At 33.6% G+C, this 144179-nt stretch overlaps 1 protein-coding gene and 1 pseudogene across 2 annotated transcripts; one reads left to right on the forward strand and one right to left on the reverse strand.

Moving 5' to 3' along the window:
• Positions 1–2578: 2578 nt before the first annotated feature.
• On the forward strand, positions 2579–4328 carry LOC139892035 (prohibitin-3, mitochondrial-like). Of its 2 annotated transcripts, none has more exons than XM_071875068.1 (2): positions 2579–3424; positions 4007–4328. In XM_071875068.1, exon 1 carries the CDS (start codon positions 2579–2581, stop codon positions 3419–3421), a length of 843 nt encoding a protein of 280 aa, XP_071731169.1. In that variant the 3' UTR covers positions 3422–3424; positions 4007–4328. The 2 variants fall into 2 exon arrangements, with proteins under 2 accessions (XP_071731169.1, XP_071731168.1); XM_071875067.1 differs by having other exon boundaries at positions 4000–4327.
• Positions 4329–6868: 2540 nt separating this feature from the next.
• Positions 6869–91437, reverse strand: LOC139888976 (trihelix transcription factor GT-1-like; annotated as a pseudogene).
• Between the last annotated feature and the right edge of the window lie 52742 nt (positions 91438–144179).

Here is a 144179-nt window from a genome sequence, read left to right on the forward strand (position 1 = left end):
GACGGATAGAGAGATTGCTTCCGAGTGGACCTCCGGCCAATAAGTAGGAAAAAGTTTTTTAAAAAATAAAATAAAATTGAGACGCCATGAAAATGGTAAAATCAAATTTTTATGGGTTTTAAATCCTGCCTGAAATTTAATTTAGGCTCTAAGAGTCAGTCAAGTCGCCAATAAATCGACGTTTGCTGTATCTTTCTTGTTTAAACAAAATAAACATGGCTTTGTAATGCTATTTGTAGCCATCGTAGCAAGTCTAAGGTGTTGTTTGTTTTCTCTATTGAAGACTTTATTTTAGCTTATGTCTGCGGACGGGCAGACATTTTAATTTCAGATAGTTTGTTTTTTCGAAGACAAAAGACATTTTAAGACCTTTTTATGTCTTTCAAATAGAAGCTTTAAACCACTTCTTCCAGCCACCTCTACCCTACCCTTTCACATCTTCCAGCCACCACCAACAGCAACTCCATCACCACCAACTGAACTAACACTTCTGATGGGACTTCAACCTCCGGCCTTTCTACAACCTCCGACTGCACTACCCGTAAGGCATATTGCTTTCGCTTGTAAGACAAAAAAATTCTTCAACCTTCGTTAAATGCCATTTAACAAAGCATGGATTTTAGTTAGATAAACGATGATGTACCTTTAATTTTGATAAATGCTTTTTGAAGTTTTAAGTTATCAATAATAACAGAGCATGGATATGGATGTAAATTTAGGGAGATTTCAGTTTTAATTAGAAACAAGCGTGGATGTAAATTTAGGGAGATTTAAGTTTCAATTTTGATTTTAATTAGATTAGATAAATATTAGATATATATTTAGATATATACCGTAAATAAAATTACGCTTGTTATATATATTCAAAACCAACTCTGTTGTGATATTTTGTGAATTTATTAATTTTATGAATGAATAAATTAATTATACTAATACTAATACTAATGTTTCGATACAACTTTTCTTACTGTTTCTTACTGTTTTTTAATTCAACAAATTGTATTTTTTATATAAAAAGTGAAAATTACAATAATTTAGTATTGTAATCATATTTAGCAGACATAAAAACAAACAGTCATCAATGTTTAGTTTACAGACCTTCAGACCACATCTTCTCTACAGACGTGGTTCGCAGATCTTCAGACAAAAACATCTTAAAAAATAAACAGCATCTAAAAATCCATTGCAAATTTTCAGGTACAATTGACCACTCAGGTTGTAAGTATTGAACCGATGAGTGCATTTGTAAAGGCCCATGGATCACAAGCTTGTTGTTCGCAGACAATGTAGGCCTCTTATTTATTGAATCTAAAATAGACCACCAAGTGACCAAGATATATACTGTTTGTTTTTTATTTGTCCTATTTGAAGAAGGGTCATGTTCAATGGCACGGGATGCATAACCCATTAACCTCTTCATATGTCGTACTCCTAGAGTCCTAGACGGCTCTCTACGGTCAATGAACGGGACAACGCAAATCAAAGATCATCGCGTTCGTCTTGGATGTCGACCCTATATGGCTTCTTCTTCTTCTCCTCCTCCTCCTCCTCCTCCTCCTCCTCCTCCTCCTCCTCTTACTAGATTTCGAGTTCCCTTGAAAAACAGACCGTGTAATTAGTCAGTAGTGCTTTATTAATGGATTCACTTTCTTTCAAAAAGTATCCGTTGTGTCGGCGTAAACTGGGTCGTTATGGTTCTAAGTTTGCTGATACTATTCATCATTGTAAACTCGGCGGGTATATAACGTGTATCCTGAAAACAAACAATGACAAGCATCAAATAAATAGGAAAAAAAAAAATCAGAGCACCACACACCACGCACAATGAGTGTTTCCTGTTGTGTAGTGCGTGCGTGATGCTTGTTTCCGAGTGACGTGTTAACGACCTAAAAACGAGTTTCTCGATTTTTTTCACTAAGTCTAAACATCATCAACAAAATTTAAACAACCACAATTAATATATAGTACATATACGCATGCAAGCGATTCAAAAATCAAAATAACTCAAACACACATCAAATGTTCAATGAAATGTATCCAAGAATTAATGAATTAAACGAACGGAATCTTGATTTTACCTGATTGTTTGACATTGTGGAAGATGTGACAATGTCAGTTTCTTGATCAACAACTCTATAAAGGTCGGACTGACGGATTCTTTCACAAAAGGACAAACCGAGGGTTTTTGGAGCGTTCGTGCGTAGTATAATATGTAAACGAGCTTCTAGATCAAAGTTATTACGAATCGAGTAAGGAACGAGCATAAAAAATGAAGAATCACTCGAAATTTTGCAAATCGCACGTTTGGTGCGTGTCTGCGTATTTTTGTTGCGTTGTTCGTTCAAAAAGAGACTTGACCCTCATTTAATTAGATCAACACGCATCGTGCATAGTACTTTAATTTTGGTGTATCAACACACACCCCACAAAACGACCAACACGTATCATACCGTGTGTATTAATTACGAAAATTCTGAAGCAGGGTTTTACCACTTACTTGGACAACAAACCAAAAATCATCCCTATTTCTAAAACCCTCGTCTTCCCCAATTTTCATTCATTCTCACAATTACAAAAAATGGGCAGCAATCAAGCAGCAGTTTCCTTCTTAACTAATATCGCACGCGCTGCCATAGGTCTCGGCGCGTCTGCCACCATTCTCAACTCCTCTCTCTACACCGTCGACGGCGGTCAACGCGCCGTCTTATTTGACCGTTTTCGCGGTATAATTGACGATACAATCGCTGAAGGTACTCATTTCTTAATCCCATGGCTTCAAAAACCCTTCATATTTGATATCCGTACACGGCCCCACACATTTAGCTCAATTTCTGGTACTAAAGATTTACAAATGGTTAACCTAACCCTACGTGTGCTATCCCGCCCTGAGGTCACCAAATTGCCCTCAATTTTCAAAACCCTAGGTCTTGAATACGACGATAAGGTCCTTCCGTCTATTGGAAACGAAGTATTGAAAGCTGTTGTTGCTCAATTTAACGCTGATCAGCTTTTAACTGAGCGTCCACGTGTTTCGGCTTTGGTTCGCGATAGTTTGATTCGTAGGGCTAAGGATTTCAACATTGTGTTAGATGATGTTGCAATTACGCATTTGTCGTATGGTGCTGAGTTTTCGAAGGCGGTTGAACAGAAGCAGGTGGCTCAACAGGAGGCTGAGAGGTCTAAGTTTGTAGTTGCGAAAGCGGAGCAGGAACGTAGGGCGGCGATTATTAGGGCTGAAGGAGAGAGTGAGTCTGCTAAGTTGATTTCTGATGCGACTCAAGCAGCTGGTAATGGGTTGATTGAGCTTAGGAGGATTGAAGCTTCGAGGGAGATTTCGTCTACTTTGGCTAGAAGTGGGAATGTTATGTATCTACCGAACAGCGGTAGTCAGATGCTCCTAGGGATTAATCCGTCTCGCTAAATGGTAATGTTTACTTTTGTGCAAGTGTGTTGGGAATCAATGCATTTAAGATAAGATGTTAATGTTAGCAAATAAATTCTTGTGTTTTGGTACTGCATGTTTCTTACAACTGTTGTGGGATCATCTATTTGGTACAATATAAGGCTTTTGATTGAGAATTGGTACCATTAGGATAACCCGAATACGTGACTTTAGACTAGTTATATGCAAGATATAGTACATCATTATACTTGATTTTTCACCTACTTCAACGGACCCTTAAATAGTACTCCGTAGTTTAGTTACTTGCGTAGCTAAGCAACAAAGCAATGCATAACACTGTAAGATAAGGTTAGCTTTGCTGATGCACCCACACTATTATGTGGGAAATGACATTATTTTTCTCGCATACTAATAATATATTTAAATTGGGAAGCTTATTTGCATTTTTAGTTTTCTTTATGTATTCATTTGACATTTACATCTTGCAATTAGAATTGTTTTGACCCTGGTGGTTAACGTATTAAAATGCTTAAACAAAACCTGTACTCATTTATAATGGTGTAGAAAGCTACTTATCCCCTGCACTTGTGTTCTAGTGTGCAGGACTTGGTGTTTTACAAGCCTGTGTGGATGGCTGCAATTCCTTCTTCATTTTTTCGTTGGCAAATTTTATACCTGTTTTTATAATGATTTAGAAGTTGGGACAAAAAATATATCCCTTTTGTATGATTTTGAGAATGGAAATTGGGGTGTTGTTGGTGATGGACAATTGATGCAATATGCTGATTTTGCTTTCACATATTTATTTAAGAATATGGAATCGGTGGTGTTTGCTGGTGAATGGCATTGATAACTGAACATCACAAGTTAATTCGTGTGTTTCTTTGAATTTATAGTTTTATCCGATGTACGAAAATCTAGCAAGACCGTCACTCCGAGCAGATTGCATTTAAGTCTTTGTGTATCAAGCATTATTTCATTGCTCATGAGTCCATGTCGACGTACTTTCCTTCCAGTTACTGATATTCAGATATGTCGCGCACATCTGAGTAAAGTACTCCCTTTATTATTAGGTAGCTTGAACATGAAAATTTTTATCCACTTACGTATAACTTCATTTTCTTAATAAATGAAAGTATTCCTAAAAGAAAAAACCCTGATGAGAATCCCATTGTCGAACAGGAGAAAATAAACGAGCCAATTATATTAGTAACTGGTTTATAAATAAGAACATTATTGATGAATCCTTTTTGCAAAGAGAAGGATGTCTAATACTTAAGCTACCGTTGATTAATTTTGCTTGTCACTTGATTTCAACTAGCAAATAGTTGATTATTTGAGTGCTCTGGTAAAACTAAAAAAGTGGATTAGATCTTGATTTTTCTGATGTTTGTAAGGTTATTTTCTGTTAGTGGTTTAAATAGGGTAAATGTAGAAAACGAAATAATTGGTTTACTCAATGGGTTAGGAAAAATCAGTCTCTCTCGTCAAACGTCACATCATTCCTAATGGATCCCGACCTATATGAAGTAGGCAAAACTGTGTTCTGGACACTATGACCCGTGTGCAGTAACAACTTAACACTATGCCATGTGACAAATCAAGTCAATCAGAGGGTTACTGTAACCCCATTCAGGTGTGTATTCCTTTTCATTGACACCCATCACAAACATGGGGGCATTTACACTTGGAGCAGAGATAACAACCTTCTTTGGACCTCCCTTTTATAATAAAAAACAACCGGCAAAAACAGATGACATTTTACAAACGATTTCCCTTAATGAGAACACTTGCAAGAAAATTGATCACTTCAAAATAGCACAATAAAAATGTAGACCTTCAAGTGGGCAGCAGGTTTGTCCTTATCAGTAAAAACAACAGTGAATTCGACAACTTATTCAGCTCCAGCTTCACCCCATGGGATCTCTTCTGGATTTCTGTACGGCGTACAATTCTTTTTTTCTTTTAAAGATTAACGGAATGCTTATAAAAGTTTCACTTTTAATCATATTATATTAGGTGATTTACAAGGTTGGGGAACCATACTTCATGCCAAACACTATAACCGGCTTATCGCCAAAAAGAAGAGTTTTGTCATCCTTAACTTTGATGTCATGCTCTTTCATTGGCCATGAACGCTATCATACTTAAACATGTAAGTCTGAACAAAGAAAAAGATAATTTATGATTGGTCGGAGTAATGAGATGTTGCCTCTTAAAAACAACCTTGAAGGTTGTTATCGAAAGTGTTTCATTTTTTTGTTAGGCAATCAATAAGCTGTGAGTTCATGTGTGAAATTGGGGTGTGAGTTTGCGTTTCAAAAAATAATTAACTTATTATTCCACACTAAAATTCTTTTCTCGTGATAACTTTAATGCAATGATAACTATATGCTTGATATAAACATATAGATATAACTGATTAATTTATTACGTAGCATATTGATGTACATATATTTGATGGATTCACCAAATACTCCGTAAATGGCAAATTTATCACCACCAGTTATCCAAATGAATAACTTTTTCACTTCAAGGACTATTAAGTGTACAAAATAAATGGTGGTTTTGTTGCAAGTTTGGTTTTATTTAGGATACAAGCTTTGCAAGTTTGGTTTTATTTAGGTAGCGTATTAATTTTTATTTTATTTTATTATAGGTTAAATCAGTATCATAATACATATCATTGAACAACTATACTATAGGATTTTAAATCGCTTTATATCTAAGACCACTTTTAACCCGTGGAGGCAAATGATGTATTTTCTTTGGCAAAAAGTAAGTTTTGACTATGACGTGTCAATGTCATAAATTGAATGTAAATAATGTTGAGTGTTAAATTTGTATTAAAAAGGTTTTTGATGATGTGATAAGATATGATAGAAAGTTGGGTGGAGAAAATAAATTAATAATAAAGATATTAGTGTCAGATTTTGATTGCTTGAAATAAAATTTTACGCCTCAAATTTTTTCGTCCCTATGGTAACTGACTCCTAATTATCGTTAACGTCTCGTCAATGGCATTAGGGACGTGCCATTTCATTTCCAGGTAAGATTTTGGGCGTTACTTGTTGGGGTCTCACGGACCATTAACAGAGGTGTAAGAGGTAAGAGGTCTAAAAACAAACACTGAAATGCAGACTACGTATGTTAAGCGGTCACCCTGTTTCCTAAAACAAACACCGAAATGCACACCCAGTACTCTCCCGGTAACAAAACAACAATTCAACGACTTCAAAATTGCACATTAAGTATGCTAAAAGAGCTTCCTGACTTTGTACAAAACAACACTAACATTCATATCATAAAGGTTACAATAAAAATGGAACCCAATAATATTGCCTAATGCAAATACATATTAAGGACAAGTCGAAGGAGATGAGAGACAAAGCCATCTTTGATCATTATAGACTATAGAGCTTTTGTGCCCAATATCATCCTTTGATGCAGTGCATCAAACACATTTTAGTCTCTCAAAAGTCTCACCCCATGATAAACTTCACCAAGATGTAAATCATCCACGTTGTTAAAACTTCTATACCTGTTTATTTCTCTTAATACTGACAACTCACGCTTAATGAACCCATAAGGCATGTTTCTATCTAGTGCCCGGATGAAGCCATCTTCATCTTCCAACCAAAATGCACGATTAGATCTTATGCCAAAAGAAGATTTTGTTCCCTCTTTAATTGCTTTTGTGGATCCATCTACACCAATCCTTCTAGTATATTCTCCCCACTTCACAGTTATAACCCTTTCATAAGAAGATTGACCTTCAGCAGCTGCAGTACCATAAGAGACGCTGCAAAAACGTAAACAAGCAAAACTATTTAGCATTCCAAGAAAACCCAACCCTAGTTTCTACTAAATAGTATAGGTGGTGAAATGGGATATTCATTTATGCATTAGGTCTCTGGTTCAAATCTACGTTTGCTCAACAGATAATTAGATACAACTTTCTAGTAAGAAACAAACGGGTTTGCCGGTTTGGTATGGGTAGAAAAGTGTCGAGATAAAACAAGCAACCTCAAGGATAAAAACGGGTTACGTTGACGAAGTCAAACTCTTTTGACCTCACTTTTTTTAGTTTTCAGAAAATTTATAAATTTAACGTGATCACACAAACAGTTAATATATACTAATCCATATTTGAATGAAGAAACTTAGGTGGTAATAAACACTATCCACTTGATTCTGCTTTGGGCAAGTTTGCATTGTTCAACCTTTTTGACGCATTTCATTTTACCTATTATTTGTAGTATTATAACCTGCATTGACCCATTTACACATATATAAGTCAGAGACACCCCTTATGGTGCATAACATATAGCATAAATTTAACAAACTATATATGCAAAAATCAAAATAGAGCCTGGTACCATTTCCTGTGGTTTCTCTCTAGTTCCATGGAGGGACTCCATTTGCAGTAACGACTTTAGCTGTAGTGATGTGTTATGTATAATCTGGGTTCAATTAACCGAAATTACACTAAGAAAGTTCAACCTGGTAGCTTGAGATCAAGAACAGCAACGAAGTTGACTTTTATTGACTTTTCACAATTAAGATATTTTTACAAGGAATGAGAGAGAATTGATTTACAATTGTAAACGGAAAACTGAATCAAACAAGAGTACAATACGTATTTAAGCTAACGACGAGACATTGTAACTAATTCTGTTATAACCGCCACTAGCTCGAGGTAGAAGATGACATGTGCCATACACGTGCTCTGTGTCACTTATTTTATCCAACCAGCTCACGTGCCTCACACACTGGGAATTAACAGCCACTAACGGTCATTTGCCTGTAGGGTTGCAATTTAACATAGACCCAATTGCTAACTGCAAATTCTTTATCTGTTCGACCTTGATCTGCATAATACTTCATACGTGTTTGAGCTCTATTGAAATGATACTTAAGTATTGCCAAAGCTTCCATTCTGGCAACTAAAGATCTATCCACAGATTCAACTGAACTTTGACCTTTTGTATATACCACAGTATCTATTGGCATCTGACCATAAACCACTTCACAGGGAGTAGTATTAATAGCAGTATGGTGATTGGTATTGTACCAATATTCAGCTAAAGCCAACCAATTTAACCATTCTTTAGGCTTCTCCCCTATCATACAACGCAAATAACACTCCACACACTTGTTGACTATCTCTGTTTGACCATCAGATTGTGGGTGGTAAGCAGAAGATAAGTTCAACTTAACCTTCAAACGTTTGAAAAGTTCCTGCCAAAAAGTGCTCACAAATACTTTGTCTCTATCACTGACAATTGACTTTGGAAGTCCATGCAGCTTGTACACATTGTTTAGAAACACTTGTGCCACCTTGATAACTGTAAAAGGGTGAGTTAAAGCACAGAAATGAGACTATTTGCTTAGCCTATTTACAACCACCAAAATTACATTCTTTCCTCCTGACATGGGCAGCCCTTCAACAAAATCCATAGAGATTTCCTCCCAAATTCTTTAAGGCATAGGCAATGGTTGTAGTAACCCTGGATACTTAGTCAAATCAGCTTTGTTCTTCATGTAAATAATGCATTCCCTTAAAAATGTCTTCACATGATTCCTTATTTATTTTCCAATAAAAAGCTGCAGTTAGTCTTTTCATAGTGGCATGCATACCAGAATGTCCACCAATGGGATCACAATGAAAGTGTTGAATCAACTTTTGCCTTAATTCATAATCTGCCCCAACCACCAATTTACCCTTCCTTAATAGTTGACCTGAGTTGACTGAGTAATGCTTGGACTTGAGTTCTTTAGCAGCCAACTTGGATATGAATTGATGCAGGTCCACATCTTTGTCCACACTCTTTTGCACCTCTTCTTAAATTGTGTCACTTATGGTAGTCACATGAACTTGAAATAATTGACCACTACCCTGCACCCTAGATAATGCATCTGCAACTACATTCTCACTCCCCTTCTTGTAAACAATTTCATAATCATATCCCATTAACTTTGGTAAATATTTCATTTGGGTAGGGGTAGAGATTCTTTGATCCAGCAGGTACTTCAGACTGATGTGATCTGTTTTGATCTTGAAATGGCGATCTAGGAGATATCCCCTCCACTTTTCCAATGCCACCAACACTGCTAAAAACTCCTTTTCATATGTTGAAAGTGCTTGATGTCTTTTGGATAGGGTTTTGCTAAGATAAGCCAATGGATGCCCATCTTGAATCAATACTGTTCCTATTCCCATCCTAGATGCATCAGTTTCTACTACAAACTCTTTTTTGAAATCTGGTAACCCCAAGACTGGTGCCTGATGCATTGACAACTTCAATTGTTCAAAAGCTGCAGTGTCATGATCACTCCAATGAAAAGCATCCTTCTTTAGCAACTGAGTTAGAGATATGCTATAGAAGCATACCCTTTTATGAACCTTCTATAGTAGCCTGTAAGGCCCAAAAAACCCCTCAATTGTTTAAGAGTCTTTGTAATAGGCCATTATTTCATAGCTGCTATCTTAGTGGGGTCTGTTGCTACCCCTAATGCTGAGATAACATGACCCAAATACACCACTTGGTTAGTAGCAAACACACATTTGGTCTTCTTTGCAAACAATGTATTTTCTCTCATTAACTGCATCACAACTCTTAAGTGTTCCAAGTGTTCATCCATAGAAAGACTGTACACCAAACTGTCATCAAAAAAGACCAACATAAACTTCCTGAGATGAGCTTTGAACACATGATTCATCAAAGACTGGAAAGTTGAAGGTGCATTAGTGAGTCCAAAGGGCATAACAAGAAATTCATAGTGCCCTTCATGGGTTCTAAATGCAGTCTTATCAATGCCTCCTTCAAACATTCTTATTTGATGGTAACCAGATATCAGATCAAGCTTTGAGAAATATTTTGACCCATTGAGTTCATCAATTAACTCTTCTATAATGGGAATTGGAAACTTATCTTTGATGGTATTCTTATTTAGTTCCATATAGTCTACACACATACGCTAACTCCCATCCTTCTTTTTTACCATTACTATAGGAGCTGAAAATGGACTTTGAGTGTGCCTTATCACCCATGTGCTCAATGATTCCCCAACCATTTCTTCTATAGAATTTTTTTGAGTTGGAGGGTGCCTATAGGGTTTGACATTTACAGCTTGATTCTCATCTTTCAAAGGTATCCTATGGTCATGGGATCTTTTAGGAGGTAGCTGAGTAGGTGTAGCAAAAATGTCATCAAACTGGGAAAGCAACATATCAACTTTTCCTGCTGCACTAGGGTTAACACCTTCTTCAGGTATAGCAGACATCTGACACAAAGTCACAGGATACACATACAAATACATGGAGGATAATTGGACTTGGTTCTGTCCCATATTCTTTATCATCTTCTTGCCCTCTTCCCAATGAATCATAGGGCTCGTTGTTCCACTTAAATCCACCTTTCTTTGGTTATGATAAAATGTCATGGTTAATTCTTCAAATTTCCATCTTATTTCACCTAAAGTACTCAGCCATTGGATACCTAATACCATGTCACAACCCCCTAATGGTATCACCACCATAGTGCTAGTGAAGGTTTCACTATTCAATGTCCACACTACATTGCTATATTCCTTAGCAGTAATGTTATGCCCTCCTGGCACTATAACCTGCATTGGAGCAAACTCCTTCAACTGACATCCCAATTTCCTAGCCATTTCTATATCCAAAAAGTAATGAGTACTGTCAGAGTATATCAATATGTGAATTCCTTGTTTCCTAATATGCCCAGTGACCCTCATGGTTTGATAAATGTTAGTGCCAGTTAAAGCACTTAATGAAATCTGTGGTACTTCTTCCATAATGGCTTCCTGAAACTCCACACAATCATCACTTCCTGGACTAGATTCTCTTTCCACAACATGCTCACTTACATCATCACCTAAAACCTCAAGTGAATATACTTGTCCACTACACTTATGGCCTGGCATGTACTTCTGGTCACAATAAAAACACAAGCCCTTGCTTCTCTTTTCTTATAATTCTTTTTGAGTCAATCTTCTATTCATACTCTTTTAATTATTATATGGCACACTAAGTAAAGCTAACTGAGTTTGAACTTGTGGTGCAGTAATAGTCTTGGTAACAGTAGGAGTATACACATTATTTCTAGCACTGAAAGTAGTGGAATTAGTTCTTGGAGTTGATAACAATGGAGTATACCTTCTTTTGGTGGCAACCATTATATCTTCTTGTAGCTTGGCCAAACTGTAGGCATCTTCCAGAGATTTTGGTTTAAACATGCGCACTTGTAACTCTATCTCCTTTTGAAAACCAGCTAGAAACAAGCTAGAAACAGACTGATTGCCTGCTTGCTACTAATCTCCACCTTGTTAAGAAAAGTTCAAATTCATCATAATATGCTTGCACTGTACCAGTTTGCCTCAAATTCTTCAACTCTACAAGAGGATCTTCTATATTTGTGTTGAATCTTTTAAGAACAGCCTCTTCATATAGTAACCAATCCACATCTTCACCATGAATTTTCACAAAATGTTGGTGCAATTCAAAGCTTTACCATACATGTGTATAGAAGAAAGTCTGACCTTATCTTCATCTCCAATCTTGTCCATAGTGAAGAATTGTTTGTATCTATACATCCAACCAGTAACATCATCGCCATCAAACTTAGGGAATTCAATTTTTGATAACCTAGTCCATTGACTTCCTCCTTTGTTGACATTTCCTTCTCCATTCTCCAATTTCTGCATATCATTGGATAAGTATTGTTGTTGAACAACAAATCCATCAATTCTGCTATTGATATGCACGCTTAGATCAATAATAGTCTGATTCAATTCGGCGACATCATTTCTTAGCAATTCTGCAAAATTCTCTTCACCGGCACTGGAACGAGTTGCCATCACCATTTTTCATGAAATTAGCAAGTTTTTCTCGGAATCGAATCTCTGATACCAATTGTTATGTATAATTTAGGTTCAATTAACCGAAATTACACTAAGAAAGTTCAACCTGGTAGCTTGAGATCAAGAACAGCAACGAAGTTGACTTTTATTGACTTTTGACAATTGAGATATTTTTACAAGGAATGAGAGAGAATTGATTTACATTTGTAATAAGAAAACTGAATCAAACAAGAGTACAATACGTATTTAAGTTAACTACGAGACATTGTAACTAATTCTTTTATAACCGCCACTAGCTCAGGGTAGAAGATGACATGTGCCATACACATGCTCTGTGTCACTTGTTTTATCCAACAAGCTCACATGCCTCACACACTGAGAATTAACAGCCACTAACAGCATCCATTTGATATTAACGGTGTTACAGAATTCATAACATGATGACTAGAGGATCATCATTATCATTCAAAGGCCTTTCGAGATTCACTGTTGACCAGGAATTAGCTGAACACCAAATAGTATGATTTATAGAAGCCAAATCATGAGGAATAAACACGAGACAACATCAAATGTTTTAATGTACAGGAGTTTTACGTTTGAAAACATTGTATATCAGCAAAAATGATGATAACAAAACTAAATGTGAAGTTATAAGGTTCTATGACGGTGTGAAAAGTGTTAATACCATGTTTGTTACTAATCGTAAAAAATATTCAAATGATCAAAGGAGCAGATGATAATACTGGTCAATTTTAATAACCAGTTCCCCAAAGATAAAAGGTAATTGGATCCAACAAACAAAATGTCATAAACCATAATTTCAATTCCAAAATCAAATCAAACAACATGAATATACCTTCAGTCGGTCCAAACGGAATACTTGCATCCTCTAGCCCTGCAAAATAATCAACAACCAACTAAAATTTCATTCATTTACTCCAACTAGTAACAATATCTTAATATATGATAAAGTCACAATAATTGATCAACCTTTATCCGAAAACTGAAACGAATCCAGTTTAGAAGAAGTAGGAGATCCATCAGCAGACTTATAACAAGTTCCATTTTTGCTTCTATTTCTAACTAACTCTTTTAAATCCTTATAATACACAATTTTTGTATTCCACCTTTACCATTTTTTTGTTTAACTTTTTTAAATTCCTTAAGCAAATTCCTCCTTTATCAGTACACATAGTCGGTAATCTATCAAAACCTTTCTCTCCCATTTTCGACGAGATCTATTCCCATAAATGCTTATTTGATTTCGATGTATTAAAAATATAAAGCCCCGTTCATAACGATTATAAACGATTCATATTCATTGGTTTCATTGCGAGGTACTGACCTCTATATGATACGTTTTACAAACATTGCATTCGTTTTTAAAAAGACAACTTCCATTACATCAAAAATTGACAAATATGCATACCATTAATATCCAAACTATAAATGACTTCATCTGTCATTTATTTAATAATAATCTTTTTGAACTCAACGACTCGTATGCAACGTCTTTTGAAATATGCCATGAATGACTCTAAGTAAATCTTAAAATGAGAAAATGTACAGCAGAAGATTTCTTTCATACCTGAGAATAAACATGTTTAAAAGTGTCAACCAAAAGGTTGGTGAGTTCATAAGTTTATCATAAATAATAAAATTCAGTACTTTTGATAGACCACAAGATTTAAATACAGTACACCTATCTTGTGTACGAAACCATTTTTCATAAATGCTTGGAAAAGTAGGTTCGTATCCTTTTCTCCCCCGTAGCTTGCCTAGCGATTTTTAATAGCCGTATACATATCTCGTTAACAAAATAACATACACATAAACTGTGTATAAAATCATTCTCTCTCTATATATAACTTTGCTTGGTAACCGACCTTAACATATAAAGCGCATCATGAATATCCCCAAAATAAACAGAACTTTCAGTCTGTAATATACAAGTATCGTCTGTATATATATAAACCTCGAAGTACTAAAGCATCCGTAACTCGGATGGGGCTGGTCAGTACCCATAGATCTACCTTTAGAATTCGCGTCAATTAGGGGTCATTTCCCTAATTCTTAGGTTACCAAGCTATAATAATCAGGGGCGATATTCGATATAATAATCCACAGAACAACTCGTCTGTATAATAATTCATTAGAGGAATGTTTTGCTTGTGTCTATCGCGTCAAACATTTATAAAAGCATTTCATGTATTCTCAGTCCCAAAAATATATATTGTAAAAGTATTGAAAAAGGGAGCATATGAAACTCACGATACGATATTTTGTAGTAAAAATATGCATACGACAGAACTGAACAATGCAGGGTTAGCCTCGGATTCACGAACCTATATCATTTATATATATTAACACATTGTAATATTAATCAACTAAGTTTATATATATTTCATAATATATATAGATTAATAATTTGTTATGATACTTATATGATATATATATACTTTAATAAATGTTATATTAATATAAATAATGTTATATTAGTTAATATATTAAAAATCTAATATTAGTATACATATGATATAAATATATATTTTTATATAAATATTTTTTTTTGTAGAAATAATAATAATAATTATAATAATAAAATAATGATAATAATAATAATTAGATTTGAAAATAATAATATAATCATAATAACAAAATCATGTTTAATGATAATAATAATAATAATAATAATAATAATAATAATAATAATAATAATAATAATAATAATAATAATAATACTTTTAATATTAATAATAATTTTAATAAAAATGATAAGTTTAATAAAAATGATAATTTTAAAAATAATGATAATTTTAATAATAATGATAACTTTAATAAAAATGATAGTTTTTAATAAAAATGATAATTTTATTTAATCATGACTTAATTATATTTATGTTCCTCTTACTCATAAACGTACTTATAATTATACTTCTCGGTTGTAGTTACCTTAACCATATTCATGATCATAATCGTAATCATTTTTATCTTAATATATCTTAACATAAATTATATCTATTTTTATTTTTATCATAAGTATAATATTAATTAATAATAATAATAATAATAATAATAATAATAATAATAATAATAATAATAATAATAATAATAATAATAATAATAATAATAATAATAATAATAATAATAGAAATCAAATACTACCTTAAAGAGTTTTCCCAAAAAAAAAAATGCCTCAGACCGGGCTCGAACACAAGACCTCACGCTAACCCGAAACACCCCTTAACCACTGGTCTGACCATATTTATCTGAAATTTTTCCATCCATTACTTATTTAACCCATGTTTCGGTTTCTCCTTCTTCTTCAACAACACCCATTTGTAATCCACTTAATAAACGACCCAAAACAAATAGTCCAACAATCTACTCAGGCCCGATCGGTTAACTAAGCCCAATTAAGGAGTGAGTTCAATTCAGCGACCCATTAGTGAATCAAATTAGATTGGTGGTTTGGCTTTTGGTTCGAAACCTTCAGACGACAATAGAAGTGGAAGCAGGAAACGAAAAGAAAGAAAAGAAAAATTCTAAAATTTGATGGTGTGGTTGCGAATTGAAACAGTAGCAGTAGTTGCAGGTGGGTGTTTTAATGGTGGGTGTTTTGTTGGTCGAATGAAACAGAAGACATCCAAGTTTAGCTAGAGATCAATGGTGGTGATATCTGGGTGCCGACTGAAACAAACAGGTGCATAAAAAAATATAAAGGAAAGGTTTTTATATTAAGTTTTTGTGTGAGGGTTTTACAGGTGTGGTGTGTGGTTTGAGTGTGGCTACAATGGTTCACGAAAATAAAAATGGTGATGGATCTCGTGATGGTTTTGTAATGGTAAACAAAAAAACGTGAAATATCACTTGGTTTGTCTTGGGTCTGGTTCAACAGAAAATCGATACAGGAAGAAACAACCAAGAGAAATTCGATGCTTATGGAGGTTCATGAAGAAGTGAATAGAGAGAGAGAGAGGTGGTGTTTCCCACGGTTTGAAACAGAAAAAGAAAGAAAAAGGCGGCAGTGGTGGTATGGTGGTTATGGTGATCTTGGTGGCTAACATGGAGGAGAGAGTGGTGGTTCTTCCAGTGGTGGTGGCGGTGATGTTAGGAGTTGGTGGAAAGTGGTTGATGGTTGGTGATCACGGGTGGTGGTGAGTTGCAAAGGTGGAAACCGATTAGCATAAGGTGGTGGGTTGTTGTGTTCTCGATTGAAGATGGTTGTAATGGTGTATGGTTTGAAGATGGTGTAGGGTGGTGCCGGTGGTGGCTTGGTGTCGGAGGTGATAGAGGTGATCGGTTATTTGACAAACGAGAATGGGGATGTGCAGTGGTGATGAATGTATTTACAATATGTATCATCATGTACATATATAATAATCATATTATGATTAAAAACAAATACAGTAGGTTAATAATTTAATCACGGGAGAATATAAGTGTTAGTTCTGTCGACAATTTATCATGGATATAATATCGTGTCCATTGCTAAACAGTTAAAATATAAAAGTGGTCCTAAAAAAATGCCAAATTTTTTTAAATTAAGACCATTATTTTATTCTGGTCATTTACTGTTTGAAACCTGATCAAAAAGGTTCGTTAATTATTTATTTTCGGTTCCAAATAATATGTACGAAGTACTAAAATTTAAACTAAAAAGGTAAAAATATTTTTATCAAACCTAAAGTCTTCGTAATCGATTTACAGTTCAAATTTTATTTTAAATCTTCATAAACTTCTATTAGATCTATATGAACACTAACAAAATTCCAACCGAGTATTACAACCGTTGACTAATTCTACTCAAAACCATTCATTTTTAATATATTCACTTTCTATATATAAACAGTTTTAAATAGTAAGTTTAACTACTAAAATAAATATATCATATATTTTTAAACAAAAAGATTTAATATAATTTTATATATTTACAAGTAATATTTATATACATATTTTTATATATATATATATATATATATATATATCTTTATAATAATAGTTTTCATTACATCGCATATTATTTTACATATTTATTTCCAACAATTAAATCATATATTATTTCAAATAATATTTCAAATTATTATTATTATTATATATATATATATATATATATATATATATATTTATTTATTTATTTACAATTAGTTGTTCGCGAATCATCGAGAACAGTCGAAGGTCAATTGAATATATGAAACAGTTCAAAATTTTTGAGACTCAACCTAACAGACTTTGCTTATCGTGTCAAATAATTAAATCGTATCGAGAGTTTGGTTTAAAATTAGTCAAAATTTTCCGGGTCGTCACAGTACCTACCCATTAAAGAAATTCCGTCCCGAAATTTGATCGAAGTCGCCATGGCTAACACTAAAAATGTTTTAATGACGAATATGAGTTGATAAATAGATTTTTATTATTATTGATTAATATAGATAAAACGATTCGATTATGTGAAGCGTACGAGTGAAGCTGTCACAAAAGATTGAGATGGAGATTTAACTTTTGACGTAGTCACGGTGGATTTCCGGAATTCAAGTAACTTAGAGATAATCTTCAAAATCTATATAAGATTTGTTCTTCGGTGAATAAGGAAATTAGGATCCTCTTTAATTAAATGTGGTAATCTGCCTCGATTGCTATGTCTGATATTTCGCTATAAATTAACCTCTTCCGTTCCATTATTTCCACCACTCCTATACTTTCTTTTCTCAATTCATTTTTCCCAAAAGATTTTGAAAATGCTTGATCCAGTTCTAATCTTTGATATATTCTGTAACAACCCGCATTTTTCCGTTAATTTATTTTAACGCCATCTTTTTTTTAAATAATATCGTTCGTATCTAGATTCGTATCCTTCATTAGTTAACGTTCTTAATATTTTTTGTTATTGGATTATAACATCTTCCGTTTACTCTCGTGTATTTTAAAATAATTCGTTCGGTTAATTCCCGCACCCGCTTTGAAACTTGAGGGACTAAACTTGCCAAGTGGGCAAAGAATTGACTAGGTCAATTAGTTAAAGTGCTTCAACACCACTCATTCATCTCATTTCTCTCTTCTCTCTTTTTCATACTTTCATTTTTCTCTCAACTCACCAAAACATTCATTCATCATCTAATTCGGATCTAGGAAGCTCACAACAAATCCGACTACATATTCGTGATCCTCTCTTCATTCTCTTCGATTTGGTACCAATTTCACTACTTGGGGTAAAGCTTCTAAAAACTCTAGATTTCTCAAATTCATTTATTAGACTTGAAATGGTGTTAGTTAGTGTCTATGGCTCGAGTCTAGCATGAATACGTGATTTATTTGCTCGATCTTGTTGTTTTGCATAAACTAGCATGAACTTGAAATGGGTGTGCTTAATCTTTGATTTTGGTTGATTAGATGTTCTTTAAATGCTAAAGTTCATGTATTAAATGTGTTACTAGCATCATTAGCTTCAATTTGATGTGTAGGTTGACTTGGAAAACATCACTAACATGATTTTGATTTTGTGATTCTTGGTTAGGGTTTGATAGCTTTTAAAATGAACTTTTGATGCTTTGAATGCCATGAAATATTGTTAGTAAGTGTTTAGTTGTATTGTATGTTTAATTACCTTTGAAACGGCATATCGTATGTGTAAATTGGTTTCCCGAATCATCTTATGCATTTTGTGGACTTGAAACTTGGATAATGAACCTTTAATGATCAGTTGACGAGAATTCGGTTATTGTAAATGATATTTTTGTGTAATGAAAAGTGTTTAGTTGTATTCCTCATTAAATTACCTTTCCAACGATATAAGATACGTGTTTTAAATGTTTACGGTTCATTAGTTATGGTTGTTTGAAGTTGGATTCGTGCGTTAAGTATTCAAACTGCCCAGATTGCTGAACAGATACATGGAGCGGCGCTCCAATACCTTGAGCGGCGCTCCAAACCCGGCTGTCCAAAATTTCACTTTTTCGTTTAATTCTAACTATGCTACGCACCTCCGATTAACATGAAACTTGGCCAACATGCTTATATATGATAAAAAATCTCAGAAAAATAGTTCGGGACCGGACCCGAACGTGTTGACTTTTTCATTGACTTTGACTTGACCAAAGTTGACTTTTATTCAAACTTAACCAAACACTTATGCAATCGTTCTAACATGCTTTTATACTTATATCTTGCATGAAACTTGACAACATGATTCACATGTCATATATAATCGTGTCGTAATGAGCCATAGGACTAATTGAACACATTTCGCCCGACCTTGTGTCGTAACCGGTTAATTGATACAACTTACTTATTTAGGTCAAGACTAAGCAACTATCATGCACACGTTTACTTTGTGAAGTACATTTATACTCGTGCACCTGAGGTGAGATCATAGTCCCATCTTTTCAACAACTTTTATACTTTTAAATCATGGGATGAGAAACATATACAGTTTTATACTACATACTTTTTTGCTTTGAAGACAAGTACGAAACCAAACATTCCATAGCGAGTTAGAACAAAAATCCTCTATTCAATTATCATTAGTTACACTTGCGGGTGTATGCGTGAACTTATGTTGTGTGGATCCATGCGGGCTAGACGTGCCCTCATTCGGACGGTTCGCTACCGTCGGCGAATGAAATATATTTTCAATTTTAGTGTATGTTCTAACACTACGTAACAGGGTAACAAACAGTAAATTCTTGATAATTGGGTGCTCGCGAACATACTTTTGGAATGCAAACGATTCAGATAATCAACGTTATGGAAATACTAAATCTTGTGGTTCAAAATAACGTTTACAAATACACCTATGATTTCACCAACGTTTTTCGTTGACAGTTTTCTATATGTTTCTCAGGTTCATACTTGGCTACTTGATACATGCTTCCGCACACTTTGATTACTTGCTTGGAGTCAAGCATACATGCATACGCTAGCGATAGCACTTTTGGATTCAAACTTAAAGCATACATACTTATGCTATTTATAGCAACCGTGATTTTAAACTTATTATATCGCAAGTTATTTCATTTATACTTTATAACTCTTGTAAACTTAAACTTGTTGTCGAACCATTTGGTAAACTAAACTTTGTAAGTCTTGAACATTTCAAATGAATGCGACATAATTTTGGTCAAATGCGTCTCATTTAGGGGCTATGACCACGTAATGGGACCTGAGTTAAAGGCGCCGCCAATTACGATTTTGTCGGGTCGTTACAGATGGTATCAGAGCGTTGGTTGTAGGGATCTAGGATGTGCATTAGTGTGTCTGACAGAGTCGTTAGGACGCATTAGTGAATCTAGACTACAACCAGATAGTTAGCCATTGCATTCTGACATTCATTTGCTATAGATAACACTTACTTGACTACTTGTGCATTTATACTTAAATATTTCTTAGGTGACCTTCTTAATAGTACCAAATTTCCATTATACGAACTCGTACTCTGCCACTTTCTGGTAACACACGTAAATTCAAGATTCGTACGCGTAAGGATGACGATGACTTCATCCGTTACACTAGTTCGGGAACTTTTTCTCCCATGTTGTTATTCACCACCGTCCCAGCTTACTATCCACGAGTACTATAAAGTTACCACCACTAGGGCAATCACTAACCACTATCGATGTTACACCGGTAACCTTCACTATCTCCCACTTCTTGTTGCTACCATCACTACTCTAGATGAGTATCGTCACCACCGCTTATCACTACGATTGCGCACTACTCGTTATCATAATTCGTTATTACTTTCGTACCTAAAGACATTATTATTTGACTTGAACCTCATTGACGTGAACAATCATTTATACACTTCCCTCGGGAAACACTTCTTCAGAGTTGCACTAATTCTTTCTATCCAATACGAGTCACGTTTGAGACGTCGTTACACTTTGCTCATTTTAGATCTTCACGATTACACGAACTTGATGTTATGGAGTGATGTGGGGATGGAGGTATGAGTTAGCATAATATAACGACACTCGATCAACGTGGTTATATTATGGTAAGTCATACCAAAGTTCTAATGACACGTGATAGTGATTGGACTCGATCAACCTAATTACCACCATGTGCCATGTACATTGTGATGACCCGGGAATTTCTGACCAAATTTAAACTTAAATATTTATATGATTTCGACACGATAAGCAAAGTCTGTAAAATTGAGTGTCAAAAAGTTTGAACTATTTCATATATACATTTACCCTTCGACTATTCCCAACGATTCACGAACAATTGTTTGTAAATAAAAATGTATATATATATATATATATATATATATATATATATATATATATATATATATATATATATATATATATATATATATATATATATATATATATATATGTATAAATGTAGATACATGTAGTAATTTGAAATTTATAAAATATAATTTAAACATTGGAATTAGATATGTAAAATGATACAAAATAATTAAGTACAATTTAAAATGAATCTATATATAAAGACATATGAAATCTATGTATAAAAATATATATAAAATTAAATAATAAAGAATCAATAATGGTTATTATATAAAATATTATATGATATTACATAATTAATAATATATTAATAAATTGAAACATAGTTGTTATAATAAGATTATTATTACTTTCATTATTATTATTAATACTAATATTAATTTTAATAATTAACATCAGTATTAGTTAGACTATTATGGATAGTATATAGATATGAAATTTAATGCATTTAGTTTGTTACCTTTACTAATATTATTATTACTTTCTTTACTATTATTAGAATATGTATCTAATATTAATAACAGTGTTACTATTATTATATTGTATAAAATATAGACACGAAATTTGATATAATTGATTTGTTATATAACTACTAATTATTATCAGTATTATTAGTATTGTTGTTATCATTATTCATATCGTAATTAGTTGTAAGATTACAATTTTAGTTACTACAAATAATTGTGTATTATTATTATTATTATTATTATCTTTATTATTATCTATTATTATTAATATTATCAACATTATATCTTTAATAATATTGGAATTCTTATTAAAATTACTTATAGCATTATATAAACATCTAATAATTACGAAATGTAATAAAATAGATATATACATAAACAGTTATATGTACATAAATACAATTTTATAAAATACAGCTTTCTAAATAAATATAAGCAATTATATAAGAAAATCCAGTTAATTATATTTAATACAGATTATATACGCGAGATTTCTGGTTACCATATTCTATTCTATTCTTTATTTTTTTTTCTATTTTCTGTTTAACCTGTGAACCTTTGTCCGACCTTTCCCTCACCCATATCAATCAATCGACTAGTATTTTTGAGAAAAGAGATTCTTTCCATTTTCCATTATCCATATTAATTATATTCAGTTTTTCTATTATCTGTTTTGATTATTTTGTAAGTCAAGAAACTGCCCATTTTTTTTTCTGTTCGCGTCTGGTATGAACAAGGAATTGAAATCGTGCGAGTTTTCAAAATTCATTAATATGATGATGTTAGAGGTATTTCATTTAAACTCTCTGTAAAATTTCAAGGCTTAATTCCTCAAATTGATTGCTAATTTATGAGTCAAACTTATATTTCAAAAAGGTCAACAAATGTGTTCTTAGCAAAATTCGATTTTGTTTTTGAGTTTATGGAGCAATTAATGATTCCTTAAGTTCGTATACACTATTCGAAAACTAGTTCATGTAGGAACTTTTGCTTAAAACGTTACCCAATTCAAAATCAAATATTTTTTTTCTCTAATACTCGTCGGACAGCAGCATAGAGATATATATATTATATTTTTTTTTGTTAAAGTTCAATCACTTGGATGAAGCTTTTCTGGTTCGTTTACAGTCTTAAAACTAATTAGTTATTTTGTTTTGATTCAATCCCTGGTCGATCTCATTATGATGAAGAAGAAGAAGATTTAGAAACAGAAACGAGTGTTATATATAATGGATTAGGATTTAATTCAGAAAGACAGAAGATTTAGATGAAGAAGAGGGTTCGATTCTCGTTTGAGGCATTTCTTTTTAGAAAAACTTTCAAAGGGTATATACATTTAAATTATATTTCCATTATTAATGTTATCATTCTTATTATTATTAAAATTGTTATTAATATTATTGTTATTATTTGTTAATGTTATTATTACTAATTATTAATACTATTATAATTATTATTGTTATTATACATGCTAAGATTAATAATATAATTAGTATTATTATTAATATCATTATCATTCTCATTACTAAATTATCATTAAATATTATTAGTATCATCATTAATATTAGTATTAGTTTAAGTATGATTTATATAATTATTACTACTAATTTTTATCATTTCAAGTATCGTTATTAAGATTAAGATTATTTGTTATTATTGTTGATATTGTTAGTATTATATTTATTAGTAATAATATCATATTTAAATTTATAAGTATTATACATGTTACTAACATTGGTATTATTAAGATTATTATAAGTTATATCATTTAAGTATTATTATTTTTGGTATTATCTATATATATTAACATTAAGATTTGATTAAAGATAAAAGTTAAGGATATTATTAAAATTATAAATATGTATTAATCGTATAACAATTTGTAAATAAATATTCATAAATGACAAGTTAGATATTTTCAAAATAATACTAAAATAAGATAAATATAATTATATATATATATATTAAACATTTTGGATAAATACACAAACTAAATAAGTATAATATATAATTTAAGATATAATATATAATCTTGTTTGATTACGATTATATATATTAATATAATTATCTAAGCACTAATCATGTTTGTATACACAAATTAAATATACATAATATATAACATAAGTTATAATACATGAATTTGTTCAATTTCGATTATACGTTTTAATATATACACAAATGATATAGGTTCGTGAATCCGAGGCCAACCCTGCATTGTTCAATATAGTCATATGTATTTTTACTACAAAATACATTAGGTGAGTTTCATTATTCCCCTTTTAAATGCTTTTGCAATATATATTTTTGGGACTGAGAATACATGCACTTTTATAAATGATTTACAAAATAGACACAAGTACGTGAAACTACATTCTATGGTTGAATTATCGAAATCGAATATGTCCTTTTTATTAAGTCTGGTATCTAAGAATTAGGGAACAGGCACCCTAATTGACGCGAATCCTAAAGATAGATCTATCGGGCCCAACAAGCCCCATCCAAAGTACCGGATGCTTTAGTAGTTCGCAATTTATATCATGTCCGAAGGAGGATCCCGGAATGATGGGGATATTCTTATATGTATATTGTGAATGTCAGATACCAGGTGTTCAATCCATATGAATGATATTTTTATCTCTATGCATGGGACGTATGTTTATGAGAAATGGAAATATGAAATCTCGTGGTCTATTAAAATTATGAAATGATTATTTATGTAAACTAATGAACTCACCAACCTTTTGGTTGACACTTTAAAGCATGTTTATTCTCAGGTATGAAAGAAGTCTTCCGCTGTGTAATTACTCATTTTAAAGATATTACTTGGAGTCATTCATGACATATTTCAAAAGACGTTGCATTCGAGTCATCGAGATTATCAAGATTATTATTAAGTCAATTATAGTTAGATATATTATGAAATGGTAAGCATGCCGTCAACTTTCGATGTAATGAAAGATTGTCTTTCCAAAAACGAATGCAATGTTTGTAAAATGTATCATATAGAGGTCAAGTACCTCGCGATGTAATCAACTGTTGTGAATCGTTTATAATCGATATGGACTTCGTCCGGATGGATTTAGACGGGTCGCTTCAATTGGTATCAGAGCGGTGGTCTTAGTGAACCAGGTTTTGCATTAGTGAGTCTAACTGATAGTCGTTAGGACGCATTAGTGAGTCTGGACTTCGACCGTGTCTGCATGACAAAAGTTTTGTTTATCATTTTTGTCGAAAATCATCTGCTTATCATCTTTAGGAAATTACCTGCTCATTATTCTTAGTCTAGACACGTTTTAATACATTGACTGCATGAATAGTGTATAGACAAAATTCGTATCTTAGCGTATCTGTTACTGTAGACATTATCTGACACGTTTTCTTAATTTCCTCCGTAATCTATGGGATCTTCTGTACTATATTAGATATTCTATATAATTAGAATATTATCCGATATCCAAAAATCATCTCATATCAAAAATCCTTTATCTAACCGTACAAGACGGAACTCGCAACTAGTTCAAATTCCTTAGATTCCGACAGCTATTCTGATATGGATTTTGACTCAAGCTCCGAAGACAGTATAACCGGAATGGATCAACCAATTAGTCATCACCAATTCTGGATGAATTGGGGATGGGTTCGTAGCCTACTTAATCATTGGAGGCAAGAAGAAGGTGATCCTTTCCACCAACCGAATTCACTTCTGGGTGAAGAACCTGAAGCACTTACCGGTGAACCGGTCTGAAACACCATTTTCTCTCTCATTTCCCGAGTATCTCGTCACGATCATATACTATACCAAATTCTAGATCTTATTTATCCGCTCGTCCGAACCGACAGTCACCCCGGTGTAATGGAAGAAGTAGACGAGCTTCGCGCTCGGGTAGTGGCTTTAGAGAATATGGTGCGAAGGTTACAAACGCCAGCAGCAGCACCAGCAGTATAACCAATACACCATCAACAACATCAATAGTACCATCACCACCACCAACATCAACATCCGCATCCCGCACCTCAACATCAGAATCTTTACCACTAACAACAACATCATACGCATCATATATACCAATGAGTACCAACAACAATGAACGATGAAGTATTGATCCATAACTTCATTGATATTCTGCAAAGAATATGTGGTTCCTAATAGTTTTAGAGATTACTTATTCTAGCTCAAACCAAAAATTGAATGAGTTTAATATCATATTAACTCATTAAATCCATGATTACATCTGAAGAAAATGTATATGCAAGTATATTTTCATAAAGATTGTAATTAAAAATTCTTTTGTACAAACTGTTAATGGTAAAAATATTTTAACGGGTAGGTAATACCAGAGGAATATTTAGACTTCACGTTAATAAGTTACAATGTACATTCTTCGAATCTGATTCAACGGTCATTTACTATCCTATTTACATCTACAGAGATACGAATCCGTTCACCGCAGAATAACCATTTTTATTCAATTTCATATTTGGATTTTGACTTATCATAATCCAACAAGTGGCATAATGAAGAAAACATTGGACAAAATAAAAGTTGTTAGAAACAAACGAATTAACTAATAGAAATGTTGTTAAGAATTCACGCTAACTGTTCCTAGCTAACTGTTCCTAGCTAACTGATTACATTTTATTTATCGCAATTTATTTATCGCAATTTAATTATCGCAATTTAATTTATCGTCATTTAATTTCTGTTATTTATTTTACGCACTTTAAATATCGGGACACGTATACAAGGTTTTGACATATCATATCGACGCATCTATATATATTATTTGGAATCACCATAGACACTCTATATGCAGTAATGATCGAGTTCTCTATACAGGGTTGAGGTTGATTCTATAATAATATATATACTTTGAGTTGTGATCGAGTCTGAGACATGTACACGGGTCACGATACGTATTAATTAATTCGAATTATAAACTATATATGAATTATTGAGTTAGTAACTGTGGACTGCAAACTGTGGACTACCAAGATTGGACAATTAAAAATGAATTAAAATATTGACTATAACATATGAAACTAAACAATTCTTGAAGTTTTCCACTTGATTTCATCTTAAACTTCATTTGTATCTTGACGATTACAATCAGCGTTCAAACCTTTCATGATTCTTGAAAACACCTCAATCGAGAAGATGAACCAACCGCACTTCATCTATGGAAGAAGAGATTGATGCATATAGTTATGCACCTGAAAACACTCGGAACTTGAGTAAACGTCTAACACGTAGTTGTGCTAATTTCTTTAGTGTTATTATTACCCAAAATAATTTGCTAATCCCTTTCAAAGTAGCAAATTTTGTCACAGCTCCAACAAGTCAACTTCGACTTTTCATTCGAAGTAGCCTTACTATAATCCTGATATATACGATTACCCTTTCGATACCGGAAAATTCTTTCATATTCCACCATATTACCATCAGCGTTTAATCATCTAAAAACACAATTCTCTTGAAACCACCTCGGATTGATAACCGATGATTCGGATATGGCTGCATTAAATGCAGAGGAAACAGTAAAATTATAGACGGTCTAAACGGTCAAAAATTTGATGATAAAGAAGGGAGTGTTAGGAACGCTCGATAGAAAATTTGGTACTGCAAACCGGATTGAGCACACCATGAAGGAGACCAAGGATAAATACAAGGAACATACCCTATATTCAAAGAACCCAAATAATTATGGATTCGATGAAATCTTTAGAGAATATCTTGATCCGAAGTCATGTTAAAATCTTGGGGAAAATTTTTCTTCATCAACCTTCGAACTTAGAAATTCCAAAATATCATCATAAATATCTTCGATATTTCTGAGGATATTTTCATAAATATTCTTATCCGAAATTATCTACCTCTTCGTGCTTTCTGTATTCCATTATATTAGAAACTTCTGTAAAATCTAAGTATAAATTATGAATGAATTGTGGAGAAGTGTTGGGAACTGATGCATGAGTTAGTATAATATAATTACGCTTGGCCAACGTGGTTATATTACGGTAAGTCATGCTGAGTTTCTAATAAAACGTGATGATGGTTCACAGTATATCATACCTTTATCATGAATCATGTTACATAACTCTTTCATTCTACTTAACTCCTGAACATATCAAGAAAATGTATTCTTGATGGTTCTATCTTCCGTGATGTTGATAAATTTGAAAATCAAATCGTGCTATCACGTTCCTTCCTGCTTAGAACATTATAATCATTCGAAACTCCATACTTACGAATTCTGGACCCTTACCCGCTTTACTAGGAGTCGAAAGGAGAATAAAAAAAAGCAGAGAACTCCAAAATATAAAAAAAAATATAAAGCCCAATAACAACACGGAGATTACAAACCGTGGATATTAATACGGATAGCAAAATAAAGACACGGTATAATTAAGAATAGTATCACTCCAAGGTAATAGTAGAAGTAAATAGATTCTTCTGATGGAAGATTGAAAAGAAGGATGACAGAAATGATAATTAGAAAAATATCAAGGATTAGAACTGGATTAAGTATTTTCACAATCTTTTGGATGTATGAACTAAGAAAGAAAGTATAGGAATAGTGAGAATAATGGAACGGAAGAACTTAATTTATAGTGGAAATATTAGACAGAGTAATCAAGGCAGATCACCGTATTTAATTGAAGAGATCTTAATCTCCTTATTCGCCGAAGAATCAAATCTCGTAGATTTCGAAGATTTTCTTTAAATTCCTTGAACTCCGGAATTCAACCAAGACAACGTCAAAAGTTAAGACGCACCTTATTTTCTAAATTCAATCGTGACTACGTCAAAAGTTAAATCTCTATCTCAATCTTTGGTGATAGCTTCATTCGTACTCTTCGAATAATCGAATTATTTTATTTGTATTATTCAATAATGATAAAACTCTATTTATCAGCTCATATTCGTCAGGAAAATATATTTATTGTTAGCCATGACGACCTCACTCAAATTTCGGGACGAAATTTCTTTAACGGGTAGGTACTGTGATGACCCGGGAATTTCCGACCAAATTTAAACTTAAATCTTTATATGATTTCGATACGATAAGCAAAGTCTGTAAAATTGAGTGTCAAAAAGTTTGAACTATTTCATATATACATTTACCCTTCGACTATTCTCAACGATTCACGAACAATTGTTTGTAAATAAAAATGTATATATATATATATATATATATATATATATATATATATATATATATATGTATGTATGTATGTATAAATGTAGATATATGTAGTAATTTGAAATTTATAACATATAATTTAAACATTGGAATTAGATATGTAAAATGATACAAAATAATTAAGTACAATTTAAAATGAATCTATATATAAAGACATATGAAATCTATGTATAAAAATATATATAAAATTAAATAATAAAGAATCAATAAGGGTTATTATATAAAATATTATATGATATTACATAATTAATAATATATTAATAAATTAAAACATAGTTGTTATAATAAGATTATTATTACTTTCATTATTATTATTAATACTAATATTAATATTAATAATTAACATCAGTATTAGTTATACTATTATGGATAGTATATAGATATGAAATTTAATGCAATTAGTTCGTTACCTTTACTCATATTATTATTACTTTCTTTACTATTATTAGAATATGTATCTAATATTAATAACAGTGTTACTATTATTATATTGTATAAAATATAGACACGAAATTTGATATAATTGATTTGTTATATAACTACTAATTATTATCAGTATTATTAGTATTGTTGTTATCATTATTCATATCGTAATTAGTTGTAAGATTACAATTTTAGTTACTACAAATGATTGTTTATTATTATTATTATTATCTTTATTATTATCTATTATTATTAATATTATCAACATTATATCTTTAATAATATTAGAATTCTTATTAAAATTACTTATAGCATTATATAAACATCTAATAATTACAAAATGTAATAAAATAGATATATACATAAACAGTTATATATACATAAATACAATTCTATAAAATACAGCTTTCTAAATAAATATAAGCAATTATATAAGAAAATCCAGTTAATTATATTTAATACAGATTATATACGCGAGATTTCTGGTTACCATATTCTATTCTATTCTTTATTTTTTATTTTTTTCTGTTTTCTGTTTAACCTGTGAACCTTTGTCCAACCTTTCCCCCACCCATATCAATCAATCGACTAGTATTTTTGAGAAAAGAGATTCTTTCCATTTTCCATTATCCATATTAATTATATTCAATTTTTCTATTATATGTTTTGATTATTTTGTAAGTCAAGAAACTGCCCATTTTTTTTTCTGTTCGCGTCTGGTATGAACAAGGAATTGAAATCGTGCGAGTTTTCAAAATTCATTAATATGATGATGTTAGAGGTATTTCATTTAAACTCTCTGTAAAATTTCAAGGCTTAATTCCTCAAATTGATTGCTAATTTATGAGTCAAACTTATATTTCAAAAAGGTCAACAAATGTGTTCTTAGCAAAATTCGATTTTGTTTTTGAGTTTATGGAGCAATTAATGATTCCTTAAGTTCGTATACACGATTCAAAAACTAGTTCATGTAGGAACTTTTGCTTAAAACGTTACCCAATTCAAAATCAAATATTTTTTTTTTCTCTTTATACTCGTCGGACAGCAGCATAGAGATATATATATTATATATATATTTTTTTGTTAAAGTTCAATCACTTGGATGAATCTTTTCTGGTTCGTTTACAATCTTAAAACTAATTAGTTATTTTGTTTTGATTCAATCCCTGGTCGATCTCATTATGATGAAGAAGAAGAAGATTTAGAAACAGAAACGAGTGTTATATAGAATGGATTAGGATTTAATTCAGAAAGACAGAAGTACAGGAACGGTTAGAGGGTGTCACCAATTAACGGGAGGTCTTGGGTTCGATTCTCGTTTGAGGCATTTCTTTTTAGAAAAACTTTCAAAGGGTATATACATTTAAATTTTATTTCCATTATTAATGTTATCATTCTTATTATTATTAAATTTGTTATTAATATTATTGTTATTATTTGTTAATGTTATTATTACTAATTATTAATACTATTATAATTATTATTGTTATTATACATGCTAAGATTAATAATATAATTAGTATTATTATTAATATCATTATCATTCTCATTACTAAATTATCATTAAATATTATTAGTATCATCATTAATATTAGTATTAGTTTAATTATGATTTATATAATTATTACTACTAATTTTTATCATTTCAAGTATCGTTATTAAGATTAAGATTATTTGTTATTATTGTTGATATTGTTAGTATTATATTTATTAGTAATAATATCATATTTAAATTTATAAGTATTAGACATGTTACTAACATTGGTATTATTAAGATTATTATAAATTATATCATTTAAGTATTATTATTTTTGGTATTATCTATATATATTAACATTAAGATTTGATTAAAGATAAAAGTTAAGGATATTATTAAGATTATAAATATGTATTAATCGTATAACAATTTGTAAATAAATATTCATAAATGACAAGTTAGATATTTTCAAAATAATACTAAAATAAGATAAATATAATTATATATATATATATATATATATATATATATATATATATATATATATATATATATATATATATATATATATATATATATATATATATATATATAACATTTTGGATAAATACACAAACTAAATAAGTATAATATATAATTTAAGATATAATATATAATCTTGTTCGATTACGATTATATATATATTAATATAATTATCTAAGCACTAATCATGTTTGTATACACAAATTAAATATATATAATATATAACATAAGTTATAATACATGAATTTGTTCAATTTCGATTATACGTTTTAATATATACACAAATGATATAGGTTCGTGAATCCGAGGCCAACCCTGCATTGTTCAATATAGTCTTATGTATTTTTACTACAAAATACATTAGGTGAGTTTCATTATTCCCTTTTTAAATGCTTTTGCAATATATATATTTGGGACTGAGAATACATGTGCTTTTATAAATGATTTACAAAATAGACACAAGTATGTGAAACTACATTCTATGGTTGAATTATCGAAATCGAATATGCCCCTTTTTATTAAGTCTGGTAATCTAAGAATTAGGGAACAGACACCCTAATTGACGCGAATCCTAAAGATAGATCTATCGGGCCCAACAAGCCCCATCCAAAGTACCGGATGCTTTAGTACTTCGAAATTTATATCATGTCCGAAGGAGGATCCCGGAATGATGGGGATATTCTTATATGTATATTGTGAATGTCGGATACCAGGTGTTTAATCCATATGAATGATATTTTTGTCTCTATGCATGGGACGTATGTTTATGAGAAATGGAAATATGAAATCTTGTGGTCTATTAAAATTATGAAATGATTATTTATGTAAAATAATGAACTCACCAACCTTTTGGTTGACACTTTAAAGCATGTTTATTCTCAGGTATGAAAGAAGTCTTCCGCTGTGTAATTACTCATTTTAAAGATATTACTTGGAGTCATTCATGACATATTTCAAAAGACGTTGCATTCGAGTCGTCGAGATTATCAAGATTATTATTAAGTCAATTATAATTAGATATATTATGAAATGGTAAGCATGCCGTCAACTTTCGATGTAATGAAAGATTGTCTTTCCAAAAACAAATGCAATGTTTGTAAAATGTATCATATAGAGGTCAAGTACCTCACGATGTAATCAACTGTTGTGAATCATTTATAATCGATATGGACTTCGTCCGGATGGATTAGGACGGGTCGCTTCATACATGACTTCATGTTTCTTGTTGGACATCCAAAAACTCCGAGGATATTGATAACAAACATACCAAGGACACACCTTTGTTTATTGCCGAACCATATTTATGCTTCCAAATGAATGACAAATTCCTTCAACTTCAAACATATGTTACACGTGTATACTATCTTGTTTTTGCACAGTTTTATCGACGAACTACAATATGCTTGTCATGCTCACATCGAGGCAGAAACTTCTCTCGCATTACACTCGTACTTCTGTATAAGGAAATCTTTTATCTAATTTCAATGGAGAGAGAGACTCTTCACGTTATGCTAGTATTCGCCATGAGGGTGAATAGTCCTAAGGAACATTTTTCAGAACCCGATAAAAAACTTGCTCTAACAAACATTTTTGAAAACCGATAAACCTTCCGCGGCGCGAATTTCTTGAGAAAAGAAAACTTATTCAAATATATCTTAAGGAAATGTACCTCATTTCGGATCGAGATGCTCGTTTCACTTCTAAATTTTTGGGGTGCCTTACAAGAAGCATTGGGACCACGTTTAGACATGGGTACTGCGTATCACCCACAAACCGACGAACAAAGTAAATGTACGATTCAAACCTTGGAAACCATAATACGAGTTTGTATTATCAACTTCAAATTTACTTGAGAAAAGTATTTGCCTTTAACCGAATTCTCTTACCACGATAGTTATCACCCGAGTATTAACGCCACACCTTTCACTCATATAGCCACAATTGTCATTTTCTTAATCGTTGAGCCGATGTAGGTGACAAGCAAACCACCGAACCCGAACTCATTCATGAAACAACTGAGAAATTGTTCAAATTCCAAGAAGGACTCAAGACGGCCCGTAATCGCCAAAAGAGCTACGCCGATGTTAGACGTAAACTTATCGAATTCCAAGTGGGTAACCGCGTAACGTTAAAAGTCGAGCCTTGAAAAGGTGTAATCCATTTCGGGAAACGCAGAAAGCTAAATCCACGATATTTTGATCCTTTTAAAATCTTGGGGCGTTTTGGACTCGTTGCTATCCATTTAGATTTTCCGACTCATTTAAGTCTCCGTTCATACTACATTCCATGTATCAAACCTAAAGAAGCGTTTTGCCAAACAAGGACTTGTTATTCCCTTCGACGAGCTTACTATCGATTACAAACTCCACTTCGTACACTTACTCGTAGAATTGGCATCACAAGGTCTCGAGGAAGAAACAACGACTACTACTTCCAACTAAATTTCGGGACAAAATTTCTTTTAAGGTGTGGGTAATGTAACATCCCACATTTTTTCGTTAATTTATTTTAACGCCGTCTTTTTTTTTTAAATAATATCGTTCGTATCTAGATTCGTATCCTCCATTAGTTAACGTTCTTAATATTTTTCGTTATTGGATTATAACATCTTCCGTTTACTCTCGTGTATTTCAAAATAATTCGTTCGATTAATTCCCGCACCCGCTTTGAAACTTGAGGGACTAAACTTGCCAAGTGGGCAAAGAATTGACTAGGTCAACTAGTCAAAGTGCTTCACCAGTACTCATTCATCTCATTTCTCTCTTCTCTCTTTTTCATACTTTTATTTTTCTCTCAACTCACCAAATCACTCATTCATCATCTAATTCGGATCTAGGAAGTTCACAATAAATCCGACTACATATTCGTGATCCTCTCTTCATCCTCTTCGATTTGGTACCAATTTCACTACTTGGGGTAAAGCTTCTAAAAACTCTAGATTTCTAAAATTCGTTTATTAGACTTGAAATGGTGTTAGTTAGTGTCTATGGCTCGAGTCTAGCATGAATACGTGATTTATTTGCTCGATCTTGTTGTTTTGCATAAACTAGCATGAACTTAAAATGGGTGTGCTTAATCTTTGATTTTAGTTGATTAGACGTTGTTTAAATATTAAAGTTCATGTATTAAATGTGTTACTAGCATCATTAGCTTCAATTTGATGTGTAGGTTGACTTGGAAAACATCACTAACATGATTATTGATTTTGTGATTCTTGGTTAGGGTTTGATAGCTTTTAAAATGAACTTTTGATGCTTTGAATGCCATGAAACATTATTAGTAAGTGTTTAGTTGTATTGTATGTTTAATTACCTTTGAAACAGCATATCGTATGTGTAACTTGGTTTCCCGAATCATCTTATGCATTTTGTGGACTTGAAACTTGGATAACGAACCTTTATTGATCACTTAACGAGAATTCGGTTATTGTAAATGATATTTTTGTGTGATGAAAAGTGTTTAGTTGTATTCCTCGTTAAATTACCTTTCCAACGATATAAGATACGTGTTTTAAATGTTTACGGTTCATTAGTTATGGTTGTTTGAAGTTGGATTCGTGCGTTAAGTGTTCAAACTGCCCAGATTGCTGAACAGATACATGGAGCGGCGCTCCAATACCTTGAGCGGCGTCCAAACCCGACTGTCCAAAATTTCACTTTTTCGTTTAATTCTAACTATGCTACGCACCTCCGATTAACATGAAACTTGGCCAACATGCTTATATATGATTAAAAACCTGGGGACCCGACCCGAACGTGTTGACTTTGACTTGACCAAAGTTGACTTTTATTCAAACTTAATCAAACATTTATGCAATCGTTCTAACATGCTTTTATACTTATATCTTGCATGATACTTGACAACGTGATTCACATGTCATATATAATCGTATCGTAACGAGCCATAGGACTAATTGAACACATTTTGCCCGACCTTGTGTCGTAACCAGTTAATTGATACAACTTACTTGGTTAGGTCAAGACTAAGCAACTTTCATGCACACGTTTACTTTGTGAAGTACATTTATACTCGTGCACCCGAGGTGAGATCATAGTCCCATCTTTTCAACAACTTTTATACTTTTAAATCATGGGATGAGAAACATATACAGTTTTATACTACATACTTTTATGCTTTGAACACAAGTACGAAAATAAACATTCCACAGCGAGTTAGAACGAAAATCCTCAATTCAATTATCATTAGTTACACTTGCGGGCGTAAGCGTGAACTTATGTTGTGTGGATCCATACGGGCTAGACGTGCCCTCATTCGGACGGTTCGCTAACATCGGCGGATGAAATATATATTCTATTTTAGTGTATGTTCTAACACTACGTAACAGGGTACCAAACAGTAAAGTCTTGATAATTGGGTGCTCGCGAACATACTTTTGGAATGTAAACGATTTAGATAATCAACGTTATGGAAATACTAAATCTTGTGGTTCAAAACAACGTTTACAAATACACCTATGATTTCACCAACATTTTTCGTTGACAGTTTTCTATATGTTTCTCAGGTTCATACTTGGCTACTTGATACACGCACACTTTGATTACTTGCTTGGAGTCAAGCATACATGCATACGCTAGCGATAGCACTTTTGGATTCAAATTTAAAGCATACATACTTACGCTATTTATAGCAACCGTGATTTTAAACTTATTATGTCGCAAGTTATTTCATTTATACTTTATAACTCTTGTAAACTTAAACTTGTTGTCGAACCGTTTGGTAAACTAAACTTTGTAAGTCTTGAACATTTCAAATGAATGCGACATAATTTTGGTTAAACGCATCTCATTTAGGGACTATGACCACGTAACGGGACCTGAGTTAACGGCGCTGCCAATGATGATTTTGTCGGGTCGTTACATATTCCCGACTCTCGCATCTGTCATTCTTCTTTTTCAATTACCACCAGAGGAGTCTGTTTACTTCTACTTCGCTCTTGGTGTAGTGGTTTTCATAATTCTTCCTTGCATCTGTCTTTCCATAATTAGTGACATCCACGGTTAATGATCTCTTCTATTTGCTGTGATTTATACTCCTATTTCGAAGCTTTGTGCTTTTGTTTTCTCTTTCCAACTTTAAGTCAAGCGAATAATGATCCAGAATTCGTATGTATGGAGTTTTGAATGATCATAATATACTACGCAGAAAGAAATGTGATAGCACGATTTGACTTGTTAAATTACCAGAATCACGGAGGATAGAACTATCAAGAATATATTTTCTTGATATGATTAGAGGTTAAGTAGAATGAAAGAGTTATGTAACATGACACATGATGATGATAGGGTCTGTGAATCATCATGTTCCATTAGAACTTCCAGTATGACTTTCTGTAATATAATCACGTTGGCCAAGCGTCATTATATTATACTAACTCATGCTCTAATTCATAATTTATACTTAAATTTTTACAGAATATTGGAAACTAAAACAGTTTCCAATATGATGTAGTACAGATAGCACGGAGAGATATATAATTTCGAATGGGAATATTTATGAAGATATCTTCAGAAATATCGAGGATATTTATGATAATATTTTGGAATTTCTAAGTTCGAAGGTTGATGAAGAAAAATTTTCCGCAAGATTTTAACATGGATACGGAGCAAGATATTCTCTAAAGATTTCATTGAATACAGAATTATCTGGATTCTTTGAATACAGAGTTTGATCTTTGTATTTATCTGCAGTCTCCTTCGTGGTTTGCTCAATCAGTTTTTCAGTACCAAATTTTCTATCGAGCGTTCCCAACACTCCATTCTTTATCATCAACTCGTGGCCATTAAGACCATCTACAGTTTTTGCTGCTTCATCAGCATTCAATGTTACCATATCTGAATCATCTGTTATCAATCCGAGGGGTTTTTAAGAATTTCGAAGGGTTTGATAGAGATTGTAATCGTCAAGATACAAAGGATGTTTAAGATAAAATCAAGTGGCAAACTTGAAGAAATGTTTAGTTTCATATGTTATAATCAATATTTTAATACGTTTTAATTGTCCATTGTTAGTAGTCCACAGTTAGTAGTCCACAGTTAGTAGTCCACAGTTAGTAGTACGTATATAGTTCAATATATAATCTAGTTAATCAAGGTTATATTATATTTTCTCGGGATTAACCAAGACTAGTATATTATGATAGTATTTAAATGACGATAAATAAAGTGGGTAAAATAAATAACAATATTTAAATGACGATAAATAAAATTGCGAGTATTAGAATTGCGATAATTAATTGCGATAATTAAAATGGCAATAAATAAAATGAAATAAGGAAATAGTCATAACAGATATAGGAACAGTTAGCTAGGATATTGTTAACGTGGATTCTTAACAAAATTTCATATAGTTAATTAGTTTGTTTCTAATCAATTTTTATTCTGTCAATAATTACTTCATTATGCCACATGTTAAATCTTGACTTGGATTATGTTTGGTCAAAATTCGAATATTAAATTGAATTTGAATGAAAATGGTTGTTTCTAGGTGAACAGATGATGTGTAAAATCGTGTCTATAATTTATAATGGAAAATGCCGATTAAAAGATTACTACACACTAACGGGAAGTGTACCCGATCGTGTAATAGTATTAAATTGGTAATTCCGAAATCGTTCCAATGACAGTTTAAACGTGAGAATTAAGATTGTAACTAATAAAATAAACTAAGTTAATCTATGAAAATCAAAAGTACGAGATAGTTTGTTTTGTGGCTATTTAACGATTAGCCAAATCAAAGATTGATTAAAAGTAAAAGACAATATTTTTGGTATTTTTAGATTTAAGCTTTAAAGCAAATAGACAAATAAAATAAAATAGTTTAAATCAAATAGGAAAAACAAATGTTCGTCTAGACTCTTTACACCTATTCTCAGATGCATTTAGATTAAGCTCCAGTTATTTTCTAATCTATGTGAATTATCTAGTCGGTTCACTTGGAATTCCCCAGCGCAAACACTTCAATTAAAATTACACGACACGAAATTCCCCGTAGCCTAAGACCTCCTAATTGTGACCAAATATTTCAACTGAGATGAAGACTTGAATCGCAATCACACCAACTCTTGTTGTGTGTAATTCACCCCTATTTCGTCTAGTCTTTTGAATTCAATTTACTCTCGTCTCCGTGTAAGCAAACAACCAATTAAGACAAACCAATTGTAAATTTATGCATTAAATTAATGAACTCTCGTCCTATCAAACAAATACACAACCAATTGAATCGAAAAGTCTAGCTTTAATAAGAATCGTTCTTTAATCCAAACATCAAATCATCATAAATAAAATGAATAACTGTTAAGTAGCATCCAAAACATAGGTTTATAAGTCTAAACAAACATTAAAATAACTAGCCCATAACCATGGCAACAAAAGAAATCAAAGTAATAAATAATAGAGAAAACATTGTTGGATAAATAAGAATCAACCTAACACAATGAATCTTGATTATTGCTTGACTTGATCCTTGATAGCGGAATGATTGGAGCGTTAGAATAGCCTTGGAATTCTCCAAAAGTACCTAAAAATCGCCCAAAGTGCTCAGGAAATCGGCTGAAAAAAAGTTATTTCAAGATAGGGTTTTATTTCCCTATTTATAACCTGGAAAACCGACCCAGTAACGACCCGCGCCGCGGCCCTATTAGCCGCGTCGCGACTTAAAGCTAACCAGCACTCCAACTTCCATCAATATGCTCGACCTTCTGAAACAGTTATAGCCCGCGTCGCGGCCTCTCTAGCCGCGCCGCGGCTTAATACAGGCACAGATTTTTCACCGTTTTGTACCATAAAAATGCCTAAAACCCAACTGATTCATCATATTAAGGCACCGCTGATAAGATAACATGGAACATACCTCAAAATGATCAAATATACGTATAAAAGATCTTCTCGGATCTCGAATCACAATCTTCCCAAATTATCGCGAATAAAGACCAAAACCGTATCCAAATGGACTAAAAATGACGGATATTGCCATGATAAACATATGAGAAATAAGCAATATCAAGTCACCCCACACTAGAGTCTTGCTTGTCCTCAAGCAAAGTCGACTCGAAAATAATCTTCTACTAAATAATAACGTCTTCATAAGTGTAAGTAGAACCAACGAACATGAATCAAAAAGAGAAACTAGCATGGGTACGGTCTTAAGAGAACATATCAACAATGTGTCTTCCACTTGTAATCCCAAAATCTCCAACATCCCCAAATAAAGTACCGGTACAATAATAATAACTCGAACAAAGTTTACCAAATATAATCCAAATAAATGTAGAAGATCTCGAACCTGAATATGTCTTCAAATAAATATAATGTGAATACAAGTGGAAACATGAGCCGAGAAAGTGAAACCTTCGAACCTAAAGAACCGTACGGGATACCCCGTGATTGGTCAAGCCAATGCCTCCCACAGTACCTAACATCATGAAATGTTGGTAAGAAAATAATGTGCTTAGGAGGATACACATTACGTCCGGATATCATCAATAATTATGAGGTAATCATCTAATCCGTTAGGTCAATCATAACGATTGAGGTTCATCAGGCTTAAAAGCTGATATCTCACCTTTCTGGAGGTTATCCACTGGGAATCTGATCAATCACTGACATTTTGTATATCATGGTGCGCTTCCCATTTGACTAGCAAATCTCCCTCATTGAGATAAGTTTTGACTACCAGTTTCCCTGTTTGACGTTGAGGCCTGGTAGATTTCCAGTCAATTTTTGCAATGACTTTTCAAGATTTTTCGTCACCCTACAACTGGTCTGGACTACAACTTCTGAAACAAATCAGCAAGTGTGTCGTTCGGGATACTTGACTCCCTTAAGGATGGAATAGATACATCCTATGTGGTTAAATAAGGTGGTCGGATGCAACATTGTCCTTGTTAGGAGAAACAATGAGGATCGCCCTGTTTAAGTTTTCGATCTAGCGCATGGTCCGGTCTCGACCACACGCTACTATCACCGTTCATACGGTTGACACCCGCCTTGGTGCAGATGACCTACGTATGAATTTTAATGTTCATGTAGGATTTCACATTCAAAATAATGAACATGTTTTGAAAGTTCAAGACTTTCTCCTCTAACAGTACCTCACCGTGAAATGATGGGTAATGAAATGACACGCTTAAGAGGTATACGTACCAAGTGAAACGGTCAGAAGACTTTACTTCCTTAATGAGTGGATCTGAGTCACTCAGGAATGCCAATCTATTTCAATTAACACTCGGTTTAAATCCCAAAAACCTTTGGGTGCCATAGCTTTTGGCTATGGGTTGTGTTGTCTAAGCAAACACAAGCACGTAGCTATTGCTCCTAAAAAGGACAACACTGGTGAAGCTCTAGGCTCCTCTTCCCACAGTATCACACCATTAGATGATGTAATAATAAAATGATATAGTTTCAGAAGTCTGCTATACCAAGTAACCAAAAGTTTTTTTTGTTTTTTTTTTTTGTTTTTTTTTACCCTAAATTTTTCAATTTTTTTTTAACTACCAAAACCCGTGAAACGTCAAGTCCTTTAATAATATCAAAACTAATATGATGATGATTTCATTAACAACCAACCCGAGAGATTTTACATCCCCACCCCACACTTGAGATCGAGTAATGTCCCCATCACTTGAGATCAAATATAGATTAAAATCGAAAGGGTAAGAAAAATAAAAACTTATCGAGTTAACCACTGATTGTGGAATGACAGTGACAGATGGCGCTGAACTGACTGCCAGCATAAGAACATCGTCCATTCCCGATCATCACACCAATATCATCAATCATGCAGTTTTACTGAACTTAATGCCAGACTTGAAAAATCGTTTCACCAACAAACCTAACAAACATAAAAGAAACTACATAAAACGGGACAAGGTGGCACCACCCGGTACCGAAACGCCTTGTCCTCGAATAAATTCGCAGTACATAATTAAAGTAAATAATTATCTAAGTACAGAACCAAATAAAAATGTTTGCAAACAAAGTACAACATGATCATCGGGCACGCAGGCCCTCCTCACTGAAAACCATCATACGGCCAATTGCCATACGGATACTGCTGCTGAAACCTCTGATGCGCATCATCCAACCTTTCCCCCTCGCTATAAATTAGGGCCTACACTCGTGGCCGAACTGGACTACGATAATAAACGGGTGGCTGAGCAATAGTACCATAATAATGATTCGGGTTGTAGTAGTAAAGACGAGCATTGTGCCTTTGCCAATCGTTCCCATATGCCATCCATTGCTGGTCATGTAAGGACTCGGCTGACCTCTCATCGATCCGCTGCTGACTTTCCCACATACGGTCGTTATGCGACCGTTGTTCTCCCCGAAACTCATTAAATCTATCAGACACCCCGATTTGAACATTATCGACCCTCGAAACCAAATCATTCCAAACTGTCTCTGAAACCCCCCAAGGCTGACCACTACCGGAACCAACGTTCTCCTCGGACTCGGAACCAAAACACTCATGGATACGAGCCGCAACTTGTAGTGACCCGAACTTTTCCATGTTTATATATATTAATTGAGATTGATATTTACATGATTAAATGTTTCCAACATGTTAAGCAATCAAACTTGTTAAGACTTGATTAATTGAAATATGTTTCATATAGACAATTGACCACCCAAGTTGACCGGTGATTCACGAACGTTAAAACTTATAAAAACTATACGATGACATATATATGGTTATATATATAGTTAACATGTTTTTATTATAAGTATGTATCTCATTAGGTATTTTAACAATGAGTTATATACATAAAAATGAGACTATTAATTTAAGAAACTCGAAAACGATATATATAACGATTATCGTTATAACAACGTCTTACTAGGTACATATGAATCATATTAAGATATGGATACACTTGGTTAATTATGTTAAATGATAAGTAAATATATTATTAAGTGTATTAACAATGAAATACATATGTAAAAATAAGGCTACTAACTTAATGATTTCGAAACGAGACATATATGTAACGATTATCGTTGTAACGACATTTAACTGTATATACATCATACTAAGATATATTATATATCATAATATCATGATAATATAATAATTTAACATCTCATTTGTTATAATAAACGATGGGTTAACAACATTCAACAAGATCGTTAACCTAAAGGTTTCAAAACAACATTTACATGTAACGACTAACGATGACTTAACGACTCAGTTAAAATGTATATACATGTAGTGTTTTAATATGTATTCATAAACTTTTGAAAGACTTCAAGACACTTATCAAAATACTTCTACTTAACAAAAATGCTTACAATTACATCCTCGTTCAGTTTCATCAACAATTCTACTCGTATGCACCCGTATTCGTACTCGTACAATACACAGCTTTTAGATGTATGTACTATTGGTATATACACTCCAATGATCAGCTCTTAGCAGCCCATATGAGTCACCTAACACATGTGGGAACCATCATTTGGCAACTAGCATGAAATATCTCATAAAATTACAAAAATATGAGTAATCATTCATGACTTATTTACATGAAAACAAAATTACATATCCTTTATATCTAATCCATACACCAACGACCAAAAACACCTACAAAAACTTTCATTCTTCAATTTTCTTCATCTAATTGATCTCTCTCAAGTTCTATCTTCAAGTTCTAAGTGTTCTTCATAAATTCCAAAAGTTCTAGTTTCATAAAATCCAGAATACTTTCAAGTTTGCTAGCTCACTTCCAATCTTGTAAGGTGATCATCCAACCTCAAGAAATCTTTGTTTCTTACAGTAGGTTATCATTCTAATACAAGGTAATAATCATATTCAAACTTTGGTTCAATTTCTATAACTATAACAATCTTATTTCAAGTGATGATCTTACTTGAACTTGTTTTCGTGTCATGATTCTGCTTCAAGAACTTCGAGCCATCCAAGGATCCGTTGAAGCTAGATCCATTTTTCTCTTTTCCAGTAGGTTTATCCAAGGAACTTAAGGTAGTAATGATGTTCATAACATCATTCGATTCATACATATAAAGCTATCTTATTCGAAGGTTTAAACTTGTAATCACTAGAACATAGTTTAGTTAATTCTAAACTTGTTCACAAACAAAAGTTAATCCTTCTAACTTGACTTTTAAAATCAACTAAACACATGTTCTATATCTATATGATATGCTAACTTAATGATTTAAAACCTGGAAACACGAAAAACACCGTAAAACCGGATTTACGCCGTCGTAGTAACACCGCGGGCTGTTTTGGGTTAGTTAATTAAAAACTATGATAAACTTTGATTTAAAAGTTGTTATTCTGAGAAAATGATTTTTATTATGAACATGAAACTATATCCAAAAATTATGGTTAAACTCAAAGTGGAAGTATGTTTTCTAAAATGGTCATCTAGACGTCGTTCTTTCGACTGAAATGACTACCTTTACAAAAACGACTTGTAACTTATTTTCCCGACTATAAACCTATACTTTTTCTGTTTAGATTCATAAAATAGAGTTCAATATGAAACCATAGCAATTTGATTCACTCAAAACGGATTTAAAATGAAGAAGTTATGGGTAAAATAAGATTGGATAATTTTTCTCATTTTAGCTACGTGAAAATTGGTAACAAATCTATTCCAACCATAACTTAATCAACTTGTATTGTATATTATGTAATCTTGAGATACCATAGACACGTATACAATGTTTCGACCTATCATGTCGACACATCTATATATATTTCGGAACAACCATAGACACTCTATATGTGAATGTTGGAGTTAGCTATACAGGGTTGAGGTTGATTCCAAAATATATATAGTTTGAGTTGTGATCAATACTGAGATACGTATACACTGGGTCGTGGATTGATTCAAGATAATATTTATCGATTTATTTCTGTACATCTAACTGTGGACAACTAGTTGTAGGTTACTAACGAGGACAGCTGACTTAATAAACTTAAAACATCAAAATATATTAAAAGTGTTGTAAATATATTTTGAACATACTTTGATATATATGTATATATTGTTATAGGTTCGTGAATCAACCAGTGGCCAAGTCTTACTTCCCGACGAAGTAAAAATCTGTGAAAGTGAGTTATAGTCCCACTTTTAAAATCTAATATTTTTGGGATGAGAATACATGCAGGTTTTATAAATGATTTACAAAATAGACACAAGTACGTGAAACTACATTCTATGGTTGAATTATCGAAATCGAATATGCCCCTTTTTATTAAGTCTGGTAATCTAAGAATTAGGGAACAGACACCCTAATTGACGCGAATCCTAAAGATAGATCTATTGGGCCTAACAAACCCCATCCAAAGTACTGGATGCTTTAGTACTTCGAAATTTATATCATATCCGAAGGGTGTCCCGGAATGATGGGGATATTCTTATATATGCATCTTGTTAATGTCGGTTACCAGGTGTTCACCATATGAATGATTTTTATCTCTATGTATGGGATGTATATTGAAATATGAAATCTTGTGGTCTATTATTATGATTTGATATATATAGGTTAAACCTATAACTCACCAACATTTTTGTTGACGTTTTAAGCATGTTTATTCTCAGGTGATTATTAAGAGCTTCCGCTGTCGCATACTTAAATAAGGACGAGATTTGGAGTCCATGCTTGTATGATATTGTGTAAAAACTGCATTCAAGAAACTTATTTTGTTGTAACATATTTGTATTGTAAACCATTATGTAATGGTCGTGTGTAAACAGGATATTTTAGATTATCATTATTTGATAATCTACGTAAAGTTTTTTTTTTAAAACCTTTATTGATGAAATAAAGGTTATGGTTTGTTTTAAAATGAATGCAGTCTTTGAATACGTCTCATATAGAGGTCAAAACCTCGCAACGAAATCAATTAATATGGAACGTTTTTAATCAATAAGAACGGGACATTTCAGTTGGTATCAGAGCGTTGGTCTTAGAGAACCAGAAAATTTGCATTAGTGTGTCTTATCGAGTTTGTTAGGATGCATTAGTGAGTCTGGACTTCGACCGTGTTTTCTTTAAAAATGATTGCTTAACATTTTTGTTGGAAACTATATATTTTTAACATATGAATATTATGTGATATATTAATCTCTTAACGTGTTTGATATTATGTGATAGATGTCTACCTCTAGAACAGGTCCCATTGACTCACCTAATAATAATGAAGAGTCAAATGTAAATTGGAATGATTCGTGGACTGATTCACAAGTTCCCGAAGAGGAACCGGAAGAAGAGTCGGAACCGGAAGAAGAATCGGAACCGGAACCGGAAGAAGAATCGGAACTGGATGAAGAAGTAGAACCGGTGGGGGAAATAATAAAACGGTTAAGTAAAAGAAAATCCTCAACCAACCGACCAAGGTTAATTATGGTCAATGGTGTTTCCGCCAAGGAAGCAAAATATTGGGAGGATTACCAATTCTCCGATGAATCGGATTCTGACGAGAATTCCGATGATGTTATAGAAATTACCCCAACTGAATTTAAAAAGGCAAAAGAAAATAATAAGGGAAAGGGCATAAAAATAGAGAAATCTAATTCCAACCCCGATGAACTTTATATGTATCGTCAACCCCCGAAGTCCTTAAGTTGTAACAATGACCCGGGAACCTCTAAACCACCAGGTTTTTCTAAACCAATGTGGATAACGACGGCTCGTATTAGGGGAACATCATATATCCCTAGAAACTTGGCAAAACGAACCAAAACCGAAGAAGAAGAAACAAGCGAGTCGGAATAAGATAGTTGTATTCGTGTGGTGTAATATATGTAATATAGTGTGCTTATGCTTTATGATATATGTAAAAATTGCTTGTATTAATAAGTATTATTTTTTTTATGAATCTAACTCTTGTCTATTTTACAGTATAAAAACACAAAATGGATAGACAACCCAATATTTTAAGAGACCTACCCGGAGACATGATTGATGAAATCTTGTCTAAAGTCGGTCAGAATTCTTCGGCACAACTATTTAAGGCGAGATCAGTTTGTAAGACATTCGAAGAACGTTCCAAGAATGTCTTGGTTTATAAGAGACTTTCATTTGAAAGATGGGGGATATCACATTGGGAAACCCATAAGTTACGATGTGTTTACTTTGACACATATATTGCGGGGAACCCAAATGCTATTTTACGCAACGGGTTAAGAAATTATTTTGACTCAATATATCCGAATATTGGACTTCGTGATTTAGAAAAAGCGGCTAACATGCAACATAAAGAAGCATGTTATGCTTACGGATTAGTAATGTTCGCTTCTCACCAAAGTGAGAACAAGAACATCGGGCTACAACTATTAAACAAAACGTTTCCACAAGTGATGGAGTCGGTAATTGGGGTAAGAAATGAGGTTTTTAGATTGTTACGGGACTGTTGGACATTACGTAACCCTCGTCCCTTTGACGACGTTACAACACGCTGTCTTATCAACGGCCATAACGGTTATGTTCCACAAGACCAAGGATGGGAAGTAGTCCTAGTAAAACCAGAATGCATGACTTGTTTCTGGACGTATGAATTACGTGTCTTTATTGCCTTTGCTGAACGACTTGTGTACTAGCTAGAATTATCTTCACAACTATCTTGTATCAAAGTTATTGTGTGCTATATTTCATGCTTTATGTAAAATAAGCGGTATTGTAAGTTTGTAAAATATTGTATAAAAGTTTGAACGCGAAATATTATTATAATCAGTTTTCATATAGAATTGTAGTAGTTGAATTGTATATTAGCTACTAAGTATGAACTTAACGGGTAGGTACTACCCGAATTTAAACTTATAAAACGCTAATATGAAGAAAAAGCTTTTATAAATGAGTTCATATTATGCTACGAAATACTATTAACTACTCTTAATATTCTGTATGATTAACTTGTTTCATTTAACTATTTTGAAGGAAATGGCACCGACTACTCGACACACCGTGAATATGAATGAAAAGGAATTCCGTACTTTTCTAGCTTCAAACATAGCCGCAGTACAGGCTGCGCTACATACCAACAATAACCTTGGATCTAGCAGTACAGGAAATCGTGTAGGATGCACCTACAAAGAATTCACTGCCTGCAAACCTTTGGAATTTGATGGAACCGAAGGACCGATCGGATTGAAACGGTGGACCGAGAAGGTTGAATCGGTGTTTGCCATAAGTAAGTGTACTGAAGAGGACAAAGTGAAGTACGCTACGCATACCTTCACAGGTTCTGCGTTAACATGGTGGAATACCTATCTAGAGCAAGTGGGACAAGATGATGCGTACGCACTACCGTGGTCAGCATTCAAGCACTTGATGAACGAGAAGTACCGTCCCAGAACCGAGGTCAATAAGATCAAGACAGAACTTAAAGGGTTACGAACCCAAGGATTTGATATTACCACGTACGAAAGACGATTCACAGAATTGTGCCTATTGTGTCCGGGAGCATTCGAAGATGAGGAAGAGAAGATCGACGCGTTTGTGAAAGGATTATCGGAAATAATCCAAGAAGATATAAGTTCACACGAGCCCTCCTCCATACAACAGGCATGTAGAATGGCTCACAAACTAGTGAACCAGATTGAAGAAAGAATTAAAGAACAGACTGCTGAAGAGGCCAATGTGAAGCAAGTCAAAAGAAAGTGGGAGGAAAACGGTGATAAGAATCACCAATACAACAACAGCAATTACAACAATAATCGCAACAATTATCCCAACAATCGCAACATCAATCGCAACTACAACAAACGGCCCAACAACAACAACAACAACAACAACAACAACAGCAACTACAACAATCATCCCAACAACAATAATAACCGCAACAACAACAACAATCAGAAGCAGCTATGCCAAAGGTGTGAAAAGTATCACTCGGGGTTCTGCACCAAATTTTGCAACAAGTGTAAAAGAAATGGTCATAGCGCGGCGAAGTGTGAGGTCTACGGACCAGGGGTTAATAGAACGAAAGGAACAAATGGTGTCGGAACGAGTAATGGCGGAGCAAGTAGTGTCGGAGCAAGTTATGCCAATGTAGTTTGTTATAAATGTGGAAAACCGGGCCACATTATTAGAAATTGCCCGAACCAGGAGAACACGAATGGACAAGGCCGCGGAAGAGTTTTCAATATTAATGCGGCAGAGGCACAGGAAGACCCGGAGCTTGTTACGGGTACGTTTCTTATTGACAATAAACCTGCTTACGTTTTATTTGATTCGGGTGCGGATAGAAGCTATATGAGTAGAGATTTTTGTGCTAAATTAAGTTCTCCATTGACGCCTTTGGATAGTAAATTTTTACTCGAATTAGCAAATGGTAAATTAATTTCAGCAGATAATATATGTCGGAATCGAGAACTTAAACTGGTTAGCGAAACATTTAAGATTGATTTGATACCAGTAGAGTTAGGGAGTTTTGATGTAATAGTTGGCATGGACTGGCTGAAGAAGGTGAAAGCAGAGATCGTATGTTATAAAAATGTAATTCGCATTGTACGAGAAGAAGGAGAACCCTTAATGGTGTACGGAGAAAAGGGCAACACGAAGCTACATCTTATTAGTAATTTGAAGGCACAAAAACTAATAAGAAAAGGTTGCTATGCTGTTCTAGCACACGTTGAGAAAGTACAAACTGAAGAAAAGAGCATCAATGATGTTCCCATTGCAAAAGAATTTCCCGATGTATTTCCGAAAGAATTACCGGGATTACCCCCACATCGATCCGTTGAATTTCAAATAGATCTTGTACCAGGAGCTGCACCAATAGCTCGTGCTCCTTACAGACTCGCACCCAGCGAGATGAAAGAACTACAAAGCCAATTACAAGAACTTTTAGAGCGTGGTTTCATTCGACCAAGCACATCACCGTGGGGAGCTCCTGTTTTGTTTGTCAAGAAGAAAGATGGTACATTCAGGTTGTGTATCGACTACCGAGAGTTGAACAAACTTACCATCAAGAACCGCTACCCACTACCGAGAATCGATGACTTATTTGATCAACTACAAGGCTCGTCTGTTTATTCAAAGATTGACTTACGTTCCGGGTATCATCAAATGCGGGTGAAAGAAGATGATATTCCAAAGACTGCTTTCAGAACACGTTACGGTCATTACGAGTTTATGGTCATGCCGTTTGGTTTAACTAATGCACCAGCTGTGTTCATGGACCTTATGAACCGAGTGTGTGGACCATACCTTGACAAGTTTGTCATTGTTTTCATTGATGACATACTTATTTACTCAAAGAATGACCAAGAACACGGTGAACATTTGAGAAAGGTGTTAGAAGTATTGAGGAAGGAAGAATTGTACGCTAAGGTTTCAAAGTGTGCATTTTGGTTGGAAGAAGTTCAATTCCTCGGTCACATAGTGAACAAAGAAGGTATTAAGGTGGATCCGGCAAAGATAGAAACTGTTGAAAAGTGGGAAACCCCGAAAACTCCGAAACACATACGCCAGTTTTTAGGACTAGCTGGTTACTACAGAAGGTTCATCCAAGACTTTTCCAGAATAGCAAAACCCTTGACTGCATTAACGCATAAAGGGAAGAAATTTGAATGGAAGGATGAACAAGAGAAAGCGTTTCAGTTATTGAAGAAAAAGCTAACTACGGCACCTATATTGTCATTGCCTGAAGGGAATGATGATTTTGTGATTTATTGTGACGCATCAAAGCAAGGTCTCGGTTGTGTATTAATGCAACGAATGAAGGTGATTGCTTATGCATCTAGACAATTGAAGATTCACGAGCAAAATTATACGACGCATGATTTGGAATTAGGCGCGGTTGTTTTTGCATTAAAGACTTGGAGGCACTACTTATATGGGGTCAAAAGTATTATATATACTGACCACAAAAGTCTTCAACACATATTTAATCAGAAACAACTGAATATGAGGCAGCGTAGGTGGATTGAATTGTTGAATGATTACGACTTTGAGATTCGTTACCACCCGGGGAAGGCAAATGTGGTAGCCGATGCCTTGAGCAGGAAGGACAGAGAACCCATTCGAGTAAAATCTATGAATATAATGATTCATAATAACCTTACTACTCAAATAAAGGAGGCGCAACAAGGAGTTTTAAAAGAGGGAAATTTAAAGGATGAAATACCCAAAGGATCGGAGAAGCATCTTAATATTCGGGAAGACGGAACCCGGTATAGGGCTGAAAGGATTTGGGTACCAAAATTTGGAGATATGAGAGAAATGGTACTTAGAGAAGCTCATAAAACCAGATACTCAATACATCCTGGAACGGGGAAGATGTACAAGGATCTCAAGAAACATTTTTGGTGGCCGGGTATGAAAGCCGATGTTGCTAAATACGTAGGAGAATGTTTGACGTGTTCTAAGGTCAAAGCTGAGCATCAGAAACCATCAGGTCTACTTCAACAACACGAAATCCCGGAATGGAAATGGGAAAACATTACAATGGATTTCATCACTAAATTGCCAAGGACTGCAAGTGGTTTTGATACTATTTGGGTAATAGTTGATCGTCTCACCAAATCAGCACACTTCCTACCAATAAGAGAAGATGACAAGATGGAGAAGTTAGCACGACTGTATTTGAAGGAAGTCGTCTCCAGACATGGAATACCAATCTCTATTATCTCTGATAGGGATGGCAGATTTATTTCAAGATTCTGGCAGACATTACAGCAAGCATTAGGAACTCGTCTAGACATGAGTACTGCCTATCATCCACAAACTGATGGGCAGAGCGAAAGGACGATACAAACGCTGGAAGACATGCTACGAGCATGTGTTATTGATTTCGGAAACAGTTGGGATCGACATCTACCGTTAGTAGAATTTTCCTACAACAACAGCTACCATTCAAGCATTGAGATGGCGCCGTTTGAAGCACTTTATGGTAGAAAGTGCAGGTCTCCGATTTGTTGGAGTGAAGTGGAGGATAGACAGATTACGGGTCCGGAGATTATACAAGAAACTACCGAGAAGATCATCCAAATTCAACAACGGTTGAAAACCGCCCAAAGTCGACAAAAGAGCTACGCTGACATTAAAAGAAAAGATATAGAATTTGAAATTGGAGAGATGGTCATGCTTAAAGTTGCACCTTGGAAAGGCGTTGTTCGATTTGGTAAATGAGGGAAATTAAATCCAAGGTATATTGGACCATTCAAGATTATTGATCGTGTCGGACCAGTAGCTTACCGACTTGAGTTACCTCAACAACTCGCGGCTGTACATAACACTTTCCACGTCTCGAATTTGAAGAAATGTTTTGCTAAAGAAGATCTCACTATTCCGTTAGATGAAATCCAAATCAACGAAAAACTCCAATTCATCGAAGAACCCGTCGAAATAATGGATCGTGAGGTTAAAAGACTTAAGCAAAACAAGATACCAATTGTTAAGGTTCGATGGAATGCTCGTAGAGGACCCGAGTTCACCTGGGAGCGTGAAGATCAGATGAAGAAGAAATACCCGCATCTATTTCCAGAAGATTCGTCAACACCTTCAACAGCTTAAAATTTCGGGACGAAATTTATTTAACGGGTAGGTACTGTAGTGACCCGAAATTTTCCATGTTTATATATATTAATTGAGATTGATATTTACATGATTAAATGTTTCCAACATGTTAAGCAATCAAACTTGTTAAGACTTGATTAATTGAAATATGTTTCATATAGACAATTGACCACCCAAGTTGACCGGTGATTCACGAACGTTAAAACTTATAAAAACTATACGATGACATATATATGGTTATATATATAGTTAACATGTTTTTATTATAAGTATGTATCTCATTAGGTATTTTAACAATGAGTTATATACATAAAAATGAGACTATTAATTTAAGAAACTCGAAAACGATATATATAACGATTATCGTTATAACAACGTCTTACTAGGTACATATGAATCATATTAATATATTGATACACTTGGTTAATTATGTTAAATGATAAGTAAATATATTATTAAGTGTATTAACAATGAAATACATATGTAAAAATAAGGCTACTAACTTAATGATTTCGAAACGAGACATATATGTAACGATTATCGTTGTAACGACATTTAACTGTATATACATCATACTAAGATATATTATATATCATAATATCATGATAATATAATAATTTAACATCTCATTTGTTATAATAAACGATGGGTTAACAACATTCAACAAGATCGTTAACCTAAAGGTTTCAAAACAACATTTACATGTAACGACTAACGATGACTTAACGACTCAGTTAAAATGTATATACATGTAGTGTTTTAATATGTATTCATACACTTTTGAAATACTTCAAGACACTTATCAAAATACTTCTACTTAACAAAAATGCTTACAATTACATCCTCGTTCAGTTTCATCAACAATTCTACTCGTATGCACCCGTATTCGTACTCGTACAATACACAGCTTTTAGATGTATGTACTATTGGTATATACACTCCAATGATCAGCTCTTAGCAGCCCATGTGAGTCACCTAACACATGTGGGAACCATCATTTGGCAACTAGCATGAAATATCTCATAAAATTACAAAAATATGAGTAATCATTCATGACTTATTTACATGAAAACAAAATTACATATCCTTTATATCTAATCCATACACCAACGACCAAAAACACCTACAAAAACTTTCATTCTTCAATTTTCTTCATCTAATTGATCTCTCTCAAGTTCTATCTTCAAGTTCTAAGTGTTCTTCATAAATTCCAAAAGTTCTAGTTTCATAAAATCCAGAATACTTTCAAGTTTGCTAGCTCACTTCCAATCTTGTAAGGTGATCATCCAACCTCAAGAAATCTTTGTTTCTTACAGTAGGTTATCATTCTAATACAAGGTAATAATAATATTCAAACTTTGGTTCAATTTCTATAACTATAACAATCTTATTTCAAGTGATGATCTTACTTGAACTTGTTTTCGTGTCATGATTCTGCTTCAAGAACTTCGAGCCATCCAAGGATCCGTTGAAGCTAGATCCATTTTTCTCTTTTCCAGTAGGTTTATCCAAGGAACTTAAGGTAGTAATGATGTTCATAACATCATTCGATTCATACATATAAAGCTATCTTATTCGAAGGTTTAAACTTGTAATCACTAGAACATAGTTTAGTTAATTCTAAACTTGTTCGCAAACAAAAGTTAATCCTTCTAACTTGACTTTTAAAATCAACTAAACACATGTTCTATATCTATATGATATGCTAACTTAATGATTTAAAACCTGGAAACACGAAAAACACCGTAAAACCGGATTTACGCCGTCGTAGTAACACCGCGGGCTGTTTTGGGTTAGTTAATTAAAAACTATGATAAACTTTGATTTAAAAGTTGTTATTCTGAGAAAATGATTTTTATTATGAACATGAAACTATATCCAAAAATTATGGTTAAACTCAAAGTGGAAGTATGTTTTCTAAAATGGTCATCTAGACGTCGTTCTTTCGACTGAAATGACTACCTTTACAAAAACGACTTGTAACTTATTTTTCCGACTATAAACCTATACTTTTTCTGTTTAGATTCATAAAATAGAGTTCAATATGAAACCATAGCAATTTGATTCACTCAAAACGGATTTAAAATGAAGAAGTTATGGGTAAAATAAGATTGGATAATTTTTCTCATTTTAGCTACGTGAAAATTGGTAACAAATCTATTCCAACCATAACTTAATCAACTTGTATTGTATATTATGTAATCTTGAGATACCATAGACACGTATACAATGTTTCGACCTATCATGTCGACACATCTATATATATTTCGGAACAACCATAGACACTCTATATGTGAATGTTGGAGTTAGCTATACAGGGTTGAGGTTGATTCCAAAATATATATAGTTTGAGTTGTGATCAATACTGAGATACGTATACACTGGGTCGTGGAATGATTCAAGATAATATTTATCGATTTATTTCTGTACATCTAACTGTGGACAACTAGTTGTAGGTTACTAACGAGGACAGCTGACTTAATAAACTTAAAACATCAAAATATATTAAAAGTGTTGTAAATATATTTTGAACATACTTTGATATATATGTATATATTGTTATAGGTTCGTGAATCAACCAGTGGCCAAGTCTTACTTCCCGACGAAGTAAAAATCTGTGAAAGTGAGTTATAGTTCCACTTTTAAAATCTAATATTTTTGGGATGAGAATACATGCAGGTTTTATAAATGATTTACAAAATAGACACAAGTACGTGAAACTACATTCTATGGTTGAATTATCGAAATCGAATATGCCCCTTTTTATTAAGTCTGGTAATCTAAGAATTAGGGAACAGACACCCTAATTGACGCGAATCCTAAAGATAGATCTATTGGGCCTAACAAACCCCATCCAAAGTACCGGATGCTTTAGTACTTCGAAATTTATATCATATCCGAAGGGTGTCCCGGAATGATGGGGATATTCTTATATATGCATCTTGTTAATGTCGGTTACCAGGTGTTCACCATATGAATGATTTTTATCTCTATGTATGGGATGTATATTGAAATATGAAATCTTGTGGTCTATTATTATGATTTGATATATATAGGTTAAACCTATAACTCACCAACATTTTTGTTGACGTTTTAAGCATGTTTATTCTCAGGTGATTATTAAGAGCTTCCGCTGTCGCATACTTAAATAAGGACGAGATTTGGAGTCCATGCTTGTATGATATTGTGTAAAAACTGCATTCAAGAAACTTATTTTGTTGTAACATATTTGTATTGTAAACCATTATGTAATGGTCGTGTGTAAACAGGATATTTTAGATTATCATTATTTGATAATCTACGTAAAGTTTTTTTTTAAAAACCTTTATTGATGAAATAAAGGTTATGGTTTGTTTTAAAATGAATGCAGTCTTTGAAAAACGTCTCATATAGAGGTCAAAACCTCGCAACGAAATCAATTAATATGGAACGTTTTTAATCAATAAGAACGGGACATTTCACAACTTCCTCATCATCACCGTGTTGCGCACCACTACCACTCGCCCCACCTTGTTGAGACGGCTCAACATATTCGACTAACATCGACCGATTCGAGTTCCACATCAAAATTTTCGCATTAATATAAAATCGAACCCCGAATGGTTTCATTGAATCCCGAGCCGGTGTACAACGAGTGAAATTCATATTGAAAAACCGAGCAATTTTAGTAACATAATGTCCACCCAAAAGTGGTTTTGCCTTTTGTTTCTCCATCGCATGCGTACGCAAATACTCACCTACTAAATTTGCCAAATCAGCAAACTGTCCATGCTTAATCATATAAATAGACCACAAATCATGATTGGTCACCTTGTCATACCCATTCACGCGCGCACAAAACGTACAACCCAACAACCTCTGAATCAATCTCGCATCCTTGTCCCTAATGTTTGACCCCTTTGATTCACTAGACACAAATGGATTCTTCCCACTCAGTTGATACCAATATTGTTGTGCATTAAAGAACTCGGCACCATAAAATTGAGTTTCGTTCAAATATTGTCCTAAAACGAAATCATCCATTTCAGGGTACAAATTAAGTGCCCGACAAAGATCAAACCTACTCATCTCCCTATCCATCCCTCCTAAGCGAAATTGTAAGAAACGCGTATCTGAAACCGCACGACGAGGATTAAAAGTCAATGTGGAGAAGAATTCCCACACCAATTCCTCATAAATAACATCTGTACACAAAAACACCTGCTCCCATGCGTGAATGAAATGGTTACCCGGTTGTTTTACGCATGTAAGCACCCCTTGGAGATGAGTTCTCAAATGTCTTCCCGCTTATTCTAGCAGGGCCCAGTCTAAATACCAAGTACCGGTGATGAGACGCCTTCTAATATATCCAAACCTTCCGGCATACTCTTCATCATCCTTTAACGCTTGTAACCAATTTTCAGGATTGGTTTGAATTTCCAAAAGTCTTTCCTCTTCCCTTTGAGCATTCGAGACTCTTTGCTTCTGCATTGACCAACATCAAACAAACAAAACACAAAAAGCAAACATTGCCATTAGCATTAAAGATTAGTCCCTGCTCATATTCAAAAAAATCCACATTTCAAGCAAAAGACAACCGTGGTCAACAAACCGCTACAAGCATTAATCAATTAGGACCAACATTAAAATCACAAACTTTCAACCCAAACGAATCATCTTTTCCAAGTACTATAACAATCATCCATCATTAGTAACAACTCAACACAAACTTAAGAAGTTTTATGCAATTCACATTAGTGGAAAAATGATTTTAACACTTCAAATTTAGCAATTCAATCCAAAACTCAACAATTAAATGAATACCAAGTCATCATAGTATCAATATCATGGCATCTTTATCATGTAAAAACAAATTAATCATAAGAAAACCATTCAATTAAAACTAGAACCCTAATGACCCGGCCAAATTGACACACCCCACACTTATCATTCAAGTCAAACCATTAATTAACAAAACCATAACCAATTTTCTCCAATTACTTATCTCGAATTCGAAATTAAGCAAATCATGAACCCTAGAATCAAAGATATGCATCAAAAACACAAAAAAATTATGAATTTCATACATACTAATCATATTCAACAAAGACCCATGATCAATTTAAACATTCATGACCAAAATCAACAACCCCACACTAATTCCAAACCTAATCCGAATTTAATTAACAAATAAGCATGCAATTAGGCAAGAACAAGATAAAGAAAGTCAAAATCGGACCTTTGGTGCCATGGATTAGAGATTGATTGAAGAGATTTAAGCAAAAATTGAAGATTAAAGATTAGGTTTTGGGAGGTTTTTGAATCGTGCTTGAAATTGATAAGTTGTGTGTGTTTTTAACTCAGCAAACAACCCTAAATATTTCTAATTCCCGTCGGGTTTAACCCTTGGGTCGGGTTAGACCCATTTCCTTTTATAAGAAAAACCGAATTTAGAATGCCCATCAGACAACACCCGCGCCGCGGGCTCCAAAGCCGCGCCGCGACTTAATGAAGCAAAAACCCCTGAAGTTTTAAGAACCCTCGACCTACAAATTAAGTGTTATCCCGCGCCGAGGGACCCCAAGCCGCGCCGCGGCTTAAAACAGTCGAAAATTCCTTTTTGAAGATTTAGGATTTTTCAATCAAAACACAATTTCGCGCAACCTGGTTCCAAACAACGATCATATTGTACCTGTTCAAGCATGAAAATATACAAAACAAAAATAATATATAAACTCTACAACAAAAATTGCCACCAAGATTATCACGCTTCGTTAGAGGTAAAGATGAGTTTAACCTCATCATCCACCTCTTGCGGTCCATCGACATAATGCTTGATCCGATGACCGTTCACTTTAAACTCTTCCCCCTTCGAGTTAACCAAATCAACCGCCCCATGGGGATAAACCTTACGAACAATAAATGGTCCCGACCACTTAGACTTTAACTTTCCCGGAAACAAATGAAACCTCGAATTGAAAAGAAGCACACGATCCCCTTCCTTAAATTCCTTAGGATCTTTTAAACGACTATCGTGCCACTTCTTCGTCCTCTCCTTAGTAATCAACGAATTCTCATAAGCATCGAGTCTTAGTTCCTCTAACTCATTTAATTGGCTCAAACGAAGGTGACCCGCCTCCTTAAGATCAAGATTGCTCATTTTAAGAGCCCAAAAAGCTTTATGTTCAATCTCCACCGGAAGATGACACGCTTTACCATAAAGTAACCGAAAAGGAGTGGTTCCGGTTGGCGTTTTGTACACCGTTCTAAATGCCCATAAGGCATCATCAAGCTTAAACGACCACTCCTTAGGATTAGAACCAATTGTTTTCTCAAGAATCCTCTTTAAAGCTCGGTTGGTATTTTTGACTTGCCCATTCGTTTGAGGATGGTAGGATGTCGAAACTTTATGAGTCACCCCATATCATTTCAACACCTTTTCAAGTTGGGCATTGCAAAAGTGAGTTCCCCGATCACTAATCAAAGCTTTCGGGGCACCAAACCGAGAAAAGAGTTGTTTAAGGAACGAAACTACAACCCGTGCATCATTAGTGGGCAAAGCTTGCACTTCGACCCATTTTGAAACATAATCGATGGCAACGAGAATGTAGAGCTTATTATTAGATTTCGAAAACGGGCCCATGAAGTCAATCCCCCATATATCAAAAACCTCACAAACTTGGATGACATTTTGAGGCATCTCATCTCGTTGGGTGATTTGGCCCGCCCGTTGACAAGCATCGCACGATTGACAAATTCGGTGGGCATCCTTAAAGATAGTAGGCCAATAAAAACCGGCCTCAAAGACTTTTCTCCCCGTAACTTGGGGACCATAATGCCCACCCGTCGGTCCATGATGACATTGGACAAGAATGCGCTCTCATTCGTCTCCGGAAACACATCGGCGGATCATTCCATCGGAACACCGCCTAAAGAGATAAGGGTCCTCCCAAAAATAATACTTAAGGTCACTAAAGAATTTCTTACGTTTATGATGTGACCAACCTTTTTCTAAGAACCCCCCCGACCAAGTAATTAGCAAAATCAACGAACCAAGGATCTTCACATTCCTCCACCTTCATGAGATATTCATCGGGAAAATCATCATGAATAGTAGTCTCATAGAGAACCTCACGGGAAGGATTCTCAAGACGTGAAAGGTGATCGGCCGCTAACTTCTCGGCACCCTTTTTATCCCGGATCTCAACAACAAATTCTTGCAAAAGCAAGATCCATCTAAGAAGTCTAGGTTTAGCATCCGATTTAGTGAAAAGGTACTTAAGAGCGGAATGGTCCGTAAAGACTATAGTCTTAGATAAGACTAAGTAGGACCGTAACTTATCAAATGAAAAGACCAACGCAAGGAGCTCCTTTTCAGTGGTAGTATAATTCAATTGCGCTCCTTGCAAGGTCTTGTTTGCATAATAAATGGGTCGGAAATGTTTCTCGACCCTTTGACCCAGAACAGAGCCAACAACAAAGTCAGAAGCATCGCACATAAGCTCGAATGGAAGGGACCAATTCGAAGCAATTATGATGGGTGTATTGATCAGTTTCTCCTTAAGAAGATCGAATGCCTTTTGGCACTCGTCGGAGAAATTCCAAGGCGTGTCCTTTTCGGGGAGTTTGTTCATCGGGTTAGCAATCTTGGAAAAATCCTTAATAAACCGCCGGTAAAAATAGGCGTGCCCGAGAAAACTCCGAACACCCTTAACATCGGTGGGAGGTGGAAGGTTCTTAATATCCGTTACCTTCGCGGGATCCACCTTGATACCGTCCTTAGAAATCTTGTGCCCAAGTACTATGCCTCCTTGCACCATGAAATGGCATTCTCCCAGTTGAGCACAACACTAGACTTCTCACACCTTACCAACATCCGCTCTAAATTAAGAAGGCATGAATCGAAAGTGTCACTGAAGATCGAGAAGTCATCCATGAACACCTCCATGCAATCCTCTATCATATCGTGGAATATAGCCATCATGCACCTTTGAAAAGTGACCAGAGCATTGCATAGGCCAAAGGGCATGCGTCAGTATGAGAATGTGCCATACGAGCACGTGAAAGTAGGTTTCTCCTGGTCCTCGGGTGAGATAGGAATTTGGAAATAGCCCGAAAAACCATCAAGAAAACAATAAAAGATGTTTCCCGCTAACCTCTCTAGCATTTGATCCTTGAAAGGTAGCAGGAAGTGGTCTTTGTGTGTAGCGTCATTCAACTTACGATAGTCAATACAAACACGCCACCCTGTGACAGTCCGAGTGGAAATTAACTCATTTTATCATTTGGGGTAAGAGTCATACCACCTTTCTTCGGTACACAGTGTACTGGGCTAATCCAAGGACTGTCAGAAATTAGGTAAATCAGACCTGCATCGAGGAGCTTAAAGATCTCTTTCTTCACGACATCTTGCATGTGCGGGTTCAACCTCCTTTGTCGTTGCACCACAGGTTTGGAGTTATCCTCCATTAAGATTTTTTGGGTGCAATAGGAGGGACTAATACCCTTGATGTCGTGAATTTTCCATGCAATGGCCGGTTTATAGGCCTTGAGTATGGTTACAAGCTCAGTTTTCTGACCTGTAGTAAGAGAAGAAGAAATAATTACCGGGAGCTTAGATTCCTCCTGCAAATAAGCGTATTCCAAATGATCTGGAAGTGGCTTCAATTCTAAATCGGGAGGTTCTTCAATTGAAGACTTGCTCTGGTATTCCGCATCACATTCGAGTTCTTTGAACTCCTCCTCAGTCGGCTCATAGCCGTTTTCCATCAAGGTGGTCAAAATATCCACCTCCTCAACCTGCAACTCTTCATCAATTTCAACCAATGAACATTCCCCTGAACCCTGTAACTCTGGAAATTCCTGCAACAACTCAGACTGGACATTCACAGTGTTAAGAAAATAGCATACATCATCGGTGTACGCAGGGTATTTTAAAGCATGGTTGATTGAGAAAGTTGCATGCAAATTATCTATCCTGAGGGTCAACTGTTGGCCATAGACATCAATGATACACCTAGCAGGATTTAAAAATGGTCGACCCAAAATAAGTGGAATCCTCTCATCCACTTCCATATCCAACACCACGAAATCGGCCGGGAAAACCAACGACCCGGTCTTAACTAGCATATTCTTAATAATTCCACGAGGGAATTTAATTGAGCGGTCAGGTAGCTGAATAGCCATACGTGTGGGTTTCAACTCCCGTAGGTCTAGCTTCAAATAAATAGAATAGGGCATTAAATTTATGCTAGCCCCCAAATCTGCCAATGCCCTCATACAATCCAAGTTACCCAGTAAACAAGGAATGGTAAAACTCCCAGGATCCTCAAGCTTCTCGGGAAGCTTGTTTGCAACTACCGCTGAGCATGCGGCATTCAACCTGACTGAAGACACGTTCTCCAGCTTTTTCCTGTTAGTTAGCAAGTCCTTAAGAAACCTTGCATACTTGGGCATACCTGCAATCACATCAATAAAAGGAAAATTAATGTTAACTTTTTTAATCAAGTCCATGAACTTGGACTTTTCTGCCTCCAGCTTTTCCAATCTCTACTTCCGCGAGAATGGGAGCGGTGGTTGATACTCTTTAACTACTGGTTTAGTAGCAATAGTTTTCAATACCCTCACAACTTTCTCAATCACCTATTCCGGCTCCTTTTCCCCCTCCAGTTCAATAACAAAAACCGGCTCACTATCCTTAACCAACGGCACTCGCAAATAATACTCATCGGGCTTCCTCGGTGAATCATATGCTAAACCAATTCGGGTGGTGATAGCATTAACGTGCCCATTCTTCAGGTTATTATCTGTCTTACTTGGTAACTCTCCCGGTTTTCTCTCATTATTCTGACTAGCAAGTTGACCAATTTGTTTCTCTAGATTCTGAAAAGCCGCTTGTTGATTTCGAAACATTTGATCATTCTTCTCATTGTTCTGAGTAACAGTAGTAACAAGCTGAGTTTGAGAAATCATAAGCTTTTCGATCATAGCTTCAAGGTTAGACTTTTTCTCTTCGGCTTGGGGTTTCTGAAAATACCCGGGAGCTTGCTGTTGATATCCTCCACTAGAACCTGGCTGGAACCTCGAACCTTGATTACCTTGAGGATTATAGGGATTGTTGAAATTCCTATTAAACTGCGCACATCCCTGAAACTGATTGTTGTTCTGTTAACTAATATAAGCAATCTCTTCTTTCTGATTCATAGTCAAACCCGCATCACAATCTTTTGCCAGATGTAATCCCCCACAATACTCACAACCAACCTTCATACCATGAATATCCTTATTTATCTTCTCCAAATTCCTACCAAAGGAATCCAACTTAGCACTTATAGACCCAAAATCATCATATGCACTCGTAGTTTCGGTTCTCTTAACTGAAGCTGAATGGAATGACTCATGATCTTGATGCCATTCGTAAGAGTAGGCAGCTTGCTTTTCAATTATCTCTAGCGCTTCTTCTTCGGTCTTATCCATCAACATACCACCTGCTGCTTGATCAATAGTCTGACGAGTTGGGATGTCACAACCCTTGTAGAAAATTTGGACCTTTTGTAAATTATTCAACCCGTGTTGTGGACACAAGCGTAACATATTAGAATAATGGTCCCAAGCATCAAATAATGTCTCACTGCTCTTTTGTCTGAATTGTGAAATTTCTGCTTGAAGTCTAGCAGCTCGAGACGCAGGGAAAAACTTTGATAAAAACTTATCCATCAAAATCTCCCAAGAGGTAATCGTACCCTCTGGTTGCTTATCTAACCATCTCTTGGCTTCTCCCTTAAGAGTCCAAGGAAAAAGCCTTGTCTTGATCGATGTATCGGCAACCTCATGCAACTTAAACAAATTGCAAACATCATTGAAAACACGAAGATGCTCGTTAGCATCCTCACTATCCTTGCCATGAAATTGGCAGTCAGAAGAAATCAAACTCAGGATCGGCCCTGTAATTTGAAAAGGCTGAGTGATGTTCGGTTGAGTAATCGAATTGCCTTAGCCCCCTCGTGTGGCCTTCAACTTTTCTGCCATAGTCTGAGGACGAGGTGGTTGTTCAGCTTGGTCAGCCATATCTTCAGTCTCGAAAAGATCTAATGAAACGTAAGATTTTTCTTCTTCTCTGATTTCAGGTGGTGTATCGGGCACCACAGTCTCAGAACTACTACCCAAATTAATTATATTAGCACTCGAAGAAAAAGATGAATCCATTGTAGACTGTTGCTTTTGACTTAACGCTCTGAATAACTCTTTTTCGGGTTCTGCAAATGGTTGAAGAATAGGAGAATTAGAAGAACACGTATGTGGCATGCACTACCTGTTATCTTGCAAATCACAACTAACAATCTGATTAAACGCACCGATTCAACTGAGAATAACGAAAAGAAATAATAAACTATAACTAAACTAAACTAAACTAAGAACAATTAGATAACAATCTTAATTTTCGATACAACTATCCCCGGCAGCGGCGCCAAAAACTTGATGTGTAAAATCGTGTTCATAATTTATAATGGAAAATGCCGGTTAAAAGATTACTACACACTAATGGGCAGTGTACCTGATCGTGTAATAGTATTAAATTGGTAATTCCAAAATCGTTCCAAGGACAGTTTAAACGTGAGAATTAAGATTGTATGAAAATCGAAAGTACGAGATAGTTTGTTTTGTGGCTATTTAAAGATTAGCCAAATCAAAGATTGATTAAAAGTAAAAGACAATATTTTTGGTATTTTTAGATTTAAGCTTTAAAGCAAATAGACAAATAAAATAAAATAGTTTAAATCAAATAGGAAAAACAAATGTTCGTCTAGACTCTTTACACCTAGTCTCGGATGCATTTAGATTAAGCCCCAGTTATTTTCTAATCTATGCGAATTATCTAGTCGATTCACCTGGAATTCCCCAGCGCAAACACTTCAATTAAAATTACACGACACGGAATTCCCCGTAGCATAAGACCTCCTAACTGTGACCAAATATTTCAACTGAGATGAAGACTTGGATCGCAATCACACCAACTCTCGTTGTGTGTAATTCACCCCTATTTCGTCTAGCCTTTTGAATTCAATTTACTCTCGTCTCCGAGTAAGCAAACAACCAATTAAGACAAACCAATTGTAAATTTATGCATTAAATTAATGAACTCTCGTCCTATCAAACAAATACACAACCAATTGAATCGAAAAGCCTAGCTTTAATAAGAATCGTTCTTTAATCCAAACATCAAATCATCATAAATAAAACGAATAACTGTTAAGTAGCATCCAGAACATAGGTTTATAAGTCTAGACAAACATTAAAATAACTAGCCCATAACCATGGCAACAAAAGAAATCAAAGTAATAAATAATAGAGAAAACATTGTTGGATAAATAAGAATCAACCTAACACAATGAATCTTGATTATTGCTTGACTTGATCCTTGATAGCGGAATGATTGGAGCGTTAGAATAGCCTTGGAATTCTCCAAAAGTACCTACCAAAAGTGCTCAGGAAATCGGCTGACAAAAAGTTATTCCAAGATATGGTTTTATTTCCCTATTTATAACCTGGAAAACCGACCCAGTAACGACCCGCGCCGCAGCCCTATTAGCCGCGCCGTGGCTTAAAGCTAACCAGCACTCCAACTTCCATCAATATGCTCGACCTTCTGAAACAGTTATAGCCCGCATCGCGGCCTCTCTAGCCGCGCCGCGGCTTAATACAGGCACCGATTTTTCACCGTTTTGTACCATAAAAATGCCTAAAACCCAACTGATTCATCATATTAAGGCACCGCTGATAAGATAACATGGAACATACCTCAAAATGATCAAAAATGCGTATAAAAGATCTTCTCGGCTCTCGAATCACAATCTTCCCAAATTATCGCGAATAAAGACCAAAACCGTATCCAAATGGACTAAAAATGACGGATATTGCCATGATAAACATATGAGAAATACGCAATATCAACAGATACATATATCTGTGGATGTAAGGAGTATAGCTAACGATTGTTGAATCGGAATTGAAGAATGTACAGTGTAATATATTAATGTGAAATCTAAATATTTATAGGGTATTACCTACCTGTTAAAATATTCTCATCATTAATAGTTTGTACAGAAGAATTTTTAATTACAATCTTTATGAAAATATACTTACATATATATTTCCTTCAGACGTAATCATGAATTTAATGAGTCAATTTGATATTAAACTCATTTGATTTATCGTTAGAACTAGAATACATAATCTTTAAAACATTAGAGGTTATATAATGGCCAAGTATAACTAAGATAATGATGTAGAACGATACGTAGAACGAAGATAATCGATGTAGAATGATATGTAGAACGAAGATTATGCTCGAGGTATAGATTGTGATGTTGAGGTGTGTGATGTTGAGGCTTGTGTTGTTGGTGGTACAGTTGCTGATGCTGGTGGTACTGTTGGTGCTGGTGTTGCATGTGATGCCTGCATGTTGTGCATCATACTCTCTAAAGCCACTACTCGAGCGCGAATCTCGTTGACTTCTTCTATTACACCGAGATGATTTGTGGTTCAGACGAGTGGGTGAATAAGATTTAGAATAGCAGTTATTACGTAATCGTTGCGAGCTATTCTGGAAATGAGGGTGAAAATGGTGTTTCGAACGGGTTTGCCGGTAAGTGCTTCAGATTCTTCGCTGTGAGGTGAATTTGGTTGGTGGAAGGGATCGCCTTCTTTTCATCTCCATTGATTTTGTTGACTATGAACCCATCCCCAATTCATTCAGAATTGATGATGGCTGATTGGTTGATCCATTTTCGGTTATACTGCATTCGGAGCTCAGGTGAATATCCATGTCGGAATAGCTATCGGAATTCGTGGAATTTGAACTAGTTGCGAGTTCCATCTTGTACTATCAAGGAAATAAATTTTGATATGAAATAGATTATAGGACTTAGAGTGGTATCCTTCAATACATAATTTACATATGTATATATGATACTAAAATCTCATAGATTACGGAGAAATCTTCGACAGCTGTCAGACAAAGTTTATAGTAACATATATGCTAAGATATGAATCTGTCTATACACTATCTATGTAATAAATGCAGTAAGACCTGTCTAGACTTAGGAATGATAAGCAGGTAATTTTCCACTAGAAATGATAAACAAAACTTATAATATGCAGCTAAAGTCGAAGTCCAGACTCGCTAATGCATCCTAACGACTATCAGTTAGACACACTAATGCACGACTTGGTTCGCTAAGACCACCACTCTGATACCAACTATAACAGCCCGTTCATATCGATTATAAATGATTCATATTCATTGGTTTCATAGCTAGGTATTGACCTCTATATGATACGTTTTACAAACATTGCATTCATTTTTTAAAGACAACTTCCATTACATCAAAAATTGACAAATACGTATCACACCCCCAATTAGGGCCTGGGTGAATGTGACATTAATATCAAATAAACCAACATATTATAATATGGGAGAACAATACTAAATGATAAAGATAAACTTTATTGAGTACGCAGCGGAAAATGAAATATCGTTACAATAATGGGAATTACAATAAAGTAATTATTTCAAATGCAAGAATAATAAATGCAATATCTCTTGATCCTAAGTCCAAGTAGCATCACATAAGTAGTAAGTAAATAAGCTTAATCAATCGGCACCTGAGACAAACATGCTAAAGTGTCAACCAAAAAGGTTGAGTGAAGTTCATAGGTTTAACAAATATGTTTGACCGTTGTTTTAGACCACAAGATTTAGTTTATAAAGTTGATCTCGTAGGGATCAAAAAATGTTATGCCAGTTCGTGATATTTAGACTAAACGTTCAAGTTTGCCCCAATGACAAGTTGTGTCTGTCCTTGTCGGTTTAATTTCATTATTAAGTAATACAATGACTTGGTCAAATGTATCGGGGATGTTACTCCTGATAGGCCTACCCCCAATAACTAAGAATGCGTTCAACGTGAAATTAAAAATATCACTGTAGGGACTTAGTCGGACATAGCCGGGTATAGCATAGGTTAACAGTTGGTACTTGTGTCTAAATTGTAAATAGTAAAAGCAGCATGTGTCTCACCCCAAGAAGTTAAATAAGTTGTACACAATATAAAATGGGGCTATGAAATTCACCTTAGTAAGTAGAGAGAGAGTTATTCCTCGGAATAGAAAGTTTGAATGAACGTGAGCAGAAAAGCAACCTATTGATATTTAAGAGTAGTTAAGTGTTTTGCCCAAATTTAAGTTTAAGTATGCAAGTGTTTAAGTATAGTTCATTTTACTAAGTTCCATTCTTAGTAAGTTTCTACTTTTAGCAAGTTTCCATTTTTAGTAGTTTCCACTTTTAGTAAGTTAGTGTCGAACAATAGTGAGTTATCCTTAATAAGTCTACCACCTATTAAGTGTGAAAAATAACTAAGTGTATGATTACTATAGTCGGGTTGATATTGTGGATCGTACCCGAACATCTATGCTACCGCCGAGTCACCAAGATGATCTATTGTTACCGGTTGGCCCAGGATTTCTTGACCAAAATCTAAGTTTGGCATTCGTAATCCACAAGCGTCCCTTAAGTGGTACCAAGGATCACCCTAGGCCTTAAGTAGCGTTGACGTTCAAGTGACTTCACGGTATCGTGGATGACTATTGTAACATAAGTATTATAATATAAGTTGTATATTATAAGTGTTAGTAATAGTAATAGTGTATAAATATTATATAGTAGTAATAGTAGTATTAGGGTTTCATTAATTAATTAGGTTTAATTAATTAAAGTATTTAATGATTAGGGTTTTGTAATAAATGTTTAGATTTAGGGTTTAGTGTAGTAATGATTAGGGTTTTAATTTATTAAAGTAGTATTAGGGTTTTAGGGTTTTAATTAATGTATTAGGGTTTAGTAAATTAGGGTTTAATAATTAGGGTTAGGTTTAGGGTTTTAGTTAATGTAGTATAGTTTAAGTGTAATTAGAGTTATATATATATATATATATATATATATATATATATATATATATATATATATATATATATATATACACATATATATACATATATAGATATCTATACATATATACATATATATATATATATATATATATATATACACATATATATACATATATATATATATATATATATGTATATATTTCGTGTATATGTATATATATATATAAAAATATTTTTTACATGTATATATATATATATATGTATCGATTTATGTATATGTATATATATTTATATTTTGTTTCCATAATTAAACACAAACAAATATTTTATCTAATCACCTAGGTTTTAAAGATAAAATACTTCTATCCCTTTTTTTTCTTTTTTTTCCGGTCAACTATACATATACATACATATATTTTTTTTTTCCATGTATATATAGATCTATGTGTGTTCATGTATATATTGTATATGTTTATGAATTAACAAGTTTGTAACATGAATAAGAATTAAAACAAAGATCAAAGATTATGTAAATAAGTTTTAGGGTTTAAGTTTGGCATTCGTAATCCACAAGCGTCCCTTAAGTGATACCAAGGATCACCCTAGGCCTTAAGTAGCGTTGACGTTCAAGTGACTTCACGGTATCATGGATGACTATTGTAACATAAGTATTATAATATAAGTTGTATATTATAAGTGTTATTAATAATAATAGTGTATAAATATTATATAGTAGTAATAGTAGTATTAGGGTTTCATTAATTAATTAGGTTTAATTAATTAAAGTATTTAATGATTAAGGTTTTGTAATAAATGTTTAGGTTTAGGGTTTAGTGTAGTAATGATTAGGTAATGATTAGGGTTTTAATTAATTAAAGTAGTATTAGGGTTTTAGGGTTTTAATTAATGTATTAGGGTTTAGTAAATTAGGGTTTAATAATTAGGGTTAGGTTTAGGGTTTTAGTTAATGTAGTATAGTTTAAGTGTAATTAGAGTTAAATATATATATATATATATATATATATATATATATATATATATATATATATATATATATATATATATATATATATATATATATATATATATATATATATATATATTTCGTGTATATGTATATATATAAAAATATTTTTTTACATGTATATATATATGTATTGATTTATGTATATGTATATATATTTATATTTTGTTTCCATAATTAAACACAAACAAATCTTTTATCTAATCACCTAGGTTTTAAAGATAAAATACTTCTATCCCTTTTTTTTTCTTTTTTTCGGTCAACTATACATATGCATACATATTTTTTTTTCATGTATATATAGATCTATATGTGTTCATGTATATATTGTATATGTTTATGAATTAACAAGTTTGTAACATGAATAAGAATTAAAACAAAGATCAAAGATTATGTAAATAAGTTTTAGGGTTTATGTTATACCTTGAAGATTCGAAGATGATAAACAAAAGAAAAGAAGAACACTTGAAGATTGAAGATCAAAACCTTGAAGATTTGAAGAATACCTTGAAGATTCTTGAAGAACTTTGAAGAACACGAAGAACAACTTGAAGATTGCTTGAAAACCCTTGAAGATTTTCGATGGTGGTGGGGGATTTTCGGTTTTTGAGCCAAAAATTAGAGAGAGAGGAGAGATTTGAGAGAGAGATTTGTAATTGTGATTTGGTGCATGTTTAGCTCTAGCCTAGGTCTCTATTTATAGGAGAGTTAGGAGGATTCTAGAATTAGGGTTTAATTAGGAATTACTTTGGGAATAAGTTAGGTTAATGAGGAGGTGATTAGGGTTAGGTTTTACTTAGGGAACAAGTCAAACTTGATGAGGAAGTAATGGGAGTTCATGGGAGCCGATTTTAGGGAGGGTATTTTAGGCAATTCACTATTTTTTTTCGGCTAGGGTATTTTCAAGAGGAGTTTTGGGATTTTTCACTTTAGTCCTTGTTCTATAATTTAGCTTAAATAGTTCCTTAATTATCCAAGTTTAATTATTTTAAGTGTATAAGTTTTAATGTTATTTATTTGTTCACAAATATTAATAAGCTCATTATTTTTATCTTTTATTAACTTGTCGTTTATTACACACGGTTAATTATTATATTTTATAATTCTTAATGCTTAACAATCGTTAATTAAAGTTTAATTGTTAAGTTTAATTATATTGTTGGGCATTTAATATGGAAAAATATAGAATGGAAAAATGAGGGTCGTTATATATGCATATCATTTCATAATATCCACACTATAAATGACTTAATCTGTCATTTATTTAATAATAATATTTTTGAACTCAACGACTCGAATGCAACGTCTTTTGAAATATGCCATGATTGACTCCAAGTATATCTTTAAAATGAGCAAATGCACAACAGAAGATTTCTTTCATACCTGAGAATAAACATGTTTAAAAATATCAATCAAAAGGTTGGTGAGTTCATAAGTTTATCATAAACAATAAAATTCAGTACTTTTGATAGACCACAAGATTTAAATACAGTACACCTATCTCGCGTACGAAACCATTTTTCATAAATGCTTGGCAGAGTAGGTTCGTATCCTTTTCTCCCCCGTAGGTTGCCTCGCGGTACACATACCTCGTGTACAAAATAACATACACATAACATGTGTATAAAATCATTATATATATATATATATATATATATATATATATATATATATATATATATATATATATATATATATATATATATATATATATATATATATATAACCTTGCTTGGTAACCGACCTTAACATATAAAGCGCATCATGAATATCCCCAAAATAAACAGAACTTTCAGTCTGTAATATACAAGTATCGTCTGTATATATATAAACCTCAAAGTACTAAAGCATCCATAACCCGGATGGGGCTGGTCAGTACCCATAGATATACCTTTAGGATTCGCGTCAATTAGGGGCCATTTCCCTAATTCTTAGGTTACCAAGCTATAATAATCAGGAGAGATATTCCATATAATAATCCATAGAGCAACTCGCCTGTATAATAATTCATTAGAGGAATGTTTTGCTTGTGTCTATCGCGTCAAATATTTATAAAAGCATTTCATGTATTCTCAGTCCCAAAAATATATATTGTAAAAGTATTGAAAAAGGGAGCATATGAAACTCACGATACGATATTTTGTAGTAAAAATATGCATATGACGGAATTAACAATGCAGGGTTGGCTTCAGATTCACGAACCTATATCATTTATATGTATTAATACATTGTAATATTAATCAACTAAGTATATATATATATATATATATATATATATATATATATATATATTATATATATATATATTATATATATATATATATATATATATATATATTATATATATAGATTAATATCCTTATATATAATTATATTAATCTTTATAATTTGTTATGATACTTATATGATATATATACTTTAATAAATGTTATATTATTATAAATAATGTTATATTAGTTAATATATTAAAAATCTAATATTAGTATACATATGATATAAATATATATTTTTATCTAAATATCTTTTGTTTGTAGAAATAATAATTATAATAATAAAATAATGATAATAATAATAATAATAATAATAATAATAATAATTAGATTTGAAAATAATAATAATAATCATAATAATAAAATCATGTTTAATGATAATAATAATAATAATAATGATACTTTTAATATTAATAATAATTTTAATAAAAATGGTAAGTTTAATAAAAATGATAATTTTAAAAATAATAATAATTTTAATAAAAATGATAGTTTTTAATAAAAATGATAGTTTTTAATAAAAATGATAATTTTATTTATTCATGACTTAATTATATTTATGTTCCTCTTACTCATAAATGTACTTATAATTATACTTCTCGGTTGTAGTTACCTTAACCATATTCATGATCATAATCGTAATCATTTTTATCTTAATATATCTTAACATAAATTATATCTATTTTTATTTTTATAATCAGTATAATATTAATTAATAATAATAATAATAATAATAATAATAATAGAAATCAAATACTACCTTAAAGAGTTTTCCCAAATAAAAAAAAATGCCTCAGACCGGGCTCGAACACGAGACCTCACGCTAACCCGAAACACCCCTTAACCACTGGTCTGACCATATTTATCTGAAATTATTCCATTCCATTACTTATTTAACCCATGTTTCGGTTTCTCCTTTCTTCAACAACACCCATTTGTAATCCACTTAATAAACGACCCAAAACAAATTGTCCAACAATTTACTCAGGCCCGATCGGTTAACTAAGCCCAATTAAGGAGTGAGTTCAATTCAGTGACCCATTAGTGAATCAAATTAGATTGGTGGTTTGGATTTTGGTTCGAAACCTTCAGACGGCAATAGAAGTGGAAGCAGGAAATGAAAAGAAAGAAAAGAAAAATTATAAAATTTGATGGTGCGGTTACGAATTGAAACAGTAGCAGTAGTTGCAGGTGGGTGTTTTAATGGTGGTTGTTTTGTTGGTCGAATGAAACATAAGACATCCAAGTTTAGCTAGAGATCAATGGTGGTGATATCCGGGTGTCGACTGAAACAAATAGTTGCATAAAAAATATAAAGGAAAGGTTTTTATATTAAGTTTTTGTGTGAGGGTTTTACAGGTGTGGTGTGTAGTTTGAGTGTGGCTACAATGGTTCATGAAAATAAAAATGGTGATGGGTTTCGTGATGGTTTTGTAATGGTAAACAGAAAAACATGAAAATATACTTACATATATATTTCCTTCAGACGTAATCATGAATTTAATGAGTTAATTTGACATTAAACTCATTTGATATATCGTTAGAACTAGAATACATAATCTCTAAAACATTAGAGGTTACATAATCGCCATGTATAACGAAGATAATGATGTAGAACGATACGTAGAACGAAATAATCGATGTAGAATGATATGTAGAACGAAGATTATGCTCGAGGTATAGATTGTGATGTTGAGGTGTGTGATGTTGAGGCTTGTGTTGTTGGTGGTACAGTTGCTGATGCTGGTGGTACTGTTGGTGCTGGTGTTGCATGTGATGCCTGCATGTTGTGCATCATACTCTCTAAAGCCACTACTCGAGCGCGAAGCTCGTTGACTTCTTCTATTACACCGAGATTATTTGTGGTTCAGACGAGTGGGTGAATAAGATTTAGAATAGCAGTTATTACGTAATCGTTGCGAGCTATTCTGGAAATGAGGGTGAAAATGGTGTTTCGAACTGGTTTGCCGGTAAGTGCTTCAGATTCTTCGCTATGAGGTGAATTTGGTTGGTGGAAGGGATCGCCTTCTTTTCGTCTCCATTGATTTTGTTGACTACGAACCCATCCCCAATTCATTCAGAATTGATGATGGCTGATTGGTTGATCCATTTCCAGTTATACTGCATTCGGAGCTCAGGTGAATATCCATGTCGGAGTAGCTATCGGAATTCGTGGAATTTGAACTAGTTGCGAGTTCCATCTTGTACTATCAAGGAAATAAATTTTGATATGAAATAGATTATAGGACTTAGAGTGGTATCCTTCAATACATAATTTACATATGTATATTGAAATGTCCCGTTCTTATTGATTAAAAACGTTCCATATTAATTGATTTCGTTGCGAGGTTTTGACCTCTATATGAGACGTTTTTCAAAGACTGCATTCATTTTTAAACAAACCATAACCTTTATTTCATCAATAAAGGTTTAAAAAGCTTTACGTAGATTATCAAATAATGATAATCTAAAATATCCTGTTTACACACGACCATTACATAATGGTTTACAATACAAATATGTTACAACAAAATAAGTTTCTTGAATGCAGTTTTTACACAATATCATACAAGCATGGACTCCAAATCTTGTCCTTATTTAAGTATGCGACAGCGGAAGCTCTTAATAATCACCTGAGAATAAACATGCTTAAAACGTCAACAAAAATGTTGGTGAGTTATAGGTTTAACCTATATATATCAAATCGTAACAATAGACCACAAGATTTCATATTTCAATACACATCCCATACATAGAGATAAAAATCATTCATATGGTGAACACCTGGTAACCGACAATAACAAGATGCATATATAAGAATATCCCCATCATTCCGGGACACCCTTCGGATATGATATAAATTTCGAAGTACTAAAGCATCCGGTACTTTGGATGGGGTTTGTTAGGCCCAATAGATCTATCTTTAGGATTCGCGTCAATTAGGGTGTCTGTTCCCTAATTCTTAGATTACCAGACTTAAATAAAAGGGGCATATTCGATTTCGATAATTCAACCATAGAATGTAGTTTCACGTACTTGTGTCTATTTTGTAAATCATTTATAAAACCTGCATGTATTCTCATCCCAAAAATATTAGATTTTAAAAGTGGGACTATAACTCACTTTCACAGATTTTTACTTCGTCGGGAAGTAAGACTTGGCCACTGGTTGATTCACGAACCTATAACAATATATACATATATATCAAAGTATGTTCAAAATATATTTACAACACTTTTAATATATTTTGATGTTTTAAGTTTATTAAGTCAGCTGTCCTCGTTAGTAACCTACAACTAGTTGTCCACAGTTAGATGTACAGAAATAAATCGATAAATATTATTTTGAATCAATCCACGACCCAGTGTATACGTATCTCAGTATTGATCACAACTCAAACAATATATATTTTGGAATCAACCTCAACCCTGTATAGCTAACTCCAACATTCACATATAGAGTGTCTATGGTTGTTCCGAAATATATATAGATGTGTCGACATGATAGGTCGAAACATTGTATACGTGTCTATGGTATCTCAAGATTACATAATATATAATACAAGTTGATTAAGTTATGGTTGGAATAGATTTGTTACCAATTTTCACGTAGCTAAAATGAGAAAAATTATCCAATCTTGTTTTACCCATAACTTCTTCATTTTAAATCCGTTTTGAGTGAATCAAATTGCTATGGTTTCATATTGAACTCTATTTTATGAATCTAAACAAAAAAAGTATAGGTTTCTAGTCGGAAAAATAAGTTACAAGTCGTTTTTGTAAAGGTAGTCATTTCAGTCGAAAGAACGACGTCTAGATGACCATTTTAGAAAACATACTTCCACTTTGAGTTTAACCATAATTTTTGGATATAGTTTCATGTTCATAATAAAAATCATTTTCTCAGAATAACAACTTTTAAATCAAAGTTTATCATAGTTTTTAATTAACTAACCCAAAACAGCCCGCGGTGTTACTACGACGGCGTAAATCCGGTTTTACGGTGTTTTTCGTGTTTCCAGGTTTTAAATCATTAAGTTAGCATATCATATAGATATAGAACATGTGTTTAGTTGATTTTAAAAGTCAAGTTAGAAGGATTAACTTTTGTTTGCGAACAAGTTTAGAATTAACTAAACTATGTTCTAGTGATTACAAGTTTAAACCTTCGAATAAGATAGCTTTATATGTATGAATCGAATGATGTTATGAACATCATTACTACCTTAAGTTCCTTGGATGAACCTACTGAAAAAGAGAAAAATGGATCTAGCTTCAATGGATCCTTGGATGGCTCAAAGTTCTTGAAGCAAAATCATGACACGAAAACAAGTTCAAGTAAGATCATCACTTGAAATAAGATTGTTATAGTTATAGAAATTGAACCAAAGTTTGAATATGATTATTACCTTGTATTAGAATGATAACCTACTGTAAGAAACAAAGATTTCTTGAGGTTGGATGATCACCTTACAAGATTGGAAGTGAGCTAGCAAACTTGAAAGTATTCTTGATTTTATGAAACTAGAACTTTTGGAATTTATGAAGAACACTTAGAACTTGAAGATAGAACTTGAGAGAGTTCAATTAGATGAAGAAAATTGAAGAATGAAAGTGTTTGTAGGTGTTTTTGGTCGTTGGTGTATGGATTAGATATAAAGGATATGTAATTTTGTTTTCATGTAAATAAGTCATGAATGATTACTCATATTTTTGTAATCTTATGAGATATTTCATGCTAGTTGCCAAATGATGGTTCCCACATGTGTTAGGTGACTCACATGGGCTGCTAAGAGCTGATCATTGGAGTGTATATACCAATAGTACATACATCTAAAAGCTGTGTATTGTACGAGTACGAATACGGGTGCATACGAGTAGAATTGTTGATGAAACTGAACGAGGATGTAATTGTAAGCATTTTTGTTAAGTAGAAGTATTTTGATAAGTGTATTGAAGTCTTTCAAAAGTGTATAAATACATATTAAAACACTACATGTATATACATTTTAACTGAGTCGTTAAGTCATCGTTAGTCGTTACATGTAAGTGTTGTTTTGAAACCTTTAGGTTAACGATCTTGTTAAATGTTGTTAACCCAATGTTTATAATATCAAAAGAGATTTTAAATTATTATATTATCATGATATTATGATGTACGAATATCTCTTAATATGATATATATACATTAAATGTCGTTACAACGATAAACGTTACATATATGTCTCGTTTCAAAATCATTAAGTTAGTAGTCTTGTTTTTACATATGTAGTTCATTGTTAATATAATTAATGATATGTTTACTTATCATAATATCATGTTAACTATATATATAACCATATATATGTCATCATATAGTTTTTTTACAAGTTTTAACATTCGTGAATCACCGGTCAACTTGGGTGGTCAATTGTCTATATGAAACCTATTTCAATTAATCAAGTCTTAACAAGTTTGATTGCTTAACATGTTGGAAACATTTAATCATGTAAACATCAATCTCAATTAATATATATAAACATGGAAAAGTTCGGGTCACTACAGTACCTACCCGTTAAATAAATTTCGTCCCGAAATTTTAAGCTGTTGAAGGTGTTGACGAATCTTCTGGAAATAGATGCGGGTATTTCTTCTTCATCTGATCTTCACGCTCCCAGGTGAACTCGGGTCCTCTACGAGCATTCCATCGAACCTTAACAATTGGTATCTTGTTTTGCTTAAGTCTTTTAACCTCACGATCCATTATTTCGACGGGTTCTTCGATGAATTGGAGTTTTTCGTTGATTTGGATTTCATCTAACGGAATAGTGAGATCTTCTTTAGCAAAACATTTCTTCAAATTCGAGACGTGGAAAGTGTTATGTACAGCCGCGAGTTGTTGAGGTAACTCAAGTCGGTAAGCTACTGGTCCGACACGATCAATAATCTTGAATGGTCCAATATACCTTGGATTTAATTTCCCTCGTTTACCAAATCGAACAACGCCTTTCCAAGGTGAAACTTTAAGCATGACCATCTCTCTAATTTCAAATTCTATATCTTTTCTTTTAATGTCAGCGTAGCTCTTTTGTCGACTTTGGGCGGTTTTCAACCGTTGTTGAATTTGTATGATCTTCTCGGTAGTTTCTTGTATAATCTCCGGACCCGTAATCTGTCTATCCCCCACCTCACTCCAACAAATCGGAGACCTGCACTTTCTACCATAAAGTGCTTCAAACGGCGCCATCTCAATGCTTGAATGGTAGCTGTTGTTGTAGGAAAATTCTGCTAACGGTAGATGTCGATCCCAACTGTTTCCGAAATCAATAACACATGCTCGTAGCATGTCTTCAAGCGTTTGTATCGTCCTTTCGCTCTGCCCATCAGTTTGTGGATGATAGGCAGTACTCATGTCTAGACGAGTTCCTAATGCTTGCTGTAATGTCTGCCAGAATCTTGAAATAAATCTGCCATCCCTATCAGAGATAATAGAGATTGGTATTCCATGTCTGGAGACGACTTCCTTCAAATACAGTCGTGCTAACTTCTCCATCTTGTCATCTTCTCTTATTGGTAGGAAGTGTGCTGATTTGGTGAGACGATCAACTATTACCCAAATAGTATCAAAACCACTTGCAGTCCTTGGCAATTTAGTGATGAAATCCATGGTAATGTTTTCCCATTTCCATTCCGGGATTTCGGGTTGTTGAAGTAGACCTGATGGTTTCTGATGCTCAGCTTTGACCTTAGAACACGTCAAACATTCTCCTACGTATTTAGCAACATCGGATTTCATACCCGGCCACCAAAAATGTTTCTTGAGATCCTTGTACATCTTCCCCGTTCCAGGATGTATTGAGTATCTGGTTTTATGAACTTCTCTAAGTACCATTTCTCTCATATCTCCAAATTTTGGTACCCAAATCCTTTCAGCCCTATACCGGGTTCCGTCTTCCCGAATATTAAGATGCTTCTCCGATCCTTTGGGTATTTCATCCTTTAAATTTCCCTCTTTTAAAACTCCTTGTTGCGCCTCCTTTATTTGAGTAGTAATGTTATTATGAATCATTATATTCATAGATTTTACTCGAATGGGTTCTCTATCCTTCCTGCTCAAGGCATCGGCTACCACATTTGCCTTCCCCGGGTGGTAACGAATCTCAAAATCGTAATCATTCAATAATTCAATCCACCTACGCTGCCTCATATTCAGTTGTTTCTGATTAAATATGTGTTGAAGACTTTTGTGGTCGGTATATATAATACTTTTGACCCCATATAAGTAGTGCCTCCAAGTCTTTAATGCAAAAACAACCGCGCCTAATTCCAAATCATGCGTCGTATAATTTTGTTCGTGAATCTTCAATTGTCTAGACGCATAAGCAATCACCTTCGTTCGTTGCATTAATACACAACCGAAACCTTGCTTTGATGCGTCACAATAAATCACAAAATCATCATTCCCTTCAGGCAATGACAATATAGGTGCCGTAGTTAGCTTTTTCTTCAATAACTGAAACGCTTTCTCTTGTTCATCATTCCATTCAAATTTCTTCCCTTTATGCGTTAATGCAGTCAAGGGTTTTGCTATTCTGGAAAAGTCTTGGATGAACCTTCTGTAGTAACCAGCTAGTCCTAAAAACTGGCGTATGTGTTTCGGAGTTTTCGGGGTTTCCCACTTTTCAACAGTTTCTATCTTTGCCGGATCCACCTTAATACCTTCTTTGTTCACTATGTGACCGAGGAATTGAACTTCTTCCAACCAAAATGCACACTTTGAAAACTTAGCGTACAATTCTTCCTTCCTCAATACTTCTAACACCTTTCTCAAATGTTCACCGTGTTCTTGGTCATTCTTTGAGTAAATAAGTATGTCATCAATGAAAACAATGACAAACTTGTCAAGGTATGGTCCACACACTCGGTTCATAAGGTCCATGAACACAGCTGGTGCATTAGTTAAACCAAATGGCATGACCATAAACTCGTAATGACCGTAACGTGTTCTGAAAGCAGTCTTTGGAATATCATCTTCTTTCACCCGCATTTGATGATACCCGGAACGTAAGTCAATCTTTGAATAAACAGACGAGCCTTGTAGTTGATCAAATAAGTCATCGATTCTCGGTAGTGGGTAGCGGTTCTTGATGGTAAGTTTGTTCAACTCTCGGTAGTCGATACACAACCTGAATGTACCATCTTTCTTCTTGACAAACAAAACAGGAGCTCCCCACGGTGATGTGCTTGGTCGAATGAAACCACGCTCTAAAAGTTCTTGTAATTGGCTTTGCAGTTCTTTCATCTCGCTGGGTGCGAGTCTGTAAGGAGCACGAGCTATTGGTGCAGCTCCTGGTACAAGATCTATTTGAAATTCAACGGATCGATGTGGGGGTAATCCCGGTAATTCTTTCGGAAATACATCGGGAAATTCTTTTGCAATGGGAACATCATTGATGCTCTTTTCTTCAGTTTGTACTTTCTCGACGTGTGCTAGAACAGCATAGCAACCTTTTCTTATTAGTTTTTGTGCCTTCAAATTACTAATAAGATGTAGCTTCGTGTTGCCCTTTTCTCCGTACACCATTAAGGGTTTTCCTTTTTCTCGTATAATGCGAATTGCATTTTTGTAACAAACGATCTCCGCTTTCACTTCTTTCAACCAGTCCATACCGATTATCACATCAAAACTCCCTAACTCTACTGGTATCAAATCAATCTTAAATGTTTCGCTAACCAGTTTAATTTCTCGATTCCGACATATATTATCTGCTGAAATTAATTTACCATTTGCTAATTCGAGTAAAAATTTACTATCCAAAGGCGTCAATGGACAACTTAATTTAGCACAAAAATCTCTACTCATATAGCTTCTATCCGCACCCGAATCAAATAAAACGTAAGCAGATTTATTGTCAATAAGAAACGTACCCGTAACAAGCTCCGGGTCTTCCTGTGCCTCTACCGCATTAATATTGAAAACTCTTCCACGGCCTTGTCCATTTGTGTTCTCCTGGTTCGGGCAATTTCTAATAATGTGGCCTGGTTTTCCACATTTATAACAAACTACATTGGCATAACTTGCTCCGACACTACTTGCTCCGCCATTACTCGTTCCGACACCATTTGTTCCTTTCGTTCTATTAACCCCTGGTCCGTAGACCTCACACTTCGCCGCGCTATGACCATTTCTTTTACACTTGTTGCAAAATTTGGTGCAGAACCCCGAGTGATTCTTTTCACACCTTTGGCATAGCTGCTTCTGATTGTTGTTGTTGTTGCGGTTATTATTGTTGTTGGGATGATTGTTGTTGTTGCTGTTGTTGTTGTTGTTGGGCCGTTTATTGTAGTTGCGATTGATGTTGCGATTGTTGGGATAATTGTTGCGATTATTGTTGTAATTGCTGTTGTTGTTGTATTGGTGATTCTTATCACCGTTTTCCTCCCACTTTCTTTTGACTTGCTTCACATTGGCCTCTTCAGCAGTCTGTTCTTTAATTCTTTCTTCAATCTGGTTCACTAGTTTGTGAGCCATTCTACATGCCTGTTGTATGGAGGCGGGCTCGTGTGAACTTATATCTTCTTGGATTCTTTCCGGTAATCCTTTCACAAACGCGTCGATCTTCTCTTCCTCATCTTCGAATGCTCCCGGACACAATAGGCACAATTCTGTGAATCGTCTTTCGTACGTGGTAATATCAAATCCTTGGGTTCGTAACCCTCTAAGTTCTGTCTTGAGCTTATTGACCTCGGTTCTGGGACGGTACTTCTCGTTCATCAAGTGCTTGAATGCTGACCACGGTAGTGCGTACGCATCATCTTGTCCCACTTGCTCTAGATAGGTATTCCACCATGTTAACGCAGAACCTGTGAAGGTATGCGTAGCGTACTTCACTTTGTCCTCTTCAGTACACTTACTTATGGCAAACACCGATTCAACCTTCTCGGTCCACCGTTTCAATCCGATCGGTCCTTCGGTTCCATCAAATTCCAAAGGTTTGCAGGCAGTGAATTCTTTGTAGGTGCATCCTACACGATTTCCTGTACTGCTAGATCCAAGGTTATTGTTGGTATGTAGCGCAGCCTGTACTGCGGCTATGTTTGAAGCTAGAAAAGTACGGAATTCCTCTTCATTCATATTCACGGTGTGTCGAGTAGTCGGTGCCATTTCCTTCAAAATAGTTAAATGGAACAAGTTAATCATACAGAATATTAAGAGTAGTTAATAGTATTTCGTAGCATAATATGAACTCATTTATAAAAGCTTTTTCTTCATATTAGCGTTTTATAAGTTTAAATTCGGGTAGTACCTACCCGTTAAGTTCATACTTAGTAGCTAATATACAATTCAACTACTACAATTCTATATGAAAAACTGATTATAATAATATTTCGCGTTCAAACTTTTATACAATATTTTACAAACTTACAATACCGCTTATTTTACATAAAGCATGAAATATAGCACACAATAACTTTGATACAAGATAGTTGTGAAGACAATTCTAGCTAGTACACAAGTCGTTCAGCAAAGGCAATAAAGACGCGTAATTCATACGTCCAGAAACAAGTCATGCATTCTGGTTTTACTAGGACTACTTCCCATCCTTGGTCTTGTGCAACATAACCGTTATGGCCGTTGATAAGACTGCGTGTTGTAACGTCATCAAAGGGACGAGGGTTACGTAATGTCCAACAGTCCCGTAATAATCTAAAAACCTCATTTCTTACCCCAATTACCGACTCCGTCACTTGTGGAAACGTTTTGTTTAATAGTTGTAGCCCGATGTTCTTGTTCTCACTTTGGTGAGAAGCGAACATTACTAATCCGTAAGCATAACATGCTTCTTTATGTTGCATGTTAGCCGCTTTTTCTAAATCACGAAGTCCAATATTCGGATATATTGAGTCAAAATAATTTCTTAACCCGTTGCGTAAAATAGCATTTGGGTTCCCCGCAATATATGCGTCAAAGTAAACACATCGTAACTTATGGGTTTCCCAATGTGATATCCCCCATCTTTCAAACGAAAGTCTCTTATAAACCAAGACATTCTTGGAACGTTCTTCGAATGTCTTACAAACTGATCTCGCCTTAAATAGTTGTGCCGAAGAATTCTGGCCGACTCTAGACAAGATTTCATCAATCATGTCTCCGGGTAGGTCTCTTAAAATATTGGGTTGTCTATCCATTTTGTGTTTTTAAACTGTAAAATAGACAAGAGTTAGATTCATAAAAAAAATACTTATTAATACAAGCAATTTTTACATATATCATAAAGCATAAGAACACTATATTACATATATTACACCACACGAATACAACTATCTTATTCCGACTCGCTTGTTTCTTCTTCTTCGGTTTTGGTTCGTTTTGCCAAGTTTCTAGGGATATATGATGTTCCCCTAATACGAGCCGTAATTTTCCACATTGGTTTAGAAAAACCTGGTGGTTTAGAGGTTCCCGGGTCATTGTTACAACTTAAGGACTTCGGGGGTAGACGATACATATAAAGTTCATCAGGGTTGGAATTAGATTTCTCTATTTTTATGCCCTTTCCCTTATTATTTTCTTTTGCCTTTTTAAATTCAGTTGGGGTAATTTCTATAACATCATCGGAATTCTCGTCGGAATCCGATTCATCGGAGAATTGGTAATCCTCCCAATATTTTGCTTCCTTGGCGGAAACACCATTGACCATAATTAACCTTGGTCGGTTGGTTGAGGATTTTCTTTTACTTAACCGTTTTATTATTTCCCCCACCGGTTCTATTTCTTCATCCGGTTCCGATTCTTCTTCCGGTTCCGATTCTTCTTCCGGTTCCGATTCTTCTTCCGGTTCCTCTTCGGGAACTTGTGAATCAGTCCACGAATCATTCCAATTTACATTTGACTCTTCATTATTATTAGGTGAGTCAATGGGACTTGTTCTAGAGGTAGACATCTATCACATAATATCAAAAGCATTAAGAGATTAATATATCACATAATATTCACATGTTAAAAATATATAGTTTCCAACAAAATTTGTTAAGCAATCATTTTTCAAGTAAACACGGTCGAAGTCCAGACTCACTAATGCATCCTAACAAACTCGATAAGACACACTAATGCAAAATTCTGGTTCTCTAAGACCAACGCTCTGATACCAACTGAAATGTCCCGTTCTTATTGATTAAAAACGTTCCATATTAATTGATTTCGTTGCGAGGTTTTGACCTCTATATGAGACGTTTTTCAAAGACTGCATTCATTTTTAAACAAACCATAACCTTTATTTCATCAATAAAGGTTTAAAAAGCTTTACGTAGATTATCAAATAATGATAATCTAAAATATCCTGTTTACACACGACCATTACATAATGGTTTACAATACAAATATGTTACAACAAAATAAGTTTCTTGAATGCAGTTTTTACACAATATCATACAAGCATGGACTCCAAATCTTGTCCTTATTTAAGTATGCGACAGCGGAAGCTCTTAATAATCACCTGAGAATAAACATGCTTAAAACGTCAACAAAAATGTTGGTGAGTTATAGGTTTAACCTATATATATCAAATCGTAACAATAGACCACAAGATTTCATATTTCAATACACATCCCATACATAGAGATAAAAATCATTCATATGGTGAACACCTGGTAACCGACAATAACAAGATGCATATATAAGAATATCCCCATCATTCCGGGACACCCTTCGGATATGATATAAATTTCGAAGTACTAAAGCATCCGGTACTTTGGATGGGGTTTGTTAGGCCCAATAGATCTATCTTTAGGATTCGCGTCAATTAGGGTGTCTGTTCCCTAATTCTTAGATTACCAGACTTAAATAAAAGGGGCATATTCGATTTCGATAATTCAACCATAGAATGTAGTTTCACGTACTTGTGTCTATTTTGTAAATCATTTATAAAACCTGCATGTATTCTCATCCCAAAAATATTAGATTTTAAAAGTGGGACTATAACTCACTTTCACAGATTTTTACTTCGTCGGGAAGTAAGACTTGGCCACTGGTTGATTCACGAACCTATAACAATATATACATATATATCAAAGTATGTTCAAAATATATTTACAACACTTTTAATATATTTTGATGTTTTAAGTTTATTAAGTCAGCTGTCCTCGTTAGTAACCTACAACTAGTTGTCCACAGTTAGATGTACAGAAATAAATCGATAAATATTATTTTGAATCAATCCACGACCCAGTGTATACGTATCTCAGTATTGATCACAACTCAAACAATATATATTTTGGAATCAACCTCAACCCTGTATAGCTAACTCCAACATTCACATATAGAGTGTCTATGGTTGTTCCGAAATATATATAGATGTGTCGACATGATAGGTCGAAACATTGTATACGTGTCTATGGTATCTCAAGATTACATAATATATAATACAAGTTGATTAAGTTATGGTTGGAATAGATTTGTTACCAATTTTCACGTAGCTAAAATGAGAAAAATTATCCAATCTTGTTTTACCCATAACTTCTTCATTTTAAATCCGTTTTGAGTGAATCAAATTGCTATGGTTTCATATTGAACTCTATTTTATGAATCTAAACAAAAAAAGTATAGGTTTCTAGTCGGAAAAATAAGTTACAAGTCGTTTTTGTAAAGGTAGTCATTTCAGTCGAAAGAACGACGTCTAGATGACCATTTTAGAAAACATACTTCCACTTTGAGTTTAACCATAATTTTTGGATATAGTTTCATGTTCATAATAAAAATCATTTTCTCAGAATAACAACTTTTAAATCAAAGTTTATCATAGTTTTTAATTAACTAACCCAAAACAGCCCGCGGTGTTACTACGACGGCGTAAATCCGGTTTTACGGTGTTTTTCGTGTTTCCAGGTTTTAAATCATTAAGTTAGCATATCATATAGATATAGAACATGTGTTTAGTTGATTTTAAAAGTCAAGTTAGAAGGATTAACTTTTGTTTGCGAACAAGTTTAGAATTAACTAAACTATGTTCTAGTGATTACAAGTTTAAACCTTCGAATAAGATAGCTTTATATGTATGAATCGAATGATGTTATGAACATCATTACTACCTTAAGTTCCTTGGATGAACCTACTGAAAAAGAGAAAAATGGATCTAGCTTCAATGGATCCTTGGATGGCTCAAAGTTCTTGAAGCAAAATCATGACACGAAAACAAGTTCAAGTAAGATCATCACTTGAAATAAGATTGTTATAGTTATAGAAATTGAACCAAAGTTTGAATATGATTATTACCTTGTATTAGAATGATAACCTACTGTAAGAAACAAAGATTTCTTGAGGTTGGATGATCACCTTACAAGATTGGAAGTGAGCTAGCAAACTTGAAAGTATTCTTGATTTTATGAAACTAGAACTTTTGGAATTTATGAAGAACACTTAGAACTTGAAGATAGAACTTGAGAGAGTTCAATTAGATGAAGAAAATTGAAGAATGAAAGTGTTTGTAGGTGTTTTTGGTCGTTGGTGTATGGATTAGATATAAAGGATATGTAATTTTGTTTTCATGTAAATAAGTCATGAATGATTACTCATATTTTTGTAATCTTATGAGATATTTCATGCTAGTTGCCAAATGATGGTTCCCACATGTGTTAGGTGACTCACATGGGCTGCTAAGAGCTGATCATTGGAGTGTATATACCAATAGTACATACATCTAAAAGCTGTGTATTGTACGAGTACGAATACGGGTGCATACGAGTAGAATTGTTGATGAAACTGAACGAGGATGTAATTGTAAGCATTTTTGTTAAGTAGAAGTATTTTGATAAGTGTATTGAAGTCTTTCAAAAGTGTATAAATACATATTAAAACACTACATGTATATACATTTTAACTGAGTCGTTAAGTCATCGTTAGTCGTTACATGTAAGTGTTGTTTTGAAACCTTTAGGTTAACGATCTTGTTAAATGTTGTTAACCCAATGTTTATAATATCAAAAGAGATTTTAAATTATTATATTATCATGATATTATGATGTACGAATATCTCTTAATATGATATATATACATTAAATGTCGTTACAACGATAAACGTTACATATATGTCTCGTTTCAAAATCATTAAGTTAGTAGTCTTGTTTTTACATATGTAGTTCATTGTTAATATAATTAATGATATGTTTACTTATCATAATATCATGTTAACTATATATATAACCATATATATGTCATCATATAGTTTTTTTACAAGTTTTAACATTCGTGAATCACCGGTCAACTTGGGTGGTCAATTGTCTATATGAAACCTATTTCAATTAATCAAGTCTTAACAAGTTTGATTGCTTAACATGTTGGAAACATTTAATCATGTAAACATCAATCTCAATTAATATATATAAACATGGAAAAGTTCGGGTCACTACATATATATGATACCAAAATCTCATAGATTACGGAGAAATCTTCGACAGCTGTCAGACAAAGTTTATAGTAACATATATGCTAAGATATGAATCTGTCTATACACTATCTATGTAATAAATGCAGTAAGACGTGTCTAGACTTAGGAATGATAAGCAGGTAATTTTCCACTAGGAATGATAAACAAAACTTATAATATGCAGCTAAGGTCGAAGTCCAGACTCGCTAATGCATCCTAACGACTATCATTTAGACACACTAATGCAAGACCTGGTTCGCTAAGACCACCGCTCTGATACCAACTATAACGGCCCGTTCATATCGATTATAAATGATTCATATTCATTGGTTTCATTGCGAGGTACTAACCTCTATATGATACGTTTTACAAACATTGCATTCGTTTTTAAAAGACAACTTCCATTACATCGAAAATTGGCAAATATGCATACCATTTCATAATATCCAAACTATAAATGACTTAATGAGTCAATTTCTTAATAATAATATTTTTGAACTCAACGACTCGAATGCAACGTCTTTTGAAATATGACATGAATGACTCCAAGTATATCTTTAAAATGAGAAAATGCACAACAGAAGATTTCTTTCATACCTGAGAATAAACATGTTTAAAAGTGTCAACCAAAAGGTTGATAAGTTCATAAGTTTATCATAAACAATAAAATTCAGTACTTTTGATAGACCACAAGATTTAAATACAGTACACCTATCTCGTGTACGAAACCATTTTTCATAAATGATTGGTAGAGTAGGTTCGTATCCTCTTCTCCCCCGTAGGTTGCCTCGCGATTTTTAATAACCGTACACATATCTCGTGTACAAAATAACATACACATAACCTGTGTATAAAATCATTCTCTATATATATATATATAACCTTGCTTGGTAACCAACCTTAACATATAAAGCGCATCATGAATATCCCCAAAATAAATAGAACTTTCAGTCTATAATATACAAGTATCGTCTGTATATATATAAACCTCGAAGTACTACAGCATCCGTAACCCAGATGAGGCTGGTCAGTACCCATAGATCTACCTTTAGGATTCGCGTCAATTAGGGTCCATTTCTCTAATTTTTAGGTTACCAAGATATAATAATTAGGGGTGATATTCGATATAATAATCCACATAACAACTTGTCTGTATAATAATTCATTAGAGGAATGTTTTTCTTGTGTCTATCGTGTCAAACATTTATAAAAGCATTTCATGTATTCTCAGTTCCAAAAATATATATTGTAAAAGTATTGAAAAAGGGAGCATATAAACTCACGATACGATATTTTGTAGTAAAAATATGCATACGACGAAACTGAACAATGCAGGGTTGGCCTCAGATTCATGAACCTATATCATTTATATATATTAACACATTGTAATATTAATCAACTAAGTTTATATGTATTTTAAAATATATATAGATTAATATCCTTATATATAATTATATTATTCCTTATAATTTATTATGATACTTATATGATATATATATACACTTTAATAAATGTTATATTAATATAAATAATGTTATATTAGTTAACATATTAAAAATCTAATATTAGTATACATATGATATAAATATATATTTTTATATAAATATCATTTGTTTGTAGAAATAATAATTATAATAATAAAATAATGATAATAATAATAATAATAATAATAATAATAATAATAATAATTAGATTTGAAAATAATAATAATAATAATAATCATAATAACAAAATCATGTTTAATGATGATAATAATAATAATAATAATAATAATAATAATAATAATAATAATAATAATAATAATAATAATAATAATAATAATAATAATAATAATAATAATAATGATACTTTTAAGATTTAATAATAATTTTAATAGAAATGATAAGTTTAATAAAAATGATAATTTTAAAAATAATGATAATTTTAATAATAATCATAACTTTAATAAAAATGATAGTTTTTAATAAAAATGATAATTTTATTTAATCATGAATTAATTATATTTATGTTCCTCTTACTCATAAACGTACTTATAATTATACTTCTCAGTTGTAGTTACCTTAACCATATTCATGATCATAATCGTAATCATTTTTATCTTAATATATCTTAGCATAAATTATATCTATTTTTATTTTTGTCATAAGTATAATATTAATTAATAATAATAATAATGATAATAATAATAATAATAATAATAATAATAATAATAATAATAATAATTATAATTATAATAATAATAATAATAATAATAATAATAATAATAATAATAATAATAATAATAATAATAATAATAATAATAATAATAATAATAATAATAATAATAATAGAAATCAAATACTATCTTAAAGAGTTTTCCCAACAAAAAAAAAATGCCTCAGACCGGGTTCGAACACGAGCCCTCACGCTAACCCGAAACACCCCTTAACCACTGGTCTAACCATATTTATCTGAAATTATTCCATTCCATCACTTATTTAACCCATGTTTTGGTTTCTCCTTCTTCTTCAACAACACCCATTTGTAATCCACTTAATAAACGACCCAAAACAAATTGTCCAATAATTTACTCAGGCCCGATCGGTTAACTAAGCCCAATTAAGGAGTGAGTTCAATTCAGCTACGCATTAGTGAATCAAATTATATTGGTGGTTTTTCTTTTGGTACGAAACCTTCAAACGGCAATAGAAGTGGAAGCAGGAAACGAAAAGAAAGAAAAGAAAAATTTTAAAATTTGATGGTGTGGTTGCAAATTGAAACAGTAGCAATAGTTGCAGGTGGTGTTTTAATGGTGGTTGTTTTGTTGGTCGAATGAAACAGAAGACATCCAAGTTTAGCTAGAGATCAATGGTGGTGATATCTGGGTGTCGACTGAAATAAACAGGTGCATAAAAAAATATACAGGAAAGGTTTTTATATTAAGTTTTTGTGTGAGGGTTTTATAGGTGTGGTGTGTGGTTTGAGTGTGGCTACAGTGGTTCACGAAAATAAAAATGGTGATGGGTCTCGTGATGGTTTTGCAATGGTAAACAGAAAAACGTGAAATATCACTTGGCTTTCTTAGGTATCACTTGGTTTGTCTTGGGTCTGGTTCAACAAAAAATCAATACAAGAAGAAACAACCAACATAAATTTGACATTTATGGAGGTTCAGGAAGAAGAGAATAGAGAGAGAGAGGTGGTGTTTACTACGGTTTGAAACAGAAAAAGAAAGAAAAAGGTGGCGGTGGTGGTGTGGTGGTTATGGTGATCTTGGTGGCTAACATGGAGGAGAGAGTGGTGGTTCTTCCAGTGGTGGTGTCAGTGATGTTAGGAGTTGGTGGAAAGTGGTTGATGGTTGGTGATCACGGGTGGTGGTGAGTTGCAAAGGTGGAAACCGATTAGCATAAGGTGGTGGGTTGTTGTGTTCTTGGTTGAAGACGGTTGCACGGTTTGAAGATGGTGTAGGGTGGTGCTGGTGGTGGCTTGATGTCGGAGGTGATAGAGGTGATCGGTTATTTGACAAACGAGAATGGGGATGTGCAGTGGTGACGAATGTATTTACAATATGTCTCATCATGTACATATATAATAATCATATTATGATTAAAAACAAATATAGTAGGTTTATAATTTGATCACGGGAGAATATAACTGTTAGTTCTGCCGACACTTTATCATGGATATAATATCGTGTCCATTGCTAAACAGTTAAAATATAAAAGTGGTCCTAAAAAAATCCCAAATTTTTTTAAATTAAGACCATTTATTTATTCTGGTTATTAACTGTTTGAAACCTGATCAAAAAGGTTCGTTAATTATTTATTTTCTGTTCCAAATAATATGTACGAAGTATTAAAATTTAAACTAAAAAGGTAAAAATATTTTTATCAAACCTAAAGTCTTCGTAATCGATTTACAGTTCAACTTTTATTTTAAATCTTCATAAACTTGTATTAGATCTATATGAACGCTAACGAAATGCCAACTGAGTATTACAACCGTTGACTAATTCTACTCAAAACCATTCATTTTTAATATATTGACTTTCTATATATAAATAGTTTTAAATAGTAATTTTAACTACTAAAATAAATATATCATATATTTTTAAACAAATAGATTTAATATAATTTTATATATTTACAAGTAATATATATATATATATATATATATATATATATATATATATATATAATATAATTTTATATATTTACAAGTAATATATATATATATATATATATATATATATATATATATATATATATATATATATATATATATATATATATATATATATATATATATATATATATATATATATATATATATATATGTATTTATTTATTTACAATTAGTTGTTCGTGAATCGTCGAGAACAGTCGAAGGTCAATTGAATATATGAAACAGTTCAAAATTTTTGAGACTCAACCTAACAGACTTTGCTTATCGTGTCAAAAATAATTAAATCGTATCGAGAGTTTGGTTTAAAATTAGTCGAAATTTTCTGGGTCGTCACAGTAAAACCGATCCACTTCACGTCAGAGCCCAATCAGGATATGAGTTTCTTCATGTACCCATGTTTCAGCTCGTTTTTTCGGTGCCTAAGTTCATGATTATCACTGCTACTTGTGTTAATGTTGTTGTTGTTGTTGTTGTTGTTGTTGTTGTTGTTGTTGTTGTTGTCCTTCATAATCATTAACCAATGATAATAAATGTACGGTACTAAGTGCACAATCTTCACAGATCATAAGAGTCTGCAACACCTTTTTGATTAGAAACAACTCAACATGAGGCAGAGACATTGTGTGGAGCTACTGAATGAATAAGATTGTGAAATTCGCTACAGTGGTAAGGCAAATATTGTAGCGGATGCCTTGAGTAGGAAGGAGAGGGTTAAGCATCTCAAAGTTAGAGCACTTAATATGACTGTCTGTACAAATCTTACTTCTCAGATTCGTGACACACAACTCGAGGCCATGAAACAAGAGAATTGATATGGCCAAAACGGACGGTTTTATTTGTGCGGTGTCGTTAGGTCGCAACACGTCAGAATCAGCCACCAAGAGGGGGTACTGTTTTAAATTTATATTTAGCAGGGCCTAAATCGTACTACTCCTTATTATGAGTAAGGGAAGTATGACCTAGGGTCGTATTTTTAAGATATCAGTAGAATCGAACCTATATTAAAAGCTTAAGATAGTTATAAAGGAGTAGTGGTTACCTAATTTTTGGGTTTTCTAGTTTATAAGACAAATAAAGTAAATGCAATAAAATTCGTAATTCATATAAGGTTAAAACAAGTGCATACTGTGATTTCATCAGTTACTCTGCCTGAATTATGTAATACTGGCTCATGAATAGGTAGGGACCTTGTATTCATTACACTGGTCCTAAACGCCCCTATCGTAAGACATGTCACTGGGTAATGCGATATGCTTGAAGAATCTGAATAGACAGCAACGTCCCTTACCCCGACACCCGTGCAGTCTGACTACAGGCATACACGTTCAGACGGCTCATTTAATTGAGCGACTCGGTTGGGTGACGTATTAACATTCCACAAAGGTCTAAACTTTCTTAAGCATAATAGAATACAGGGTTTACCATATCCGAGAGGCGTGATGTGTTTCAATGCTTTCGTTAATGATTGGTTTTAAAAGATAGTTAGGCCCTTAAAAAGAGTTCAACCATTAAGAACAGCATGGCCAAGTCAATTTGACTTCCATGAACACGTTCGGTTATCCTAACGGTCCAATCCTTTATGTGTTTAAACAAACAGTTCCTTAATTAACCAAGAATCCCTCAAGCGGGGTGCAATGCTTGAGACTGCGTTATGGTGCAGTGTACTAATCAGCACTGACCGGGTTCCATGGCCTTACTTAGCAGAGGTACAGCTTACAACAAACGTTGTGCTTCAGCATGCACGTACGAAGATTATATGCTTGGTGACTACACTAGCATGGTCCGGGACTGACAATGTACTAAGGGTCTAGTCAGATGTTTCACTACGAAAGAGTCCTCAGTCAGAATCCAAAGCTTGATAGACTTACTACAACCGATGTGCCTCAGTCGATCTTACGTTGTATCCGATAGACTTCTCTTACCAAGGGGTGACACAGACAGTGTACTCTGAATCGGGGTTCGCGACTTCCCAATAACATAGCCAATAACTACGTCGTATTAGTTGGAAAAGCGATTGAGTTTAAAGCATAATTGAAAAGCATTTCGACAACATACACAAACCATAATATTATTTCGGCATTATAACTAGTTACATCAATACATACACTAAAGATAACTACTCGCTAATCATGGCAACAACATCACAGAATATAATGATAGAAGACATTATATAAAGATAAAGGATAGAGGTACCAGTAGATTAAACGAGCTCTGAATACAAAAGTGACAACTTCAAACTCCAGACCGCTCCTAATACAATCTTCGATGTTCTTCTCCGGGTACTAGGTTTCTCGCACGGAGTCGAACACCTTGAAAGTATGACTAATATTGTACAAGAGAGAGAAAGAAGTAAATTGAAGTGTGTGTTGGAATGAATGATAAAGACCCTTTAAGTAAGTTTGAACTTTGTCTGCAAACGGCTGGTAGGCCGTTTGACAAGCCGTTTAGCAAGCCGTTTGCAGGGATCGTTTGCCAGGCCAACCCGTTTAACGTGCCCGTTTGATCTGGGTGTATGGCAGGCCATTTTCCATTCTAGCAAGCAGTTTGGCAGCCCGTTTGGCAAGCTGTTTGGCTTTCTGATTCGCTGGATTGTAACTTGATTTCTTGTCTTTCACCGTTTTCGCTCTAGAATCTTCGTTTTAGCTCCGATTCTCTTGATTCTTTTTGCACTGTCTTCGTAATAACTTAATCTTCAATTTTAACCATCGAAGCGGGTATTTTGCCGATAAAGTTCGAATCTTTCTTGTTTTTGGGCCTTAATATCGGGGCGAAAACGTGATTTTTAGCCGATATCAAATATCCCACACTTAGACTTTGCTTGTCCTCAAGTAAACTCTCATTTTTACCTTAAAAAATCTTTTTGGAGTTTCTTTTCTAATAGCCTAAGTGGGTTGCTTTTTTATAAGAGCGAAAAGTAAGATTAGTCATCTATGTTAGGATTGAAACTATCTCTGCAGGCATGCGGGGAGGTTACATGACTTAGGCTAGCTTTCACGGGTCACTCAAATCACACAAGCGTTTAGGGTTCCCTATAAATCTAAGAAATGAATTCATTCATAGCCCGTCATGCTGCACCCATCGTCATAGGCTTGATAAGACTCAAATCCTTGCTACTAATGTGAGAACGGTAGTAACCATAGCTTCTAGGTCATTTGTCAATGATGGAAAGGAATTTTGGAGTGGTAGTGATGTTGTTTTTTGAGGGGTGAGAAAAAGGGTAATACAGTCCTTATGCAGACTTTTATTCGGATAGATAGGAGTGCTGATATTTTTGAGAAGCACTTTTGAACTTTTCTTCATTTGATAATCATTTTCGGTCGAGTTTTTCTTCGCCGTTTCTCTTTATAAGTTCTACTCCTTTTTTCAGAACTTAATTTTTTTTTGGAGATTTAATCTTGAGAAACTTTTTGCCGGTAAACTTTTTCAAGACCTTTGCCATGATACTTGAGAGATTTATAACATCGGGTTTTCGGAAGGAATCTCATTTTCTGGATTTTTCGAGTGATAGTAAAGATGATGTGAATGAGGTGGTGAAGTAGAAGTAGTGGAGGTGTGGAAGGCTTATTTTTGACAAATGGCTAGCTCTTCTGATTATAATCGAATCACGTTTCACTTCTTTGAAAATGTAGATCTAAAGTAAGTTCTGATTCTGAGCACAAACATCAGCACTCTCAATGGAAAACATTGAAGCATTAAAGATGAATGCTGGTCTTATTTAGGTGCCTCACTGTGATGCCCCGTACAAAATCAATGTGTACGGATCATCAACAACGTGTCCATTACACGGGTACAACATTATATGCTGTTTTAAAACAAGTTTGCATTCATAAAAAGATAACGTTTTTACCAACGTCGAATGTTTTACAAAAGGCAACGTGCTTCTACGAATAGAAAGCGTTAACATAAGTACGTGACACTAAGGTCATTACAAAAACCATAGTTCAAATGTAACATAAGTTTGAATGCAAAGTAAAAGTTCCATGATTGAGACATCTCTAAGCAATGCAGCGGAAGTCAAACACAGCGAGTCTAATACAACGGAAGCAACAAATGTCTAAGCACCTGAGAAATAACATGTTTTAAAATGTCAACACGAATGTTGGTGAGCTATAGTTTTATTGTAATCAACAATGTAATGTAGACCACGAGATTTCATATTCAAAACAGTATGAAAAGTATATGCTTAACCGTGGGCACTTGGTAACTAACTTAACAAGAAATATCACCCCCTAAAAGTACACTTAGCCAGTGCGTAAGTTTACGAATTCTTAAACACCCGTTAAATGCTAGCGCGACTAGCCCGAGTGGGGATGTCAAACCCAATGGATCCATATCTAAGATTCGCGTTCACCGGTTCATAAACCAATGACTAAACGTTACCGAGCTAAGGGGAAAATTTGTGCCGTTATATCACCCACACATAAGTTTAAGTACTCATGTATAGTATGTAAAACATAATAAGCGCATGTATTCTCAGTCCCAAAAATAGTTAAAGTAAAAAGGGAGGTGTAACTCACAGTGAATGTGCGGGAAAGTCGATACGGAAAAAGTAAGCAGGTAGTAAGTCGGTCCGAAAGGTCCTCAACCTAAGTCAAAGGTTACTAAGTTAGTAAATCATCCCCAAAAGTTTAAAAGTAAATAAGTTAAGTCTTAAGTATCATAATCATCATCCGTAAAAGATAAACTAAGTTTTAAACAAGAATAGAGATCGAAACAAAGGGCTGACTTCGATCAGCTTCTACGACCTCTATACAAACTGAAATGAGGCGCGGTCAGTGGCCAAGGCTCCGTATGTGAGTCCTCTTACCGCTGTCAAAGTTTTAGATCCTAAATCAATGTCGTTTGACCGTGGCGATGGTTCAAGCGCGAGTAGGTCAGAAATTTTAGCACGTCATTACGAAGGCGTAGTGATTTTCGGAAGGATATAAATCCTAAACCGTATATCGGATTTAGGCGAGTATTAAACGAAAAGTCATCTAATCGAATCGAACTATCTGGAAATAAACTTTCCAGAAGTCCCAGGAGTCTGATCAAACCCTAAAAAATAGAAAACAATTGCTCCGGTGGGTTTCTTGGTTTTTGATGCTCATCACGGTTCTCATCCTTGATGCGTATAAGCCTCAAGTGTATAACTCTTGATGTTTTAGCATCACTTTAACCAAGGTTTAACCATCAACACACAGAGTCAAGACTAAGAAATGAAATACAACTCATTTGAGAGTTTGAGCAAGATGATGAACTAAAGTTACATCAAATTCTTAGTTTCGACACAAGTACAAGTTCTATTAAGCTATAAACTTTGATTCAAACTAAAATAAGCAAGACCTTAAGTTATAGAACTTATATCTTAGCTAAATATTGAAGACCTTATACTAGAATGTCTAGATATTATGTTCTTGGTGAAACCCTAAGTCATAGAACTTAGACTTTCAACTTTTACAACACCATAAGTTATGAAACTTAGATTTTGTAAAGTAAAATGAATGTAAGCTCATGAGCTTTTATTTAAACAAATTAGATGACCATAAGTTACATAATTTAGATCAAACACAATAATGAAACCCTAAGCTAGAAAGCTTAGATTTCTTAACACACTTAAGAGACTTCAAGCTAGTAAGCTTGTATCTTTGTTTAATGAAAACACAAGTTACAAATCTAAAGTACAACAAATTAAAGAAGATAATAAGTTTATGGGCTTGATCTTTCAACCAACTTTTTGTAGAAACCTCAAGCTAGAAAGCTTGGATTTCTAATGTTCTTGAAGATCTTTAAAGTAAAGATTTAGATCAACAAGTTACATGAAGATCATAAACATAGGTTTTGATCTTTTAACATAAATAAAGAGATATTAAGTTATAAAACTTAGATTTAACAAGATAATGAAGATTCAAAGCTAAAAAGCTTGAATCCTTCATGTTCTTGAAGACTTTCAAATCAAAGTTTGAATCTACAAGATTTATGAGGATTCAAGTTACAAAACTTGAATCCTTGAACTTAGATGATGATGATGATTTCGTGATTAAGGGAAGAAAAGAAGAAGAAATAAAGTTTGAACTTACAATTTTTCTCAAGTATTTTAGAGAGAAAACTAGAGAAATGTGTGTGTGTGTTTTGAGAGAATGAAGTGAAGTTTAAAAAAAATGAAATGGTGGTGGTGGTTGATGTAGGCCGATGGTTAGCAAGCATGAGGTGGGGGGACCATTTGCTTTGCATGAGTGGTGGTACATGGTGATGTTGTGATGTGGGTAGCATGGGATATAAGGTTAAAACTTGTAAGTATTAGTACACAAGGCATGCTAGTTACTTATCTCATTTCCTCATGGGTTTTATCTTACATTACATGGGCTAACTAATCCATTAACTAACCCACTAAACTAGTCCATTAAGTTGAGTAGGTTGGGCCCTTAATAAGCTAATTCTAATAAGTTGTTAAGTCCACTAAGACTAACTAATGTGCATTAGTAAACACTAAGCGTAATTAATAAACCATCAAGCCAAGTAATTGTCATTAAATAACAATTATGATTAAGTCGTCATAACGCTCCAATTATGACAAAAGTTTAACGTGTACCAAGTACGTAGCGTGTTTTAAACGATAAGTGACACTAACGGTCATAAAGGCATTCGAGGATCAAGTTAAGTAACTAAGTTCTTAATAACACGTTGCAAGGCATTAATGAAAGTAATTAACATGAATTATGATCCCAGAATATAATATAGCTCAGTACACACAAATACGCAGTTTCGTGAAAGTATAAAGTATAATTAAAAGTCGAAAAAGTCAGGTCGTTACACTCACCATAATCAATTTAGGTCGATAATGCCCAGTCATGCAATGCTCTATTAGAGATTTGGTTTGTCCTAACACAATTTTCACCTTGCTTAAGCCTTACTTTTATTTACAAACGTTTTAGGTTTTCAAAAATACTTTTTCGAAAAGGCTTTCTCTTGTTAAAAATTTTGAAATTTGGCTTAAGAACTCGGAATCTTCGTAATGGGTTATTTTAATACAGCATAAAAAGATTATACCAACATCCCACACTTAGACGAACATTGTCCTCAATGTTCCTAGTGTATCCCACACTTAGAAGTTTTAGTTGAAGATTTGGGAGTATTTGTCTAGTGTTTATTTGGGTTGGAATCCCACACTTAGTGATAAGCTAGAATGTTGAATAATTTAAAGTTTAAGCTAGTAACAGGAAGAAAAGAATACCCCTAGCAGATGTTGCTTGTGAAGACACTGGCTGGCTTTCAATCCTTGCGTCCTTTATTGATCGGCTCATTTGTCATCCTTTATTCTTCTACTCTACTTTATTGCACGGGTTGCCTCTCGAGAAGCGCTTTTGTTTAAGGTCGTTGGCTCAACCGTAGTGATGCTTAGAAAGCAAACATTCCTCACTGGTGGTTATAATCTTGGTCTTCTCGAGGAAATGTGAGTCTTGGTGGGTAGATCCTGAGAAAGTGTCGGACCAAAAGTGGTAGAAGATCCGGTACCTCTCTTGAAGATCCTCTAAAAGATAGGTAGTGTGCAGTTTTGGCTCGTGATAAATCCTGAAGTCCGATGAGAATATGATCCACGGCTCTGCGGGTTGATCCATGAATGTCATTCATAGAGGCAGTGCTGGTGGTGATTATCTCTCTGATAGAATGCTCATTTCGAAGGTATTCAAACAATGTTAGAAACTGTATCTTTAGTATCTCGAAGTCTTCAGAATGGTGATCTCCACAGTAAGAGTCTGTAGCTTTGCACAGTTGGTCAAAAGGCAAAGTTAAAAAGAAGTGAAAAGCAATCCTGACCCGATCATCAACGTCACCGTCTTTAAGTATATCTCCCGACATCCAGCTTTAAATGTGAAACTTGGATCCATGGATTCGTGGAAGATACGTGCTATCTGCTTAGTAACGTAGGTGGCAATGTTGACTCGGTCTGGTTCAAGATGAGAGAACGGATTGCTGTGTCTTTGTGATGGCCCCGTCAAAACACTTAACGGCTCCGTCACTTAGTCCCACAGCTTGATCGGACTTAAATGAATTTAATAAACCACATTGCATTCTTTTATTTCAAAAGTTTCCCAAAAAGGAAACATACCAAAATATGTAGTTTAAGCAACCCAACATATTAATAACCAAAGTTGACATTAAAACATTGTTAACAAAACCCACAAGTTTAAATTATTCAAAAATAGAATGCAAGTTCAGAGTTTCATAAATGTTTAACAAAATCTGCCCAAATGCATGCAGACTCTTCTAACACAGCGGAAGCATCAAACAAACTCAAGTACCTGTGAAAACATGCGAGTAAACTATCAACAAAAATGTTGAGTGAATTATAGGTTTAAATAAACATATAAGTTTTAGACCACAAGATTTAAAATGTTAGAAAACATAAAACATTATTCCATTATCAATGAGCCACCTGGTAACCACTTAACCCTTTATTTACCCTTGCCAAACACAATAATAATATACACTGAACAAGTGTATCTTCAACTAAATACGAAGCACTAATATTCCGATTATAAATTGCTAGCGCGACTAGCTCGAAATGGGGTTGTCAAACCCAATAGATCTATCCGTAGGATTCGCGTTCACCAGTAGAAACCAGTGATTACAGTTACCAGACTAGGAAATATTTTTGTTCAACTCATAATGAATAATTCAAATTTAATTGCCACATGTGTCTAAACGTAAAATAAAATGCATGTAATCACATCCTAAAAATATACTTTGAAAAGTATGTTAAAACGGGACTATAACTCACCTTAAAGCAAAAGAAGTAACCACACAAAAATGCGAACAGCAAACGAAGTAAAGTGATCAGGAATGATCACAACGCCGACCTATAAATAAAGCAGGTCGATGATATAAATAACTAACTTAGGTCAAGTCTTAGTATGATAGCTATTGTACATGTTGCAAGTAGACATAGAACAACACTCAACATGCATCAGTTTGATCGGAACAGCGTACGGACACCCACTTTTTATTTTTAGAAAGTTTCTATTTTTAGCAGGTTTCCATTTTTGGAAAGTTTCTATTTTAGGAAAGTTTCTACTTTAGGAAAGTTTCTATTTTTGAAAAGTTTCTATTTTTAGAAAGTTATTAAGTTAGGAAAGTTTCCTTAATTAGAAAGTCAACAAAAGTTAACTGAAAGTCATAGTCAACCGAAAGTTAACTCAAAAGTCAACCTTGGTCAAACATAGTCAACATTAATTTTTAAAGTATAAGTTATATTAACAATATAGGTTATAAAGTTAATTAAAGTCATATATGTATAATTATGTCATAACATAAGTTTAATTAAATTAAATTGAATTATTAAAGTTAACATAAGTTTAAATGATATAATTAATATAACATAAGTATTTAATTAATTAATTAAGTATTAATCATAATATAAGTATTATTAATTAATAATAAATTTTAAATCATATCATAAGTATTATTAATTAATAATAAATTATTAATCATATCATAAGTTTCTAATTATAATTATTAAATCATAAGTATTTAATAATTAAATTATAATTAAATAATAACTAAGCCTTATAATAATTAAACCATAAGTATTTTTCATTAATAATAAAAGTATTATTAATTATAAGTTTAATTAAATATTTAATTAAATCATAAGTAATTAATAAATGATATAATAAATATATATATCATAAGTCTTAAATTAAATTAATTACTTTTTATATCATAAGTAATTTATTAATAATGAAATTCATTATTTATATCATAAGTCATAATTAATAACCCTAGGTTTTAATTAAAAGTTCACCGGGTCATAACTTGAGCCCCAGGAATCAGTTTTCGGCGAGTCTTATATATATCTTCGTCTAACCAACCCACCCGACACATTAGTGTGCTCAAGAACACCCTAAAAACAGCCACCAAGTCATGACCTACAGCCATTATTCAACTTGGAGCTTTAATCCGTTCACAAATATGTTTTAGTCATAACGGGTGATTCGTGGCTCGAATTTCGATGACCCGAACATGAAAGTTCATCCAATCATCGATCCTAACACACTAGTACACCCTAAAGACTCCAAAAGTGCTCACAAAGTCGGACCATACCTGTACCAATTCGTTCTTACATTTTAATTTCAATTAAACACCATTTTAAGCATAACTAGAGCTCCGGGATTCGGAATAACATGAATTCGGAGTCTAAAATTAATGTCTTGATGAGAGGAACTCAAATAAACACTCTAATTTCACTTTTATAACAGTTAAATTTACTGAAATGATCAAAAATGCTGCTGTCCCAAAACAATCAAACCGAAAACATGAATTAACGAGTCTACGCATACAATCAACAATACAATAACATATAAGCATCATACTATCATAATATCATGTAATGTGATGACCCGGAAATTTCTGACCAAATTTAAACTTAAACTTTTTTATGATTTCGACACGATAAGCAAAGTCTGTAATGTTGAAGTCTCAAAAACTTTGAAATGTGTTCACGTATTCATTTACCCTTCTACTGCTCTCGATGATTCACGAAAAATTATGTGTAAATAGATATGTATGAATTGAAATGTCCCGTTCATAATAATTATAAACATTTCATATTAATTGATTTCGTTGCGAGGTTTTGACCTCTATATGAGACGTTTTTCAAAGACTGCATTCGATTTTTGAAACAAACCATAACCTTTATTTTATCGATAAATGTTTATAATATTATGACGATTATCAAATAATGATAATCTAAAATATAGTATTTTCACACGACCATTACATAATGGTTTACAATAATATTACACATCAATATAAGTCTTCGAATGCTGTTTTTAAACAATATTATACAAGCATGCAGACTCCAATCTTGTCTTTATTTAGCATGTAACAGCGAAAGCTCTTAATAATCACCTGAGAATAAACATGCTTTAAACGTCAACAAAAATGTTGGTGAGTTATAGGTTTAATCTTTATCTTAAATCATAATAATAATAATAATAATAATAATAATAATAATAATAATAATAATAATAATAATAATAATAATAATAGGCCACAAGATTTCAATTATAACCGCACACGTAACCCGTGTATAAAATAATACGCGTAACCCGCGAATTAAAAATCATTCATATGGAGAACACCTGGTAACCGACATTAACAAAAATGCATCTAGAATATCCCCATCATTCCGGGACTCTCATCGGGCATGATAAAATCGAAGTACTAAAGCATCTGTAACCCGGATGGGGTTTGTTAGGCCCAATAGATCTATCTTTAAGATTCACATCAATTAGGGTTTCTGTTCCCTAATTCTTAGATTACCAGACTAAAAAGGGTGATATTCAGTTTAATAATCCAACCATAGAATGTAGTTTTAAGTACTTGTGCCTATTCTGTAAAACATTTATAAAACTGCATGTATTCTCGTCCCAAAAATATTCGTTAGTAAAAATGGGACTATAACTCACTTTCACAGATTACCAATTCGTCGAGATTTAGACTTGGCCACGGGTTGATTCACGAACCTAAAACAAATATATGTATATATCAAAGTATGATCGAAATATATTCGCAACATATTTTATTACGTTTTAACGATTTAAGTTTGTTAAGTCCAACGTTAGTAATCTACAACTAGTTGTCCACAGTTAGTAGTACATAAATAAATCACATTATATTATCTCAAATCAATCCACGACTCAGTGTATACAAGTCTCAGACTCGATCACAACTCAAAGTATATATATTATTTTGGAATCAACCTCAACCCTGTATAGCAAACTCGAGCATTACATCATATAGAGTGTCTATGGTTGTTCCAAATAATATATATAGATGACGTCTATATGATAGGTCAAAACATTGTATACGTGTCTATGGTCTATCAAGATTACATAAATATATGTTAGTATACATGTACAATATAAGTTAGTTAAGTTATGGTTAGTATACATTTGTTACAAAATTTTCGTAGCTAAAACTAGCAAAATAAACCAATATTGTTTTACCCACCATTTCTTCGTTATAAATCCGGTTTGAGTGAATCAAATTGCTATGGTTTCATAATGATCTGAAATTTATGAAACTAAACAGAAAAAGTATAAGTTTATAGTCGGAAATACAGGTTACAAGTCACTTTTGAAAGAGGTAGTCATTTCCGTCGAAAGAACGACATCTTGATGACCATTTTGAAAAACATACTTCCACTTTGAGTTTAACCATGATTTTTGGATATAGTTTCATGTTCATAAGAAAAATTATTTTCCTAGAAGAATAACTTTTAAATCAAAGTTTATCATAGTTTTTAATTATCAAACCCAAAACAGCCCTAAGTTAGAAGGATTAACTTTGTTTACGAACAAGTTTAGAATTAACTAAACTATGTTCTAGTGATTACATGTTTTAATCTTCGAATAAGATAGTTTTATATATATGAATCGAATGATGTTATGAACATCATTACTACCTCAAGTTTAGTAGGTAAACCTATTGGAAGTGACACAAATTGATCTAGCTTCAAAGGATCTTGGATGGCTTGAAAGTTCTTGAAGCAGAATCATGACACGAAAACAAGTTCAAGTAAGATTATCACTCGAATTAAGATTGTTATAGTTATAGAAGTTGAATCAAAGTTTGAATATGGGTATTACCTTGAATTAGAATGATAACCTACTGTAAGTAACAAAGGTTTCTTGATCGTAGATGATTACTTGGAATGGATTAGAAAGCTTGGAAGTATACTTGCAAACTTGAAAGTATTCTTGATTTTATGAAACTAGAACTTATAAAATTTATGAAGAACACTTAGAAATTGAAGATAGAACTTGAGAGAGATCAATTAGATGAAGAAAATTGAAGAATGAAGGTGTTTGTATGTGTTTTAGGTCGTGATATATAGATTAGATATAAAGGATATGTAAGTTTGTTTTCTGGTAAATAAGTCATGAATGATTAATAATATTTTTGTAATCTTGCTAAATAATTCACACTAGATTACAAAGAATGGTTCCCACATGTTTGATGACACATTAAGGGCTTCTAAGAGCTGATAATTGAAGTGTATATACCAATAGTATGTACATCTAGGAGCTGTGTATTATACGAGTACAAATACGGGTGCATACGAGTAGAATTATTGATGAAAAATGAATGAGAATGTAATTGTAAGCATTTTTGTTAAGTAGAAGCACTTTGATATGTGTCATGAAGTCTTTCAAAAGTGTAACAATACATCTTAATACATTACATGTGAAAGGACCCATCCTAATCCATCCGGACGAAGTCCATATCGATTATAAACGTTTCACAACAGTTGATTACATCGCGAGGTACTTGACCTCTATATGATACATTTTACAAACATTGCATTCGTTTTTGAAAAGAAAATCTTTCAACACATCGAAAGTTGACGGCATGCATACCATTTCATAATATATCTAACTATAATTGACTTAGTAATAATCTTGATGAACTCAACGATTCGAATGCAACGTCTTTTGAAATATGTCATGAATGACTCCAAGTAATATCTCTAAGATGAGCAAATGCACAGCGGAAGATTTCAATCATACCTGAGAATAAACATTCTTTAAAGTGTCAACCAAAAGGTTGGTGAGTTCATTAGTTTAACATAGATAATCATTTCCATCATTTTAATAGACCACAAGATTTTCATTTCTCATAAATATACTTCCCATGCATTGAGACAAAATATCATTCATATGGATTGAACACCTGGTAATCGACATTCACAATTATGCATATTAGAATATCCCCATCATTTCGGGATCCTCCTTCGGACATGATATAAATTTCGAAGTACTAAAGCATCCGGTACTTTAGATGGGACTTGTTGGGCCCGATAGATCTATCTTTAGAGTTCGCGTCAATTAGGGTGTCTGTTCCCTAATTCTTAGATTACCAGACTTAATAAAAAGGGGCATATTCGATTTCGATAATTCAACCATAGAATGTAGTTTCACGTACTTGTGTCTATTTTGTAAATCATTTATAAAACCTGCATGTATTCTCAGCCCAAAAATATATATTGCAAAAGCATTTAAAAAGGGAACAAATGAAACTCACCATAATGTATTTTGTAGTAAAAATACATATGACTATATTGAACAACTGAACAATGCAGGGTTGACCTCGGATTCACGAACCTATATCAATCGTATATTTATTAATATACATATTCGTAATCGAACAAGTTCATACATTATATCTTTAAGTTATATATTATATATATTTATCTGATTTGTATTATATTAAGAGCATTTAATTTATTATATATGAATATTTATATAATATTAGTTAATATGATTAATACATACTTATATTTATTACAAATATATTCTTACATGTATAATATTCATTTGTCATAAAAATAATAATGATAAAAATATTAATTTTCAATTAAACAGATAGTTTTAATAGCATGATAATTTTAGTAATACTATTAATAATAATAACAATCAAAGTAATAATAATGAGTTTAATAAAGTTAATAATTTTAACACAAATGATAAGATAAAATGATAAAAATAATATCTTTTAACAATACTGGTAATTTTAGTAATAATTATAGTTTTAATAGAAATTTTAATAATCGTATTAATATTAATACTAATAATGGTGTTTAGACGGTAATTCAAATATTAAGATTAATAATAAGGATACTTAGTAAAATTAATAATGATAATGTTATTACTAATTTTATTAAAAGTGGTTGTTTTACAGTAATAATTCTTTTAGTAATAACGATAATAATAATGATAATGATAGCCGTAAAATGATACTGATAATACGTATTCATAATACTTAGTAATAACAATAATATTAATAATTTTAATTATATTAGTGATAATGACGGTCATAATTAATATTAGTAATGATAATAATTTTCATCATAACCGTAGTAATTATTAATAATACTAATTATAATCAATAACAACAATAACAATAACAATAACAATAACAATAACAATAACAATAACAATAACAATAACAATAACAATAACAATAACAATAACAATAATAATAATAACAATAATAATAATAATAATAATAATAATAATAATAATAATAATAATAATAATAATAATAATTTTTGGAATTAGAAACTACCTCAAAAGAAAATGTTCTAAAAAGAAACACCCAAACCGGGATCGAACCCGCGACCTCTCGTTCCCCAACCACACACTCAACCGTCCCTCTGTTCTGTATTATCTGATTAATTCCACACACCATTTCTATTTAACCCGTAATATTTCTGTTCCTACTCTTCTTCTTCTTCTCCACAATCCAAATCGATCAGGGACAAGATAATTGACACTCATAATCAATCACGCGTTTCATTTATGGATTTATAAGCACAACATAATTGATTTAAGGTGTCTGAGATTTATGGAAACAAATTAAAAACAGTGACAGCAGTTTTCATGAACAAGTATGGACTCAATTGATGATTTTGAATTTGGGACAGTTATATACCACGACTTCTACATGAAAAAGGTTCACAATTCAACTTATAATCTTTCTGAAACTTTAATTTAGCTTGAATCACAGTAGACAACTCGAATTTGATTGAAGAACCTTTGTTGACTTTTTAAAATTGAAACTTTGACTCAGGAATTCGAGTTTGATATCAAGAATTGGAAGTTTAATTTTTGAAGAAAGATTATGTACTAGATTCCTAACAAAAATCGCATTTTTAGTTTTTGAAAAATAAACCGAAATCGAGCTTTTGATCTTAATGAACACGAACAGAGATAGCGACTGGTTCAGTGTTCATCTTCTGTTTTAAAATCGATCAAACACAAGTTGTTTTGGGTTTTAGTTGATAATGACGATTGATAAATCACTTACCTCCTCAATATCAATAATTTACCTGTTTGCTTTATAGCAGAAGATGTCGATATGAACTGGACAGGAAACATTCGTACAGAAAAAATAAATAGAATAAAACCTTGATATTGACTCTCCACAGATTTTTGGCTTGTATCTGTAAATCCAAATCTCTACTGGTACAAATGGGAGACAGAAACAAAGAAGTATAACAGTATGATCACGATGCAAAACAGAATTACGTATTTTCTTGAATATATCATTATATAAATTAGTTATATATATAAATTGTTGTTTGATAAATATATATCTGTATAAATTGTATATATATATATTTATGTTTATCTGATTTTTATGTATCTATTTATATATGTATTTATATGTATATATATATAACTCATAAGTTTTTGATATTTAGCAAATATATTTATAGTATTAATAATCTTACTAATAATTAATAATATTAATGATAATAATATTATTGTTAATAGATTAGCATAATATATGATAAGTAATAATATGATAATGAAAATATTAATAATTTAATTGTTAATAATAATAATAATAAAATGATGATGATAATCTTATTATTGATATAATAATAATAATAATACTAGTTATAATAATATTAATATTATTCAGGATAACAATAATATTAATATTAATAATGATAATACAATTTAAACATATTATATTTTATATACATATTTTATATTAGAAGTAATAATGCACATAGTAATATTGCAATAATAACTATAAAAAGTGATAATAATAATGTTAATGTATCAGTTTTATTCCATCTTGTATTTTAATATAATATTATATTATTATTTTATTATCTAATGTCATTTATTGAATAGTTAATATTTATATATCTTATTTATTTAGAATCATATAAAGACTCATAATATATATATATATATATATATATATATATATATATATATATATATATATATATATATATATATATATATATATATATATATATATATATATATATATATATATATATATATATATATATATATATATATATATATATATATATATATATATATATATATATATATATATATATATATATATATATATATATATAATTTATTTATTCTAATTATTATTTTTACATATTTAATTCCTAATGATTTATTAACATTTTTATTATTCCCAATACTTACATTTATATATGTATATACTTGTACATATTTATTTACAAATAGTTGTTCGTGAATCGTCGGGAATGGTCGAAGGTCAATTGAATATATGAACATTGTTCCAAAATTTTCGAGACTCAACATTACAGATTTTGCTTATCGTGTCGGAAACATATAAAGATTAAGTTTAAATTTGGTCAGAAATTCCCGGGTCATCACAGTACCTACCCATTAAAGAAATTTCGTCCCGAAATTTGAGTGAGGTCGTAATGGCTAACAATAAATATGTTTTCCTGACGAATATGAGCTGATAAATAGAGTTTTATCATTATAGAATAATAAAGATAATATAATTCTATTATTCGAAGAGTGCGAATGAAACTATCATGAGAGAGGTCCCAACGGGCATCGTCCACCTTTGCCCAAAAACTTGCCCAAATTTTTAGCCGTTAGTAAAATAAAAAAATTCCAACGGCTATCCCAACGGTCACTCTTACACTATAAAAACACCAACCATATACTTCATTTTATACACTCAAACATATATTTCTTTTATATTTCCACCTTTCTCAAAAATCAAAATCAAACACTCCCAAACTGCAAAATGTTAACACTTCCCCCAACGATTGTTTCATTCGATGTTCATTACGGAGGTGATTTCCGTAATCAAATGAAGGAATATAAGTGGGGTGACAGTATTTCGTTTGAAGATATCGACATTCGTGATGCTGGTTTACAAGACTTGCTATCCTTTCTGAAGGAAAAAGTTCCGTGTGAATTCACGTCTGTGTTCTTTTATAAAGACGATTATGATGCGGATTGTAGGGTAAGTTTTTTGTGTACCGATGATCAATGGTACTTTATAAAAGATACCATTGAAGATCGCTGTAAACGCATTTCTTTGTATGCGGTTCTTGAAGATGAAGAGACGTTGGGTTATCGTTACCTCGATGAATCAGCTGAAGCAGCAGTTGAGGCATCAATAGAAATACCGATGTCTCCAGAGTACCTCACGGATGGTGAAATGACTGGTGCATGCTACTTTGCAGATGACAATTGTCAACGACGAGTAGTTTGATTGTAATCTTTAAATTTTTAATTGTCGTGATGTTTTAATTTTTAATTATTGTAATTTCAGTGTTGTTGTCGAGTTTTATATCTTCCTTTATGTTTCGGAGCTCTTCGTATTTTTAATCTCTTCTCGATCTCTAGTAAAACGAGTAATGGTCTAGAATTTGTAAGTATGGAGTTTCGAATGAATTTAATGTTATAATCAAGAAAGAACGTAATAGCACGATTTGATTCGTCAAATTACCAGAATCATTGAGAATAGAGCTATCAAGAATATACTTTCTTGATATGTGCAGAAATTAATTAGAATGAAAGAGTTATGTAACATGACACATGATGGTGATATGATCTACTGTGAACCATCATGTCCCATTAGAACTCAGCATGACTTACTGTAATATAATCACGTTGATCAAGTGTCATTATATTATACTAAACCATGCATCAGTTCCCAACATTACTTCAATAATATTCATATTTTAAGCTCGAAAGTTTACAGAATATTGAAACTAACAGTTTCTATATGATGTAACACTGATAGCACGAAGAGATAAATGATTTCAGATAGTATTAGTTATAAAAATATATTCAGAAATATCGAGGATATTTATAATGAAAGATACGATAATATCTTTGAATATCTAAGATCAGAGGATGATGGAGACTATTGTCCACAAGGGTTTAGAGTAATGAGCAAAATATTCACCAAGGACTTCAGCAGACATTGAATCATTTAGATTCTTTGAAGTCAAACTTATTCTTTGTGATTTGTCCACGGCTTCTTTCATAGTTTCGCATAATCCACTTTTCGGTACTAAATTTTCTATTGAATGTTTCCAATATAATGATACACAGGAAGCACGAGGAGGTATATAATTTCGAACGAGAATATTTATGAAAATATCCTCAGAAATATCGAAGATATTGATGATGATATTTTGGAATTTCTAAGTTCGATAGTTGATGGAGAAAGATTTTCTACAAGATTTTAACATGACTTCGGAGTAAGATATTCTCTAAAGATTTCAACGGATCCAGAATTATCTGGATTCTTTGAATATAGGGTATAGTCCTTGTATTTGTTCTTGGTCTCCTTCATGGTTAACTCTATCCGTTTTCCAGTTCCAACGTTTCTGAGCTTTTCCAACATATTATTCTCTATCATCAAACTTTCGACGATTAAGGTCGTTTACGGTTATCTACAGTTTCTGCTGCTTCATTCAGCTTTTTCAAAGTTCAATGTATTAATTCATAGGTTGGGTGCTTTTCAAAATTTCAGAATGGAAGATCATTATTCTAAAAGATAAATGTTATACATATAACTGTTGATGTAGATATGCTGTGAGTTTTCAAAGTACTGATTGTCAATTTCTCTACATTTACTGCTACCATATCTGAATCATTAGTTATCGATCTGAGGTGATTTCAAGAGAATTGTGTTTTTAGATGATTAAACGCTGACGGTAATATGGTGGAATATAAAAGGTTCCCCGGTAACAATAAAAGAACATACATATAAGTCAAGGTGATAATAAGGTTGTTTCGAACGAAAAGTCGAAGTTGATTTGTTGAAGTTGTGACAAAATTTGCTACCTTGAAAAGGGATCGCAAAGTTATTTTTGCTAATAAATGCCAAAGGATCTGACGCGGCTACGTGTTAAACTTTTACTCAGTTGCAGAGAGTTTCTCAGGTGCATAACTATATGCACAAATCTTTCCTTCCGTAGATGAAGTGCGGTTGATTCATCCTATCGATTGAGGTGTTTTTCAAGAATTATGAAAGTTTGAATGCAGATTGGAATCGTCAAGGTACAATTAAGGTTTAGGATGAAATCAAGTGGCAACTTGAAGAATTATTTAGTTTCATAAGTTATAATCAATATTTTAATTCATTTTAATTGTCCAATGTTGATAGTCCTCAGTTGATAGTCCACAGTTAGCAATTCAATAATTCATATATAATTATATATATAATATTTGAATTAATGCGTATCGTGACCCTTATACGTCTCAGACTCGATCACAACTCAAACTATATATATTATTGTAGAATCAACCTCAACCCTGTATAGAGAACTCGATCATTACTGCATATAGAGTGTCTATGGTGATTCCAAATAATATATATAGATGCGTCGATATGATATGTCAAAACCTTATATACGTGTCCCGATATTTAAAGTGCGTAAAAATAAATAACAGAAATTAAATGATGATAAATAAAGTGCGTAAAGTAAATAACAGAGATTAAATGACGATAATTAAAATTGTGAAAATGTAAATTGCGATAATTAAATTGCAATAAATAAAATATAATCAGTTAGCTAGGAACAATTAGCTAGGAACAGTTAGCGTGGATTCTTAACAAAATTCCTCATAGTTAATTTGTTTGTTTCTAACAAATTTTATTGTTGAAACAACCCAACCCGTATTAAAACCGGCCCATAAAAATTTTTCCTTTTAATACGCGTTAAATAATACTTTAGGTCCCAATACACAATTTCCAAAACATATTTGTTACCGAAGTAAGTTCAACGAACTTAAAACATACATTAATAATTTAAACTCCTTAATACAATAATATGTTATTTAAAACATAACCCGAGCATGGTGATTTGGGACTATGCTACCCAAATCCTAATCGAGTCCAAAAGCAAGATCTACTAAAGCAACCTAGCCAAGATCTCTAATCCCCAAGCTTACCCGAGCCGCCAAGCATGCGAACCTATAAAAATGTAAACAACGAGAGGGTAAGCTAATGCTTAGTGAATGCAATACTTATACGCATACATACATAATCCAATTACTTGCATACACCTACACAACAACACAATATCATTAGCATACCACAATAAACGAATAAATGAATACACGAATAATCATACGTACAATGCTAGTAGAACATACACAACCCAATATACACAATGTCGACATTCAACTCGATGGTGGCCGACGAAGAGCGGTAGGTCAAATACGTTAACCACTCACCACCCATCGCAACACGTACGTGGTCGACGAAGAGCGGTAGGTCAAATACGTTAACCACTCACCACTACGCACCATGAGGCCGACGAAAAGTGCAACCGAAACGTTAACACTTACCTCAATCACAAGGATGGCCGATGAAAAGCGAAACCGCTTACCATCCCACGATAAGTGGCCAACGAAGAGCGAATCCCTAAACGGATAACACTCACCACTTACCCATACACACATGTGGCCGACGAAGAGCGATAGGTCAAACGTTAATCACTCGCCACAAAACAAAATATGCACATGTGACCGACGAAGAGTGATAGGTCAAACATTAACCACTCGTCACATATCCAAACGCACACACGTAGCCGACGAAGAGTGATAGATCAAACATTAATCACTCGCTACATAACCAATACTAACATGTAACCGACGAAGAGCGATGGGTCAAACATTTATCACTCGTCACATGCCTCACCTCCATTTGTGGTCGACAAAGAGTCATTCCTTACGGAAATCACTCCCCACATTCCAAACACACACATACACACGTGGCCGACAAAGAGCGATAGGTCAAACATTTATCACTCGCCACATACACAAAACGAATATAGCCAACGAAGAGCTATCCACACGGATATCACTCACTATATTTTCCCAACTCAAATGTGGTCCACGAAAAGTGAATCCTAACGGATGTCACTTACCACGTCGCACGCAAGCAACCAAATTATATACATAGGCGTATAAATATTCCACTCACTTCGATTACTTGAAAAGCAATCCCGCTTGAACTCCAAATCGTCCAAATGCAAATCACCTAAGTAATTTACAAACAAATAAGCTAAACATTCTAGCTTATACCCAAAACATCAATAAGTGCAATATTAACCCATTTGCACTTACTTCCAATTTGACTAAGTCAAATCTCGCCCAAAACACCCATAATCACAATCAACTAGTGATTATGTTCTAACACCATATTTTACAAGTCTTACAAGCATAAACTTGCACACCAAACCCAAAACCCGACATTAACAACAATAAACCCGAATCTTGGTGTTAACCTTCAATTAACAACTAAATGGGTTTCACCTATGAATCATACAATCAAAAGCCCTAAACTTGAATGATGAACACGAAAATGAATTTCGGAGTTAGAGCTTACCACTAGTATCACCGTGTAGCTAAGAACGAGGAGAACACACTTGTCAACTACGCCAAAGATCAAAACCCGCTTCTTCCTTTCCAAAATCCCACTTGAAACACTTGGGGTATTTGAGTTTCTTGAGAGAAAATGAAAGAAAAGGAAAAAGAAAATAAGAAATGAAATGGGTGGACCAGATTTTAGATCCCCATCTGGCTCAATCGTGAAATGACCAATTTGCCCTTGAACTTCATTTAAATTTACAAGAATCTGGTGCCAGTTCGCACCATTTGCCGCGCCGCGGCCTAATTCGTCGCGCCGCGACGATTGCCTTGAACTGGGATCACTTTTAAACGAACTTCTGGTCTGGATTTCTTTGAAATGCCGCGCCGCGGCCCTCTTTGTCGCGCCGCGACCTATAGCTGGGTCTGGGATCATTCTTTGTCGTACCTCTGATCTCAACTTCAGTTCATTGCCGCGCCGCGGCCTCCTTTGTCGCGCCGCGACACAAAGCTCGACCTGAGCCCTTCTCTCGCGTATAAGACTTTAACACCCGAACATGTCCCGAACCCTTCATACGCCTATCGTACATACACAATACACTTATAAATCATGTACGGGGAAAAACGGGGTGTTACAACTCTCCCCCACTTAGACTCGATCACGTCCTCGTGATCCTCGTCACTTAACCGATCCGAATCCACACGCTATGGTCCTCAACATAAGTCTCAAATTCGATGTCCACAACAATTCCCACAAATCCGAAGATTTCGCTCAACTCCTTTAGGCGACTTTACACAAAAGTTACCCTCCCGATTTAAATCATCATCCGTGATTTACCAAATCTACCAAGCCGAGCACTAGAATCTCGTTTCGTCCCCAAACCGGAACGAACTCATGTCTCGACCGCATGACAAACACATGCTAACATTCCAAATTTCGTATCGAGTTAGCAATCCCTTTAGCGTACCCTTATCATGTACATCGCTAAAGTAACAACACACCAATAATATGGACAACAAACCATACAATGGAGCCAACGAAAAGTGAATCCTCACGATTCGATACCACTTGCCCCATATCCTCACGCGTACGTGGCCGACGAAAAGCGGTAGATCAAACGTTAACCACTTACCACTACGCAACAAGAGGCCGACAAAAAGCGCATTCTTACGGATCACACTTACCTCTCCTCACACATGGCTAAACAAAAGCAATTCCTAACGGAAAACGCATGCCACACACCAATAAGTAGCCAACGAAAAGCGAATCCTAATGGATAACACTTACTACTTATCACACTCAAACCGTGGCCAACGAAAAGTGAATCCTCACAATGGATAACACTTACCACAATACATACAAACAAACTAAGTATATGCGCATACTTAGAATCATTCCATACCGTCTGGAATTTCCGCACACGAAATGTCCGCACCCGCGAACATTGCTTAACACAATCGAGCAAGAACTACCTATAGTGCACATAGGCACAAAACAATAATCCTCTAGAAGAGGATTCGACACGCACACTCCTTAACCGGGGATTTCCTTGCTCGTCAAACACGTCCATTATCTCTCAACGAGATTTCCCACATTACCACCTCGAGTAGTAATTCACATCCAAATCAATAAATACAATTCAACCAAAATTGTATTCCACAACAAATCGACCAATCTAGGCCTCGACACCAACTCCGGATCTAATCATGAGCATTATCCGAAATTTTCACACCAAAACCTCCTCGTGCGGGAGTGTAACTCCCCCACTTGGAACTACGTTCCATAACTGCATCTTGCACAACCGTACAATGCTACCAAAGGTAGACTTTACCAACAATTGGGTTCACACGACCCATCACCATATCTTGCTCCAACCTTGAGCATACTAAGGATCTTAACATACCCTTAAACACTTCGAACGAAGAGTTCATCACAAATTACACAACTTTATTCTTGCAATCCCACGATTGCCACAACTTGTTAAAGTTCCACCTAGTCACTCATGTACCTAAGGGTTTCTCTCCGGTACCCTAAGTACAATGTAACCACAATACCGTCGGAGTCGAACGTTACGCTTGCAGGTATGAAAAGGCACCTGACATCGCGTCACATAGACTCCACTATCAACATTCATCGAGACTGAAAAACTCGACCTCGAGGGTTCCATTCATCCGATGTCACCCATCACAACACTAAAGTGACCTTAAGTTATCCGTACCTGACGAAACTTATGTTTCATCAATTACGACACAAAAGCGACTACGCGCTACCAAAACAACACCAAAGCCCGTTCTCATGGCTTGGTAAAATCTTTCGCCCAACACTAAGGAATGCTTGGAATCACCAAGTCTTACGCCCTTAGCTCGTCAATCCGACCATCGTCATAGGGTACTTTCATAAGGAACGCTGCCCCTCATCACACTATGCACTAACACAAAATGCATTTAAACAAAGTCATAAGTACGTTTTAATAAGATAATCGAAAGGTACCTGAACATCGTCGTCAGGTTCATGCATTACCAACCAAATCCGGACACGCCGACTTTCGGTGTCCCTCCTTTCGACAATTAAAACACGTAACCTTGTTAGACTTCGCATTCGTACATTCACGCGACAAATGACCCCGTTCTCCGCAATTATAACACGTGGGTACAAAACCGCCCGTACCACTCTTCTTCACGCTTCCGCCGCCCTCGGAAGTACTCTTACTTTTCTTGTTCGAATGCATCGTAGTCTCGGACTTCCGCTTACTAACATCGGAACCACTCTTCTTTAGGACAAGCGTCTCAAAACCTTTCGCCATGTCAAACAACTCGTCAAAAGTTTTCACCACGTTTACGCTAATCTTCTCTTGATAACTATCGTTCAAGATTCGATAGAAGTCTTCCTTCAACATTTTGTCATTACCGACATACTCCGGGCAAAATTGGGTCTTTGATAAGAATACGGATTTGAGAGTGTTTAAATCCATTGACCCTTGCCTCAAAGCACGCAACTCGTCTTTAAGCTTAGAAAGATCGGCCGAAGTTCGGTACTCCTTGAAAAATTCCGCTTTGAACTCGTCCCAATTGAACTCCATACATTGTTCCTCACCATAGAGTTGAATTTTCGCATCCCACCACAACTTGGCGTCACCCCTTAGCATACTACTACCATACCTCGTCTTCTTATCGAGAGGGCACTCACTAGTACGAAAGGCCCCCTCCATATCGGAGATCCATCGAGCACTCTTAAGTGGATCTCGCTCACCCTCGAAAGTGGGAGGTTGAGCATCCTTGAAGTTTTTGTAGTAGAAGTCGCGCCTTACCATATTATCTTCGTGAAGAACAATCTTAACTTGTTCCTTGACTAGATTGACTACTTGCTCGTCAATCGTATCTAAGAACATCTTTTTAACGTCCTCTAGAAACCCCGCTTTGTGACGTTCGAAGATGGCCTCAACCTTAGCCGTGAACTCGGAGTCCTCGCCTTAATCACCATTATCATGTCCGTTCCTCGTCTTCATTCTAAGAAATGAACTCGGTTAGGAACGCAACACGAATAAATTATATACACCGTCGCGAACACTAATCACAATCAAGTAAATACGCCACCGTTCGCACATCCCATCTAGTTCAATACTTGTTGTACATCACTTACTTGACTTGGCTTGCAACCGTAATAATGGTCGCGAAGCATTATTACGCTCACACGTCATGCCAAGCTCATGAATACAACAACTATCTCGCTAGACGTTCAACACAAAACAACATGATTAGTAACAACATAATCAATACATAGTTAGTTCACCTATTCTCTAAGGCACTAACTAAAACCCGAACCGACCCGTAATCCTACAAGTCCCGCATAATAGCACACACAAAAAGTCTAAGTCTAGGCGCCTATCTCAAGTCACCTAAATCCCTTAGACCATGCTCTGATACCACTTGAAACAACCCAACCCGTATTAAAACCGGCCCATAAAAATTTTTCCTTTTAATATGCGTTAAATAATACTTTAGGTCCCAATACACAATTTCCAAAACATATTTGTTACCGAAGTAAGTTCAACGAACTTAAAACATACATTAATAATTTAAACTCCTTAATACAATAATATGTTATTTAAAACATAACCCGAGCATGGTGATTTGGGACTATGCTACCCAAATCCTAATCGAGTCCAAAAGAAAGATCTTCTAAAGCAACCTAGCCAAGATCTCTAATCCCCAAGCTTACCCGAGCCGCCAAGCATGCGAACCTATAAAAATGTAAACAACGAGAGGGTAAGCCAATGCTTAGTGAATGCAATACTTATACGCATACATACATAATCCAATTACTTGCATACACCTACACAACAACACAATATCATTAGCATACCACAATAAACGAATAAATGAATACACGAATAATCATACGTACAATGCTAGTAGAACATACACAACCCAATATACACAATGTCGACATTCGACTCGATGGTGGCCGACGAAGAGCGGTAGGTCAAATACGTTAACCACTCACCACCCATCGCAACACGTACGTGGTCGACGAAGAGCGGTAGGTCAAATACGTTAACCACTCACCACTACGCACCATGAGGCAGACGAAAAGTGCAACCGAAACGTTAACACTTACCTCAATCACAAGGATGGCCGATGAAAAGCGAAACCGCTTACCATCCCACGATAAGTGGCCAACGAAGAGCGAATCCCTAAACGGATAACACTCACCACTTACCCATACACACATGTGGCCGACGAAGAGCGATAGGTCAAACGTTAATCACTCGCCACAAAACAAAATATGCACATGTGACCGACGAAGAGTGATAGGTCAAACATTAACCACTCGTCACATATCCAAACGCACACATGTAGCCGACGAAGAGTGATAGATCAAACATTAATCACTCGCTACATAACCAATACTAACATGTAACCGATGAAGAGCGATGGGTCAAACATTTATCACTCGTCACATGCCTCACCTCCATTTGTGGTCGACAAAGAGTCATTCCTTACGGAAATCACTCCCCACATTCCAAACACACACATACACACGTGGCCGACAAAGAGCGATAGGTCAAACATTTATCACTCGCCACATACACAAAACGAATATAGCCAACGAAGAGCTATCCACACGGATATCACTCACTATATTTTCCCAACTCAAATGTGGTCCACGAAAAGTGAATCCTAACGGATGTCACTTACCACGTCGCACGCAAGCAACCAAATTATATACATAGGCGTATAAATATTCCACTCACTTCGATTACTTGAAAAGCAATCCCGCTTGAGCTCCAAATCGTCCAAATGCAAATCACCTAAGTAATTTACAAACAAATAAGCTAAACATTCTAGCTTATACCCAAAACATCAATAAGTGCAATATTAACCCATTTGCACTTACTTCCAATTTGACTAAGTCAAATCTCGCCCAAAACACCCATAATCACAATCAACTAGTGATTATGTTCTAACACCATATTTTACAAGTCTTACAAGCATAAACTTGCACACCAAACCCAAAACCCGACATTAACAACAATAAACCCGAATCTTGGTGTTAACCTTCAATTAACAACTAAATGGGTTTCACCTATGAATCATACGATCAAAAGCCCTAAACTTGAATGATGAACACGAAAATGAATTTCGGAGTTAGAGCTTACCACTAGTATCACCGTGTAGCTAAGAACGAGGAGAACACACTTGTCAACTACGCCAAAGATCAAAACCCGCTTCTTCCTTTCCAAAATCCCACTTGAAACACTTGGGGTATTTGAGTTTCTTGAGAGAAAATGAAAGAAAAGGAAAAAGAAAATAAGAAATGAAATGGGTGGACCAGATTTTAGATCCCCATCTGGCTCAATCGTGAAATGACCAATTTGCCCTTGAACTTCATTTAAATTTACAAGAATCTGGTGCCAGTTCGCACCATTTGCCGCGCCGCGGCCTAATTCGTCGCGCCGCGACGATTGCCTTGAACTGGGATCACTTTTAAACGAACTTCTGGTCTGGATTTCTTTGAAATGCCGCGCCACGGCCCTCTTTATCGCGCCGCGACCTATAGCTGGGTCTGGGATCATTCTTTGTCGTACCTCTGATCTCAACTTCAGTTCATTGCCGCGCCGCGGCCTCCTTTGTCGCGCCGCGACACAAAGCTCGACCTGAGCCCTTCTCTCGCGTATAAGACTTTAACACCCGAACATGTCCCGAACCCTTCATACGCCTATCGTACATACACAATACACTTATAAATCATGTACGGGGAAAAACGGGGTGTTACAACTCTCCCCCACTTAGACTCGATCACGTCCTCGTGATCCTCGTCACTTAACCGATCCGAATCCACACGCTATGGTCCTCAACATAAGTCTCAAATTCGATGTCCACAACAATTCCCACAAATCCGAAGATTTCGCTCAACTCCTTTAGGCGACTTTACACAAAAGTTACCCTCCCGATTTAAATCATCATCCGTGATTTACCAAATCTACCAAGCCGAGCACTAGAATCTCGTTTCGTCCCCAAACCGGAACGAACTCATGTCTCGACCGCATGACAAACACATGCTAACATTCCAAATTTCATACCGAGTTAGCAATCCCTTTAGCGTACCCTTATCATGTACATCGCTAAAGTAACAACACACCAATAATATGGCCAACAAACCATACAATGGAGCCAACGAAAAGTGAATCCTCACGATTCGATACCACTTGCCCCATATCCTCACGCGTACGTGGCCGACGAAAAGCGGTAGATCAAACGTTAACCACTTACCACTACGCAACAAGAGGCCGACAAAAAGCGCATTCTTACGGATCACACTTACCTCTCCTCACACATGGCTAAACAAAAGCGATTCCTAACGGAAAACGCATGCCACACACCAATAAGTAGCCAACGAAAAGCGAATCCTAATGGATAACACTTACTACTTATCACACTCAAACCGTGGCCAACGAAAAGTGAATCCTCACAATGGATAACACTTACCACAATACATACAAACAAACTAAGTATATGCGCATACTTAGAATCATTCCATACCGTCTGGAATTTCCGTACACGAAATGTCCGCACCCGCGAACATTGCTTAACACAATCGAGCAAGAACTACCTATAGCGCACATAGGCACAAAACAATAATCCTCTAGAAGAGGATTCGACACGCACACTCCTTAACCGGGGATTTCCTTGCTCGTCAAACACGTCCATTATCTCTCAACGAGATTTCCCACATTACCACCTCGAGTAGTAATTCACATCCAAATCAATAAATACAATTCAACCAAAATTGTATTCCACAACAAATCGACCAATCTAGGCCTCGACACCAACTCCGGATCTAATCATGAGCATTATCCGAAATTTTCACACCAAAACCTCCTCGTGCGGGAGTGTAACTCCCCCACTTGGAACTACGTTCCATAACTGCATCTTGCACAACCGTACAATGCTACCAAAGGTAGACTTTACCAACAATTGGGTTCACACGACCCATCACCATATCTTGCTCCAACCTTGAGCATACTAAGGATCTTAACATACCCTTAAACACTTCGAACGAAGAGTTCATCACAAATTACACAACTTTATTCTTGCAATCCCACGATTGCCACAACTTGTTAAAGTTCCACCTAGTCACTCATGTACCTAAGGGTTTCTCTCCGGTACCCTAAGTACAATGTAACCACAATACCGTCGGAGTCGAACGTTACGCTTGCAGGTATGAAAAGGCACCTGACATCGCGTCACATAGACTCCACTATCAACATTCATCGAGACCGAAAAACTCGACCTCGAGGGTTCCATTCATCCGATGTCACCCATCACAACACTAAAGTGACCTTAAGTTATCCGTACCTGACGAAACTTATGTTTCATCAATTACGACACAAAAGCGACTACGCGCTACCAAAACAACACCAAAGCCCGTTCTCATGGCTTGGTAAAATCTTTCGCCCAACACTAAGGAATGCTTGGAATCACCAAGTCTTACGCCCTTAGCTCGTCAATCCGACCATCGTCATAGGGTACTTTCATAAGGAACGCTGCCCCTCATCACACTATGCACTAACACAAAATGCATTTAAACAAAGTCATAAGTACGTTTTAATAAGATAATCGAAAGGTACCTGAACATCGTCGTCAGGTTCATGCATTACCAACCAAATCCGGACACGCCGACTTTCGGTGTCCCTCCTTTCGACAATTAAAACACGTAACCTTGTTAGACTTCGCATTCGTACATTCACGCGACAAATGACCCCGTTCTCCGCAATTATAACACGTGGGTACAAAACCGCCCGTACCACTCTTCTTCACGCTTCCGCCGCCCTCGGAAGTACTCTTACTTTTCTTGTTCGAATGCATCGTAGTCTCGGACTTCCGCTTACTAACATCGGAACCACTCTTCTTTAGGACAAGCGTCTCAAAACCTTTCGCCATGTCAAACAACTCGTCAAAAGTTTTCACCACGTTTACGCTAATCTTCTCTTGATAACTATCGTTCAAGATTCGATAGAAGTCTTCCTTCAACATTTTGTCATTACCGACATACTCCGGGCAAAATTGGGTCTTTGATAAGAATACGGATTTGAGAGTGTTTAAATCCATTGACCCTTGCCTCAAAGCACGCAACTCGTCTTTAAGCTTAGAAAGATCGGCCGAAGTTCGGTACTCCTTGAAAAATTCCGCTTTGAACTCGTCCCAATTGAACTCCATACATTGTTCCTCACCATAGAGTTGAATTTTCGCATCCCACCACAACTTGGCGTCACCCCTTAGCATACTACTACCATACCTCGTCTTCTTATCGAGAGGGCACTCACTAGTACGAAAGGCCCCCTCCATATCGGAGATCCATCGAGCACTCTTAAGTGGATCTCGCTCACCCTCGAAAGTGGGAGGTTGAGCATCCTTGAAGTTTTTGTAGTAGAAGTCGCGCCTTACCATATTATCTTCGTGAAGAACAATCTTAACTTGTTCCTTGACTAGATTGACTACTTGCTCGTCAATCGTATCTAAGAACATCTTTTTAACGTCCTCTAGAAACCCCGCTTTGTGACGTTCGAAGATGGCCTCAACCTTAGCCGTGAACTCGGAGTCCTCGCCTTGATCACCATTATCATGTCCGTTCCTCGTCTTCATTCTAAGAAATGAACTCGGTTAGGAACGCAACACGAATAAATTATATACACCGTCGCGAACACTAATCACAATCAAGTAAATACGCCACCGTTCGCACATCCCATCTGGTTCAATACTTGTTGTACATCACTTACTTGACTTGGCTTGCAACCGTAATAATGGTCGCGAAGCATTATTACGCTCACACGTCATGCCAAGCTCATGAATACAACAACTATCTCGCTAGACGTTCAACACAAAACAACATGATTAGTAACAACATAATCAATACATAGTTAGTTCACCTATTCTCTAAGGCACTAACTAAAACCCGAACCGACCCGTAATCCTACAAGTCCCGCATAATAGCACACACAAAAAGTCTAAGTCTAGGCGCCTATCTCAAGTCACCTAAATCCCTTAGACCATGCTCTGATACCACTTGAAACAACCCAACCCGTATTAAAACCGGCCCATAAAAATTTTTCCTTTTAATATGCGTTAAATAATACTTTAGGTCCCAATACACAATTTCCAAAACATATTTGTTACCGAAGTAAGTTCAACGAACTTAAAACATACATTAATAATTTAAACTCCTTAATACAATAATATGTTATTTAAAACATAACCCGAGCATGGTGATTTGGGACTATGCTACCCAAATCCTAATCGAGTCCAAAAGAAAGATCTTCTAAAGCAACCTAGCCAAGATCTCTAATCCCCAAGCTTACCCGAGCCGCCAAGCATGCGAACCTATAAAAATGTAAACAACGAGAGGGTAAGCTAATGCTTAGTGAATGCAATACTTATACGCATACATACATAATCCAATTACTTGCATACACCTACACAACAACACAATATCATTAGCATACCACAATAAACGAATAAACGAATACACGAATAATCATACGTACAATGCTAGTAGAACATACACAACCCAATATACACAATGTCGACATTCGACTCGATGGTGGCCGACGAAGAGCGGTAGGTCAAATACGTTAACCACTCACCACCCATCGCCACACGTACGTGGTCGACGAAGAGCGGTAGGTCAAATACGTTAACCACTCACCACTACGCACCATGAGGCCGACGAAAAGTGCAACCGAAACGTTAACACTTACCTCAATCACAAGGATGGCCGACGAAAAGCGAAACCGCTTACCATCCCACGATAAGTGGCCAACGAAGAGCGAATCCCTAAACGGATAACACTCACCACTTACCCATACACACATGTGGCCGACGAAGAGCGATAGGTCAAACGTTAATCACTTGCCACAAAACAAAATATGCACATGTGACCGACGAAGAGTGATAGGTCAAACATTAACCACTCGTCACATATCCAAACGCACACATGTAGCCGACGAAGAGTGATAGATCAAACATTAATCACTCGCTACATAACCAATACTAACATGTAACCGACGAAGAGCGATGGGTCAAACATTTATCACTCGTCACATGCCTCACCTCCATTTGTGGTCGACAAAGAGTCATTCCTTACGGAAATCACTCCCCACATTCCAAACACACACATACACACGTGGCCGACAAAGAGCGATAGGTCAAACATTTATCACTCGCCACATACATAAAATGAATATAGCCAACGAAGAGCTATCCACACGGATATCACTCACTATATTTTCCCAACTCAAATGTGGTCCACGAAAAGTGAATCCTAACGGATGTCACTTACCACGTCGCACGCAAGCAACCAAATTATATACATAGGCGTATAAATATTCCACTCACTTCGATTACTTGAAAAGCAATCCCGCTTGAGCTCCAAATCGTCCAAATGCAAATCACCTAAGTAATTTACAAACAAATAAGCTAAACATTCTAGCTTATACCCAAAACACCAATAAGTGCAATATTAACCCATTTGCACTTACTTCCAATTTGACTAAGTCAAATCTCGCCCAAAACACCCATAATCACAATCAACTAGTGATTATGTTCTAACACCATATTTTACAAGTCTTACAAGCATAAACTTGCACACCAAACCCAAAACCCGACATTAACAACAATAAACCCGAATCTTGGTGTTAACCTTCAATTAACAACTAAATGGGTTTCACCTATGAATCATACAATCAAAAGCCCTAAACTTGAATGATGAACACGAAAATGAATTTCGGAGTTAGAGCTTACCACTAGTATCACCGTGTAGCTAAGAACGAGGAGAACACACTTGTCAACTACGCCAAAGATCAAAACCCGCTTCTTCCTTTCCAAAATCCCACTTGAAACACTTGGGGTATTTGAGTTTCTTGAGAGAAAATGAAAGAAAAGGAAAAAGAAAATAAGAAATGAAATGGGTGGACCAGATTTTAGATCCCCATCTGGCTCAATCGTGAAATGACCAATTTGCCCTTGAACTTCATTTAAATTTACAAGAATCTGTGCCAGTTCGCACCATTTGCCGCGCCGCGGCCTAATTCGTCGCGCCGCGACGATTGCCTTGAACTGGGATCACTTTTAAATGAACTTCTGGTCTGGATTTCTTCGAAACGCCGCGCCGCGGCCCTCTTTGTCGCGCCGCGACCTATAGCTGGGTTTGGGATCATTCTTTGTCGTACCTCTGATCTCAACTTCAGTTCATTGCCGCGCCGCGGCCTCCTTTGTCGTGCCGCGACACAAAGCTCGACCTGTGCCCTTCTCTCGCGTATAAGACTTTAACACCCGAACATGTCCCGAACCCTTCATACGCCTATCGTACATACACAATACACTTATAAATCATGTACGGGGAAAAACGGGGTGTTACAATTGTGTCAATTATTTTCTTAGTTATGCCACTTGTTGGATTCTGATAAATCAAAATCCAAATATAAAATTGGATGAATATGGTTATTCTGTGGTGATCGGATTTGTATATCGGTGGATGTAAGTAGGATAGTAAATGACTGTTGAATCCGATTCGAAGAATGTACAGTGTAACTTATTAATTCCAAATCTAAATATTCTTCGGGTATTACCTACCCGTTAAAATATTTTTACCATTAACAGTTTGTACAAAAGAATTTTTTTTTTATTACAATCATTATGAAAAAATATATATACATATATACTTTCTTCGGATGTAATCATGGATTTAATGAGTCAATATGATATTAAACTCATTTGATTTACCGTTAGAACAAGAATATATAATCTCTAAAACATTAGAGATTACATAATCGCCATGTCGAACGAAGATAAATGAGGTAGAACGATACGTAGAACGAATATCATACTCGAAGTACAGATAGTGATATTGAAGCATGGATTGTTGATGGTATTGGTGTTGTTATTGATGGTACTGTTGGTGCCGGTGATGTTGCCGAAGCTGGTACATTTTGCACCATATTCTAAGAATTGATTATTCGAGCGCGAAGTTCGTTGACTTATTACTCCAGGATGATTGTCGGTCGGAACGAGCGGATGAATAAGATTCAGAATTGTGGATAGAATATAATCTTGTCGAGTTACCCTGGAAATGAGACTGAAAAATGGTGTCTCGAACAGGTTCGCCGGTAAACGCTTCAGGTTCATTGTCAAGAGGTGAATTCGGTTGGTGGAAGGGATTGCCTTCTGCGCGTTTCCATTAATTAAGTCGACTACGAACCCATCAGATGAATTGATAATGGCTGATTGGTTAATTCATGTCGATGACGCTGTTTTCGGAGCTTAGGTGAACATCTATATCGGAATAGCTGTCGGAATAACTATCGGAATAGCTATCGGAATCTGAGGAACTCAAACTGGTTGCAGGATTCATCTCGTATGATCAGATGAAGGATTTTCGATAAGAAATAGATTATAGGATGTAGATTAGTACCCTGCAATACATAATTTACATATGTATATATAATACTAAAATCTCATAAGTTACGGAGGAATCTACGGAAGTTGTCAGGCAAAGTTACAGTAACAGATACGCTAAGATATGAAGTAGCAGATACGCTAAGATATGAATTTTGTCTATACACTATTCATGCAGTCAATGCAGTAAAACGTGTCTAGACTAAGAATGATAAGCAAGTGATTCTCTAAGAATGATAAGCAGGTAATTTTTGACACGAAATGATAAGCAAAACTTTTGACATGCAGACACGGTCGAAGTCCAGACTCACTAATGCATCCTAACTACTTATCAGTTAGATATACTAATGCATACATGGTTCGCTAAGACCACCGCTCTGATACCAACTGAAAGGACCCGTCCTAATCCATCTGGACGAAGTCCATATCGATTATAAACGTTTCACAACAGTTGATTACATCGTGAGGTACTTGACCTCTATATGATACATTTTACAAACATTGCATTCGTTTTTGAAAAGACAATCTTTCAACACATCGAAAGTTGATGGCATGCATACCATTTCATAATATATCTAACTATAATTGACTTAATAATAATCTTGATGAACTCAACGATTCGAATGCAACGTCTTTTGAAATATGTCATGAATGACTCCAAGTAATATCTCTAAGATGAGTAAATGCACAGCGGAAGATTTCTTTCATACCTGAGAATAAACATGCTTTAAAGTGTCAACCAAAAGGTTGGTGAGTTCATTAGTTTAACATAGATAATCATTTCCATCATTTTAATAGACCACAAGATTTTCATTTCTCATAAATATACTTCCCATGCATAGAGACAAAATATCATTCATATGGATTGAACACCTGGTAATCGACATTCACAATTATGCATATTAGAATATCCCCATCATTCCGGGATCCTCCTTCGGACATGATATAAATTTCGAAGTACTAAAGCATCCGGTACTTTGGATGGGGCTTGTTGGGCCCGATAGATCTATCTTTAGAGTTCGCGTCAATTAGGGTGTCTGTTCCCTAATTCTTAGATTATCAGACTTAATAAAAAGGGGCATATTCGATTTCGATAATTCAACCATAGAATGTAGTTTCACGTACTTGTGTCTATTTTGTAAATCATTTATAAAACCTGCATGTATTCTCAGCCCAAAAATATATATTGCAAAAGCATTTAAAAAGGGAACAAATGAAACTCACCATAATGTATTTTGTAGTAAAAATACATATGACTATATTGAACAACTGAACAATGCAGGGTTGACCTCGGATTCACGAACCTATATCAATCGTATATTTATTAATATACATATTCGTAATCGAACAAATTCATACATTATATCTTTAAGTTATACATTATATATATTTATCTGATTTGTATTATATTAAGAGCATTTAATTTATTATATATGAATATTTATATAATATTAGTTAATATGATTAATACATACTTATATTTATTACAAATATATTCTTACATGTATAATATTCATTTGTCATAAAAATAATAATGATAAAAATATTAATTTTCAATTAAACAGATAGTTTTAATAACATGATAATTTTAGTAATACTATTAATAATAATAACAATCAAAGTAATAATAATGAGTTTAATAAAGTTAATAATTTTAACACAAATGATAAGATAAAATGATAAAAATAATATATTTTAACAATACTGGTAATTTTAGTAATAATTATAGTTTTAATAGAAATTTTAATAATCGTATTAATATTAATACTAATAATGGTGTTTAGACGGTAATTCAAATATTAAGATTAATAATAAGGATACTTAGTAAAATTAATAATGATAATGTTATTACTAATTTTATTAAAAGTGGTTGTTTTACAGTAATAATTCTTTTAGTAATAACGATAATAATAATGATAATGATAGCCATAAAATGATACTGATAATACGTATTCATAATACTTAGTGATAACAATAATATTAATAATTTTAATTATATTAGTGATAATGACGGTCATAATTAATATTAGTAATGATAATAATTTTCATCATAACTGTAATAATTATTAATAATACTAATTATAATCAATAACAACAATAACAATAACAATAACAATAACAATAACAATAACAATAACAATAACAATAACAATAACAATAACAATAACAATAACAATAACAATAACAATAACAATAACAATAACAATAATAATAATAATAATAATAATAATAATAATAATAATAATAATAATAATAATAATAATAATAATAATAATAATAATAATAATAATAATAATTTTTGGAATTAGAAACTACCACAAAAGAAAATGTTCTAAAAAGAAACACCCAAACCGGGATCGAACCAGCGACCTCTCGTTCCCCAACCACACACTCAACCATCCCTCTGTTCTGTATTATCTGATTAATTCCACACATCATTTCTATTTAACCCGTAATATTTCTGTTCCTACTATTCTTCTTCTTCTCCACAATCCAAATCGATCAGGGACAAGATAATTGACACTCATAATCAATCACGCGTTTCATTTATGGATTTATAAGCACAACATAATTGATTTAAGGTGTCTGGGATTTATGGAAACGAATTAAAAACAGTGACATCAGTTTTCGTGAACAAGTATGGACTCAATTGATGATTTTGAATTTGGGACAGTTATATACCACGACTTCTACATGAAAAAGGTTCACAATTCAACTTATAATCTTTCTGAAACTTTAATTTAGCTTGAATCACAGTAGACAACTCGAATTTGATTGAAGAACCTTTGTTGACTTTTTAAAATTGAAACTTTGACTCAGGAATTCGAGTTTGATATCAAGAATTGGAAGTTTAATTTTTGAAGAAAGATTATGTACTAGATTCCTAAAAAAATCGCATTTTTAGTTTTTGAAAAATAAACCGAAATCGAGCTTTTGATCTTAATGAACACGAACAGAGATAGCGACTGGTTCAGTGTTCATCTTCTGTTTTAAAATCGATCAAACACAAGTTGTTTTGGGTTTTAGTTGATAATGACGATTGATAAATCACTTACCTCCTCAATATCAATAATTTACCTGTTTGCTTTATAGCAGAAGATGTCGATATGAACTGGACAGGAAACATTCGTACAGAAAAAATAAATAGAATAAAACCTTGATATTGACTCTCCACAGATTTTTGGCTTGTATCTGTAAATCCAAATCTCTACTGGTACAAATGGGAGACAGAAACAAAGAAGTATAACAGTATGATCACGATGCAAAACAGAATTACGTATTTTCTTGAATATATCATTATATAAATTAGTTATATATATAAATTGTTGTTTGATAAATATATATCTGTATAAATTGTATATATATATATTTATGTTTATCTGATTTTTATGTATCTATTTATATATGTATTTATATGTATATATATATAACTCATAAGTTTTTGATATTTAGCAAATATATTTATAGTATTAATAATCTTACTAATAATTAATAATATTAATGATAATAATATTATTGTTAATAGATTAGCATAATATATGATAAGTAATAATATGATAATGAAAATATTAATAATTTAATTGTTAATAATAATAATAAAATGATGATGATAATATTATTATTGATATAATAATAATAATAATAATAATACTAGTTATAATAATATTAATATTATTCAGGATAACAATAATATTAATATTAATAATGATAATACAATTTAAACATATTATATTTTATATACATATTTTATATTAGAAGTAATAATGCACATAGTAATATTGCAATAATAACTATAAAAAGTGATAATAATAATGTTAATGTATCAGTTTTATTCCATCTTGTATTTTAATATAATATTATTTTATTATTTTATTATCTAATGTCATTTATTGAATAGTTAATATTTATATATCTTATTTATTTAGAATCTTATAAAGACTCATAATATATATATATATATATATATATATATATATATATATATATATATATATATATATATATATATATATATATATATATATATATATAGGGGCGCGATCCATGGCTAAGCTTAAAACGAGTACAAACTTGATAAGCAAATGTGAACCACAAAATATCATAAAACCTCATTCACCTATAAAAAATGCGGAGGGGCAGCATGGTCATTTTACAATTTATCAAATAACAAAAGAAGCAACAGATACTGTAACTTACATACTGAAGAACGTATTAGGGTTTTTAACTGATGAATCTTTTCTTTAGGTTTCTTCCTCTCAAAACCAAATCAAACAACAATCTGAATCTCTACTTCAGATCTTCTTCATCTCCTTAATCTCTTCTTCATCTTCTTAATCTCTTCTTTAGCTCTTCTCTCTCACTCGAATTCAACAATCAATGGCTATTTTGATGAATCTTCAATAACAATGGTGAATTTCCGATGAATGTTCGATTTACAAGGTTTTCTCTTTAATTTGTTGTTACCTTTAGTATTATTATTATTATTATTATTATTATTATTATTATTATTATTATTATTATTATTATTATTATTATTATTATTATTATTATTATTCGTTAGAAAATTATATGCTTAAGTGTTTGATTGACTGAATACATCATACGATATTGCACACTAGGTGTTCGATCATTTGTCTCAATGAATGTTGAGATATGTATTATTGCTGACCTTGAGCCCCACTAGATACATTCATTTTATGAATCTGTAAGTCCCAAATCTCCTATCTTATTATTATAATAATTATTATTATTTTGAGACATTTGTGATTTGAACATTTTGTTGCTATATTCTTGTTTTGGTAGGTTGGTCATATGATTCAAGCTGAGTCCGAGGCATCAATATACACTTCAAACTGTTCATTCTTAATTCATTGTAGATTGTTTTGCATTTAATTATATAAAATTGAAATCTGGACTTATTAATATTGAGTTGTTCAAATCTTGCTCTAAATAAGAACCATTAAAAGTTACAGTTTGTGAAACAATTAACGTAATGCTTTTTGTTTCTGAAGGTAGCAATCTTGACCCATTGTAAAAGCTTTGAAGAATCTGCCTATGCTAAGTAATGGATGCTTTTTGTTTTTCTCCGGAACTTGAAATTTTTGTTTTTACTAGGTAATTTTTTTGACTTCTTATTGTACCATTTGTTAAGAATATGCATGCATCAGGATATACATTATGTATACTTCTTATTGTGAATGTTATAGTTTCATGGTAGTTTTTGTTACTAGTTTGTGCAGGTACATAATTATGGAAAAGCAAAGTCAATGAAAGTCAATGATAGATGATATTAAAGATTCATGTTCCAAGTGTTTTAAAGCGCAAAAGACTAAAGATATTGAAGATATAGAGTTCAAAGATTGGAAGTGTACATTGAAGATGTTAAGATCAGAGATATTAAAGAAGTTATTTGGCAAAGTCAACTGCAGTCAACAGTCAAGAATTTATTGAAGAATTCGAGCTGTTGTTTGTTGAAGATGGTTCAGGTATGATTTGTGATTTTGGTACATTCTGTGTTTTTTTGCAGGGATATGATCGACATAGACTTAGGTCTAGACAATGGTATTTGTGGATGTATAGACTAAGAGGTTTTTATTTTTTAGGTCATTGATAAAATGTATAGATTTCATGTTTTTCTAGTGTAAGTCATCTATTGTTAAAGTGTTTCGGGTGGTCACTTCAAAACACCCGCCCCTTTTGTAATTTTTTTTATTTTGGTTTATATAAATTTTTTCGGGGTACTATCCCCTTTACCGAAAAAGACCAAATTCTTTTTAAAGATCAACCCATATGAGTTTGATTTTTAGATTGTAACAGATGATGTGTGATTTTTTGAAAACAATCATTATTCATAAAGAAAACATTTATCATTCATAAGATAATAATATTCATCAAAATATTATATTTTGTATGAAAATATGATGAATGATAAAAATTATCTAATGAATGATAGAAACAATACCTTATTAATGATAAACATATCTTACAAATGATAAAATTACCCGATGAATGATAAAAATGCCCGATGAATGATAAAAATACTCGATGAATGATAAAAGTAGCTGATGAATGATAAACGAAGAATGATAAAAGAACATGATGAATGAAAAGAAATGATGAATGATAAATAAACATTATGATGAATGATAAAAATCAATTCTTTGAATTGAAGTAGAAACTATTTTGTATGAAAAAATGATGAATGATAAAAAAGTACTCGATGAATGATAAAAATATCTTACAAATAATAAAAATACTCAATGAATGATAAAAATAACCAATGAATAATAAAAGTAGTTGATGAATGATAAACGAAGAATGATAAAAGAACGTGATGAATGATAAAAAATACCCGATGAATGATAAAATACCTGATGAATGATAAAAGTACCTGACGAATGATAAAAGAACGTGATGAATGATAAAATATGAAACTGATTATTTGTATGATAACGTTAATTTGTATGATTATTTGAATGTTTTTTACTGATGAATGATGAAATACGAAACCGATTATTGATTATTTGACTGTTTGTTACTGATGAATGATGTAATAATACACTTAATCATGATTGTTTCACTGTTTGTTACTGATGAATGATGTAATAATACACTTAATACACTATGAATGATAAAAAAATTCACTATGAATGGTAAAAATTCACTATGAATGGTAAAAAAATTCACTATGAATGGTAAAAATTCACTATGAATGGTAAAAAAATACACTATGAATGATAAAAATATACCATGCATGATGAATGATGAGTGATAAAAATATGCTATGAATGATAAAAATACACTATGAATGATAATAAAAAAAACACTATGAATGATAAAAAAAATACACTATAGGGTATGAATGATAAAAAAAATAGAATGAATGATAATAAAAAATAGTATGAATGATAATAAAAAACAATATGAATGGTAATAATGAGGTAATGAATGATAATAATTGAGATGCTGAATTATGAAAACGATGGTATGAATATAAAAATATGGTATGAATGATAAAAAAAGCAGGTAACAAGATAAAAAAAAAGAGTTGCAAATTTTCTGATAGACTAAACACACAAAAATTATTGATAAAAAACAATAAAATAAAAGGTTGAACGTGATAGAATGATAAAAGGTATCAATGGATGATAAAAAAATACCCGAAATTAAAAAATTTGGAAATGTATTAGTAGAACAAGTACAAATTATTCTTACACAGTATTAAAAAAAAATGGAAAAAAAACATTACAAACAGTATGGTCTTCAAAAAAACTGGAAAAATTTAAACATGAAAAAATTATTCTGTATCAGAATGTTCTTCTTCGAAATCCGCATCTTCATTCTCATCCTCACTTTCATCTTCTAATTCAAAATCGACAACTTTTTTTTCTTGCCATTAAGCAAAGACAATACCAATAACAGGCATAAGACGGTCTGGAACCATAGGAAACCATAATTTCTGACCACCAGGACTTTCATCCTCAAAAGAAGCCAGAAAATAATTTTTACAAACTGAGGTAGTACCTATAAAAAAGTAATATAAAACATAATAAATGATTAAAAAAGGAAACAATAACAACAAATAAGTAAATAAAAAATGATTAAAAAAGTAAAAAAAAAACAACTAAAGTTGAAAGTTCTTATAATCAATCATAGTCATTTAACAAAAATTTTACCATTCATACTCATATTTTTATCATTCATACTACAATTTTAGCATTCATTCTAAATTTTTACCATTCATACTCATTTTTTTTTATCATTCATTCTGAATTTTAAACATTCATTCTGAAATTTTTAGCATTCATTATGAAATTTTTAGCATTCATTCTGTTTTTTTATCATACATCACCTTCTTTTTATCATTCATAAAATTTCTTTTATCATTCATGCTATTTTTTTTTATCATTTATTCTGTTTTATTATTTTTTTTATTCATCACATTCTTTACAGTTATCATTCATAAAAACCCTAGACTGCAAATTATCATTTATCATATACAAATAACAACAATATATATGAGAACAACCTGTAAAATGCAATTATTATTTAACATTCATAAAATACACAAATAACACAAGATATATGAAAACAACCTATAAAATGCAATTATCATTCATTCATTCATCATTCAAAAACAAAAAACATAACTAATTCATATCATGATAAAGTATAAAAAGTATATCTTACTAGAAAGCGTATCAGGCAGTGATTCATCAACTGATTGATTAACAGAATTCGAAATAACATCATCAGGCAATGATTCATCAGCTGATTGATTAATAGGATTCAAATTAACGAAATGAGGTAATGATTCAGCATCTAATTTACCAACTTAAAATTCCAAATGCAGCAGGAAAAGTAGTTGACAAACCACAAAGCTAAGGTACAATGGGAAAAAAACCTGCAACAGTAAAAAAAAATCATTTAAGAACAGAGACAAAAGCAAACACGATAAATAAATGCGATTAAACTACAACGTTAACAACCACCTTGAAACAAACCCTAAGCAACAATTTAGCTTAAGAGATTATCAAACTTATACCTACCAAAAATCATTAATTACCAATAAAATAAAATAAATATAAAGAGCTGCAAAAATTGGTTGCTAACAATTCAACATCTAAGTCACTTATTATATTACATAGTTCTTTTCCCTTGCCGAGAGCCAGTTAGGTCATCACACGCCTTTCATATTTTTCAACTATAATCACTATTTTACATTCTTTGTCCAACTGCACTTTTAGGCATAATATAATATTGAACATCAAACAACACACATGAAATAGTTTCAGATAAAAATTAATCCTTAATAACAATTACCTAACATATTTTAGTAAATTGAAATAAATTATCAAAAGACTGTATTATCAGCCTCTGTTTACAGGGTATTTGTATTTAATAAATTTATCCTTCTTAAAAGGGAAGTCAGTGATCAAAACAAACGTTAACAAAACCCTAATTTTGAACATAAAAACTGACTTCAGTAAGAAAAACGAACGAATGTAACCATTAGATTGAGCGATCGATGATGAATCCACGATATTCACAGATGTAGATGCCATAACGATCGAGAAATTGAAGATCGATGCGGTATGTTAATGATGAATATGAGAAACGATGTAACAGGTAAGGATAGAAAAGAATGAAATAATGATTAAAAGAAAATAAAAGTAAAATGACTAAAATGCCCCTACGTGTTTTTCAGCCTAAAATCCTAATAATATGAAATATAAGGCCCAAATTCACTTATCCATTTTGTACCCCATTTAGTGCTTATCCATGGATTGGTCCAATATATATATATATATATATATATATATATATATATATATATATATATATATATATATATATATATATATATATTTATTCTAATTATTATTTTTACATATTTAATTCCTAATGATTTATTAACATTTTTATTATTCCCAATACTTACATTTATATATGTATATACTTGTACATATTTATTTACAAATAGTTGTTCGTGAATCGTCGGGAATGGTCGAAGGTCAATTGAATATATGAACATTGTTCCAAAATTTTCGAGACTCAACATTACAGATTTTGCTTATCGTGTCAGAAACATATAAAGATTAAGTTTAAATTTGGTCGGAAATTCCCGGGTCATTACAACATGTATATACGTTTTAACGGAGTCGTTAGTCGTTACATGTACATGTTATTTCGAAACCTATAAGTTAACGATTTCGTTAAATGTAATTAATCTCATTGTTATTATATCTAATGAGATGTTAAATTATTACATTATTATGATAACATGATGTACTAATATATCTTAATATGATATATAAATATTAAGACGTTATTACAACGATAATCGTTACGTATAGATATCGTTTTGAATTTCTTAGGTTAGTAGTCTTGTTTTATGTATAAGGTTCATTGTTAATATACATAATAAGATACTTACTTATCATTTCATTATGTTAAACATATATATATGTTCATATATATAATATCATGTCATATAAAAGTTATAACGTTCGTGAATCATCGAACAAACTGGGTGGTCAAATGTTAACACAAAATTTATTTCAATTAATCAAGTCTTAACAAGTTTGATTGCTTAATATGTTGGAAACATTTAATCATGTAAATATAGTTTTCATTTAATATATAATCATGGAAAAGTTCTGGTCACTACAGTACCTACCCGTTAAATAAATTTCGTCCCGAAATTTTAGGCTGTTGAATTTGTTGACGCATCTTCTGGAAATAGGTGCCGGTATTTCTTCTTCATCTAATCTTCATGCTCTCAGGTGAACTCGAGTCCTCTACGAGCATTCCATCGAACCTTAACAATTGGTATCTTGTTTTGCTTAAGTCTTTTAACCTCACGATCCATTATTTCGACGAGTTCTTCAATGAATTGAAGTTTTTCATTGATTTAGATTTCGTCTAAAGGAATAGTGAGATCTTCTTTGGCTAAGCATTTCTTCATATTCAAGACGTGAAAAGTATCATGTATGCCGGAGAGTTGTAGAGGTAATTCAAGTCGGTAGGCTAATGGTCCGACACGGTCAATAACCTTGAATGGCCCAATGTATCTCGGGTTTAGTTTTCCCCGCTTTCCAAATCGAACAACACCTTTCCAAGGTGATACCTTAAGCATGACCATGTCCCCAATTTCAAATTCTATATCTTTTCTTTTACTATCTGCGTAGCTCTTTTGTCCACTTTGGGCTGTTTTCAACGGTTGTTGAATTTGAACGATTTTCTCAATAGTTTCTTGAATTATCTCTGGGCCCGTAATTTGTATATCCCCGACTTCATTCCAACAAATTGGAGACCTGCATTTTCTACCATAAAGTGCCTCAAACGGTGCCATCTCAATACTCGAGTGGTAACTGTTGTTGTAGGAAAATTCTGCTAACGGTAGATGTCGATCCCAACTATTTCCAAAATCAATCACACATGCTCATAGCATGTCTTCAAGAGTTTGTATCGTCCTTTCGCTCTGCCCATCAGTTTGTGGGTGATAGGCAGTACTCATGTCTAGACGAGTTCCCAATGCTTGCTGTAATGTCTGCCAAAACCTTGAAACAAATCTGCCATCCCTATCAAAGATAATAGAGATTGGTATTCCATGTCTGGAGACAACTTCCTTCAAGTATAATCGCGCCAACTTCTCCATTTTATCATCTTCTCTCATTGGCAGAAAGTGTGCTGACTTGGTGAGACGATCGACTATTACCCAAATTGTATCATAACCACTTGCAGTCCTTGGCAATTTAGTAATGAAATCCATGGTAATATTTTCCCATTTCCATTCTGGAATTTCAGGTTGTTGAAGTAGACCTGATGGTTTCTGATGTTCAGCTTTTACCTTAAAACACGTCAAACATTCTCCTACGTATTTAGCGATATCGGCTTTCATACCCGGCCACCAAAAGTGTTTCTTGAGGTCCTTGTACATATTTCCCGCTCTGGGATGTATTGAGTATCTGGTTTTATGTGCTTCTCCAAGTACCATTTCTCTCACATCTCCAAACTTTGGTACCCAAATTCTTTCAGCCCTATACCGGGTTCCGTCTTCCTGAATATTAAGATGTTTCTCCGATCCTTTGGGTATTTCATTCTTCAAATTTCTTTCTTTTAAAACTCCCTGTTGCGCCTCCTTTATTTGAGTTGTAAGGTTATTACGAATAATTATATTCATAGCTTTTACCCGTATAGGTTCTCTTTCTTTTCTACTCAAAGCGTCGGCTACCACATTCGCCTTCCCCGGGTGGTAACGAATCTCAAAGTCGTAATCATTCAACAATTCAATCCACCTACGCTGCCTCATGTTCAGTTGTTTTTGATCAAATATATGTTGGAGACTTTTGTGGTCGGTATATATGATACTTTTGACCCCATATAAGTAGTGCCTCCAAGTCTTTAATGCAAAAACAACAGTGCCCAATTCCAAATCATGAGTCTTATAGTTTTGCTCGTGAATCTTTAATTATCTGGATGCATAAGCAATTACCTTTGTTCGTTGCATTAATACACAACCAAGACCTTGCTTCGAAGCGTCACAATAAATCACAAAATCATCATTCCCTTCAGGCAATGACAATATGGGTGCCGTAGTTATCTTTTTCTTTAACAATTGAAACGCTTTCTCTTGTTCATCCTTCCATTCAAATTTCTTCCCTTTATGCGTTAATGCAGTCAAGGGTTTTGCTATTTTGGAAAAATTCTTGGATGAATCTTCTGTAGTAACTAGCCAGTCCAAAAAATTGGCGTATCTGTTTCGGAGTTTTTAGGGTTTCCCACTTTTCAACGGTTTCAATCTTTGCCGGATCCACCTAAATACCTTCTTTGTTCGCTATGTGAACGAGGAATTGAACTTCTTCCAACCAAAATGCACACTTTGAAAATTTAGCGTACAATTTTTCCTTCCTCAATAATTCTAACACCATTCTCAAATGTTCACCGTGCTCTTAATCATTCTTTGAGTAAATAAGTATGTCATCGATGAAGACAATGACAAACTTGTCAAGATATGGTCCACACACTCGGTTCATGAGGTCCATGAACATAGCTGGTGCGTTAGTCAAACCAAACGGCATAACCATAAACTCGTAATGACCGTAACGCATCCTGAAAGCAGTCTTCAGAATATCATCCTCCTTCACCCGCATTTGATGATACCCATAACGTAAATCAATCTTCGAATAAACTGACGAGCCATGTAGTTGATCAAATAAGTCGTCGATTCTTGGTAGTGGGTAACGGTTTTTGATGGTAACTTTGTTTAACTCTCGGTAGTCGATACACAACTTGAATGTACCATCCTTCTTCTTGACAAACAAAACAGGAGCTCCCCACGATGATGTACTTGGTCATATGAAACCACGCTCTAAAAGTTCTTGTAATTGGCTTTGGAGTTCCTTCATTTCGCTCGGTACGAGTCTGTATAGAGCACGAGCTATTGGTGCAGCTCACAGTACAAGATCTATTTGAAATTCAACAGATCGGTGTGGAGGTAGTCCCGGTAATTCTTTCGGAAATACATTGGGAAATTCTTTCGCGACGGGAACATCATTGATGTTCTTTTCTTCAGTTTTGACTTCTTCGATATGTGCTAGAATGGCATAGCAACCTTTTCTTATTAGCTTTTACGCCTTTAAATTACTAATAAGATTTAACTTCGCGTTGCTCTCCTCTCCGTATACCATTAAGGGTTTTCTCTTTTCGAGCATAATACGAATTGCATTATTGTAACAGACGATCTCTACTTTCACCTCTTTCAACCAGTCCATTCCAATTATCACATCAAAACTTCCTAACTCTATTGGTATCAAATCAATCTTAGACGTTTCACTAACCAATTTAATTTCTCAGTTCCGGCATATTTTATCTGCTGTAATTACCGTTTGCTAATTCGAGTAAAAATTTATTATCCATAGGCGTTAATGGACAACTAAATTTGGCACAAAAATCTTTACTCATATAGCTTCTATCTGCACCCGAATCAAATAAAACATAAGCAGGTTTTTCATCGATAAGAAACGTACCCGTAACAAGTTCTGGGTCTTCATGTGCTTCTGCCGCATTTATATTGAAAACTCTTCCCCGGCCTTGACCATTATTATTCCCCTGGTTAGGAAACCTACTTTTGTAATGGCCCTTTTTGTGACGACCCGGGAACTTCCGACCAAATTTAAACTTAATCTTTATATGATTTCGATACGATAAGCAAAGTATGTAATGTTGAGTCTAGAAAATTTTGAAACGATGTTCATATATTCAATTGACCTTTGATTGTCCTCGACGATTCACGAACAACTAATTGTAAACAGATACTTTTATAAATATAAATATATATAAATATATATATGGGAATATAGGATGACATATGATTTATTTGTAGAATAGTAAATGATATAATAAAGTTGATATTTTAAAATGAATCTATATATAAATATATACATAAATATTAAATATTCGAATATATTATAAGTATTACATAATTAATGAAATGTAAGATTAATATATCAAATGATGTTGCAAGTTTAATTTTAGTTGTTATATTGTCAATATTAGTATGGATATAAATACTAACATCAATATTAGTTTTGTGCATATATTATAATTATAATTTGAATATTATCAATTATTATTAGTATTATCATTACATATTATTATTACCATTACCATTAAGAATTATTAGTATTATGAATTATTATTATTATTTATATAATTTTTATTAGTTTTAATATTACTATTAATATACTTAGTTATTTATTAATATCTAATATATAGGGTTAAATTCTGTAAAGATCACGACTAAATTTTTATCCGACATTAAAATCTTTGATTGTACTAATCCAATAAGAAATTGCAGTAGTTTCATTTTTTTCTTCTTTGTTTTCTTCTTCTGCTATTTTCTCTGATTGATCAATTGTTGACCAAGTTGATCACTAAATTACAACACCAATCAATTCTTGTTACAGTATCCTTTGTGTACCCATCCTTTATCTAAATTTAGTACTAAAATTCGTTAATAAAGGATAAATTAAAAAGCCCTGCACCAAAACACCCTGTTCTTGAGTCAAAATACCAAACCCATGAATTCAAATATAATTACAAAAAGTAATATTGCAATTCTGTTAGGAATGATCACTTCTAAACTATCTGTAAGTTTTCAATCCTCAATTCTTTCTATTGAATTCTAATTTTGGAGTCAAAATTTTGGTTTTAAAAGTCAACTGGGTGTTCTTGAATCAAATTCGAATTTGTTTTGATGGTTCCAGTTAATTTGATAATCCATAAAGATTATAGGGATGATTTGCAACACAATTCATGTTGTAATCATAATCTATAACAGTCTTAATCTAAAAATCAACTTTTGAGTTCATGGGTTCTTGACAGTGATATACAAAAAACTTGAACTCGAAATAAATTTCAAAAACTAAAAATGCAGAGTTGTTAGGAATCATTTACTTAAACTTTCTGTAAAATCTCAAGTTCCAATTCTTAATAACGAATTCGAATTTGCGAGTCAAAGTTATTTTGTCAAAAGTCAACTAATTTGTTCAACGAGAAATTAGAGCTTGTTTTGATGTTTTAAGTTCAATTGACGATTCCAATAGTTTTTAGGAATGATTTGAAACATATTTCATGTTGTAAAGATTGTCCAAAACGAACTCAAAACTGAAAAAAAAAAAATTTTTTTTTGAAGCTACGAGCTTCAGCAGTAGGCTCTTTTTCAGTTTTTTTTGAATTTTCTTAATTACAAGAACACTTTTATTTCTTTGTTTCATGTTGTTTACAAGTCATAAATGAAAACCCTAATTCGTTATTTTGATTTTTGAAGTTCCATGGTTGAATGGATTTAAGGTAGAAGGTGAAGAAGATGAGTCAAGTTGAAATAGATAATAGATATATATATTTGGGTTGCATACTAAATAAGAAAGACATGAATGGCAGAATGGTTAAGGGTGTTTGTGAGTGAGCGAGAGGTCTCGGGTTCAAATCCGGTTTGGGACATTTTTTTTAGAAAGGCTTTTGAAGGTAGATTTCATTACCAAAATTATTATTATTATTATTATTGTTATTGTTACTAAAATTATAATTTTTATCATTATCATTATTACTAATATATGTATTATTACTATTATTATGATTAGGATTATTATTATCAAAATAACACAAACTATTATTATTATTATTATTAATATTAGTATTAGTATCATTATGTACTTATTAGTATTATTAAAATCATTTTTAAATATATATATATATATACAAAATAAATATATATAACACAAAATTTAAGATATAATATAAGTATACGTTTTTAAATGGAATTTAGTATAAATTCTATATAACTACAAATACATAAATAATATATAGTAATAAATGAAATTATGTGATTTCCATTATATGTGTTAATAGATATATAAATGATATAGGTTCGTGAATCCAAGGTCAACCCTACACTTGTTCAATGTCGTCATATGTATTTTTACTACAAAATACAGTATGGTGAGTTTCATTTGCTCCCTTTTTAAATGCTTTTGCAATATATATTTTTGGGCTGAGAATACATGCAGGTTTTATAAATGATTTACAAAATAGACACAAGTACGTGAAACTACATTCTATGGTTGAATTATCGAAATCGAATATGCCCCTTTTTATTAAGTCTGGTAATCTAAGAATTAGGGAACAGACACCCTAATTGACGCGAATCCTAAAGATAGATCTATTGGGCCTAACAAACCTCATCCAAAGTACCGGATAATTTAGTACTTCGAAATTTATATCATGTCCGAAGGAGGATCCCGGAATGATAGGGGATATTCTTATATGCATCTTGTTAATGTCGATTACCAGGTGTTCAATCTATATGAATGATATTTTTGTCTCTATGCATGGGACGTATATTTATAAGAAATGAAAATCTTGTGGTCTATTAAAATGATGGAAATGATTATTTATGTTAAACTAATGAACTCACCAACCTTTTGGTTGACACTTTAAAGCATGTTTATTCTCAGGTATGAAAGAAATCTTCCGCTGTGCATTTGCTCATTTTAGGGATATTACTTGGAGTCATTCATGACATATTTCAAAAGACGTTACATTCGAGTCGTTGAGTTCATCAAGATTATTATTAAGTCAATTATAGTAAGATATATTACGAAATGGTATGCATGTTGTCAACTTTCGATGTAATGAAAGATTGTCTTTTCAAAAACAAATGCAATATTTGTAAAATGTATCATATAGAGGTCAAGTACCTCGCGATGTAATCAACTGTTGTGAATCGTTTATAATCGATATGGACTTCGTCCGGATGGATTAGGATGGGTCTCTATAGTTGGTATCAGAGCGGTGGTCGTAGCGAACCAGGTCTTGCATTAGTGTGTCTAACTAGTAGTCGTTAGGATGCATTGGTGAGTCTGGACTTCGACCGTGTCTACATGTCAAAAGTTTTGCTTATCATTTCTAGTCGGAAATCATCTGCTTATCATTCTTAGTCTAGACACATCTTATTGCATTGACTGCATGAATAGTGAATAGACAAAATTCATATCTTAGCGTATCTGCTAATTCATATCTTAGCGTATCTGCTAATTCATATCTTAGCGTATCTGTTATTGTTATCTTTGCCTGACAGCTTCCGTAGATTCCTCTGTAAATTACGAGATTTTAGTATTATATATGCATATGTAAATTATGTATTGCAGGATACTAATCTACATCCTATAATCTATTTCTTATCGAAAATCCTTCATATGATCATACGAGATGAATCCTTCAACTAGTTCGAGTCCCTCGAATTCCGATATGGAGTCCCACTCCAGCTCTGAAGGCAGCGTCACCAGAATGAATCAATCAATCATCCATCCTCAATTCACCTGATGGACTCGTAGTTGACTTAATCAATGGAGACGCGCAGAAGGCGATCCCTTCCACTAATCGAATTCACCTTTTGGCGAAGAACCTGAAACACTTACCGATGAACCTGTTCGAAACACCAATTTCTCTCACAGAGTATCTCACCACGACTATATCATAACTCGGATTCAAAACTTTATTCATCCGCTCATTCCGACCGACAATCATCCCGGAATAATATAAGAAGTCAACGAACTTCGTACACTAGTTGTAGCCTTGGAAAAATATGGTGCAAAACATACAAGCTCTAGCAACATCACTTGCACCAACAGTACCATCAGTAACAGCAACCGTACCATCAATAAAACACGCCTCAACATCTCATTCTGTACATCGATTATAATCAACAATCTACGTATCGTTCTACATCAATTATCTTCATTCTTCATGGCAGTTATGTAATCTCTAATGTCTTAGAGATTATTTATTCTAGCTCAAACCGAAAAGCAAATGAGATTAATATCATATTAACTCATTAAATTCATGATTACATCTGAAGAGAATATGTATGTAAGTATATTTTCATAAAGATTGTAATTAAAATTTTTTTTGTACAAACAATTAATGGTGAAAATATTTTAACGGGTAGGTAATACCCGAGAAATATTTAGATTTCACATTAATAAGATACAATGTACATTCTTCGAATCTGATTCAACAGCCATTTACTATCCTACTTACAACCACC

Source organism: Rutidosis leptorrhynchoides, chromosome 2, assembly GCF_046630445.1.
Source record: "Rutidosis leptorrhynchoides isolate AG116_Rl617_1_P2 chromosome 2, CSIRO_AGI_Rlap_v1, whole genome shotgun sequence".
In the NCBI taxonomy this organism is placed as follows: Eukaryota; Viridiplantae; Streptophyta; class Magnoliopsida; order Asterales; family Asteraceae; genus Rutidosis; species Rutidosis leptorrhynchoides.

Excerpts from the sequence above, each read along its gene's own strand:
- LOC139892035 (XM_071875068.1), top strand. The coding sequence starts at position 2,579 with ATGGGCAGCAATCAAGCAGCAGTTTCCTTCTTAACTAATATCGCACGC.